Here is a 119,819-nt window from a genome sequence, read left to right on the forward strand (position 1 = left end):
ATTTACTTTGTTAATCAAATAAAAATGAAGTTTCTAAATTCCCTGAATGGACAAGTCATAAAGGCATCTTTGGAAATCTTTGGATATTGCAAAAGTTGGTCTTTGGGTTGTATCACCCGCATTTCGATATGCATAGCCGAACCGTCACCCCACGGCATCCCGAACACATGCAATTTTTTTTATCTATGTTTCTATATAACTTGTATTCAAGTGGTTTTAGTCTGTTTACGAGCATGGGCTACTATAGAGAATGTCACTGCCATAACAAACCGAAGCGATACCAACCAAGTTCCAATCACATCTCTGTTGCAACACGCGAGTTAATTGAAATTAAATATTTTTAGGGGCAATTACATATATCCCCTGCTAACTTAATCAATCTATAATATATATAAACGAAAACCCTAAAATCCTATGTGTCGCGATGTGGTTGCTCCCCTCTTTTATGGAAGCCACCAGATTGCTTAATTTTTAAATGGAGGTCTCTTATTGATTTAATCCAAATTCATAGGTAGGGGTCTTACCAAAACCAGATGACTCTTAAACAGGTTATAACATCTCCTTAAATTAAAAATTAATCTTACCAATTATTTGATATGAAAATCCTATAAAATAGGGATATACTAAAATTTAATATCCAATTTAAAAAGAAAAAGATATTATTTATAATTAATAAACAATTTTATAGTAAAAACATAAGCGGATCATGGTCACCTAATCCAGATAGCTTTTAAACAGGTCATAACATGTAATTTATTTATGAAACATTTTCATCATCAAACCTTAAGTATATTATTAACTTTCTTACAATAAAGAAAATTAAAATCCAAAAAATTAAAATTAAAAAACAAAAAATGTATAACAACCATTATCTCAAGCTATCAGATTGCTTTATTTGTAAATAAAGGCTTCTCACGCATTTGACCCGAATTCACGGGTAAATGTCTCACAAAACCCAGATAGCTCTTAAACTGTTATAACATCTCTTTATATTAAAAAATAATCTGATCAAATATTTGATATGAAAATCTTATAAAATAGGAATATACTAAAAATTAGTATCTTATTTTATTTAGAAAAAAAAGATATTATTTATAATTAAAAAACAATTTTATAATAAAGAAAATAAACGGGTAATGGTATCACCAAACCCAGATAACTTTTAAACCGGATTATTACATATTATTTATTTGTGAAACCATTTCATCATCAAGCTCAAGTATATTAATTATTAGCTTTCTTACAATAAATAAAATTAAAATCCAAATATACATATATAAATATTAAAAACGAATAATGTAAAACAACCCCCGTAATACAGGGGATAAAATCTAGTTACAAATATACCCAATCCAAATTTTTAATTATATATATCCCCTTGCTTATGCATAAGTATTACCTATTTACCCATTTGATTAAAATTAACTTGCAAAATAACTATTTTACCATTAGTTTTAATAAAACTATAAAATTACATATTCATCAATTTATTAAAATAGACTTGTATGTATTTAGATCATAAATTGCCTTCAGTTTCAAACTTGAACATACTACCTTATTATTCTTTTTATTCTTTCAAAAATGATTTGAAATTACAGTTTGTTACAATTTTTTTTTTCATTCTAGTGTTTGAATCAATGAAACGGTCCTTGAATTTGCTTATATTTCCTGAACATTAATATGTTGAACATCTATAGTACAAACATGAAAATCTCGTGTTCTTGATACGAATAAAAGATTAAAAGATGATAAAAACAGAATTACAAGGATTCGGATAGGTGATTGCTTGTGAATCAAAAACCGAATCGGAGCCAGAAACAAATCGCCAAATAGGATATCGGATCTGTGAATAAAAAACATAATTGGATCGTGATAGGGGCGTTGGATATGTGAACCAAAACACACAAAATAACATAAACCATAAGCAATTTCAGTATTCTTTTTAGCCGACTTTTGAGTCGAGAGAAAGCCTAAAAGCTTCTTTAACAAAACTCTTTGCCTCAAGAACTTATCATCCTGTGAAAAACGAGCTAGATGAGCGGACTATATGGCCAATCCAACTGGTGATTTGTTCTTGGTGGTGAAAATTACATATACATGATGATTAAGTTCAATCGGGTTTTGCACCATTTTTACGATTCGGAATCTATATCTCGAGGATGCAGTTCATCTTTTATCTCTTTGTTTCCCAAAGTTAATGATCCTTCCAGTTTTAAAGACTTCCGCCCGATAAATCTAATCGGTTCGATTAGTAAAGTGATTTCCTTGGTTCTTGCGGATAGGCTTAAAAAGGTGATGGGTTCAATTATTTCAGATTCTCAGTCGGGATTCTTAAAAGGTCGAAATATTATTGATGGTTCTCTGATTGTTATGTAAAATAAACTTCGTTATTTTATTATATGTAGAATTTGAACATAAATGTGGAAATCAGTTTAATCAATTTTTGGATGTGCTTCATCACGTTGTCATAAGATGATGTTTATAGTTTGTGTTTATCCTTTCTTTACAAGTAATGTCTTTGAAATGGAAATTATGAATGGATTTAGTGAATACCATAAAGATGAAGGAAGTTGGCGAGTACCGTATATGTAACATCTCGGATATTTCAAGCCCGTATTCGTTTGCGTATAACCCGACCCGGAAACATTTTAGATCTTTATTGTTATTGGAAATCAAATATTTATAAGAATTTAAGTTTCTAATATTCACTTTAGGCCCTTCATACTTTAAAAGATGTTCAATTCTTAATTTATGCATAAAAGATTCATTAATTATCAAATTCTCAAACTACAAGGATTAAAAGTGTCAAAAATCAAATTCCTCCCATTTTGGCCGGAGCACCATGTGGTGGGATGGCCCTCCCTCACCGTGCGGCGCTATGGGCAAGCTGTTCAGATCGTTTTGTTTAAAATCGTTTCCTAGTTCGTTTTTGGCCCGAAATTGCTTATTTTTGGACGAAATCAAGTGTTTTAAGCCCCAAGAAGTCCCTCAAAGCCTAGATACATGTCCATATACATTAACACTTGTCCAAGAATGAAATCCTCTGGTAATTCTATTGATTTGATCATTAAAGGCTCATTCGGTTCTTAAACGAGTAAGTTACCATATTTTAGTTCAATTTAGTGAATCCTATATAAACATATCATTATTTCTCTGCCACAAATCATCCCTAAACCCTAATACACAAATCCCAGCCGTCACCTACCTCTTCCATACTCCATCTTCTTCGGTTTTTACGTTATTGTTGAAGATACAAGTTAAGACGGTTGACTTTGCTTGCTTTAGGATCTTTGACTCTTCGTTCCTCTTGATCCTTTCACTTTTCGGGTAAGTCGTAAACATAGGAATCATTCATATATATTCCCTAGTCAATAACCTTCAATCAATTTCGGTGGTTGAAGGGTGTTGACTGGTCAAATCGTTTAAAACTCGTTAAAGGGCAAAATAGTCAACTAGTTTGACTTACCGTTTTCTCATACTTCTGGTAGGATTCAACGTTCGGTCCATAAGACTTTTATTCTCGTAACGTAATTTTAAAGCTACTGACCAAAACCCGACTTCCGACTCGCTGTTCGGATCCTGGTAAGTACCAGCTCGCTTAAATCTTAAAACAAACATAAGTTGAATTCTAAACATCCCCTTGGGTTGATTCCAGCGGAAACGAGTTTGTTTTTATTTATATTATCATATCCTAAAATCTCAGATTCTGAATTGGCTATATCGTTTGACATGTAGTGGATGACTCGCTTATTCGTTAGCTCGCTTATTCGTATTTATATTTGTTTGTCGTTCATCTAAGCTGAGTTTATCATTCCCCTATTTTACCAACTTTTCTAAACGTTTTGGGGACATATGCGTATATATTCGTATTTCATACTATATATATCAAACAAATGCATATGTGTAATTGTGAGTAACTTAATCAAACATACGTGTTATATGCTTACTTGTGCTAATATTCATTCATTTGTATATGGTGTTGATATTCATTCACTCGTATGGGTGCTCATGTTATTGACCAACGCCCGATTCGTTTAGCAACGGTCTACATACTTGTTATGGTTTGATTATATTTACCGCGCTTATCACGTTATGCTTATTTATATTGTTGTGTCAAAACTGGTGATATTCTCACTCAACTTTATGTTGACAAACTCCATTTTCTACGCATATGCAGGTTGTTTGTATTGAATATTGAAGTTTGGACACATAAACAAGACCTTAGGATATAATCAAGATAATCATTATTTGAGCTTATATTCATTGTATTTAAATTGTTTGTTGTAATTGAATAATGTGTGTATACTTTGAATAAAATAACTAATTAGATATTGTCACTTATATTCATGATAGTATCTTCGAGCTGTGAGCAATCGGATCACGCCCCGGCATTTCCGCCTTAGGTTGGGGTGTGACAGTATATAGGGGTGTTCTTCGGGTTCGTTATTCGGGTTTTCCGGGTCGGGTTCTTTGGGTTTCAAAGTTTTAAATCTTAACCCGAAACCCAACCCAAATCTCTCACGGATTTTTCGGGTTCGGGTTTTTTCGGGTTGGGTTAATCGGGTTTCGAGTATCCTAGAAAATGAAACAAAAAACAAAAAAAATTAAAAAAATTCAATGCTAAAATTAAAACAACATGTTCTTTTTTGCTCGTAACGCAAATAATCAACTCATAAATCAACATAACTTGATAAAGTCATAAAACAACTCAAAAGAAAAGTAAAACTAAATAATTAACTCGAACTATAATCGACTTCAATCAAATGTGATTTGGTTGTTAGATTATGGTTGCTGTTAGTAATAAACGAGAAACAAATATTAACAATAAACAATCGATCCATAATAGTTGGAATGACAACAGTCGATTAGGTTCAGATTCTGATAACTTTAGTGACTAAGACTAAGCCTATTATACCTAAAAATATATTTAATTTCAAAACTAAAAGTTTATTCGGGTTTTTCGGGTTGACCAAAAACTTATAAATCAACCCGAGAACTAACCCGAATTACTTCGGTTCGGGTTCGGGTAAGTCTTTTCTCGGGTTCGGATTTTTAGAGTCGGGTTAGTTCGTGTTCAGGTATGGATTTTCTCGGGTTGGGTTTCGGGTAAAAGTGACAGCCCTAACCGTATATACGTAAGTCAAACTTTAATTTGCATCCAAGCTTGTCATACTTGGTGGTTAATGTCTCTATACATTGTGACATGACACCAAATAATAACTAAGTGTATTGTATAATTTTATTCTATACCTTGTATAAATAGCTAAAAGTTTAAAGTTGTGGTTAATTATCACTCTCATAGATGATTATAAATATGTTTTGATTAATTATAGCAAAACATCTACTAATTTATTGGAATAAATTAGTGTCACACTCCCTAAAGCTCGTTATAAACTTACATAAAGTTGAACGATTTTGAATAAGCATTACTCCATAACAATTACTTCATACTTGATGTTATGTGAAGAGAAGATTATTTATAAGAAAATGGTTGAATAAGACATTTTTCATTTACCATACCTCATAGATGCTCATGAAGTAGCATTTACTAAATGAGTAAAGTATGAATTAACCACAACATGAAAGTTGTGTGGTTCTAATCCATTTCTTAAAATGAATGCGATGATGTAATGAGCATTGTAGAGGTCGTAATCATGAACAAATTGAGGAAATTGTAATGATTCTAATCCGTTGAAGGATCGTGATTATAATGAGATTAAACATATTAGTGGTGATCATGATAACTATAAGATCAACAGAGAATGTAACGATGCTCCTAATAGTTATGAGATAAACCGGATTAATAATAAAAGTGGCCACAAGTTATGGTACACTAACGGAGTTATCATGAGAATATAATGTGGAAAAGTGCTTGCATGAATTTTCGAATTAATAATAAACTATACCCTTGCATATTATGTCATGTATTCAACAAGCACGGGTGAAACTAAGCATATGTATGATCATAAATCATAAGTTTATGAATCACGTGTATTTAGCAAATTGGCATGACCGGTAAGACCATCCCGAGTCATTAATGATGTGAAATGAATGGAAGAACCGAAAGATTCTTTCTGATGATTAAGCATACAATTGTTTCTCCGAATGGAAGTTATTAATATACCAACTAAAACAGGGTAGGAATCCCTAAATATTCTAGAAACGATTATGGGATATGAATATCCGAGATTGATATCATTTAGTATTTTAAATCGATGCATCGTCTAAATGGTTGTCTTGCAACTTATGTTTGCTTGATTTTTTTGCATAAACAATAAGATAGCAAGTACGTTATTCCAGATTGACATATTTAGTTTGGTAATTACGGTGAATTTAATTCACATTTAACTAATGATTATTGGAATAAGTTATGAATATTACAACTTTTATTCATACACAAATTTCTTTTGTTTGTTGAGAAGATTACGAAACGTCTTGAATTGAATTGCAATACCAATAATTATGAGGGAAAACTTCATGTTTGTATGCGGGTACATGTGATTTTACATGTGATATTAATTACACATCTTGCCAATGAATTATAACACTTCCTCCCCGTTACAATTAGTTTTCCGGTCTTGGTTGTGTGATATATCTTGTAGTTCCTCTACCACAATGCACAAATATGGGTCCTCAAATGAGGTTGGAAATATATGTTAGGTATTTAGATATACTTTTAACGAATTTATTTACAACTTGTTTTGGTGATTTTGCATTAATGAATCAATATTCCCAATATGATGGGGAGATAAAAAGCAATTGGAAAATGAAATGAGTTAGAATGAATTATCATTGATCCTCAAATAGACAAAAATTTTAATTAAAGGATAATTCGTTTATCAAGATTATGGTATGAATTACCAGACATATACATTGACTGAAATAGAGTGGCTGACCATGTCACAAATACCAACTATCCAACTGTTAAAGCTCCGGTTGAGATTAATGTCCGAAAAGGACAACCGCATATTGGTAATGAGTTTATGGCAACCTAAAGCATGGTAGACCAATAGGTTCCACGAATAAAATCCTCAAAAGGAGCAAGTGGTGACTATGGTCAAGTCAAAGTATAATAAGAGGTTCTCTTTAAGAGATGATAAACATGATGGTTTTATAAAAACCTCATGTACCTGAAAATAAAGAGATCTCAATAAACTATACCATCTCTATAAATATATGGAATCGAAACAAAATCGACGTCGATGATATATTATTACATAATTTAGCGCTTGAAATAATAAGAATGACGAGGATCAAGAACTAAGTTCTGCTAATGAATGAAATACAAAATATTGGCCAAAATGGAAAGATACATATCGCACAGAACATGGAAAGATGCATATAGCACAAAATTAAATTCTCTCGTGAATCAATTAGTTTTTGGACAAGTGGTCTATACAATTGAAAATTGTAAAATTTGTTAGATACAAATGAGCCTTCATGAAAACATAACAATAAAAGTGAAATTATTCAAGTTAAAGCGCAATTGGTGGGGCACAAGGATTTTTTTTTGTAAAATAAGGAGATATGTTCTCCGAAGGTGGATGCAACAACCTTTAAGTCTCGTAACACAATAAATAGTTGATGTGCATCTTATGGATATTATGATAATGAAATCACTAAAAGATTGTGACAATCGTGACAAAACCGGATACACCTCAGTTTTCACAAATCGAATAAGCGTTTAACCGCTTATTGCATAATAAACGAACGGGTCTGGTTATGACCCAGATATCCCGGGGGGGCATCTATAAGTGATATACGTTTAATATAAGCTAATATATTAGTATTATGGCCTTAGTTCGATAGTAAACAAGTTAAACGAAAACATGCTCGTTTAACTACCCGCTATCGATTTAAAAGCGAAAGACAGTTACAAACCAAGCATTGTATCATCCGTTAAGCCGGAAAAGATTTACAAAACACTTAGTGGGAATGTTTTAAGCAATCTGTGAAAATATTTTTGATTTTTACAAACGAATACTATGTTTTTATAAATTTACACAAAAATGGCAGAAAAACACTCGTTTTTGCGTTGTTTCTCGTGCCCGATATATTTTTCGCGCCAAAAACCGAACCTGAAATAAACATGGAATCGGAATTTCACGTTTGGGCACGCAAAACGAGACTAATGGGCCCAACAAGCCCAAGCCCACCAAAGTGGACTAAAAACACCTTATATTATTATTATTATTTAGAAAACTTAATATATAATAAACACTAGATATTTATGATCAGAATTTTCCAGAAAAACAACAAGTATCTGCTGTTCTTCAGCCTAGCCCCAAAAACCCTAAGTAAGTTTACTAAACTCATCATTTTTAACCAATTTTAATGATGTTTAATACCATATAAACATGGTTTAATTGCCAAAAATCATTCCTAACCATATAAAAATCCTAAAAATGGTCTATAAACATGTTTTGATCATAAACATGGTAAGGAACCTGATTTGATAATTTTTTTGGCCATAAACACGGATTAGAGGGTTTAAACGACGTTTTTACGGTTCAAAAGTTCGGTTTTATACCCTAACTGAAACCCTAAGTTAAGGGGTTGTTTTGTTGATGAAACTTGCTTGTTTGTGATATAGGACTTGTATCTAGCTTGTATAGAAGTACAAGTGCTTGAAACCTTGATTAGAAAGGCGAAAACGAGCCAAACCCGCTAAGGTAATACCGAAACACTTGATTACGGGCTGTTTAGGTTAAGGTTGTGATGTGCATATTTTTAGGTCTTAAAATTTTTCAGGGACATCAGTGACCATATCATTGAGTCCCTATTTAAATTTGGTAATTTTTCAATCATCCAAGAATATTTGGCGAATTTATTACCGTATTGGGACTTTTATTTGGGAAAAATAGTTAAAATGCTTGAAAAATTATGAAAATTATTGGGGAACTCAGATTTGATATTTTGATCACACATGAAATTTTGGAGCATTTGGAAAAGCTTGAGTAGGCTTTATGCATTTGCATTCATATGAGTTTTTATAGTCGTTTTTGACCCGAAAAGAATATTGAACAAGCTTGCTACATTCTGGAATTGATACAGATTGTTTTGGGATATAATTTGAACATCCAAGAATTTTTGTGGAATTTTTGGAAATCTTTTGGGATAAACGGATGATTTTCAAGCTAAATATAACAAATAAAATGAATTTTTATAAATTAATAAATCAGTAAATAATTCCAGAAATATTTTTATAAAAATCTAAATATTTTATTTGATAAGTGGCTAAATTTTCATAATTTAATGATTAACGGTTAATTAATTATGCTAATTTGAAAATTAAACAAATTCAATTATGATAAAAACCGGCAACTTCGTGATTAACGAACCTACGGGAATATCAGAACACCAAGAGTGATCAAAAATCATATTTTTGGATTAATTAAGTAAAAACGAACCTTTTTATGAGAAACCTGGACAATCTGGATAGATTGTGCGCGTTTCTCCTCAAATCAAACTGAATAAACGGAAACGGGCCCCGTAGCGAATCCGGAACCCCAATATATGATCTTTCTTTATAACTTAATCATCTTATCGACCAACACATTTACCCAAGCTTACTTCCCCATAACTGTTTTCTAAACGTATAAACGAACAACTTGGCCCAGTTGGAAAAACGGGGAAACTGAGCCAAGTTCGGTTTTGAGTATTAGACATTGAACAACATCACAATCTAAGCCTATTGACACTTTCTGGGCGTTCCAGCTATACCCAGATTAGATATACAGCCCAGTTTAGTATTGAGATTATAATAATATTAAATATTATATTATTATAATATTGATTATAGGAACCCGTGATTACAAGTCAAACAGACCTCGAACCGACGTGCTACTGAATACGGAATAAACCGTGAGTTTCATGACCCCGCTTTAAACTGCTTTTACGAACTTTGGGGTGAAAACATGTTGATACATATCTATATATACTCTGAATTGTTTGATGATGGGAATTATCTAAGTACTAACACACGAAAGTCCCCACTAACACAGTGATTAACTTCGAGCCGATGGCTTGTGAATAGTACTATTGGTTTGACAAACCCAAACGGTGCCGGCATGTGTTGCTGAGACTTTACCCCGTTTGCACATGACCATAACTATACAAACACGTTATGTAGTGTTAGACATAGCTACTTGGGGCATATTGTGGGCGGAAAGGGGGCCACAATGGTTGATTGGGCGTGGGAAATGGATGCACGCAGCACAGACAGTCAAGGCTTCACTGTAGCTTAGCATAATTACATCATAAACATACAAACAAACGTACTTGTGAACGTACATACATACATACTTGCGTATTTACAAACTGTGATTGTTGTACGCACAACTGATTTCTTGAAACTCGTTAAACCCACCAACTATTTGTAGTTGACCCGTTTTAACATGTTTTTCAGGTATACCAGACTTGGACTAGAAAGTCAATGTGCTACGTGTTTGACTTGCGATCAATGCTGGGTGAATTGATGCAAGTGTGCTAGTAAGAAGTAAAGTCGCTTAATGCGTTGGATTTAGTTTGTATCACCTAGTTGTAAACAAAGTTAGATCCATGTAAAATATTGTAAACTAGTTTATATTGTTCTTTATAAACAATGTGGTTGATACCAGATGTGTCTGTTACATTTCCGTTTTTACGCTTCCGCAAATCGCTCAATGGGGTGTGACAACGATTATCAAAATCATTTAAAAAATAAGTTCTCGAGAACGATCTGATTGCAACATATAAATTTGGGGTTCAGTACTTAAAAGTAAACATCTTAAAGATGTAGTTTCTATGCATCAATAAGCATATGCGGATATTCAATAAACTATATATACAAGAATGGTACAATGTGAAATGATAATGATATAACTGTATTTGAATATGATACAAAAAATGACGTTTTAAATATATGAAGTTTACATGCCAAACTCTTTAAGTGTAAAATTTTATAAATGATACTCAACATCAAATGAAGTCCATGACGGATTGTAAAAAACTTTCGAAAAGTATTTTGGATACGTGATTGGGTTAACATGGAAGGAAGTCCATGATAGCTTATACATGCATGAAGCATTTCAACTAAAAGCTTAAGAAATTTTTTATATGTAATTAACAAGTTCTATTTATGGACTAAAACAACCTAGTCAGGCATAGTATAATCAACTCGGTAATTATCTCGAGGAAAAAAGATATGAATATGATATATTATATCCATGTGTTGAATATTTTAATAATAAATCAACAATAACAAGTTGATGATTGCATTGTATCTTATAAAGAGATGGTATGCGGGTCGGGGATTTGTATAATGATATTTTTATATCAATCAAACTTCATGTAGAATATGTTGGAATATTTTAACATGGATAAAGTTTGTGTGATATAGAACAAATTACCCTTATTTTAAATTAAAATTCTTGGTCAAGAAGTATAATAGTTTACCTGCGGCTGATGTAATATTTCTTGATAGATATACATGATTAAATATATTATTTATTTAAAGTCTCTGAAAAGTATAGCTTGTGTCCAATTGTATGCTTTGATGGGGTAAAACAAGTATTTGGATATCGTTAAGGAACAAACGATACTAATTTGAATTTTATTAAACCATCAAACAAGTTTTGTTAGTCTTATGAGCTGTTAATACGCGTTAAGATAGTTGATTACTAGTAGCTGTCGGTGGAGAAAAAGTTACGATCGATTAATTGATTTAAATTATACGTTATGGTGAGTTTAATGAGATGCCGGAAAACCGGCGTCACCAGCGGCCATGGTGGCCAGAAAAACGCGAGGTACTGGGGGATGTGGTTGGGATGTTGTTAGATTATTATAACATTATTATTATTTAAACATATTTACACATTTGGCCTTCTGAGTTTTAGATTTCTTGTAAAACAGATTTTAAATATACTTACAAATTGCACCCTAAACTTTAGAAATTGTTTTAAGACCAATAATTATAATATAACTTACATATTGGATCCGATCCTTGAAATGTGTTAAAACAGAAATAATAAATTATGAACTTGGGTATTTGTTATATTATACTCGGGTAGTTTGTATATCGATTGAATTTAATAAAACTCTACATCACGAAGGTTTATTAATCGAAAAAAATGAATAGAAAACGAGTAAGCAATAACTTAAATCTTCGCGAAAATTATATTAACGATAAACGATGAACAAGAATAAATTGGAACGAAACTTGAAAATACAATAATATATGTTTATATATATATTTATATATATTATTTATAAAAAAACTGAAAATTCAAAATGGGTTGGGTTTTCCGGGTCTGAAAAATAACGAATGCTACAACTTTGGATATCTTGGGTTGGTGATGGGTCCGAGTTGGTTAGGGCGTAGTTTCAGTGTTTGCGTTTATTATTGTTTTTGTAGTAGTTGGTGTTGGTGTGGGTGTTGGTGTTGGCGAGTTTTGATGAGGTTTCGATCTTGTCCTCGTTGGAAGGTTCGGTTGTGGCTTTTTCGGTAGGCTTTTTTGTACTTTTACGCGTTAAAGTCCTAGCCTTAACATGGTTTTCAGTGAGGGTACCGGCAAGAGTTATAGCATCGTGGAGGATCTTTAGGTCACGACTCAAGACGGAGTCTTGAATTTGCATTAGAAAAACCGAGATGTACTTATTGATGGCATGCTCGAGGGGGGTGACCATATGCGGGATGAGGAGGCTAAGTTCGTGAAAATGGTCATTATAAGTCATGTTGTCACCAACTTCTTGTTTCAAATTCCAAAACTCTTCGTCTAACTTTTGGAGCTCATATTTCGGGCAATACTTCTTAAGCATGAGTTTCTTAGGTCATCCCATGGCAAGGCCATGGCGACTTCCGCCCCTAGAGAGTGTTTTTCACTATACCACTAAGTGAGGGCTCCTAGTTTGAGAACACTTGAAGCATAAGTGGTTTTCTTATCTTCTGGGCATCCACAATGAATAAAGACACTCTCCGTACGTTCGAACCATTGGAGGATAGTGGTAGCACCCTCGGCTCTAACGTATTCGGGCGGGTTTGCGTTGGTGAATTGCTTGAAGGAACAAACAACTGGGTTGGTAGTTGCGGGAGCGATGGTGGCATTCATGGTTTGAAGTTGGGTGATAAGGGTTGGCAGAGCTTTCACAATTCCTCTAGTAATGCGGGATGACATACTGCGGCCTGAGTTACCGGTGCGACGACGACGGTTGATAAGGCGACAAAACATGCTACGGGACAAAATGCGTAAAAATTTCATGAGCTTCGAGTAATTGATGTACATATACAGGTTTTGAATATGAAATTTTCATAAGATTCGGGTAAGTTTTCTAAATAGATGGGGTTATGTAAAGTAAATTGACACATGTGTAATAATTTTGGGGGTGTTTGGGATTCCTAATTTTACCTCCTTATAACTTTTTTATAGGTTAACAAGTTATAACTTTGTAATTAACTTATTCCCTCACAATAACACACAATACCAAACATCTTTTAACTTTTTTAAAAGTTAATAAGTCATAAGTTGCTTAAAATAAGCAATCTCAAACACCCTTTATAAACAAACATACATGTTTATGTAAGGGTCTGGGTTTAAATAAATAGCCTAAAAATTATTCAAAAGTCCAAATATAAACAAAATAATATATTTGAGTCTTCTAATTTCTAATAGTATAGTGATAAATTGGGCTGATAATTTGTTTAATTAATACCGGGCCTAAGTACTTGATAAATGAGCCACCCAAATTTCGACATCCATGATCGTAATCGGGAAATCAAGAGTCACAAGGGTCGATGGGCACTCGTCTTTACAAAAAAATATTTTACAAGGCTCATTTTTCATACTCGTCTTGGGTACTTGAAATCTTGTAGTCGGACCAGTTAAACAAGCAAGTAATACTAATATGACCAATCGATCATACAGGTTAAATTGATTGATTTTAGTGTTGTGATACTATCAAAATTCCTATACAATGGTCAATGCATAGTGTTACATATAATTGATTTACTGTATAATGTCCCTGCAGTCATGCACCATATAGAGGATGTAATTATCTAATTTTATATATAGATAAATATCAATTATTGGTGCCACAGAGAAGCATTTTGTTTGTCTTTTGTCTTTTGTTTGGAAAGATTGCAAATATATTGTGGTAGTCAAGTGGTGGTTGTTAAATTTGCTAACTTGGTATTATTGTGGTATGTGCGCAAGTTTAAGTCCCAGTTGCGTCTTGCATCAGCTAACTTTTTTCATCTTTTTTGGTTATTTCAATTATATTTGGTAATAATTATTCTTATATGCATTGATAAAAGGGATTTTACATTTTTATCATCAATGTATCATTGTTATAATTTTAAATTTGCTTATTAAGGTATTTTTAATACATTTCTTATGCTTACTAATTTATGTTTATGATTTAGTTTCAGTACTGTCGATACGGACCGAATTTGCGTTGTTTCAAAGCGTCAACGAACAGATTTTGTTAATGCAATTATTTTTTGGTTTTGTTTCGGTACTGTAACCCAGTACCAAATCAATTTGTGTTGGTTTGTCACCACAACGCGTGTTTTTGTTTTTTTTTAATTTGTAAATTTGTTGTATTTAAGCATTGACGAATTTTTTTTTGTTGATTACACCATCAACTCGGCGTAACGCGCCGGGAGTATTGCCTAGTTAGTATAAATAAGAACTTTTGTGCCACAAAAGTAGGTTTTTTATGTTTTTGTATATGTATTAATGGTTTTGAATGATAGCACACCATCAACTCGGCGCAACGCGCCGGGAGTATTGCCTAGTTAGTATAAATAAGAACTTTTGTGCCACAAAAGTAGGTTTTTTATGTTTTTGTATATGTATTAATGGTTTTGAATGATAGCACACCATCAACTCGGCGCAACGCGCCGGGAGTATTGCCTAGTTAGTTTAAATAAGAACTTTTGTGCCACAAAAGTAGGTTTTTTATGTTTTTGTATATGTATTAATGGTTTTGAATGATAGCACATGTGTTGGTGTTGGGTGGGTGGTTGTGTTGGTAGGTGAAATTCTTTGTTCCGGTTTGTAGCCCAGGTTTGAATCTTGGTTGCAACAAGTCATTCTTTTATTTTTTTTTTAATTGTGTTATTTATGTTTTTGTGTATGATAGAATGGTTTGTCTTTCAACATTAACTTTAACATGATCACCACATTTTGTTTTAGCATCGATATAGTAACGAAAACTGACAGGATACCGATTTTGTTTTTATTTTTGTTTTTTTAGTTCTTGTATCGTAACGAAGGTAATAGAGACCGACCAAATTTGTGTAGACTCATCGCCCGAGATCAACAACACTCGGGTTTTACCAAAGCCCGAGCTTTACTGACCGATGTCACCCCATTTGTCCACCTCAGTTTTTAAATTGTTTTCGTTTTAGTTCTGATGTCATAACGCACATAACCAAAACTGACCGAATTCGTGTCGACTTACCGCCTCAAAGCAGAGACATACAATACTTGGGTTTTACCAACCTGCTCGGCGCAACGCACCGGGTAAAATACTAGTTATGTATATTATCTCAGTTGCAAAATTTTCTATTTTCCATCTTTACAGGAATTAGGTGAGGTTTGAATTAGTTAAAAAAAAAGAAAAAGAAAGTTTTGCTTTTGTTAGAAAATATATATTTTTAAGCCATAAATTATGAATCTTTTTTTGAAACGACCAACTAAGTAACGCTGGGTATTCCGTACGCGGCCCCCATTGGCTAAAGGTAACCCGAGCCAGCCATGAGTCCGGACGGACGGAGCCCCTAGCAGTCCACCAATTGAGGGATTCCCCGGATAGAACCCGACCCTCACGCCCGCCAAACGGCACGACAGCGAGGAGTCGGTAAAACCGGGTGGGATCAGGACTCAAACCCTGGCAAGCTATGGTCATCTCTCATATCTCCCATATAAATTGGTAATAATGAGGTTTGAACCCCCTACCTCTCAATAGTAAAGTGATTGCTCTACCATTGAGCCACGTAAATATCATAGAAGAAACGTATCCCACTGTTCTTTCCGTAACTATAAACTCATGCAAATGTTCACCTATAATTTGAATAATATCTGGTTGTTTATAACTTTCTATAATTAGCTGAGATATAAAGTTAAATTAGGGGGTGTTCATCAAATCAAATAACGGATTATTCGATCTATTTTGCTTGGGTTTTTCGAATTAGAAAATTTTGGGACCCCATTCAAAATCCGGTTTTGAGCCAATCTGAATTAGAGATATTACAATCCGATCTAAATCGATATCAATCTTAATTGAATTCGGATCACGGGTAAATCCAAATGAAAATGATCTGAATTAAACTAAATAACAGTTGTTTTTGTTTTTCTAATTATTGGTTCCAGTTTATTTTTTCTTAACTTTCGGTTCCTAACATTAATTTTACTAGTTAAAATCACAACAAACATTATACAAAACCAGAAAATACTAATTGGTATTGAAAACAAATCCAAAGTTCAAACTTCAAAAGGTCTTAAATAAGTCCATCATAATTCATAAAAATTAAAACAACCATCATGTTCCAACTAGCACACCAACATGCTCCTTATACCCTCGACCGATAGATTTCTCATCTCTACAAAAAGAAGAAAAAAAACAAGAACAAATAAATATACAATCAGGTGTGAAATTTTCAGTGGGCCATATCATATTCTACTAAACACATTGTAATACATTTATTCGGTTTAAACAGGAATAATTCGCATTATTAAATTTTCATATCCGAATCCAATTTGAACATCGGAATAACTAATATGGATTTGAATCGATCATAATATCCAAATAAGAATTCCAATCAGGTTATTTCGGTTTCGGTTGTTGTTCAGATTTCAGTTTTGTTGAACGTCCGTAGGTAAAATGTTAATAATTTTGGCTAAAGTAACATGTAAAATTGTTCAGTAGATAAAACATGCTCAAAACACCCAAAGAATGCAAGTATAAAACCTCCATCACCATAGTATAAAATTCTTGAAAAACTATATGAAATAATCAATACATTAATTATTGTTAATTCCATAAATTATGACACTAGTTATCTAAAATTTGGAATAGATTTTATATTTATAGGTTTGGAGACTAGATCAAAGCAAAGGCCTGGCCAAATGAAGGCATTGTTAATGTTAATGTCTTAACAGAGACTACAACTCATTGGCTAACTACAATTTCAATGACCTCATAAACATAAATTAGCCAAATTCCTTTTAACCTATCAAACCTCTTTCCTTAGCTCTTCAGCTTGTTATTTGAAAGATAATAAAACAACAATGTTAACAAGTAGACGTCTTACCCTGTTTAGAGAGCATAAACTTTCACAAATCCAAAGTCGTAGAGTTTAATAAAGCTAGGACGATAAGTCATTATCGACTCGATGCTGGCCGCATGCAAATTTGAGTGTAGAATGGTATTCGTGTTAAGACAATACGCCGCTAGTTCTTTTGTTGATTGAACGTGGACCATCAAAATACTAGTACCCGTTACACCATCGGTGAGACACAAGGGTGCCCTCAACTCACGTGATGGAAGAATAGGATTTTCTATAGTTCCCTCTTTACACCAAGATGCGTCTCTCATCACCCAAACCTCCAATCCTAACGAACCCCAAGAAACTCGACCTAACCTACCTTTTATAACTCCCAACATTTGCATAGATTCTCCCGGTAGCCCCGGAGGGGATGGACATAACTCAAATGTCTCCTTATTCAAATCAAAATCATAAACTCACCCACCGTCAAGCCAATAGACATGACTATTGACAAATACGCCAGGTTCTGGAAACCCCGCTGTGTAAAGGCGGTAAGGGTTTTGTCCCAAAACTCTCCATTCGGCCGTACCAAGAGTGTAAACCTTGATTTCAACCGTGTAAACCTCTGGTATATCATATGGTTCTGAGCATAATATGCTACCACAGAGCAGTATCACTTTATATTCCCCTGCCATTGACACTCCGAAACCATAACACACCACACACTTCGATCGTGGTTTAGGGAGATTGATATATTCTTCCAAGACAGGATTTAAAATGTAGAAGTCTTCGAATCCGTGAGTACAGCAGACCAAGCCATTCACTGAGCCCACTTGAGGTGTCCACACAAGAATTTTAGGAGCACAGAATTTAAGATTAATACCCTTGACTGGATCCCAGTGGTCCATATCTACCCACACTAAACCTCCTGGCCGAGTGGTGTGATCATGAACCATCAGTGCCTCACGCGATCTGGAGAGATGAAGTTGAACAAAGTAAGGATCGGAAAGAAGATCCCACCACTTTCTGCACACGCACTTGCAACACATGATTGCTTTCACCAGAAGTCTTAATAAAACCTCTAGGATGAGATTTTCTGGTAATGTGTCTTCCATTGATGGATACCGCTGCCGGCGCCCATAAACCATAACTAGGGTTTGGTGTTTGCCAATAAAATGTATTGTTCAGTTTTTAAACCGCTACATATGGTTTTATATAGCACCCACTCATTCCGTTTTTAATAAATATAAATAAAGGTATGTCTTGAATCATATATAAAAGTTCATAAGAAGATTATTAAATTAAATATAATTTAAGCATGAGTCTAGTCAAACATTGTAGCACCACATTAACCTAAAAAAGATCATTGCATTTTTCACAAACATTTCACAAATCGGGTTTTCTGAGTTTGTAACTCCGGCCAGAGTGGTGAAAACTTAAACGAGAAACATAGACGTGTTAGTACATGGCCCGGTCTTTTTTACATCCTCACTTGTGGCTAGTGGTAGGAGGCTTGGGTTATCCAGTGTAGACTTAAGTTCGAACCCTCACTTGTGTCACTTTTGGGTGGATATTGGTGTAGGTCCCGTGATGGATCTAACAAAATAAGTTCTCAAGTCAATTTGGACCAATAGCTAGCTGAAATCACTAGTGGTTAATCTAGATCTCGGATCTTGGAGTGTTTGGTTTATTTGCAAGAGGTAGAAGAAGAAGAGAGTTAGAGAGAAAAATTATTTCATGAGTTGTGTGAATATGAGTTGTTTGGAGAAATGGGTATAATGACCCTTTTATAAGGTCTCCATTTCTTCAAAGTTTACATAATAAACATATAAAATAATCCAACTGAGTACGTACTGCACCGACTAAAAGCAAACTAGAAAGACATACACAATCCTAATAACAATATAGAATATTGGCCCTACAATCTCCTTTTCTAGGATTGAGTATGTCGAGGAACCTTCAAGTTCTTTGCTTCGTCTTATTTCTTCAAACTTAGTACTAGTCTTGATCCAAGATCTTGAACCAGATTAGATTATGGACAATTCTTTATATTCCGATCTTATAGAATTGAATTTCAATTTTATTTTCTGGGAAGGATCGGTAACAGCAAATATTAGAAATATCATACGCAGGAAGCTCGACATCTAATTTTCTTTTGTTGACTTTCTTAAGCCGACCAGTTTCTTTCCTTGTCTTCAGATACAGTCATTTCATTTTCTAGGTTTAACCACCAACTTTCACGTTCTCATTTTCTTTAAGCGGTTCAGCATCTGCAACTCCAAGCAGACTTGATCTTGATCTACTTGTCCGTGTACAACTGCATAAAACTTAGAACGAATAAGATTCATGCATAGACCCTCTCAAGGGTCAAAGAAGAATTCATTCACAAACCTTCCCGATTTCAGTCCCTCAACTTGTAAGTGATTTGTTTAAGTCCTGGGTTTCCAACAAACTTTGCATGAACGACCATGAAAACAAAACACATGATTTTGAATAAAATAAGGTTTAATAAAATATGTGCGAACACAATAATAACTGAAAATCTTTTTGGCATTTTCATATATTTTAAATTAGCGAAAATATATAGATGGTATTTTGAGGTTGAAACGTAAAATAAAACAAAAGAAAAAAAATAAAAGATAGAAGTAAAGATTAAATTAATATTATATCAAAAATATTTACTTATAAGTTTACAGAATTATTTTTGTGAGAAAGATCACAACATGGAATCACATTGTCTGGTAACGTTCTAGACCACACTTTCATTTGGACATTATTATGTCAAGAACCCAAAGTGGATTGTAGATATAATTTTTCCACTTTAAACTTAACAAGTATTTTGATGTCAATGTGATACATTAAGGTATGTATTAGGCACAATGCTTGTGTGGTCCCCATTTAATATGATATATTACAGACTCTGTCATACCTTGGGCTTAGTTTGCTTTCACATGTCACATCTACTTGACTTAAACCTTTCTTATTTGATCATAGTATGCTTATTAACACTTTACTTTGGACAATTAAATCTATCTAGAAAGATTAAAATAAAGCATAAGTTTAGGGCCTTAACAATCAGGTCTTGTATGACTACAAGCAGAGAAACTCCAAGGCTTGAACAAAAGAAAGAAAATAAAATAAAATAAAGCAGAAGATTCAGAGCCTTAACAATCAGATCTTGTATGATTACAAACATAGAAAGTCCAAGACTTGAATCAAAATAAAGGAAGAAATAAATTAGAAGTTAAAATTCCTAATACAAACCTCTTTTAAACTTTCTTTTTCTTTTCTTTTCATTTCTTTTCTGACTCTTTTTCTTTTTCTTTTCTCAACACTTCTCTTGACTCAAAGAATTAAAATTGACACTTGATTACATAAGACAATTGTGATAAGATAAAGAGAGGCTTGGGTATTGTAAGGCTAAAAATGTGACTTGCGATATCAAAGTACCAAACCTGTTATATACTTACGGTCAAGTTAATAATTAAAGTGGGTGAGAAATTCGGACACGAGACGAGACGACACGCGTTTGAGTTTAACGAGAAAGCTTCTAGAATGTTGTGTTAGACTATAAATAGAGACTTCTTATCTTTGTTTATGTGTGTGTTTTGTAGTGTTTTAACAACTACCAAGGGGAGTTCACCTTGGGTGGGATCGGTTCGTTTAATGTTATGAATTCTTTTCTTACCGGTTACGGAGTCGTTCAATATTATCTTTATATATTTGTTCGATCGTTTGTTTATACCGCACCCGTCTCGAGCGCTTATAAAAAACAAACCCGTTCGTTGTCAGATCCGGTTTCGGGACCTACAATTGGTATCAGAGCGGGTTTGAATCAACTGATTCAACTTTGTTCTTGATATTCGGGTTCTAATTCCGCGATTACCCGAACCGAGACGTTAATTTCTTGGAGATCTTGAAGACCCGTTGAAGATTTTGGAAATAAAGTTGAAAATAAAAGTGCTCGTGGTTCGTCTCGGGTTTGTGATCCAGATTCATAGTTGTTTATGTGCTGCAAAACAGCAGGCTTTGTTTAATGTTGTATGTTACAAAAAAAAACAATTAAAAGCTTTTATGGTGGCATGAAATATTGTCAGAATGAAGATCCCTGTGAAGTTTTTTTTAGATCTGGGTTTGGGTGATGAACAAAGGTAATGTCCAGGAGGTGTTGAGGAGGTGTTGAGAGATGATGTTTGTTGAAGAGAGTGGATGGTTTGGTGGTGAGGCTGCTGATGGTGACGATTCGGAAGAGGATGAAGACGGGTCGGAGAAGGAAGAAAGGAAGATCTGTGGTGAGTAGGGTGGCGGCGTTTGATGGCGGCCGGCCCGTCAGAGTTCGTTTTTCGGCGAAGAGAGCCAGTCACGGTGGTGGTTATAATGGTGGCAGTCGCGATGGAAAGGGGCGGCGTTAGGAGGATGTTTGGTCGGAGCAACGGGTTTCCGGCGAGGGTGGACAGATATGTCACCAGTCATCGGATTTCTGACGATGGAGTTTTCCGGCTGGGTGGTCAGGTTGGTGTTGGCGTCTGACATGTTTCACTAGGGTTTGTGTTCCTTTATTTCTCCCGGTATATTTTTTTTGGGCTGGGCATGATCTACATGGGCCAACACTTATTATGGACTACAAGCTCTTATATTTTGGGCTGAAAGGTTGATTTATGATTTGGGCCAAAAACGAAAAAGGAAAATTTATGTCATTGGCTGCTAAACTAATTAACCGGTTATGCAAATAATTTTGGGTGGTGAAATTGATAATGATTGACCAAACTGAAGAAAGTCAAAAGTGAGCGGGTTTTTTTTGTCATTATTGGACCATATTCAAAGCATATTATTTATATGTTATTTTCAAGGCATTCGAGAATTGGATCCTGAAAACGTGGGCTACGAGCATCCGAGATGCTTATTTATTAAGGTGATAATTTTTAAACAAATTGGATTTAATAGGGAATTAAATTGTTTAAGCTCTCAACCTGAAAATGTGGGATACGAGTATCCGGGATACTTATTTATTAGGGGTGAGTTACTTAAATAATTTCATTTAAGGAAATAATAAACTTTGTCATTTGATCGTTGTCCCCGGTATTTCGTCAAGCTCTTCTAAACCTATATTGCTTAAGATCCGAGATGGATAAAGAAGCGAGAACGTCTTCATGAATGGATTAGGTGGATCATACCTTGAGGGGGTGATTGAAGAAGCTTCGGTTATCTGGATGATTTACGAAAATGCGAGACACGGTTCGACGATGTTTTGAGATCACAAGTCAAGGGGTGATTGTAAGGCCAAAAATGTGACTTGCAATATCAAAGTACGAAACCCGTTATATATTTACGGTCAAGTTAATAAATAAAGTGGGTGAGAAATTCGGACACGAGACGAGAACTTCGACACGCGTTTGAGTTTAACGGGAAAGCTTCTAGAATGTTGTGTTAGACTATAAATAGAGACTTGTTGTCTTTGTTTATGTGTGTGTTTTGTAGTGTTTAAACAACCACCCAAGGGGAGCTCACCTTGGGTGGGATCGGTTCGTTTAATGTTATGAATTCTTTTATTACTGGTTACGGATTCGTTTAATATTATATTTATATATTTGTTCGATCGTTTGTTTATACCGCACCCGTCTCGAGCACTTATCAAGAACAAAACCGTTCGTTGGCGGCGCCGATTTCGGGACCTACAGGTATGACATGTTATTTACATTTATGCCTTCATTGATATGACTTTAGTTAGAGTCAGCAACCGCTTCATAACGTGTAACCACTAGCATATGCAGATATTTAAGTTTATATCACTATGACACTTACTCATTTGTCAAGCCTACCTACACATCAAGCAATTATCTTGTTGGCTTTTCATGTGTGCTAGAATCGTTAGAGATAATTTCTTATCATTTTCCAAGGGTCATATTAATTTCTCAAAATTTTTAAAAGTTTTAATTATCCGACTCCCTTTAAGCAGGAGCTCCCTTTTAATAGGATAGTACTTTTAGAAACGTTTTTCTGATTTTCTTAAAAGAATGTAAAATATTTTTGGTAAGTCAAATTGACTCATTTTAGTTTTTCTTAAACTTATAAAGTGAAAATCTTTTTGATGAGTTATAGATAACTCATTTTCTCCCTCTAAAATTGTGGCAAATTTGAAAAATATTTACAATTTTAAAATAGAATGATAGATAGGTTGTTTTATTCAAAATTGATTAAGCCGAGCGATTCTACCAGAAATTCGAACTATACATGATAGATGGCTTTAGTGAAAAGGTCAGCAAAGTTGTTGTCAGATGGACTATCTTAAGCATGCATTATCACATTGTATAGCAAAGTTAAAGAGATTTAGACCGAGACCCAGAAGATGATGCTGGATCCATCACTTGGGAGAAGTAGTTGGACGAGGTAAGTTTAAGAAACGCTCGATAAGTTCTGGTTGAGCCATTTGAACAAGGTTGGCGTTGTTGAAGCACAAAGTACCATATGAAACACTTCCCTTTCTTGAAGCTTGTCCTCCCATGTCGCTTATGAAAGCCTCGAATCCGTCATCGAATGGTTTAGCATCAAATAGCAAAGGTTCGTCTCCCATCATATGTCGGGTTTAAATAGACATGGGTTCTCAAGATACTTTAGTCCCAGGAAGGTCAACCGTAAACCGACGAAACTTAATTTTATTTACTGAAAACTATTTATTTCTTGGTACAGCCTCACTTGATGAAGAATACTCCTTAGGATTCCTAGTAAAAAACGTGTTCCTTGGTTTTAGCAATTTTGGACTTTTCTTTTCTTGTTTTTAGAACCGTTTTTTGGTGAATCCTTAAACTTTACAGTTTTAGGATCCTTTTTTATTTTATCTTTTTTAGATTTCCAAACAGGTTTCTTTTTGAGTTTTACATCCATTTCAGTGGGTTCACTATCATCTTGATCAGTCCTTGAATCTGGGCTAGTAAAAGCTCTTTTTGATGAAGAATACTCAAGATACTTTTTAGATTTCCAAAGGTTCGTCTCCCATACTTTTTAGTAAATAGCAAAGGTTCGTCTCCCATCATATGTCGGGTTTAAATAGACATGGGTTCTCAAGATACTTTAGTCCCAGGAAGGTCAACCGTAAACCGACGAAACTTAATTTTATTTACTGAAAACTATTTATTTCTTGGTACAGCCTCACTTGATGAAGAATACTCCTTAGGATTCCTAGTAAAAAACGTGTTCCTTGGTTTTAGCAATTTTGGACTTTTCTTTTCTTGTTTTTAGAACCGTTTTTTGGTGAATCCTTAAACTTTACAGTTTTAGGATCCTTTTTTATTTTATCTTTTTTAGATTTCCAAACAGGTTTCTTTTTGAGTTTTACATCCATTTCAGTGGGTTCACTATCATCTTGATCAGTCCTTGAATCTGGGCTAGTAAAAGCTCTTTTTGATGACTGATTAAGCCGCTTTGAATATCAATTTGTTGCTTGAACCAATGCTTTTAATGCCTTGCAAGGTGAGACAAGTGACCACACACAAAATAGCACTTTCTCCTAGGAGTGCCATAAAACTCATCAGAACTATAACGTGGTTGGTGTGGTGGGAAAGGTGATCCTTGGATAGGAACATGATCATAAAACACATTTGTAGCCTACGGTCTTCATCTTCTGCCTTACGGTGGCAGTCCCACCGTAGGCTATGGTGGGCCTGTCACCCACCATGGTGTTTCGCCTATAACTTCTTCGTTTGAACTCCGATTTATGCCCTGTTTTCGGCCACGTCTTCGATTTCAAATTCTCTATCATTTCATACAATAAAAACTTCATTTCCATTCCATCTCCTATGCTCCAATTTAGCTCCTTTAAGCTCCGCTCACCTATAATCATAAACTCAAACAAAGTAATCGTGTTTCCGGCGTATAAACACACAAAACATGTGATATGACTCATTTAACACACGATATGACTCATTTATCCTTTTTCGTCCCGAAAAAGATGTACAATGAAATCAGAACCGGAAATTATTTTTACTAAATAATCAACTTATTTTACGTATCAACAAATAACACAAAAACCGCAATTGCCGATATTGCTATCCACTTAAACCCATGCCCTAATACTTACCAGGACAAATAAGGCGTGATAATTTCATTAGTTTATCTGATAAAATGGAACCCACATATCAAAGTCCTGAAGTCGCCTTACCATGCTTCATTATGGTTTTACCGAGCCAGACCATCCCAACTTGACTTAAACCTTAGAGTTATGATCAAAACTATGCACAACCATGTGTACCATTTTAAGCCCATATGTAATAGCTAAAACAATCATGGATATTTTATCTAACCAAAACCTAAACTTAAGCATCAAAGTCTACCAGAATGGCCATTAGATACGATTAAGGTACAATTATTTAACTAACTAGCAAATAGCCCCCACTACATGGTATACCCCCGTTATCAAGCAACACCCCAAAATCCTTCTCCATGGGTGACATGTCCCGTGTGGTACGTTTCATAATGGTAATGAGACGCGAGCACGGAGACCCCACATGACTAACATCATGGATGATCAAGTCAGTAGTGTAACTGTACTTTAAAAGCATGTAATGATCATGTTTAATGACTTATAGTTGGCAGATAAACTGCGGGTTTGCTCTTTGAGCTCTTTTAATATTCATAAATCCACTTAGGAGATATGAATACCCAAATGATATACCGCATAAAGACCTATGGTCTCCGAACCCTAGAGCATCCCATCAATACAGGATTTAAGGTTATAAAACCATACACCTATGAAGCGTTAACCACTTAAACTAGAAGTGTTTTCGTTATGTTTATATCACAAGCCATCTAGCATACTCTAACGTTAAGCCTATCCAAGCATTGTTCAATAGTCTATTCATATTTTAAAAAAATTTCTTTTGGTGATCAAATCTAACAAAAAGGCTTGAGTATGGCCCGACCTTTCATCCTAGTCCTTACACAGGCTTAGCTAAACAAACAAAACCCGAAGGTGTTTCCCACTAAGATCAAGCGATTAAAGGTTCAATTAGGTCAACAACCAGACTGTCCTTTCATTCTTAAAGGCTGAGCCTACCGACACATCCCAAATTAAGTGTGTTACTGTTCTTTTATTATTATTTATTATTATTTATATATTTATTTATTATTATTATTTTTTTTTAACAGCTCCAGTTTTTCTATCATTTTTCATTGTGTATAAGTATAAAATTTTTGGGACATTCGTAGCATTACCCGCATCCCCACAATTAAACATTACATTGTCCCCAATGTAATTATTCATTTAAAATTCGAGTGTGCCACATGGGAACTTAAATATTTTAACAACCAAAGTAAAGGAAAGAGACACATGCACCTGATTCGAATCTCTCTTGTCAAACGGGTCCTGCTGATAAGCACTGTTGCAAACTTGACCCGAACTCCTTGAACTTTGATGTGACAATATATAATTTGTCGAATCTTTACTAGACCACCATGACCTTCCCCACACTTAAGGCTTACTATAACTACAAAACACAAACAAAAAGTAGCACGCAAAAGAAAACTAAAAATAAAGAAAACAAAAAAAAAACAAAATAAAAGGTCGGGTTGCCTCTTGATCAGCGCTAAGTTTTTGTTAAGGTATTCAGCCAGACAGTTACCTCATTTGGTGATTATGGTGGTCTAATGGAGTCCTTACCTTCCTCTGCTTCATTCTTCTTACTTCTCCAACAGAGTGATAAATTATCCATAGTATTCCACCTTGGCCCAAAACACGTCACCCTTCTTTGTTCACTCTCAAACCCCGGTGGCTTCTTTACCTTCTCCTTCTTTGGCGGTTTCTTCTTCCTCCTTCCACATGTCTCATCATTACCCACCTTTTTACTCACAGCCTTGATATCATCACCTGAAGTAGCCAACTCCTCAATTCGAATTTCTACTGCATTCAACTCCTCTTTCTCTCTCTCCCGCTTCAACCTATCAAACACAAAACCCTTTTCTTTGGTGTCATCCTTGCTTACATGAGGAAGACACCTGTTAGTAACACCTGACCTAGAATATTTATTTTCAAAAGAATAATCAAATGGATTTAAAAATATATTTAGAACAAACTTACGGTTACCAAAGGTCATGCACACTGTTCCGTCTCGGCAATTGATTGGAGCATTTGATGTTGCCAAAAACGGTCTCCCCAATATCACTCGAGGTTCTTCTTCATTCCTTGCTGGTGCATAATCAAGAACAAAAAAGTCTTCAAGATAGTAAAAATCACCAACCTTTACCGCGACACCAACCAACTTCCCCCGGGACTGTCTTTGAGTGAAATCAGTTAACACCAAGGTGGTGTCAACTTCTTGTAAAGGTCCAAACTCAAACCAGTCATACACACTCCCCGGTAGAACACTTACACTCGCACCATAATCAACATGTGCCTTGGTAGTCTTGAACTCGCCAATCCGAATAGGGATGAGCGTTGCCCCTATTTCAAATTCTTCAACCGCATTGTTCACCCCATTATCTCCAATTGTGATGGCACTAACGTGCACGTTTTTACCATTTGATGAACTGCTACCCTGATGGTTGGGGTTCTTCAAAGTATCACTTGGTAGCTTGGAAGGATTTCTCTTCAATGTGGCCAACTCTTCAGCCAATTGGCTCATCTGCTTGTCTCTTGCAGTGTTTGCCTTCTCTTAAATCTCCATCCTTCGACTCAAATCTTTCAAGAGTGTCACAATTTCTGAATCTTGTGAAGAATTTTAACCTTGAGCCGCCCCTTGACTTTGCTGACCCTGTTGATAATTCTGCTGATAACTCTTGTTGTAACCCCCCGACTCTCTCTGATTGTACCTGCTTTGACTGTTACTTGAACCATTCTCATACTGCCTCTAATTTAACTGATAACTGTTTCTCTGAGTATTGCCTTGGAAATTTGGGTTTTGTTGGGTATTCGGGTTTCCATAGCTGAAATTAGGGTAGTTTCTAAGGTCTGAGTGATAGGTGTTGGGATTCATGTTACCATTATTGTTGTATCTTCTCTCCCCTTGAACAAAATTCACCCCTTCTTCCTCTTCATCTTCCAACTCTTCCACAACTCCACAACTCGCTACATCGTGCCACACTCACCACATTGTTCACAAACTGGATATGCCTTTCCAGAATTCCCTTTTTCTTTCGCACCAGCAACCATTAACTGATCCAGCTTCTTTTCTAACCTTGCCATCCAATCATCTGAACTTCCACTGTCTACTGCTTTCACCACTGACCTCTTTATCATTCTGTTCGACTGGGCCTGTCTCTTAGAATTCAAAGCACGTCTCTCCAGATGCCCCCAATCCACATGTTCATCATTCGTTAGAAAAGATCCAGTGGTGGTAGATTGGAGGTCTCGGACATCGTCAGTCGATAAACCATCATGGAATGCCTTTATCAACTCCCACAAAGCTATGCCATGGTGAGGGCAAGTCCTCAACAACAACTTGAACAGCTGAAAAGCTTCATAGAAAGTTTCTCATGTAAGCTGCTGATAATTTCTGATGGATGTTCTAGCTTCTGAGGTTCTTTGTGGTGTATAATACTCATCTAAGAATTGTTGTGCCAAATCTTGCCACATATAAATACTGGATGACGGCAACGAGAGGAACCACTGCTTTGCTGCATCTTTCAAACTGAATTGGAAGACTACCATCTTCACCTCATCTGCAGTAAACCCTTGACTGGAGATTGTCACACAGATCGAGTTAAAATCACTCAAATGTAAATACGGCTCCTCTGTGGCTTTTCCATGAAACGTGGGTAAGTCGGTTAGGCTACTTTGTCTGACTGAAAAAGTTCTTCCTTTCTCACCGGAATAATGATTGGCAAGGGATTTGTAGCCACCTGTGGAACAAAATGGCACTGAACCCCTCGAACTGGTGGTGGAACGAAAGCTCTCGGGACCCCGTCATCGAACTTATAGACAGGAGCTTGTGGCTCTCTAACAACTGGACGTCTTTATGCTTGTCGATACCTCAGTTGCTGATTCGATTAACGATTTCGATTAGGCACCCGATTATCTTGAGGGTATTGTTGTTGATTCCTCTTGTAGTACCGACCCCCGTCGTAATCCTCATACTCTTTTTCATCTTTATACTCAGGATCCCACTCTTCCATCTCCTCCTCGTCTCTAACTCTTTCGTTACCCAAATCGAATCCGGTATCGTCTTCCGCAAATTGAAACGGCCCTTGACGGTTCCTTTTTTTCGAATGAATTGATTGATTATCGTCAAGGTTTTGAGGTCTTCGATTTCGGTTGCCACCCCCACGGTTCACTTGATGTCTGTTACGGTTCACATTCGGATTTTGGTTGAATACGGGCTCGTTTTGTGGGATTGTTTGATCTTGGTTCAATGGTTGGTTTTGGGGTTCGGGTGGGTGTACCAATGGTTCTTGGTTGTTTTGTGTACTCATGTTATCCTCTTTCGATTTTCTGTTGAGAATTATTTTCTGAGATGCTCGATTCCTTTTTGCTGTCTTTTCAATCTCAGGATCAAACTAAAGAGGTTCTTTCTCACGAGAATATCTTGTTTGCATTAACCTGGAGAATTCCCTACACACACTAAAACACCAAATCCCGCGTAAAATCAAACGAAGAAAAATAGAATAAAAAGTAATAACTGAACTAAGCTAAACTAAACTAGCACTTTGCGTTGATTCCCCGGAAACGGCGTCATTTTGATTGATGTCGAAAGGTCAATCAAAAACATTTGTAAAATACCTTCACTAGCAAGGGCAAGTAAGGTGTCGAATCCACAGGGAATCAGTGGAAAGTGCTAATCGAGTTTAATTCTTAACAACTAATTATACTAAACGGACAGACGATGTCAAGCAGTTTCAAAGATTTGTTAAACGAAAACACTAATGAATTGATTTGTAAACAATTATAAAAAGGGTAACCAATCTCCAGGTTTCAGGTTTTGAAGTAAATTGGATAAATGATTAAACCAATTGAATTATAACCTTTGTTTGAATCAATAAACCAAGAAACTGCCAATGACACTATGTAACACCCTGGCTAAAGCGGAAACGCCTGAGTGTGACGTACAGATTGCTCAAACACACGTGACACTATTAGGTGACCATAATAACATTATTTCATTTAAATCATCATGTAACACAAGTTTATCAAATAATACAAGTTGAAACAATAAATAAATAAATGATAACTTGTTCTTTGAATATCCTATAGGCATGCTATGTGTCTTCTAACTTTAATCCTCGTATCTTTACACCTGTAACATATGTATAAAATAAAGTCAGCTATGAACATAGCTGGTGAGATTCCTACAGTTTGATATAATACGTCAAAATCATACAATTCATGGACAAGTGATAAACGAGCAAGTAAAGTCCTTTCCAGTTGGTATCAACCAACGTACTAGGGTAGTCGCGCAAGTAGGTCCTTTCCAATTGGTAACAACCAACGTACTTGGATAATGAGGCCCTTTTCCACCGATACAAATGGACCGGAGTGCAAAGGGGGGCGTATGATCATACTTATGAGGCTTCCCAATCGTGCAAGTAATATTCGTGCAAGTAATACAAGTAACACACAAGTCCATATACGAATTGTAATTTTGTAATAGAAGAAACAATGCTTGAATTTTTATAAGAATACATATGCTACCCCAAAACATTAAAACACTAAAAAGGGGTGATGAAAAATTCACCTTATGAATTGAAGAAAGAGTAAAACTTGAAGGCGTGGAGAATGGCAAAGAATCGAATGCGTCACGAAATCCAAAACGGGCGATCCGCAATAACTAAATTAGGTAAAACGAAACTTAATCGATAGTCGTACGGGGTTGTCTTATCGTATAACTTGTAAGGAATTATTTTGTATTATTTTATATTTTTGATTATAATATTATTATTTATGTTTTAACGGAAATTCAGTTATTAATACGGTATAAATATTCTAACGGCGAGGATATGAAGTCTAACGTTGAAAATACTTGAACTTATGTTTAAAGGTCGAAAACATAATTATTGCGTTAACGAAACGGTTTTTAGAAAATTAAAGTTTACGTTTAAGATTATTAAACGATTTTTAGTTACGGTTTACGAAAACGAAAAAAAATCTCGGTTTTTAAGTGTGAATGGTGAGATATATTTTATAGTTAATTTACAAAATTTTTATTTAATTTTAAATTTTTTTTTTGTAAATTTATTTTGATTTTTAATTGATTAAAAAGGTGAATTAATACTAATAAATTGAAATTAAATAATATAAAAAAATGTATGTTTAACCCGGGTTTTGAACCCGGGTCTTGATATTATAATATCAGTGTTTAACCAATTGCTCTAGGGGAGACATTCGTTAAGATTATGGTTTTAATTATATATATATATATATATATATATATATATATATATTACTAATTTCTAATGATTTTTAATAATAATAATAATAATACAGAAAACCGGTTTAAAAGAAAAGGAAATGTGTTTGACCCGGGTTCGAAACCCGGGTCTGTTGGATACGAGACACAAGGTTAACCAGTTGCACTAGGAGAACAATTCAGTTTAAACATGAACTAAATTATATATAAACACATCCAACCAGTCATCTCCTTCATTGAAACCCTAAGGTTTCAATTGGAAGAACTGGTTCATGTATGAAGCAATAATCATAGGGGTTTTGTTCAGTGGTCACCCGCTGTTAATATGCATATATGAGTTACTTTAAAACGTGGTGTTTTGGTGGGGAACGACACTTCGCCAGAGCCGAGGTTTGAGCGCGATATTACGGCCAAAACAGGGAGAATTAGAGAGAAAGAGAGGTGTGAGCGAGTTGGGACGAGGGAGGACGTCCTATTTATACTACCTAGGGGAGCGTCTACGCGTCAATTATGGTTAATGGTGATTCCGTGATTTCCGGCGACGATTAGGAGTTTATTTACGGCGAATAAATGCAATTAACTTGGTGTTGTTTAATATTGACGGCAAAACATTATTATATAAATAAATTGGGTTAAAAACGCGTTTAAGTCGGTGTTTAGGCTACGCCGGCGCCGGATTCCGGCTGCCGGAAAATCGTGAACGGGAAAGGGGGTGGGGCTGGGTTAAGGTTAATCTATTATAATAATAATATAATTTAAATGATATTTTCACTTTAAACCCTCAAGTTTAGGATTCCTTTAAGTTGTAAATTAATATTTAGATTTTCACTTCTAACCTTGAACTTTATAATTTATACTTTTCGTTTTTTTTTCTTTTAATAATTACGACTTTTGGATATTTACGCATTCAACCCGAAAGTTGATTAACGTGAAGCTCGAGATTTATTTTCGTAAACGAATAAACGTACTAACCATCGAACGAACACTGAATATTAAACGTTGGGAATATTTTATTAATAGTAAACGATAAACATAAATACATGGAATGATAAACCGAGTCGGAAAAACATTGACGAATGTCAAACGAATCTTGAGAATATATCTTTATATATACATATATATATATATATATAAATAGTTGAAGTCAAAAATCCAAAAATTTAAAACAGGTCGGGTTTTCGGGTTTGAAAAGTAACGAATGTTACACACTAAGAACTCAGTCCTAATTGTTGATGACCAAAATCATTAACTGATAAACTTCAAATATCATTGATTACCCAAGAACATTTTCAAGCATACAAACAAAATCCAAAAGTTAAGGTTAAAGTACCACAAATCCAATGAATAACTCAACCCTACACCCTGAGATGGTCACGAGCGGATTAACCTAGCATATGCATCTTGAATGGCCTCTTTGATTCTTGAATGGATGATGGCATGGATGATTATGGTGATTGGGAGGTGTTAAGATGGTGGAGAATGGCCCCAAAATCGTCTAAGGGGGCTAGGGTATGAAGGATAGCCGTCCTAGGGTTGAACCGGGCTAAAATATGGAAGAAAAAACCTAAAAATCATGTTTTTCCGCCCAGGCGACCGTAAGCTACAGTCACACCACCGTAGGCTACGGTGGAGACTGTAGCCTACGGTCTTCATCTTCTGCCTTACGGTGGCAGTCCCACCGTAGGCTATGGTGGGCCTGTCACCCACCATGGTGCTTCGTCTGTAACTTCTTCATTTGAACTCCGATTTATGCCCCGTTTTCGGCCACGTCTTCGTCTTCAAATTCTCTATCATTTCATGCAATAAAACCTTCATTTCCATTCCATCTCCTATGCTCCAATTTAGCTCCTTTAAGCTCCGACACACCTGTAATCATAAACTCAAACAAAGTAATCGTGTTTCCGGCATATAAACACACAAAACATGTGATATGACTCATTTAACATAGGATATTTCACCCACACATCAGTTGTATGACTGAGGATTTCCTAATTGATTGGTTGTTTAAGAAAATGATCGTTTATTTGGTGGAACATGTTTATACGAAGTACTTGCCTTTTCATTTTCAAAAACTTTGCTTTTACTTGAATTATCCTCAGCCTCAAAACTTGATGATGAACAACTTGATATGTTCATCTCAACAGGCCTACTTTCATTGACACATTTTTCAACAAAAGTTTCGTCATAACGGTTTCATAATCACAACTCGTGTCCATTTCCACCGACCCACTTTCTTTTACACAACCTGCTGAACAGGATGAATCACCACTAGAATCAATAGTTACAGGTATTGGAGCAGTTGCTTTAGAAGCTAGAGGAACAAATGTTGCTGATTTTGGTACATAACCAATTCCATATACCATCCCTTCCTTTGGATGGGCATTATAACTAAAGTGGGATAGGCTAGTGTAATTGTCATTTAAAGGTGAAGGGAGGCACAGCTGAATAATCATAGCCTAAACCCGCCTTTTGTTTAGCACCCCTTTATGCTACAAGAATATCATTCAACTTACCTGATGCTAATTTAAAATTTTCAGCAGTTAATTCAAGTTTCTTATCGGAAAGCTCAGATTCTAAGATTTTAACTTTAGCCTTAAGCTCTGTAATAATGTTTATATAATATTTAACTGCTTTATCTGATTGAAAAATTTTTAGTTTCAAATTAGCAGCATGTTGGACGTGATTGGCTGAGAAAAGCTGAGCCTACACCAGAATCAGTAGAAACACCTGCATGATTCAGAGAACCGACATGATTGTCCATTTGGAGTTTATCATCCATCTCAAAGGATTTGATGGTAGAAGTCAATTATATGAGTGCTGTGGTGTTCAAGTTTGTGATTCTTTTCATGGTGGTTGTAACATCTTGGATTTTTCGTTTACGTTTAAACTGACCGGGAATAATTTAGACTTTCATTATTAAACAAAAATAATATATTTAAGTTTCTAATGTTCAATTTATACCCCTCATACTTTATATAATGTCTAAATCCTTATTTAAAACATAAAAAGTTCAATAATATACCAAATATCAAACTACAGGGACTAAAAATGCAAAAAATGAAACTTTCCCCATTGTGGCCCGGGGCGCTGCGCAACGGGGTACCTGCACAGATCGTTTAAGCCTTAGTTCGTTTTCTAGTTCGTTTAAGGTATAAAATCGTTTATTTTAGGCATGTTAGAGTGAATTAAGGTCAAAGTAAACATCATACAACTAAAATACCATTCCTAATTCATTTTCCTTTGTCCAAGATCAGATCTTTGTGAATAAATTGAAGATTCTTTCCTTAAATCGCATATACTTGCTTAAACGGGCCAAAAAGTCCGTATTTGGTTCGTTTTAGCTATTCTTATATAAACACATCATAATTCCCTGCTATAAACCTTAACCTAACCCTACTACATCTCCTCCATCCGTCACCTACCTCTGCTCATTCTCAAACCCTTCGGTTTTTTCATATTCGTTAAAGACACAAGCCTTGACGTTTGACTTTGCTTATACGTTGATCTTTGACTCGTTATATCTCTTGATCCTTTCACTTTCCGGGTAAGTTGTAAACTATAAAATTGTTCATAAATATTCCCTAGTTAATAACCTTCAATCAATTTCTGAGATTGAAGGGTATTGACTGGTCAATTGCTTTAAAATCCGATAAAGGGTAAAATAGTTAACAACTTTGACTTCTCGCTTTCTCATACTTCTGGTCGGATTCAATGTTCGGTCCAGAAGACTTTTCTTCTCGTAATTAAATTTTAAGGTTTTCGACCAAAACCCGACTCCCGACTCAAAGTTTGGATTTTGGTCAGACTCGACTCGTTTAAACATTAAAATCAACATAACTAGAGTTCTACTCATCCATTTGGATTGATTCCAGCGGCATTAAGTTCGTTTTTATTTATAGTTTCATATCACAAAGTTTCAGATTCTGATCATTAATCTCGTTGGACGTGTATTGGACGACTCGCTTAAATCATTAGTTCGTTTGTCGATTTTATTAATCACTTGCCTTCCGTCTAAGGTGAGTTTGATCATTCCCCTTTTTATCTACTGTTTTCAAATGTTTTGGGGACATATGCGTGCTTATTCATATTTTCTATCTATATATATACACAAAATCGCAAATATAATCATTGTGTGAATATCAGTTGAATGTTATTTGCTAGTTGCTACATGTTTAATTGTTTACTTGATAACGTTTCGGAGAGGTCCAACATATCCCCTTGTAAAGGGTTCTCATTAGTATGATCATACGACCGTCTTAGTAACCGGAGTGATTCGCTTGGCAAAGGTAAAATGACAACCTTAGTCATTGTAATCAATGCCCGATTCGCTTGGCAACGATTTCATTGGCGCACACAATTTGTTATATGCATGTTTGTTATGATTCGATTGATTATTATCACATGGTTGGTTTGCGCATTTATCATTTATCAACTATATATATATATATATGCTATTATTTAATGTTTCAAAATTGGTGATCATCTCACTCAACATGTGTTGTTGACAAACTCCATTTTCTACGCATATGAAGGTTGCTTAGATTGAAGTATGGATATGTAGTCAAGACCATAAGTTATATTGAAGACAAACTTAAATTTAATTGATTGTATTTATTTAATTGAATTGTTTTGTTGTATTTGATTATTGTGTGTACATTTGAATTAAAATAATTAATTAGATAATGTCACATTTTATTTATGATAGTATCTTCGAGCTGTGAGCAATCGGATCACGCCCCGGCATTTCCGCCTTAGGTTGGGGTGTGACAGTGGTGACACTGCTGTTCCACATGTATGGTAATGAATTTAACAGCTTTTTGTTGATCTCAGACATGTCTTTAACAATACCAACACTTCTCATCTTGGTAATCAATGCTTCAAATCTGTTGAGAAGAGTAGTAACTGATTTTCCTTGAATATAGTTAAACATGTTGAAATCTTCGTTCAACATCTCTTTTCTACTTTCCCTCATATCGAGATTTCCTCCAAACTTTTCTGCAAGGGCATCCCAAAAGTCTTTTACCGTTGAGCATTCACTCAGAGTTAAAGCTATATCAGCCGACAGACACACACTAATCACTCCATAAGCTTTCTCATTATCAAGCATTAATTTCTTGTCATTATAGTTAAACGTTCCGGAGGAACATCAACGGGACCATTTGGTGTCATGGTAGTGGTTTCTGTGGTCCATTCTTAATTGAACTCAACAGTGCAAAGTTATTAATTCTTAAAGAATTCTTGAACCTCCACTTCCATTCATTAATATTGTTATCAAAATTTAATAGCTTAGGTGGTTTGTTCGTGGTTTCAGCCCTGTTCTCAAACATCAAGTAATTCTTTAGTGCTTCCGGATCGTAAGACATTTTCAAAGCAGATATCAAGCCAAACAGTCTTGAAAAGGTGGCAAATTCTGTTAGAAACACTAAGTTTAAACGAATCGCACAGAAAAATGCGATCCAATTGGTTTGTAACGCGATTGGTTTCTTTTCAGGATGCGATGCGATTTGTTGATGCGATTCTTTTCGGGGCGCAATGCAACTGAGTTCAAATGTGATTGGTTTCCACAGATGCGATTGGTTTGAGACTTGCGATTCGATTGGTTTGGAATGCGATTAAAATCTAAAAAGAGATGCGAATAAGATTTCAAATGCGATGCGATTTGAACTCTTAAATGTGATGCGATATGAATTTCAAAACACGATGCGATTCAAAATCAATATGCGATGCGATTTAAAATGTGGAGAAAACCAAGTCGCTTAGATCGCTGTTTGGTACGGATTCAAGTACAAACACACTTTTGAAGCTTCAAACACCTTAAGGAACCCGAAGAACACTTAAACACACTTATACACCCCTTTCAAACACTAAAACAAGACCAAAATCCAAGGTTGTGACCTAAAAACCTCAACTAGAAGAACCGAAAGCTCTGATACCAATTGTAGGTTCCTAAAGAGCGGATCTAACAATGTTCTTAATCAATCTCAAACTACAAGCTAGCAGAAATTACTTGTAGCAGTCAAGATCTCGGATCTTGTTGTGCGTTTGTTTATTTCCAAAGAGGAAGGAAAGAGGGAGTAAGGTAGAAAGAAAGTGGGTGAGAGTTAGTAGATATTGCAAAAGGTTAGTTTGCATGGATAAGTCTCCATTATTTATAATGTGAGACTTGCCATGCTTATTTCCATACATTGGCTCATATGGGTTTTTTGTTTGTATCGGTCAAGCCCAAACATACAAAGAAATAAAATGAAAGGTAACAAATACATTGTGAACAAAACGAAATAATACAAAAATCTACATTATGTAAATGGGCCCTACAGTTATTTATACATTTTTAGTTTTCAAGAAACCCTGGTCAACTTCAATCTGCTTTGAAAAACTTTTTTATTTTTGAATTTTGAATGTCTATTCAACTTTATTAATTTTATTTAATACAGATAATTTTCAAAATTTGCTTTAATTTATTTTTCAAATTGGTAATTTTTAAAAAAATCAATCAACAAATTACACCCCTGAGTCAATTTAACTAACACATTTTTTCATCGTCGTACTAGCACTTTATCTTTTGGGGTTTTTCCCCCGAGTGTTATAACATGTGCTGGTTAGGTTTTCTCTTTCAATTGTTATCCTGAATGTTAGTACCGTATCAATATCACAATGAACTGAACCGATACTAAATTTCCCACGCATTACTAACCCGTTGGAACACGCGGCGCCACTGTCTAGTTTAACAACAACCACCTTCATCATCATCATTATCGCTTTAACTTGTTTTTCAAATAAGTAGTTTTTCTAAAACCAATTCACAAAATTTCTACTATTAGGTAATTTTAAACAATCCCAAACACACTGAATCAAACTTATTTTGTTAGAGGAGTGATCGTGATTTGGAAGGAAACGGTGTTATTATGTTAGGATATTTTGGTTGGTCCTCTTTCTCATTCAGACTTATTTTGTGTCTGATTGAATAAGAGGTCAGAAAAACCATTTAGATGTAGCTTTTTAACGAACCAAACATATCTGAACGAATAGCGAAGATGATGTGAATGTTACTCAAAATAACCCTTTTCCACATTTTAGCAATCAAAAATCCCAAACACCCTGTAAATCACCTCCCGTACAAACTACAATACGTCACACCGCCGTACGACTGATTTGACTCTCACTATACACACGCACACCTACCTACAGAATCAACACTCTCCGTGCTCTCATTTCATTTCTCCCTAAAACCCTAATTTCATCATCCTCTTCAAACGGTAATTATAATTAATTTCACAAATCACAATGCTCTCTTCCAACAATGATCTTCACTTAATCTCTCATTTCGCTTTATAATCCACCTGAATTTTATGAAATCATTGTTGTTTCTACTGCTGCCGCTTTTATGTTGTAGTTGATTACTTCTAATTAGCATGCATGATTGAGCGTTTTAGGGCTCAACATTTGCTTTACTGGTTGCATTGTATGACTTGTGACTGTTTTTGAGTTTTTCTCAAGTTGCATTGAATAATGCATTTGAATTTTGACTGTTATATACATTAGGTGAAACAACTGAGTTTTATTGATAATATATGAAATTGTTGCTGCTGCTGTTGTTTGTTGTAGTTGATTACTTTAACCTTTTGCTTTCTTGCACTCCTAATTAGCATGCAACATTGGAAGAGGATTGCTGTAATTTGCTTGTAATATGTGTGATTGTTGATTTCCTAGGGTTTTTGAGTGTTTATACTCTGTTTTAGGGCTCAGATTTGGTTTCAATGGTTGCATTGTTTAATATCTGAAGACTTTTGAGTGCTTTCTCAAGTTGCATTGTATAATGCGTTTGAATTTTAACAAATAAAGCTTCTGATGCATATATTAGGCTAAGTAAATGCAGTGTTCAAATCTAAATTTCTGTGTAGTACTAAGTTAGTATTTGACTGTTGGTGTTATGCGTTATCAAATAACTTCAAGATTAATATAGTGTTAGCACCTAAATTGTATTTAGTACTTGATTATGTGTCTAGACTTTAAGTTTGGTTATGAAGAGTAATTATGATTGCTGTCGAAAATGATAATACTTTCTAGTAGAAGCTGTTGTGTTATGTAGCTAATGTTGATGTCTTTATATTATTATATATTCAAATCAGCAAGGATTCCTGTGGATGTAAAAGATGGAGACTGTAAATGGTGAAAGTGCTAATGGTTCCTCACACTTATCACCGCCAACAAGTGCACCTTTGTGTGAAGTTATAGAACTTGATGTGGAGACAGATCATGAAAATGGTCTAAACCATTCGGTTATTAGTAGGCCTGGATTTGGAAGCAGTGGAAGATCTATTTCGTTGCTTGTTAATCACTTCAAAGTTTCTGTCAAGAATCCAGATGAGATATTCTACCAGTACAGTGTATGGTATTGAAGTTTTAGTTTTTGTTTTTGTTTCATAATCTTTATAGTCAAGCATGTATTTCTATAATGTCATGTTAATGCAGGTATCCATCACTTCTGAAGATAACAGAGCAATTGAGAACAAAGTTTTAGGAAGAAAGATTCTTGACAAATTATACCAAGCATGCTCGTCTGAACTTTCTGGTAAGAAATTTGCATATGATGGAGAGAAGAGTTTGTATACTGTTGGGCCTTTCTCAAAAAACAAGTATGGGTTCAAGGTTGTTCTAGAAGATTCTTATGCAAACCGGTGTGTCAATATTTTCATACTTATTAGCTTTGCAGCAGTTGAACATTTTAACTCTTTGAAGATTTTAGCTAAAGTAACTTTACTTTTTGCAGTGGAAGCCCTGCTCATGATGGGATTCCCAGTGAATATGGTAAAAGGGCAAAACAGTCTTTTCAGGAGAAGAGTTTCAAAGTAGATATCAGTTATGTTGCTGAAATACCCTTAAAGTCGGTTGCTATTGCCCTTCAAGGATCAGAGGCTGAAAAACTTCAAGATGCATTGAGGGTTCTTGATACGATATTGAGACAACAAGCAGCTCAAAGGCACTTTTTTGTTTTCTTTCCATGAGTGCTTGTCGGTTTTTAGTTTTTATTATATTTTTAGCTTATTATGTCTATTATTAATGCAGAGGATGCCTTTTGGTTAGACAATCATTCTTTCATGATGACTCAAGGAACTTTAGTGATGTTGGAGGGGGTGTCACAGTATGCAGTGGATTTTTTTCTAGTTTTCGTCCAACAATTGGTGGTTTGTCATTGAATATGGGTATTTCCTTTGTTGACTTACAGTTTACTTATGGTAGATGTTCTTCATTTGATTATTTACTTATTGCATTTGTTTGGGTAGATGTGTCATCTACAATGATTATTACTCCTGGTCCGGTGATTGATTTTTTAAAATCTCACCAAAATGCACGTGATGCTCGGTCTATTGACTGGCTAAAGGTAATAACACGGTTATAGACATCATTTTCTTTCTATTTACTCACTTGCAGTATATGTGCATTTTCTTAACAGGCCAAGGAAGTGCTTAAAAACTTGAGAATTAAAACAACACATAGCAACAGGGAGTTCAGGATCACTGGGATGAGTGAAAAAACGTGCAATCAACAATTGTTAGTTTTTATCTTTTTTGATTGTATGTCTGTAACTCCCAATTGTGTGACAATTGATTTTTTGTTAATTTTAAGGTTTCCTATGAGAGTGAAAAAAGAAAACGGTACATATGATGACCAGACTGTAAATATTACAGTTCTTGATTATTTTACCAAGCACCGTAAGATTGAAGTTAGTTACTCTGCTTACTTACCATGCATTGATGTTGGTAAACCAAATAATCCAACTTATTTGCCTATGGAGGTTGTATCTTAATTTATCCTTTCCTTTCTCTGTATGTTTTTTTGAGAGAACCTTCTAATGATATTATTTTCTCATGGTTTCTAGCTATGTTCTCTTGTTTCACTTCAACGGTATACGAAGGCATTATCTACATTGCAGAGAACATCTTTAATTGAAAAATCTAGGCAGAAACCTCGAGAGAAAATGCAAGCTATAACAAATGTAAGTCTTTATTACTCTCTTCATCCTACATATCATGGAGGTGGCTACATGGGCTGGTTTAGGTCTGCAAATGAACCGAATGTTTTGTGAACCCTTCTCCCTTTGTTTGGGTTGACCATAAACATATATATATTTTTTATAATTTTGTTAATAGTCAAAGTTGTTAGGTAAAATGATCTAGGAAATTTGTGCATACTAAAACACTTAAGGCGACTTTCGTCCCATTTGACCCGTTAGGGTTAAAACATAAGCTGGATCGACCTGTTTATAAGAAAATTGGTTATATTTGCCACATTGCTGTCTTTTTTTATTTTGTAATTTGATCAGTTATTTAACCTATCAGGCTATGAAAAACTATCATTATGATGATGACCCTTTACTAGCTTCATGTGGAATTTCTATTGAGAAACAATTTGCTGAAGTTGAAGGCCGTGTTCTTGAAGCACCAAAGGTTGTTATTTACTTTTATTTTATAATGCATCTCTTTATATTTCTGGAACTGTGATCACAATATCCTTTACATTTGATATCTTTGCGATTGTAGTTAAAAGTTGGCAATGAAGAAGACTTATCTCCTAGTAATGGAAGATGGAGCTTTAAAAACAAGGTATTTATATATATATTCTTATACATGTTAAATTATAAAGAATTGCAGCTAATGTATCTATTATTTTTCAAATTATTTTTCTTGCAGAAGCTTTTTAGTCCCATCAAAATAAAATTTTGGGCAGTTGTTAATTTCTCTGCAAAGTTTGATGCAAGTTTTATTTCACGGGAACTCATAAACTGTGGAATGAATAAAGGAATTGTAGGTGAACAATTCGCTAATTCTTTGTCCGTTTTTATTTCAAATGTTTTGATTTTGGTTTTTAATTTTCTCAGATTATTGATCGTCCATTTTCACTAATGGAGGAAGACCCGCATAATCGAAAATATGGGCCCGTAGTACGTGTGGAAAAAATGTTTGACTATCTTTTGGCAAAGTTCATACGTCCTCCTCAGTTTCTTCTTTGCATATTACCAGAGAAGAAAAACTGTGACTTATATGGTAATTACTAATTCGTTTATTTGTTGTATAAAATGCATTACATCTAAATAATGTCAATGGTCACACCTATAAAATTTATATATTTAATTTATGAAGGTCCTTGGAAGAAAATGTGTTTAAGTGATCATGGAATTCCTACACAATGCATATGTCCACTTAAGGTCACTGATCAATATCTCACGAACGTGCTTTTGAAAATTAACTCAAAGGTATTGTACTTAAATCTTTATATTATTTTGTTTATCTATAAACTTATATCAACTTATATATTTTTGTTTTCCTGTCTTAAGCTTGGTGGGATCAATTCTTTGTTGTCAGTAGAGCAGTTATCTTGTATACCCTTCATACATGATACTCCAACAATGATAATGGGGATGGATGTATCTCATGGGTCAACGGGTCGACCCGATATCCCGTCAATTGCTGCGGTACTGCTTTATACTGTATTCCTTCACGGGCCACTTCTTGGCTTGTAAATGAACCTAATGAACGTGAAGGCAGCATGTGCGTGTTTGTTCGGTTAACTTTAACCAAACAAATGACAAACTTAACACTTTAACCAAACAGATTTTCTTGTTCCTGTTCGTTCATTAAGAAAATGAATGTGTTCGTATTTGTGTTTGTTTATGTTCATTTGCTAATATACTAAACAACGTTCACGAACATAAACGTACACCAATTTAAATTAAATGTGAATATTCAAATTAAGGTCTAAAATATCATTATCTTTACATCCAACATTTTACAAGTTAACAAAGAGTTCTAAAATTTGAAAACTAAATTGATTTCAAAGTAATATAAGTAAGAAATTTGGCAAACATACAAACGTAAATGAACAAACATAACGAACGTTCATGAGCATAAATGAACGATTGAAACATGTGTTCATGTTCCTATGTTTATTTAAATGAACAAAAGATTGTGTTCATGCTTATTCCTTAATTAAATGAACGAACATCCCACCGATCAGTTCACGATGGTTCACTGAACATTTGGTTTGTTGACTTTGTTCACAGGCCTAGTTATTTTTGTTTCTTTACTAGGTGGTTATTTATTATTTTGTTTATTTGTGAAAAACGAGCATGTTTATAGATTGTTGGATCTCAATCTTGGCCATTGATTTCAAGATATAAAGCATGTGTTAGGACTCAATCATCAAAGGTGGAAATGATTCAAGGTTTGTTTGAACCACAAGAAGATGGAACCGACAATGGCATGATGAGGTAGTTTTGTAAATATTTGTGTTTTTAAGATAATTTCATGGTATGTTAGACCTAATTTTTTTATTTACTCGTTCGACCTGTTTGGTCATATTTCAAACAGTGAACTACTCCTGGAGTTTTATCGAACAAGCAACAAACACAAACCGACTCAAATTATAGTCTTCAGGTAAGTATCAGTGCTGTCAGTATCTTTTTTGATGAAAATTGCATCATCTTGACATAATTTATGCAATTGTCTTTTTTTTTTCTCAGGGATGGTGTGAGTGAATCCCAGTTTAATCAAGTTCTGAATTATGAGTTGGATCAATTGATCAAGGTATGAATATTATGTTCTCTTTATGAGTGGGTCAAACGGGTCAAACTAATAGTTTTAGGTAAATACAGGCTTACCAGTTGCTAGGTGAGGGTGATCCACCTAAGTTCACAGTGATCGTGGCTCAAAAGAGGCACCACACAAAGCTCTTTAAAGCTAACGGCCTGAAAATGTCCCTTCTGGTCTGTTTTTTTTTTAATAATTATTATTACTTTTACTTGTTTTCCTCTGTTAAACAATTAAATAATTAACCTCTTTTATGGTTATGTGTGTTCAGGTACCGTAGTAGACAATAACGTGGTGCATCCAAGAAACTATGATTTTTACATGTGTACTCAACCGGGAATGATTGTAAGTTTCTAAAACCCTTTTATTATTATTTATTTATTTTCTATTATGTAATAAGTCTAGATCTATTTGCTTTTTTACTCCGCTTGCTGGCAATCTGGCATTACATGCCAGTAGTGGCACATAATAATGTTTACTTGTTAAAGGATATTATAGACACATTTACTTGAGAATGGGTCAATTTGTGTTATGTTTAATCTTTAATGGGTGAAATAGATAAACAAATACTGTTAGCTTCAAAGGCTGAAATTTTCTCCCAAAGGATACTATTAATGTTTGAAATCTTCTAAATAGTTTCATTGAAAAATAGATTACCGTAATCATATAATTTTTGTACACTGACAGGGGCACTAAGTAATAGACCTGTAAACGAACTGATCATCCAGTGTACCGTTCGGCAGGAAGCTCATTTATGTTCGTCTATTTAATAAACGAACAAACATGAAGACATGTCTTGTTGGTTCATTTATGTTCGTGAACTTTAATTTAAATTCATTTATGTTAGTTCGTTACGTTAATTTATGTTCGTTATTGTACGTTTGTTTAAGTTCTTTCTGTCGTTAATACATTCATTTAACTTTTTTCTTTTGGCCTTTTACAATTTAGTCTAGTTTTAATAACTAAATAGGCCCAACACATAGTTATCCACATTTATTTTTAATTGGTTTTAGCCTGATTATGTTCATGAACCGTTCCTTTATACTGTTAACAAACTGACATAAATGAACACAAAACACTTTCATTTTCTTAGCCAACGAACAAGAAAATCCCGTTCATTTAATTGTTCATGTTGGATCGTTTGCTCGGTTAAAGTTAAACAAACGAGCACGAGCATGCTTCGTTCTTGTTCGTTCTGTTCGTTTACGAGACTACTGAGTATTTATATAGAATTTAGAAATATTTATATATTTTTCATTTGCAGGGTACTTCTCGTCCCGCACACTACCATGTCTTGCTTGATGAGATTGGTTTCTCTCCTGATGCCTTGCAGAATCTAATCCTTAACCTATCATATGTGTGAGTATTGAAGCTAGGGATTTATGCTATTCCATGCCATGTGATTTTTAGAAAATAGCTAGGGCATTTTTGTCAAGTCAATCATTTTTATTTTTTGGGTTTGAAAATTATTTTTTCTGACAAAGCAATGAGAACTTGTTAGTCGATTTTTTTCTGTAAATTGCATGACGTGTTTTCAAACCATTGAAGTTTATATTTATCTATTTATTATTTTTTTTTTGTATTTCATTATTGACCTTTGAAATGGCATCACAGATCCCAGCGGGGCAGCGCCGCAACTTCAATAGGTATTTCCTTCATCTGTAGCACACTTAAAGTCATATAACCTGAACACGACCAGTTAAACCCGTTTATCTAAACTTGTCAAATGGGTTGAAACGAGTTGACTCGCCAACTTTAACCAAGTGAGTTGGTGGGTTGACACTTGACCATTCAATTGAACAGGTTAAACAGTCAATCTAAAAACAATCATTTTAATGCATAAAACTACCTACATCATTTTAATTCAAAACGTTTGATTATTGTGAAATAAAAACAAGTTATAGCCATATGACTTTGGACAACTAGAAAATTACAAAAATGAAACTATCATTTTTTATAATTTTTTTTGCAGTGGCACCCATTTCTTATGCGCATCTAGCCGCCCGACAAATGGGCCAGTTTATAAAGTTTGAAGATTTACATGAAACCACGGCTGGAACAGGCATCACTTCCATAGGAAGCATACCGGTCCCCAAGCTACCTAAGTTAGATGAAGATATTGAAGATTCCATGTTTTTTTGTTAACGTGTGGCATTTAACATCATTATTCACCATGATACACACCTACTAATTTCTAGAGTCCTTAATCTTAGTTGTAAATTTACTAGACGCTGCGAAGTCTTAGGTTTTGGGGGTCAGTTTTTGATAGTTTGTGCAGCAGCTGATTGGTCTTAAACTAGTTTCTTGTTTTGGGATGTAGCAGATTTTAAGATGTGGGTATTTTTTAATTGAAGGCAGCAGTCATGTGGGTTCATGAAACGAGTCATAACTTAAGGCTTAATATGGTATGGTCCTTTTGGACTCTCGATTTAAGTGCACTTGTAGCTTTACTTGGTTTTGGTTCTACCCTTTTAATTAAGAATTTACTAACCAACTGTATATATAAATATAATAAATTAATATGTGAAAGAAGTTATATATCGACTGTAAGATCAATACAAATGTTTCTTTTGAGTTTTGGCATGTTCATGCTGAGTTCAACCAACAGATAAACTAATTGAATAAAGGTGAATGGATGATTTTAAATTTACATTTGGACCGGTTTTGTATTAGGGGGAAGGGGCACTCATGGGTACTATCCATGCACCATTCAATTCTTTACTGCCATCTCATTTCTACCCTTAAGTACCTGTAAACCACAAAATCACTGGCAATGCATACTCATAAGTACCATAGAATTTTTTGTTTGTTTTTTAGTTCTTCAAGTACAATAAATGTAAAAAATGAATCAATTTTATGTGGTAAGCATTTGCCAAGGAATGAAGCCATACACCCTATCTACATGGGGTGGTGACGGTTTTGTCATGTGGTTTGAAGCCACACACCCTATCCATTTAATATAAAGAGTTAAGGAAATTCAAAAATAAGAGCATTTCACTTAATTATAAACCTTTTTCTTGTGTTGACTGGCATATCATTGAAAGTGGCTTATTACAAGATCTAACAAATGATCATATACGAAAGCAACTAATGATAAACACTTAAGATATAATGAGAGTGATAAAAAGGTTTTATTTAGTTACACAGTCATCTTCATCTTATGGATCATAGTTAAGAATATATACATGTACATATTTGTTGAATGCTAAACTAAGTTTTAAAGAGTATTGTAATAATGCCAATAATCTCATGAATATATGCATAGTGTTCAAATATAATACACTATTGTGATACATAAGATCAGTAAACAATGTACGCATGTGGTTTACACGGTTCTCTACATCCTAAATTGTATTCATTCAGGTTTTGTATCGAACCTATGTATATATACACATATGCCGATCATTGTAAAAAGTTCTTAACTTCTTTTTAGGAAGATAACCAAAGACGAACTTCTAGTGATGAGAGGGGTGAAAACATTGTTGAAAGGGTTGATTATTTTATTGAAGATTAGCACATGATTATTTATGGAGAGAACGCATGTTCCATTTTATTTAATTTTTATATTAATTGTATGTGATAACAACTAATTAACTAATAACTTTGGTTGCTTATTTAGAAATTAGTGTGTGTTTTCAAATCCACTTTCTTTTATTCATTGGTATTTGCTGTTATTACAATAATTAATGTGAAGTGAATTTTTTTTCTGAATTGATTATTAGACTTGGTATTAGAGCATTATGTTATGAGATCCAAACATATCTATTTATAGGTGCTTAAGCTTAGCATTAATAAGTAGTTCTAAGTAAGTTGTAGACCTAGGATAAGTATGGATAACATATGTTGTAAAATGTTTGTAGGATTAGCAATTTATTGACAGGAACTTCAAACTAATTCGCAAAACTATGCATCAATAGTTTCTAACGTCTACTTTTTATTTACCTTAGAAGGATCTTTAAAAAATCAAATTTAAATAAGAATATATTAGAATGTCGTCTAAGATTAGCTAATTAAATAAAAATTTCATGTAATTCTAACTTTGTGACATTGACATTAACTGTTTTACAAGACAAAACACAGTTGTAGGCAGCACACATGTCAAAATCCTGAATTAAGTATGCCTGAGATTACATTATAGTAAACTCAAACAAGATTAGACTTTTGTCATGTTAAACGCCAAGTCGTCAAGTATTTGCTTTCAGATATTACTACTAGAATGAAGTATATCATGAACAATTAGTGGGAATGTAGTGAACACGGGGGGTTAAAACAAAAAATATAGATTTAAAACATCATTTGAAAAGCATCGGCTTTTTTTTTCTAAATTTGCAAGAAACCAAATCACATAGTTGTGTGATTCAACACATTGTTATTCAATCTAATATGTGATGTATGATTGTTGAATATGTTTGTGGTCTAGTTTGATTGATTCTTCTTGTTATTTTCTATGCATTTACATTACTTCATTCATTCAATCAATTATCTTAGAGTATTTCTATCCCAACACAAACAAATTACAATATACAAATGAAAGATAACTAACTATAAAGAATGAATCAAACTAAAATATAAGATGAAATGGGTTGTATATCTCTTGAATCTTCCTTTGGAGTTGATAGTATTCATTACTATGAAGTTGGAATAAGAACCGACCTTGATAGTCTTCATTCCTTTTGGGTTTTTGCTCCCAAAGGGGTCTTCCCCGAAATGAGCCAAAAGTTAGGTTTCATATCTATCTTGGGTCGTGCATGATTATTCAGGTGTACAAGGTTATGTAACTATGTAAGCTTACGAAAATCAGCTTGATAAGGTTTTGGTTAAGACATGCACATCTGTGTACATTATATAACTAATAGGTTTTATACATAATATATTAACATGTACATTATATAACTAATAGGTTTTATACATAATATATTAACATGAATATATATAAACCAATATTTCTAAAATTCCAGCACATGGCCGTTTAACAATGTTGACTTTGGCTTTTGCATCAAAAGTTTCCATGATCATCTTCCTTTATTTTCATATATTTATCCCTTGGCCACCCAAACCTACAAAATCCGAATATAAATCAATTAAGCGCCAATTTAAAGAAATTTGTCACACATATGGACGAAGCTCTTTGGGGACCAGGGTGGCCCCGGTCACTGTCGTTTTTTTGTTTAGTTAGGTAAATTTCGCGATTTTTCTTGAAAAATTTTATAGGTATTAAGCGCGGTCACCTCCGAGGTATTTTTCCAAAAAGCTACAGTCACCACTGATTTTATATATATATATATATATATATATATATATATATATATAATACCTCATCGTTGATTTTTTATAAAGCCTCATAGTTTTTATAAACAAAAGTTACAAAATAGTAGTCAAATAGTAAAAAGCTTTGTTTTTATAAAACTCAAAATTGAAAGGGCTATTTGTAAAAATAAAAATTTGTTTAAACAACATAAAAAACGGGGATTGATTAGGGTTTGGATTTGAAAACTAATAAACCTGTTACCTCACCTCATGTGCGACCCTGTTCCAACCGGAGACCACCAGCCATTTCTATCCGCCGTCTACTGCCATCCACCCGTTGCTCAGTGCTGTCAGCAAAGTAATAATTCGTCTTTGTGCTGTTGTTAAACATTGTATTGCATTTATATTGATTAATGTTCAAGGTTATAAAATTAGGGTTTGTAATTGTGGAATTGGGGATTTAGGGAAATTGATCAACTAAGCTTGTAATTGGTATTGTATGGTGAAATTTTAGTTTAACTCATCTTATTGAATCTTCTTAATTAGATAAGATGTCAGAAGAGTATTTCGCGAATAGTTTGGTGATTTACATAGAAAAAGAAATTGCTGAAAGATTTGATTTGGAATCCATAATTGAGCAATTCAAAGGTCTTAAAGGTCGTCGAGCTGCTTTGTAATTTTTTTTCTAGGTACTCACCCTTCCCCTCGTATTATTATGAATATTTTTTTGCCTTTGTTGGTTAAAAAATTATCTAGTTTTTTTTTCTTTTTTATTGTAAGAACAATCATTTGAATGAATAAAAAAAATAGATATATAGATGTCATATTGTTTAATCCAACCCGAACCGAATCACTGATACGAACCGAATCGTCGACCCAAAAATTTTTGGGTCCATGACTTTGATCACCCCCATGATGAAGCCCAAGCTTCGCCACTGAGTCACACAAAAAGATCCTTAAATGGTGGACAATATGTATTACTACTATTAGTATGAATATTTATTCGCATGTAACTGGGAAGGGCATACATAATTGTAGGATTTATGGACCGGTTCGGTTAAGTGAACGTGGATGATCGAGTATTGACCCGTTAGAGTTACATTTTGGGTAACGAGTGTGAAACGTTTAAGTTAGTTAACTGGATATGACATATATTAACGAGATTTTATGAACCGGGCTTTTGAAAACGAGAGATGGGCTTGGTGGCCCGCATTAGCTTAACTAGTTTATTTATAAACTAGTTAACCTATTATTATAATTTAACCCTTGCCACCAAAAGATAATCAATCTCTTCCATTACTCTATACCACCACCGCCGGCCTCCCTTGCCGCTGCCGTGTGCTGCTGCCACTGCTACAATCCACCGCCGTTGTCGCTGCCTAGTGCACCGCCATCGTCGGGTCTCGTTTGTCACCTAGCGTTGCTCGTTAACTCTCGGTGTCTCGATCGGCTAATTAACCGTGGTAAAATTATATATATATATATATATATATATATATATATATATATATGTCGGTCTACATTTATATATATTTAATTGGTTGTGGCATTTACTGTGCTCGTATGACTTGTAATCGGATCCTGTCGGGTTTTGTTTTGGTGCTGATTACTCGTTTATATTCCGCTGCGCATTTATTAATTAACTGAATTAATTATTATTTGTCATAATTATTAAACCGGGTTTTAATCACCACTAAAACCCAACAACAATGTCATGGTGAAATACTGATACGAAGATTTGATATTTGCTTGTCAAGGCATCACTGGTGAAGCTTACTTAGGTCCGGGGGAACCCCCCCCCCCCCCCCGGTTTTTTCACGTAGTAGTGTAAATTTACCCGTTTTCGCCCCAAATTTTTTATACATAGTGTAAAATTAGACGTTTTCGGCCGAAAATTTGAGTCTGGCCCCCCATCGTTTGTGGACTTTGTATACATTTTGAGCCCCCCCCCCCCCCCCCCCCCCGAAAATTTCGCCCGAAAGTAAATTTTTTTATTGGGTTTAAATAATTAAATTTTAAATAGTTTATTGAGTTATAATTTGGGTTGTGTAAGCTTAATAAATTGTGTAATTGGGCTTAAGATTAAGAATACAAATCTTTTTTCAAAATAAAAAATTTCGGGCCTACTAGAATGATCGAGCCGGGGGTGGGTTGTTTACAACATGTAATATTAAAGTATTTAATTATTTGAAGTTATAAAACGATTCTGGTTGAATAAATATAAATGAGCAATCTAAGCTCTTAAGTACACAACTATATGCTTACATTGACATAGTTCTTTTTTATTTTTTATTTTTTTTTTTGGTGTGTGGCTGGCCATTCACATAGTTATGTCATTGGCTAAGCAAAAATAAAGCTAAAGGAACAACATCCCACCAAACTATGTTTATTTATGCACGCGGCACATGGTTATGTTATATTTATTTTCATTATCATTTTCTGTTAATATATTTATTATTTATTTTGTTCTTTTTGAATGACAATATACTATTTTTTTTATTGGGGGGGGGGCGGGGATGTGCATTTAAGCAGGATTTTGATCGGCATAGCTTTCGTACCATATTAAAAACCCAGCTTATCGTATTACAAATTAGTAGAGTTATTTGTGTAACTTAATGAAATTGATGGTTACCGTATTAAAAGATTATGTGATAGATTATGCGAATTAATTTAAGTGGTGGGGCAGCAAATGCAAAAGGTGGTGACATAGATTTAAAAAAAATATTTTTATATATATTCCCTTCCTAAGATCATTAATTACATATATATTTTTTTTGGAAAATAAGCTTCATTCAACACAAACGACTTGCAAGTCCTCAAAACGAGGGCCGCAAGAAAAACCAAGTTACATCAACCCAAAAGGATCTTTACACCAATCGCTCCATTCTATAGATTTAAATCTAAACCTATTTCGAATCCAAAAATACAAACAAGATGTAATCAATTACATATTTTTCCTCTTTAAAAATCCATTAATTATATATTTCCTCAAGTCAACAAATTAATTACATATTTTCCCCTTTTAAAACATATATATTACATATATATCCATTTTATTAAATGACTATTTTAACCTTATTCTTAATAAAAGATTTTAAATATTTACTCTTCTGAAAACATATGCACATAGTTATTTATTTCTTTAAAATTAACTTATTGAATAACTTTTTTTACTAAATATTTTTACCGATGTCAAACATGTTAACCAGCGTTAGACGCGTTACGCGTCTGAAGTTGGTTAATGCGTTCGAAGCCGGTTAACGCGTCTGACACGGGATAACACGTCTGACACTGGTAAAAATATTTTAGTAAATTTAAGTGTAAAATATTAATTCAATAAGTTAATTTAAAAAAATGGATAAATATGTATATATGTTTTAGAAGCAAAATATGTAAAAAAAAATGTTAAGAATAAGAGTAAAATAGTCATTTAATAAGACATGTAAAAAAATGTTAAGAATAAGGGTAAAATAGTCATTTAAAAAGTTATATTTAATGAAATAGATAAATATGTAATATATGTGTAATAGGAATGGGAGATATGTAAGTGATTTGTTAATTTGGGAAAATATGTAATTAATGGTTTTTAATGAGGGAAAATATGTAATTGACTTTTTTAGGTTGGGGATACATGTAATTAACGGTCTTAGGAGGGGGGTATATGTAAATGCCCCATTTCAAAATTGTCAATTAACATTTACTCTTTTTTTAATTGCGTTTGGAACCATCCTCAATATTAGGATGAGCCTTTCTAAGACGGGATGTCAATCTTCCATACTGATTTGACGCTACAAGTCTGACTCACCAAGAACACCATCAATGAGGAACCCCATCATCGTGGGAAACCAGTTTCGAACTTGAGAGTTAGTCCCTAGGCTTTGGCTGGTGAATCAATTTAGGATAGAACATGGTTAAGGGTAGATTTTGCACATTATTGATAGTTATAACATTTTATAAAATAAACGAAACTAATCCGGGCGACGAGAAATGGTTAAAAGACTAAATAAAACAATAAATTTATTGATTTGACTAAACATCAATAGTCTGAATAATAAAATAAAATCTAACAGGGCCGGGTTTTTAGGATCCCAAATCGACGATGTTACACAGTGGGTGTTGGTAAGGATGGTGTTCAACCCACAGTAGACCTTAGAAGGTCTTATAAGTGCATGGGCCAAGTTTGCACCAAGAAGAGTTTGTACAGACGTTTTTTTTTAATGAAACATCTTCAAAAAAACAAACAGCCTGCAAATGGCAATGTATGCACGTAGTGTGCAGATTGCACGACACATGCAAAAGAGTCAACGCATACCTTAATTTGAAAAATAAGCGGCACCTTTATGCTGATGGCCAAAACTAGATGACAAAATGGTCGATTATTATATTATTACAATCTTCAACTTAGTTATGCAATAAGGCTTGTACCTCATGCCTTAAAAGGACATACATTACTTTGCTTTTTATTTTATTTACTTTTAATCCTACTAGTTTTCATCTTAGAGCATTCTCATCCCACCCTTTATCTTTAAATCAAAAATTACACTAAAACTCACTACATTTTCTCTCTCTGTTTCAATTAAATAATACTTTTTATACATTTTATCATTACCTTTACTCTTTCCTTCACTCACAACCACTCTCAAAATATATTAAAAAATTATAGGGGATGAACAGTAACTTTTCAAATATATAAAAAAATCACTACTTTCTCTAAAATATAAAAACTCTTCACTCACAACACCCTGAATACTTTTTTCGCTTTCAACTTTGAGGGGTGGGATGAGAATGCTCTTATACATTTAACCCCAATACTTTTTTCGCTTTCAACTTTGACTCGTATACTTTTCAACTTTTATAAATTTTTCGTTTTATGTTTCGTTGTAAATTTTTCGAGTTAACACATGTTGCAATGTGCATATGTGGTTCAACGTTTTTACCTTTATTTTTTCTCGTCAATGGTGTGTTGTGTTTTAAATTTCGGTCTAGTTTTCCAGCATTAATAGGGGTAACAAGCATGCATGGTTCAACGTTTTTACGTTCAGTTTTAGTGTTTCATTTTGTGAGCTTTTTCAGTGTTGGTGGTCGCTAGCGGCGGAGTGACATTGATGCTGCTTGACAGGGTTTCACACCCACGCCGCAAAGCGTGCGTGGTTAGCGGGGGGGGGGGGGGGCTTAATACTAGTTCATAATTAAAAGGATGAGTCACTTGCATATGTTTTGCATTTTTCACACTTTGTGCTATCATGAATGAAAATAATATTTATATACGTATATATAAAATATACATACGTATATATAAATCAATATCAATACTCTTTAATAAAAATTTACAATGTTTTGTGTCACACCCCGACCTAAGTCGGAAATGCCGGAGCGTGATCCGATTGCTCACAGCTCAAAGATACTATTATAAATATAAGTGACAAAATCTAATTAATTATTTTATTCAAAGTATACACACATTATTCAAGTACAACAAATAATTTAAATACATGAATATAAGCTCAAATAATGATTATCTTGATTATAACCTAAGGTCTTGTCTACGTGTCCAAACTTCAATCTTCAATACAACCAACCTGCATATGCGTATAAAATAGAGTTTGTCAACATAAAGTTGAGTGAGAATATCACCAGTTTTGACACAACAATATACATAAGCATAACATGATAAGTGCGGTAAATGTAATCAAACCATAACAAGATGTAGACCGTTGCCAAGCGAATCGGGCGTTGGTCACCAGAAGGAACACCTGCTATATGATTGATTGAATAGTAATCCCAATATACGATTGATTGAATGGTAACACAAGTAAGCAAGTAGCACGCATGTTTGATTAAATCACTCACAATAACACGTATGCATTTGTTTGAATATATATATAGTATGAAATACGGATACGTACGCATATGTCCCCAAAACATTTAGAAAAGTTGTAAAATAGGGGAATGATAAACTCACCTTAAGCGATTACTAAATGCGATTAAACATGCTAACGAATAAGCGAGTCGTTCACTACATGTCAAACGATATATATAATTCAGAATCTGAGATTTTAGGATATGATAATATAAATAAAAACAAACTCGTGGCCGCTGGAATCAATCCAAGCGGATGCTTAGAACTCAAGTTATGTTTGTTTTAAGATTTAAGCGAGTTGGTACTGACCAGAATCCAAACAGCGAGTCGGAAGTCGGGTTTTGGGTAGTAGCCTTAAAATTACGTTACGAGAATAAAAGTCTCCTGGATCTAACGTTGAATCCGACCAGAAGTATGAGAAAACGTTCAGTCAAACTTGTTGACTATTATGCCCTTAAACGAGTTTAAATGATTTGACCAGTCAACACCCTTCAACCACCAAAATTAATTGAAGGTTATTGATTAGGGAATGTATATGAATGATTCCTATGTTTACAACTTACCCGGAAAGTGAAAGAATCAAGAGATATGATGAGTCAAAGGTCCATATGCATGCAAAGTCAAACGAACAGGCATTGTATCTTCAACGAATAAGCAAAAACCGAAGGATTTGGTGATGTTCAGAGGTAGGTGATGGCTAGGAGGTCTCTTTAGGGTTAGGATACAGGTTTTCGGTAGAGAATTATGATGTGTTTATATAGAGATTACAAAAACGAACTATATTTAGAAGATTTACTCGTTTAAGTAACAAAATACGAATTTAATGAGAAAATCGATGTAATATATCAAAGATTTCGTGATTTATCAGTAATTTAAGAATATGGACTCGTATTTCAGTTATAATCCTTTTCTTAGACCTTAATTTACCCGATTTATGCCAAAAATAAACGATTTGGATGCTAAAAACAAATTAGGAAACAAAATAAGCTATTTAATGAGAAACTCTAGTACAATAACTAACAAAATTTGGCTTGGACACCAAGAAAATGAAATTGGACCAGCTATAACATTTCTAGGAGTTTAAGTTTTGTTAATTTAATCAAAAATAAGAAAGAATTGGCAAAACTAGTCCCTATAATTCCCGAAAATGCGATTTTTAGCCGTTTTAAGCGATTTTAAAGGTTTCTAAGGGCTATTTGGCTTAATTGAAAGTTATGAAATTATAAAAAAAGTTAAACCAAGTTAAATATCAATAAAAACAAGTTTTAAATAATTTGGAAGATCCAAATTACGTTCCCGAATCGATTTAAACTTAAACGAATACAAATACGAAAAATCTGAGATGTTACATTTTGTCACTTGTCATTCCCACATTAATAATTTAAAATCAACTAAATCCATAAAAGCTTGTTACTATTTATTATAAATTGGTAATTAATAAATACTATTTTCAGATTTATGATAGCCAATGCTAACCAACAAAACATCAAATATTGTTACAAATAAGCTATTACTAATTTGTGATATATTAAAGTAGTGTTTACTTTTTTTTTACTTTTACAATTGTAATGTAAAATATATAACTTACTAATAATATATGATATTATTGCTATTTTATAGTCTTCATTTATCAATTTTTAATTTTAAATGTTATATCTTATCTTACAATACTAATAAAAAAAATATTAAAGCTTAGGTGTCAAGCCTATATTTCACTTAATTTCTAATCTCTTATCTCATTCATTCTAGCTACTCATGTGTCATGATTCAAAACCATTTTGTCAAATGGGTTATAACATAGTGTGGATTATATTCATTATTAAATCAAGTGTCATTTTCATACCTAAGGTTTGACAAACTACACAACTTTAATATCTTTTTTTAAATTTCTTGCAAATCAACACCTGGTGTTTCCAAAATCATGCTATTTTAGTGCTTTTCATTAACCCTGTTTTTTTTTTTCATTAAGTCTACATTAATTTAATTCACAAGTATTTTGAGAATCACAACTGAAATAACATACCTTATTTATCTTTATCGTTTTATAAAACCCGTGTAATACACGGATTCAAAAGCTAGTGTTATAATATCTTGAAACCCCTTGTAGTACACTAACCAAAACAACAACAAATATAATAGGGAAAATACCAAAAATAGCCCGTTTTAGAAAGAGAGTCCCCAAAATAGTCCTTTTTCCTCAAAATATTTTAGAATTTAGACTGTCAAAAGTCAAGACGCATTGGGAAAAGATAAAAATAAAGAGGGAGCAGGCCAAATTTCGAATGAAAGTTAGGGAGGAGACGGGATTTGGGGAAATAATGAATGTAAAGTCCAAATTTTTTTGAAATCTTGGAACAAAAGTTCAAATTTTTCCAAAACTTTTTTTCTCAAATACCGTCTTGAGAGACTGTTTTTTATGTTTCCTACCTTTACCATCCATAGTTTCAAATTCTTGGAAAAAGAGATTTTGAAATCTCGTCTTGAGAGACGAGATTCCACCACCACCACCACCACCCACTGTTCGCCTTCTACCACCACCACTACCGTCACCACCCACCACCACCACCCACCCATCGTCCGCCAACACCATCTATCATCACCACCGTCTACCACCCGACGGTAAGATGAAGATGAAGAAGGTGATGATCATCATCATCATCGAAGAAGAAAATGAAGATGATGGAGAAGACAGTGGTGGTGGAGGACGGTGGTGGTGGGTGGTGACGGATGATGGTGGCGGACGGTGGGTGGGTGGTGGGGTGGATGGTGGTGGTGGGTGGTGGCAGTAGTGGTGGTGGTAGAAAACGAATGGTGGGTGGTGGTGGTAGTGGTAGAATCTCGTCTCTCAAGACGAGATTTTAAAACCTCTTTTTTCAAGAATTTGAAAATATAGACAGGAAATGTATGAAATATAAAAAAACAGTCTCTCAAGACAGTTAAGTTTTGAAAAAATCTGAACTTTTGCTCCAAGATTACAAAAAAATTTGGACTTTACCTTTATTATTTCCCCAAATCTCGTCTCCTACTTAACTTTTCTTTGAAATTTGGCCTGCTCCCTCTTTATTTTATCTTTTTCCAATGCGTCTTGACAGTCCAAATTCTAAATAATTTTGAGGAAAAATACTATTTTGTGGACTCTCTCTATAAAAGGGGCTATTTTGAGAATTTTCCCAATATAATAACGTGCATTGTTTCTTTTTAGATTGTTTTAATTAATAATACACAACGTCATTCTCTTAATAATATCTGATAAGTTTATTATTCACTTTTTTTTTTATTTTGCTTTTATATCAAATAGTATTTATTTCATCGATTACCCGTATTATGCACTGGACTCAAACCAGTATCTATATAAATATATGCGAGATAATTCTTTTCTTTAAATAAAATAAAGTAAATGAAATTAAAAATGCCTTTCAAAAAATAAATGCAATTTGAAAATAGTAAAACTAAAACAAGAACCTGCAATCTGCGAACTGCAAAGTTATTGGATGCGAGTTATTAGTCCACCATTCAACGCTAAAGTTGGCCTTTATTTATTCTTTTATTAATTGCTACGTATATTTGTGGAATGAGTATCCACGTTGCCTCATCTAATTGGCTGGACGTTTGACTAAATCTAGCGGTGGGGCCCACTCCCACTTGCCAATCTTTTGTTGTGCATTCAAAGTTGGTCTGAACCCAAACTTGGGACTTTGGTGCAGGCCTATTTTGGGTATCCTCCTTTATTGTATCTTCACCCACTTTTGTATTCTTTAGATTCCAATTGGTGGGTGTTTAATTTTCTACAAAAATATATTCCAAAACTTGGAATTTGAACTTTTGAATCACCAATTCAAAACTAACTTCCTTAAAACTAACATTCATATACCGTGAGGTCGTAATATTACTATTTATGGTCTGTTAGATACGTTTAACTAGCTCCATAATCTCGGTCGTTAAAAAACCAAAAGTATACATACGAAGTTATAAACACAAGTTGGTTGTCAAGACTTGTTTTCTCGTGTTTGGTCACTTTGTGTAAAGCAACTTTTATCGTGAAAACATTACTACCCAAGCCCACAAGGAGAGAAATCCCTGCCAGATCTACACATGTGTGTGTTCCGTCTTATCCATTAATATACCAAAATATCAACCGGTCTAAGAGTTGACTCTCTATCTAACGAGTCGGTTAAAAATTCGCAGGTGGTTCTTTACTGATAATATATAACTTTTGAACCGAAAGTTGCATATCTAAATTTGAATTATATATATGTTTGTTTTTTTATATATAAATCTGTATATTTTCTTGTTTGTTTATGTTGTTTATTATTTTTCAGTTAATTTTAAATTTAAATCTGCTCCTTCTTGCCTCAAAATAAATAAATAAATAAAATAAATCACCATCAAGGGAGCCACTTCGGGGCACTTATGATTTAATTTGAGACGCACTAATTAAGTTTTTTTAGGAATGATTTTGTTTTATAAACCATAAAATGAGTTATTTAAAAAAGTTCCCATTATAATCTTTGCAAAGTCATGAAGCTTTAATACGAAGTCATATTCCTCTTATGGAGTCATATCTAGACTTGTTCTTAATATTAGTATATTGTATGGTTAAAGTGTCATATTTTATACGTTACTTTTCTTACATTATTAAAGGCAATATCTGAAATGCTATGTTTATTAATATTTAATGTGTTGTTTGTTAGATAAAGTCTTCAAACTTGTTTCAAACCAAGCAAAATGTGAATCAATTTGTTAGATTTAATAAAAAAGATAATTTCAACCTATATACAGACACTTCAAACCATGAATATAAAGTTTAGAAGAAAATGACACGAAGGCTTAATCCATCAAACCTAAAACTATAATTTAATTAATTAAAATCCGACATATGATTTAGACTTTTTTTTCTAAGTATATCTACCATTGAGTTGGATCTTCTTATTAGATTGATTTTAAATTAAAATTTTTCTTAAATTTGATGGAAATTATGTCCCTCAACTTTCATTTATAAGCACAGACATTTAAACAGAAAATCCCATGAACATATGCCACAACAAAAAAACAAAGTACCTTAATTCGTTTGTCTGTGTTCGTAATCACATACGCCTGCTTCGTAGCCAAATTTGACAAAGCAATATCATGAGAGTATTCATGATCCCAAGAACAACCCATGTATTGCTTGTTGTGGATACTCTTACAAATCTTAAATATGCCTTACATGAATAGATTTTTTCAATTGTTAAAAAAATAATAATAAAGGATCGCTTCCGTAAAAAGTTTGATCCCCGATAAACGCTCGCCTTCTATTTTTCTATCATCGTGTTGCTCTATATCATCCCTTATTACCTTCTTCTCCTATGAAAATGATACCCTAGACACAAGTACACAAGCTATCACTAAAACCACATAAATATAAAACTTTGAAAGTAATAAAATCAAATGCGCTTTATGAAAATAAAAAGCACACAATAATTATTTAACTAATTAGTGGTTACATTTAACTTTGCATAAAAGCCTACAAGTCTATTTATGCTTCACCCTATATTTGAATCACAACTCGACAATCTTGATATTGATTTCATTCAACATCACACAACTTTTTATTTACAATCACATCAATTACCATATAAGGAGGTTTTTAAAATCCAGACTTATCTATCCTACAAAACCTTTTGTTGAGTAAACACTAGACTTCATCCTAACAAAATTGTCCATTTGACATATTCTCATAAGTATGTATACAAATAGTAAAATGTGATCCAGCTTATTAGGTTAAACGATTTTGAATCAAAGTCATATACGACCGACGTCCTTGAGGACAATCATGGCCCGCATGACGCTAAAATAGAGTAGACAGACTTTGAATCATCTATCAATAGTAGAGCACAAAAAAAGAACGAGGAGATTGTTCATTTACACCTTCACTTGCGAATGACCAGACTAGCTCAGAATCCATAGTTAATCAAAGCATCCTTTTCTATAACCAAAATAAATAATAATCAAGTTGTTTGTTACCTACCTGATCCGTTATAGAAATATAAAAACTAAAACATCAATGCCTATAAGAAAACCAGGTGGTAAACAACAGAAAATCAAGATATATAGTTTCCACTTTCCAAGCCTTTCTTTAACTTACCTTTTTTTCCCTAACTCCTTTCTAAAAGTCAAAGTAATAATTCCTTACTCCCATTATAAAAAATAACAATTCTCTTGATACACCCATAAATTTTGGTATTTTGTCAACTGACATTAAATGGGAAGTGTTGGGGATATAGAGGCAGCAACTCTCAGGTTTGAATCCGATTCTAATCGGGTTTTATCATAGTAGGTTTTCGGATGGTGGGCTTTTTCAGGCTAGAAGATGGTCGATCTTTGATCGCGGACGTATGTAGCCTCCTTCCGTAGGATTATCTCGGGTAGTCAAACCTTTTTCGTTAATCGTTTAAAAAAATATTAATAAAATTTGGTATTTTGAAAACATCTCACTTCATGTAGCATTTATTAAACTTGTACAAGAAAACAATTACTATTTTATTCCAACCACTTTCCCATCAACAAACCAGACTGCCAACACGTATCCTAACCCTTTAAAATCACTAATCTCCTGACACCTGTCCCCATTACACCTCAACGGCCAGGATCACTAGCCTTCTCCTCCACGCCACCCACTTTCCCGCCCTTTCAACGGCGACGATTTTCTACAAGACAAAATATTCTCAGTATTTCCGAAACCACCCACCGTATAGTATTCATATTCACCCACCTGAATTTACCAAACTACCCTCGAGTACCACCCCCAATCTTCTAGATTCACAGGACTGTTTAGTCAACTGACACTCGACAATATATTTCCCATTCGTACACGAGTCCAAAAACATTAATTTGTTTATTTTATATTAAAAATAATAATAATAATAATATTATTAATGAAAATCAAAATTCTTGTTCGAGGAGACCCGAAACTAAAAATCATCAGGAAAGAAAAATTTTAGAGAGAGAAAGTGTGGAAAATTACCCAAATAGAAAGAAAAAGTGAAGAAACAAAGAATATTATTATTCACCACATTCATGGATCATATTCATTCATTCATTCATCAAATTTCTAGGGTTTCTTTCATTTCTCAACACTTGATCATCATCAGCAAACATCAATTTTAGCTCTTCTTCTTCAAAGGGTCGGTGAATTTGATCATAATATTCGTGGGTTTTCAATCTTTTTGAATAAATATTGAGTCTTGAGCATCTGGGGTTGATTAATTTAATAAAGGAAAAACAGGGGAAAACAGGGGATTTTTATTAAATTGTACAATTTGAATCTGGGTTGTAATAATTATAAAAATAAATTGGTATGCCGGATAATCGGCGTGTTCAGAGGAATGGTGGTGTACCCAATTCGTCTTCAAATCCGTCTGTTAATAACATTGAAGGTACAATTTTTGCTTAATTGTGAAGCAAGTTTTAAGTTTTGTGTGTAATTAATGTTACTCTGTTTCAATTTGATTCATTTGTTGAATTTTGCTCTGTTTATCTGCGTTGTGTGTGGATTTTAATTGTCCGACCGATGATTTTGACTATTGATTGAAATTTGATTAAAAGTTGTTGAATTTTAGAAGCTGTAAGGAGATTGAGGATTCAAACAGATGGGAAAGAAGAGGTGGCGGGCTATCCGGACCGTCCCGGTGAACCCGATTGTATATTTTATATAAGGACCGGCATGTGCGGTTATGGAAATAGTTGTAGGTTTAATCATCCAACCCACATTGTGCAGGTAAAGATAGTAGTTTTCATAGTTTTATGCATAAAGTTTGTAACTTTTATCATTTTATAGGCTAATCAAAACGGAGGTGAGCTTCCGGAACGAGTTGGAGAGCCGGATTGTGTTGTAAGTTCTTCATATCTTTTGTGGATTTTGTTGTGATCTTTATGAAATAGGTTAAATCTTGTTTACAAAATCTCAACTTTAGTTGAAATAGATAATAAAGTTTACATTTTTCCTTAAAAGATAGAGTATACGCATCAAGATCATTAAAAAAGTTAACTTTTTTTTTTAAATCATTGTCAGTATTATCTGAAGACGGGTACTTGCAAATATGGATCAACATGCAAATACAATCATCCCCGTGATAGGCACGGTGCTGGACCGGTTGTGCTAAACATGGTCGGGCTACCTATGCGACAGGTATTATTTGTGTTTTAGTAACCACTCGTTTCAAACAATGTTTTATTAATGTTAAATTAATAGGAAGAGAAGGCGTGTCCTCATTACTTACGAACTGGATCGTGTAAATTTGGAGTTTCATGCAAGTTCCATCACCCGCAACCGTCAATGGATGGCGGAGGTGTACCGTATTCATCAACCCATGCACCTTCGTCCGGTGCTTCCGGTTGGTCGTTACCTAGACCAGCATATGTTTCTGATCCTCAAACTTACTTACCAGTTATGCTTCCTAACTCTCAAACTATTGGGCCCACACCAGGTTGGAGCACTTATGTGGTAAGCATATCATTAAACCCTAATCAATAAATTAAATGATGTGGTGGTTATTATGATGGCGTTATTTTTGTAGGGAAGTTTGAGCCCGGTGACCTCACCAAGTGTGTTTGGTGGTTCGGTTTCAATTGACCAGGGCGATACTTTAGCAACTGGTTCTAATCTGCCTGAGCGGCCCGGTGAGCCGGAATGTCGTTATTTTATGAACACTGGAAGCTGCAAATACGGGTCGGACTGTAAGTATCATCATCCGAAAGAAAAGATAGCTCAAATGGCTGCTAGTCCCCTGGGCCCACTGGGCCTCCCTCTGAGACCCGTAAGCTACTCAATTCGTGTTAGTTGTTAAACACATGGTGTTTTATTAGAGGTTCCACTTTCGACTTGCAAATGTGCTATTTGGGCTGTTTTGTATTTGTCTAACTGGTCACTCACAAGTTTTTTTTTTGGTTCCTTCAAAGTCACTTAACTTTCAGTAGATGTTCCAATATTGGTATAGTTTTATATATATTAAATTTCTTAAAATTAAGTAAGGAAAGCGAAACTTACAAGAATCTTGATTACTATTTAGTGATTACTTTTTCCAATTTGACTTAAATAATCAATTACGAAACTTGGTTATTATTTTGTAAAATCTTTTTCTTCGCTATCACCTTCTACTTCAAGTTAATTGTTAGTTTGTTGCTAGATAATCACTAATTAGTAATCAAGATACATATATGTTTCATTTGCCTCAGTCGATTTTAAAAAACTTCACATCTATAAAAAAGTTATACAAGATTATCACAACTAATGAAAGTTGAGTGACTAGACTCTAGAGAAACAATTTTTTAAGTGATTTAATATTACACATGGTGAAGTTGGTTACTATTATGTGAAATTTTCCCAAACTTTTAAAGTGGACAAACAGATGGCTGCGGGTCAACCCTACATGACCTGGCATGTCTCTACCCCGTTACCGAACCATACTGACACAAGGTCTCAAAATGCAGGGGCAAGCGGTGTGTTCATATTACAGTCTTTATGGACTCTGCAAGTATGGGCCAACTTGTAAATATGATCACCCTTTGATGGGATATTCGTACAACTATGGCATGACTCTGCCTACCATGTCCATCATTGATCCATCCATGTTCCACGCGCACCATTCTTCCGTGTCATCCCCTTCAAAATCATCAAAAAATGCAGGTGGTTCTAAAACACCAGGAGGAGAGTCACGCTCGCGGTCCCCTTCGCTTCAACACGATCATGAGCATGAGCATGAAAATGGTGCCACCCTTCCACATTCTGAATGAACCTGATCATATGTGATTTAGTGGTGTTTTTAAGAGGAGAGAGATTTTGTTTTTGGTTCTGAATAAAAGGCAGGTGATGGATGTTGTTTTGAATTTTGCTGCGATTGTTATACCATTATATTCGGTATAAACTGTTTTGGTTTTGTTTCTGTGGATGATTTTTGGTAATGTTGTGAGTGGTGTCGTGATGCCTGTTTTTGAATATCTTTTTACTTCTAGATGATGGATGCACTTATACAATTGCGCTGTACTTGCTTAATAATACTATTGAAACTTTTGTTTCTTTTGATTTTTGAGTACTAGTAATTTTTAAGTCCAAGGTTAACTGATGGCTCCTGTTCGGTTGGACAAGTGTTTTCGAGCCTTGATCTGAGTTGCAACTTGCAAGCAAAGTCGTATGATTGAGTCAGTCCATCAATGATTGACATCGAATCCAATCTTGGATCGACCCAAGGCAAAAAAAAAATAATAAATAAATAAAGCACAATTACTTTTAAAAAATTGTCGGACGGCGAACACAATATATTGCAAAAACTGAAGGACTGTATACTCACACTTGAATCAGTTCAAACCAAGTGGTTATAAACAACAATATTTTTATCAAACCTACGTTCCTATAAAAATGGTGTTCTTTTTACAAATAAACTTTTCTCCTATGAAAAGTTTTTAAAATTGAAAATAAGTTAAATGAGTGTTAATTAAACTCGAAATAAAACAAAGCCTTTTTCTCGTAATGAAATATATTTGATCAATTGGGTTTTAGTCAATTATTTTTTCCTGTTCGCCCAAATAGAAAATGTTTCTAAATAGAAAATGTTTTGTCTTGTGTTTAAAAGTTAAAACATGAGGTAAAGGCAATAAATTAAAAGGCGGACGTAAAGTGAAAATATGAACATTTACTTGAATCACTATACATTATTGTGTTATTGTGGTGGTGACATATTTCTATCGCCTATCTATTTTTTTCTTTTTTTGTTATATAAACCTCAAAAGTTTTATAAAAATAAAAGGAACGCTTATATTGGGGAGGGTATTGGCCTTTTAAGGTTTGGTCATCACATCTCCTGTGTCTTATATGATGCGGATCTAATTACATTATCTTAGACATACACTTTAAATTTTTATTTAAAATTTCTTTAAAGCTTAATCCATGTTATGTTGGCCCATGATTATTCATTCAATGTGGTGTAGTGGTAGGGAGTTTGGTTTCTCGGTGGAGACTCAAGTTCAATTCTCACTTACAACCTTTTGGGAGGTATGGGTGGTTCTATGAAGGAAGACTGAGATCTTTGTGATTTTTAGTTTGATCATGAGAGTAACCGGGTTTTACTACCAGTAGGCCTTCGGGTGGTGGGTTTTCCCCGAAATTGAAGATAACTTGGAGGCGCTTAAGGGCTCCGTACGGCAAGGTTGGGCCAGCTGGCGGTGGCATTTTGCCATTGAGTCACTCCGTACAAAATGGCTAGACATTCTATGTTTGTTGGCCGTTCAAATAAAAATATAGGCCATGAATACCCTACGTTAAACATTAATGTCTCAAGTGTTAGTATAGTATCTAAAAGTATAAGGTTGTTGGTTGTTTCCACACTATAACTCGTTTTGAGATTTGCCTCATCTAAGACTTTATGGTGTGAACGCTAATATTCTCCATGATCATCATTTTTAGCAGTGACGGATCCAGAAAATTTAGCTAGTGGGTGTCAAAAAAAAGTTCAACCTAGAACCTGTCAATTTGGGTCGGGTAAACTAAAATGGGTCGGGTAAAAATTTACATTAAAAAAAAAACTACATATAGATATGTAAACAATAAATTTTATTAAAGATAAACAAAATACATATTACAATTGTCCTCTACGTGATTACATCTTTTGAAAACGGTCAATTACAGTTTCATTCGTAACACTTAAATGGTCAATTACGACTACATTCGTAACACTTAAAGGTCCATTAAGCCAATACTTTCTCCATATCCCGTATCACGTCTCTTTGGTTAGGATGATAATCTAAATTTTTTTTCTAACGACAAGACCCCACAGAAGATTATCTAGATCAACTAAACTTGGTCCGACAGATAGTGTTTTTCGTTTCAGAGACAGAAATCTTTCCATAGTTGTCATAGCTAAAAGCTCTTATTGTACAAATAAAATGGATTACAAAGTTAAATAGTGTGGAACTCTAAAAAAGCAATAATAATAAACGGTACAATCATAGAATGAATAAATTTGAAAGCTAGAAACCAAATAATCATTCACCGCATGACAACAAAGATCACATGTCTGTTGAATTTGAAGAACAGGGCGTTATTTTTTTAAACAGAAGATCGAAACGAATTACTGGACATGCGTTCAAATACAAAAGAAATAAATTAACAAGTGATGAACCATGAACCATGAATGTTTGTTTTATGTTAGAATAAAATCAAGAATTCAAAATCACAATTTACAAATAAACCAGATCCGAGACGTCACTCACATGTGAACCCGCCGGCACCCTAATCTGTTCGTCTCTCACTCATTCCAAATTTCCAATTAAAGTGGTTAGAACAATTAAGTAATATGGGCTTAATTATTATTATTTATAACAAAATTAAATTTGGGCTTAAAAAGTTTGGGGCACTAAAAAAATTATGAGTGGGTCACTAAAATTTTTTTGGATGGGGCACTTGGGTCTTTAGACCTAACATATTACAAGTTTATAAAGAAAACTATAGATTTGAGTGGATGCCAGCGCTCCCCCTGGTTAAACACTGGATCCGCCCCTGATTTTTAGAGTATTTTGGAATGTATATATGTTAAAATTATCCTCTAATTTTCATTTTAATCGTCCAACCTATATTTATTTATAATGTTATTTTTGTTTTATTTCTCATGTTTGGGCTATTCATTCGACGACCCCCTTCTCTTCATAGGCTTATCAAACCGGATTTATAGGCTAGTCTTCCTGGTTCGTTGGCTAGTTTAGGTCTGTTCGTTGCTTTCAATCAACGCTTCCAATGGTCGGGAATTGATCATATGGTTGGGGCTACAAAAGGAGTCTTGATTGGTTATTAAAACACAACAATCAACAATATAGTCGTTAATCTTTTTTAGGGTGTCATCCCTATTCGTCTTCTTCATCTTATAATCTTTATGAACTTGCTTTTAGTTTGACTAATAGAAATAAAGAAGCCTTTGATTACATGATTGTGACAATATATGATATTGAAATCAAGATAATAAAACATATAATATACTTACAACTAATCAATAGACAACCATTAGTGTTAGTGTTAGACCGTGTGTAATGGGTGAGAAAAATAGGTGTTTTTGTGCAATATCCAAAAGAAACCCCCCCCCCCCTAATGCGTGCGCGATACAAGGGGCGATAAGGGGGGATGTGTTTTTGTCGCCGGCATTGTCTGAATATTATTATTATTATTATTATTATTATATTGTTGAGAATGGTCACAGATTAAAAAAAACAAAACCAAAAAGAAACAATATATATACATATATCCTCTTTTTCTCCAACTTCATCTCCAACAACATCAATATTTCATACAAAAATACATCTCTTCAAAAAAAACCTACACAAATGAATCATAGAAACAACCCGAACCATCCATTCCCCGCCTTTGGGCAATTCCATGCTCCGCCAAACCAACCAAGCCAACCGAGCGTAAACTTTCCATGGTTCACGAACACCAAAAACTAACCAAACCTAAACTATCAATTTCCTTATCCCGACCCGAACTTAAGCATGTACGCCAACTTTCTCGGCCCCCAAAACCCCATGTCGGTGTTCGGGTCTACCCAACCGAAGCCGGTGACGGTGCCGGATAGAGCTGTAAATGAACCGAACGAACACGAACAAGGCTTTGTTCATGTTCGTTTGTTAAGCAAATAATGTATTCACGAACGGTTTACGAACACTTACCGAACGAGATTTTATGTTCGTGTTCATTCATTAAGGAAATTAATGTGTTCACGAACGGTTCACGAACATAAATAAAATCGGCAGAGCCTAGAGATTGAGATCTATGTATTCATCAATGTGAATAATGAAAACCGGTTAATGAATCGAATGAACGCAAACAAGAGCGTGCTCGTGTTCGTTAATTTAACTTTAAAAGAACACAGACACTTAATTGAACAAATATTTATGTTCATGCTCGTTTATTTAAAAATGGACATTTGCGTTCGTTTGTTTAAAATCCAAACGAACATATCTGAACAAAGATAAATGAACATGTATGAACAAATGTAAATGAACACAAATATAAACGAACTTATACGGAAACACTTAAATGAACACAAATAAGCAAATATAAATGATCTATCCAGATAATATTTAATTATGTTCAATTAATACATAAACAAACATAAATAAACAGACATAAACGAACGTTCATGAACATAAATGAACGAACGAAACATGTGTTCATGTTCGTTCGTTTAATTAAACGAACACAAATTTTTTGTTCATGTTCGTTCCTTTATTAAATAAACGAACATAAACGAACTTCCCGCCGAACGGTTCACGATAGTTCACCGAACGTCCGGTTCGTTTACAGGCCTAGTGCCGGAGACTCAAACGACACGGACCTCCGGCTCAACCCAAAAGGTGGCCCGTAAACACAAAAAAGAAGCAACCGGTGCAGCCGGCGGCCCCGTGTGAGCAATACAAGCCATGGACGGAGGAGGATGAACTAGCTCTAACAAAAGCTTGGATCGCCATTTCGGAGGATCCCGATGTTGGTAAGTTATTAATATTAAGTATTTATTTAACTTTATTTAATATTCATTTAAAAATAATATTAATTGTGAAAATAATTTTAATCATAACAAATTTTCAAACTGCAGGTATATTTTAGATGACAATATTTGAAGCTTGGCTCAAGCTAACGGGCAAACCGGAAGAATTCTGGGATAAAGAAGCAGTTCAAGCCAATTGGAAGGCGAATCAAGAATTGCAAAAATATGTTGGGATATACAACTGATTGAGTGAACACGGTTGGTGTAGCGGGCAAATTGACGCCAACATCCAATCTTAAGCGTTAAGCGACTTTCGAACTCAAGGGCAACCGGAAGGGCCGCAAGAGAAGCCATTTAAGCATTTAAGTTCTTAGGAGAAACTTCGGGTTTGCTCGAAATGGAAAGGGGCACCCACTGTTCCGGTCGTTCGACGATCCGGCACACCACCCCGGGCTACAAAAAGGTCGAAGACCTCGTCTTCGACAAATCTGAGCACACCCGCAACACCCCTCCGATGGTCGTAACTACAACCTCGTTGACAAAGACGAGGATGATGCGGTTAATTTAGACGACGACGACGACGTACAAGAGTTGCATCGACCCCTCGGGAGAGGAAGAAAAAAATACGAAAAATGTGGAGGGTTCGTCGTCGTCACGAGCCGATGTGGGGGCCCACGAAGAAATCGATCGACTAAACGAGGTGTTCGTTCGTTTCGAAACCCGAAACGTGGAACGTACCCCTTCCTTCCAACATAACAACGAAACCAACGACTGGATTGCTGATCTCTTTGAACTGCGACGAATGAGAAAAGATTACAAGTTTCTCGTCTCAAACAAATTAAAGATGCTGCGTTATTGGAAGAACGACGGGTAGAGAAATGCACAAATTTTATGGGTTTTTTTTGGTTATGTATTTTTTTTAGGTATTTCTTTTTTTAATTTTAATGTATTTTATTTATTTAATTTAATGAGTCTTTATTTGTTTAATTTGATTATAAAAAAAAAGATGACTGGACGTCACATGACAAAATGGGGCCACAAATCATTACACCCATAAAACAAAAAAATTTATCATTTGCTAACTGGATGTCACATGTAAAAAATTACTCATAATTTGTAGTCATCATTAAACATAGCCTTAGTTACTGAGTTTATTGTCAAAAAGTTGTTTCCAGCTAAGATATGAAGTTCTTTTTTCTCCAAATTTAACTCCGAACATAATTTCTTTGTAAAATTTGCATAAAATGTTTAATATTTGATTAGAATTGAAGGTGACTTTGCAAATCATCAAATACAAAAGGGCATACAACCACTATTCTTTTCATGATTTTCCATACAAATGAAATTCAAATATTTAAAGTATAATTCAACCTATAAACCCAATTAGATTTCTTCCACCAACATATGTGAACAAGTAAACAACTAAAAAACCCAACAGTGTTGATAAAGGCTACCGGTTACTCTAAAGGTTGTTAGTATAACTAAATGTGTATAGTTAATAGCATGGCTTGAGAAGCAAGATTATCTAGGTAAGTCAAGATCGTTTGTATAATTGTATGTGCACGTTAAAATTATTTTGTTCAAACATATTTTTAGCTTAGATGCATTTTTGCCCATTTGATTCGCAAAATTTGTATGAAATCAAAAGTAGAATTAATTTTGTTAAAAAGCGTTTGCTGGTCATAAAGAAACTTAAACTGAAATTCGTTCCTATAACTTCCCTAAGCCTATGAAATTCAACCATCATTTCATAAGTCAATCAAATGGTTAAATTCTAAAGAAATCTTAAAAGTTTTGATATATCTGATTTCAATTATGAAGGTATATCAAACCAAAACTGTAAGAAGGGGGGGGGGGGGGGGGGGATGGAGGTCGTCACTGCCGTATGCTACCAACGTCTCCTAGCTTGTTTGAGTAGGAACCTTAGATCCAGCAACTTCCCTAGCCTGCCTGTTGTTCAATTTGAACAAATACGATTATTGTTTGAATATAAACCTAAAATCTTTCGATAAATCTTTTATGTTGAAACAACTTATGGAATAGGGAAGTGCTTAGTACCGAATGGTACTGATCCCGATTTATTCAAAACCTTGGTACTGGTACCGAAAATTCTCGATTTGATACTTATACCACAAGCAAAATTTTGGAAAGAACTGATATTGGTACCTGCCGGTACCGATCTCCAAAATTTCTATACCGTTTTTCTAAAAACTTGATACACAATACCATTTGCTAATCCATGTTATGGAAAACATCTCTATAACATCTCTCTCAAACTACGCAATATGTCATTCAGGGTTAAGATTTGCATAAAACACAACAACAAGGGCTTCTTTTGTCAACACCAAAAACAAGAATGTGAAACAAAAGACCCTTCGGATTGCAAAAGGATAAGAACAAAATTACAATCTTAACCCCAAACCAGAAAAAATCAATAAAAAGAGAAAAGAAAACAAATTCAACAATATAAACACACCCAAAGGCAATTTGGTCCATTCACCCGTCACACCACAATAATAATAATAATAATAATAATAATAATAACAATAACAATAAATAAAATAACCTCACCACCCAAAAATAATGCCGGTTTTCTTTTCTCCATTCCGGAGACTATCCAAACCAAAATGAAAAAATTCTAGAGAGAGAAACAACAAACAAAAACCCATCAAGAGAGCCAAACAAAACAAACCCAGATCGGAAAATGATAGATTTTATTATTGATTTCTAATATGAATCAATAATATTCATATTCACGATCTAATCATATAAAACAGATCTACCGAAACCAGTCATGCGACGAGCCGGAAGACCGAAGACCGGAGACCCGATCGGACCGGCGCCGGAGGAGGGTAACGAGCCAAGGTACCGCGGCGTCCGTAAGCGTCCGTGGGGACGGTTCGCGGCGGAGATCCGTGACCCGTGGAAGAAAGCCCGTGTGTGGTTAGGTACGTTTGATTCCGCCGAGAACGCCGCACGTGCCTACGACTCCGCGGCACGTGCGCTCCGTGGATCCAAGGCCAAGACTAATTTCCCCCCTTTGACCTCCTCCTCACACGATGATATGATGATGACGTCAGATCGACGTCACGCCAAACCCGTGCCGACGATGAGCGGCATGAGCAGCACCGTGGAGTCCGCCACCCGGCCGCCAGCGAATCCGGTTCACAGATTGATGAAACCGGTTCCGGTGGTGGATGACGATTGCCATAGTAACTGCGACTCGTCGGCGTCGGTGGTGGATGACTATTACTGTGACGTGGATCTGACGTCATCTTCGTCACGGAAGCCGTTGCCGTTTGATCTGAACCTGCCTCCGCCGCCGGTGTCTGATGAGTATGGATTTTGTGCTAACCCTAATGATGAGTTATACGTCACGGCGTTGTGCCTTTAAGTTGTTATGATGATTGATGATGGTGTCTGTGTCTGTTGTAATGAATATGATTGATGATGATGATGATGATATTTGTAGATTAGTGTAATTTAAGGTGTCACGATGCGATCTAGAATCTGCTTCAAGTGATGTTGAAGTTGCGGTATAGATCGTTGGTAATTTTACAGAGAATCATGAAGTTGTAATGTGTAATTCATGAAGAAAAAAAAATCCCCAATTTGGATGATGATGATGATGATGATGATGATCTTGATCTTTTTATTTCCTGATCTCATGGTCTTCTACTCTCTTTTGTGCCAATCTTTTTTTAATTTTGTGCATAATTTTATTGGTCTAGAAATGTTTCTCTTGTATTGGTTTGATCTTTGTTTTGAATTCGATTGAACACCAAGGGAAAATCCCAAAAATGTTCGCCTAAACACGAGTGGAGTCGACGGTATTAGATAGGTGGACAATGATGTTCATAGCTAATCACATGTCGCCATGTTTCCATATACAAGCGGATATGATAATGTATCTACGAACCCGCAATGGCGTTACACGGTCTGACAAAGGCTTGATCTTTGTTTTGAATTCGGTTGAACACAAAGGGAAAATCCTGAAAATGTCCCTATAGATTCTTAAATTTCTCGGTCAGTCTTTTTTCTTCCCAAATGTTCGCTTAAACACAAGTAGAGCTGACTAGATCGTCGGACGCTAGTAGAGTTAATCACATGTTGCCATGTTTGGATATACGTGCGGATTCGCTCATGTATTTACGAACCTGCCTGTGTTTGCGTCGTTCTGATAGTGTAACACCATCATCCGAGGGTGTTACACCGTCTTTTGAAGGTATTTGTCAAATTTGAACACGTGGCGAGTTTTAGATGGATTTAAACATGTTGATGTACCACCATTCGTGGAACACCATCGTCTCCACTTGTATTTGGGTGAAAAAAGAAATTGAAAAGAAAAGGTCAACTAGAAAAAGTAAATCGTAAAGTGGACATTTTGAAGATTTCCCTAGTAAAATGGTTGCAAACTAGTCAAAAAGCAAAATAAAAGCTAAAGGTCTTGAATGTTTGGATTTTATTTACTTGTGGGATGCTGGGATGTTTAGAGAATGCAATAATCGCCTAAACGTTGTTTATATAACCTTTGTATATAAGGGGTTTGCTTATTATTAACAAGCGTAAGTATATGATTAGACGGGAACGTTTACAAAATTGCAAAACTGCATAAACATTTGTATGTTCTGCTTAAGGCATGATGTATAAAACGATTATCTAATCAAACACAAATATTCTTATTTAAGATTGGTGCCATTGAACGTGGTATATGAAAATTGACCAGAATGTAACCTAACCAGCCCAGGAAGTGAAGGTTTGGTTTGGGACCTAAATGTGATGGGGAAACAAAGGCAGATTGGTGGGTGGGTTTGTGCAACAACATTTAGTGTGGTTTAGCTATAATTCACACTTTGTCTCTTTTAATAATGTTGTTTTCTTCTAATTATCAAATACCTTTTTTTTGGTCTATTCCGCGTGCATTTACTTTGATTAAATTAGATATATTGTTGGTTTGAACTGACAGAACTTTTTTTTTTTTTTTTTCTGATTACTTGTTAGTTTGTATTATTAATTTGTTTAAAGTGAAAGATAGGTACAAACTTAAAACAGCTTCCAAGGTAGTATAACTGTCTTCGTTTGTAGTTAAATATGTCATTACAATCCATTTATAGTTGATTTTTGCAAATAGATTCATTGGTTTTATTTTTGTTATTTTAAATTCATAACTAAGAGCACCGGCAATATTGGATGTCCGCTGAAGAAACACTAACCGGACCCCGGACAGATTACTGGTAACCTGGGGGTTGGAGAGATGTTTCCCACGAGGGGTTAGACCCTTGGAAGATGGTTCTTCTGATAACCTGCAAAACAGACACCGTGAGCTCGTCACTGAGAAGGGGGGGGGGGGGGTTCCTCCTTGTGACCACCCTCCGGCGTGAGAATCAGACTAGATTGCTCTTTAAATATAAAAGTATATTAAGAGATTGCTAGAGCAGATATCAGGTATAATATGATGATAATGTAGTAAGATGATCATACAAGGTAAGATGAGATGGTCATACCATTTGTGGTATTTATAGCCGAAGGTAGGTTTCCAAAGAGGTATGGCCGGCTGCAACAGTGTTCCTGTTCCACCAACAGTAGCCTACGCACGTGCCCTGCTGGTAGTTGGTGGGTAGGTAGCGGCTGATAGTGACCAGGCCTGCTGTATACTATTCCTGTTCCACCAACTGACGGCTACGCACGTGGTATGGCAGTAGTTGGTGAGTAGGCAGCGGCTAATAGTGATACAGTACAGGAGCATGCTGCTCGCCATACTGTATCAGTGAGCTGTCGTATCTCTGATCAGATCTTTCGCCCATACCTCGTCAGGTACAGTAAAAGATCCTTCAGTATACGGACTGGCTTATTTGGGCGGGAGTATTCCCCCTCCCGCCTCTGTGCGGGATTGCTCCCGGCTTGGCTCATTCCTTCAGGTGACACTGAATGATCGAGAGCTAAGTGCCTTGTGCGTGTAGCCATGCTGCGCGGGTGGCCTTCCCTAATGGCTTGTATCCGAGGCTGCGGGGACAGGCGGAGTCCTTCACCATTGGGAAGCATTTCCTGCGGGACCAGCTTGCGTACTGCGTGTAAGGACGTCACGTCTCTGAGCATGGTTGGTCCTGCGGATCCAGTTGGTCTCTGCGCAGACGTCCCTGTTTAAGGTGAGTCTTGCGGGTCCAACTGGGCTCTGCTGGGACCTACCTCTTCATCCGCAAACTACCACATCAGTATTACATATTCCGAACTTTTTTCAAAACTCCTCACAAATATCCACAAACTTGATTTAAAAAATATTAAATGAATTTATATGTGTATGTGAGGGGGAATGGCTATGGGCCCCACCACTATGTTCGGTCCCATGGACTTTTCACCCTCACAATGGATCCAGACTTTGAGTTTCGGATACGTTGCGAGTAGAGATGGCCAAAAAAACCGGTTGGGGAACCGGTTTACCGGTTTAAACCGGAAACCGGTTTTTATGAAAACCGGTTTTTTAAAAACCGGTTTTTAAAAAACCGGTTTGACCGGTTTAGAAACCGCCGGTTCGTCTTTCGGTTACAAGTTCTAGATCCAAAACCGGTTAACGAACCGGTTAATGGAAAAACCCGGTTTTTTTTATTAACCGGTTATGGAAAAACCGGTTAATGGAAAAACCGGTTTTTTTTATTAACCGGTTATGGAAAAACCGGTTAACCGGTTTATAAAAAAACCGGTTTATAACGGCTATATGCCCGTTTTTTTTGTTTTTGGACCGTTTTTTTTTTTTTACCATTTTACCCCCACAAACATCTATATATAGTTTAGGTTGGGTGTTGGTTAGATCACACTCGATTATACAACTCCAAACGCTCTAAACGTTTATTTCATACGCGATTATTTTATTATCTCACGCTAAATTATACCACATTACCACTCCATACGCTCTTATTTCGTAGTCGTTTATTTCATACTCGAGTATACCACTCTTATTTCGTAGTCGATTATCATGGCCTCCCAAAGTGCTGCTTCATCCGTCAACATGGGTGCCTCGAACACGGGAGAAACGGTCGTTCGGGTCATCCCCACGAAACGAAACCATGATGTTTGGCAACATTTCGACCTATGCGAAATGTCTAACGGTAGCCAAAAAGCTCGATGCAAACATTGTTTGAAGTTTTATGGCAAAGATGCAAACTCCACTTTAAAAGCGCATGTACAAAGGCCCTTTTGCAAGGCTTTGAAGGACGAATCGGGAAGTAGTTCGCAGCCGGAGATGACGAATCAAGGAGCGGTGTTTACGTACGACGTTGAAGCGGTACGTCAACAGTTTTCAAACTTTGTGATTCAACAAACACTTCCTTTCAACCACTTCGACAACCCTCAATTCACGGAGATGATGCAAAACTATGTTCAACCACGCTACCAACACGTAAGTCGTTCGACCATTAGAAGAGATTGTCTTAAAGCATGGAAAAACGCTAAATCCGAACTAATTTCATACTTTTCAAACTTACAAACTGGTGTAAACTTAACAACGGATGTGTGGTCGGTACCTCATGGTTCGCCCGACTCATACATTTGTGTGACGGCTCATTGGGTTGACCCCGAGTCGTGGCAAATGATGAAACGAACCGTTGCGTTTCAATTGTTTGATTACCCGCACACGGGTAGAAATATTTTTCAAATCTTGGATAAAGTCATTCGACAATACAAGATTGAACATAAAATCTTTTCAATTTCGTTTGATAACGCGTCCAACAATACGGCCGCGGTTGGCCATTTAAAATTAAAGTATAAACCTATTTATGATGGAGTGTTTTTTCATAGCCGATGCATTGCACATATTATCAACTTGGCCGTGCAAGATGGGTTAAACGTGATCGAAACGCAAAGAAACAATTTTAAAAGAATGTTACGAGATGTTTTTAGCAACAATAAAACATTTTCAAGATACAAAAAATTTTGTATAGAAGCTAATTGTCAATGGTTGGGGCCAAATTGGGATTGTCCAACAAGATGGAACTCGACTTGTAATATGTTTGAGAAAGCCATCCAACAAAAAGAATCATTAATTGCGTTTCATCAAATTTTGTCAAGTAGGGGTAAATGTGCACCGTACGATCCTAGAAACTGGTTATTGATTGAGATCGTTACGGAGGTCCTTCAAATTTTTAAATCTTGCACAACTAGTTTATCCGGAGTTTACTATCCAACAAGCCCCATTGCTTTACCAAAAATTGCTGTCATGTGCACAAAGTTGAGTGAACTTCATTGTAGGGGTGCACCTTATTTTGATATGGGTGTAAAAATGAAAGAAAAATTTAGAAAATATTTTCAAGAACTACCCGCTGTTTTGACATGTGCTGCTGCGTTAAACCCTTGCATCAATGTTGGTGGTGTTGAAGCTTTAATAGAAAAAATTTGTGATGAGCTAGGGTTAAACGACGATCAAAACCCCTATTATAGCCAAACTTTAAAGAATGCTTTCAACACCACCTTGTCAAACATGTATGATGTCTACCTTACAAAATACGGGTCGTCTTCCCAAATTCATGACTCGTTAAGAGCTGTTGCCCATTCCCAATCCCAAACCGACCTTGAAATGGGGATGTACTACATGATTTGAGAAGACGCCGGTAAACGTCAAAAGGTAAACACCCCAAGCAGTGAACTTGGAAGGTATGGTGGTACCAACTTTGTGAAACACATGACTCCGGATGAATTTAGAAGTCTTGATTTGCTGGCTTGGTGGAGAGGTAAGGAGGATGAGTTTCCGATCCTCGCCGCCATGGCCAAAGATTTACTAACGGTCCAAGCTTCCACGGTAGCTTCGGAGTCTGCTTTTTCTGTTTCTGGCAGGGTTATATCGATTAGGAGGACTCGACTCACTGCACCAGCTATAGAGATGTCGATTTGCTACAAGGATTACTTGGACTCTTTAGATAGGGCACAACATCAACGCTCACTCGAGGGGGAAATGGAGTATGAAGCGGGCTTGTATGAAGACGAGGTCAATGAAGGACACACTCAACCAATGACCGATGAAGAAGCCGCGTACGACGATTACCTAAGAAATAGCTCGGGATCGGGTAGCGAAGAAAATTAGTTAAAGAAACAGCAAACATGGAGGCAAATCAAGAGTAAGAAACAGCAAGTTGTTCATGTAATCGTGTCTAAGCATTCTTTTTCCTAATATGTGCTCTTATTTACTTGTTGATTTGGATTTTTCTAATTTAGTTAAAGAAACAGCAAACATGGAGGCAAATCATGAACAAACTGCGATTGGGAACAACATGAGCATCTGCTAGTTCACGATTTAATGTTTGTATTTTTGAGTTAAATCATGAACAACAGTTCTTGGCAGAGATTTCTTCAGTGTTAATGATTTAATGTTTGTATTTTTGAGTTACGAATATGCGATAACGATTTAATGTTTGTATTTTTAATGTAAAAACTATAAATGAAAGTTATGTGTTTTTAATCTTTGGTTTGTTGAAAACACATTCACCAACACACACTCATACTCATCTTCTAAGCAAAGAACCCTAACAACGAAAGCAAAGAATGGCTTCGGTCAGTCCGTTTTGCTTTGTAGTTACCGTTTTGCCTTGTAGTTACCGGTTTGTTTATACTGTGAAAAAATAATGGTCTTCATTAAGTACAAAATATAAAAAACAAATATTCGTATTTGAAACCGCGAAATTTAAAAAAAAAAAAAAAAAAAAAAAAAACCGGTTAATAAAAAAAACCGGTTTATTAACCGGTTCTAACCGGTTTCTAAACCGGTCCTAACCGGTTAGGGTTTTGACAGCAAAAAACCGGTTATTAACCGGTCCGGTTTTTTTCCGGGTAATAAAAAACCGGTCCGGTTAATAACCGAACGGGTTTTTTTTAAAAAACCGGTTTGTGCACCTCTAGTTGCGAGTGCTCTAAGCTTTTAAAAAAACTGAAATAAAAACTACATTTTTTAACAGGCTTTTCCTTTTTGTTTACAATTTGTAGTACTTCCATAACCACCCATCATGTTCGAACCTGTCACTTTGTTCCCGAGTTTATTTAACAAAAGAAATGAAAGAAAGTTTTTCTTTCCTTTCTATTCTTTTCCATTTCTTCTCCTTTCTCTCTTTCCTTTTTGTTCTTTTCAATTCTTTTCATTCTGAAAAGAAAGATTATCCATTACTTTTCTTCTTTATTTCCCCAGGGGCGCAGGTTAATGGGGACCCGGGGTGTCCCTAGTCACCCCCGTTTTTTAGCTTAGTAGGGTAAATTTTCACGATTTCGTCCAAAAATCTTTATAGATATTACACCCCTTATAAATTGATTTGCAAAGTAGAAAAGTGGTGGAGTGCCTAAGGCATTGGTTGTTGACATAGATGATGGATGTCCTTGGTTCAATTCTTTTTACATAAAAGTTTTTTATATATTTTTAACATGGTATAAAAATTCTACATATATATTTATACACCCTACTAATTGCTATATAAAATCCCCGAGAACAAAGACTTAACAAAACAAGATAAGAGACCCTTGAAAGAGTCGTATGATGCATTGACTATACATACAAATATTATCATGAAACTTTAGCTGTCTCAAAATTTGTCTGAGTATAAATTATTATTCTGTCAGAAACTTTTAATATAAAAGTTATATATATGCGTAAATATGTATATTGCCAATATAAATTACAACTTTGATTGTTGAAATATATATACTAGATTTTATCTCCTGTATTATATGGGTTGTTTTACATTATTCGTTTTTAATATTTATATATGTGTATTTGGATTTTAATTTTATTTATTATAAGAAAGTTAATAATTAATATACTTGAGGTTTGATGATGAAATGGTTTCAGAAATAAATGATATGTTATAATCCAGTTTAAAAGCTATCTGGGTTTGGTGATACCCGTTACCCATTTATTTTCTTTATTATAAAATTGTTTCTTAATTATAAATAATATCTTTTTTTAAATAAAATAGAATATTAATTTTTAGTATATCTCTATTTTATAGGATTTTCATATCAAATATTTGATGAGATTAATCTATAATATAATAAGATGTTATAGCCTGTTTAAGAGCTATATGGGTTTGGTGAGACCTTTTCTTAATTATAAATAATATTTTTTGTAAATAAAATAGAATATTAATTTTTAGTATATCCCTATTTTATAGGATTTTCATATCAAATATTTGATGAGATTAATTTTTAATATAATAAGATGTTATAAGCTGTTTAAGAGCTATATGGGTTTTGTGAGACCTTTACCCGTGAATTCGAGTCAAATGCGTAAGAAGCCTTCATTTACAAATAAAGCAATCTGATGGCTTGAGAGAATGGTTTTTTTATATTTTTTGTTTTTTAATATTTACTTTTTGGATTTTAATTTTTATTATTATAAGAAAGTTAATAGTATACTTAAGGTTTGATGATGAAAGGGTTTCATAAAAAAATGATATGTTATAACCCGTTTAAAAGCTATCTGGATTTGGTGACCCATGACCCGCTTATGTTTTTTTTACTATAAAATTGTTTATTAATTATAAATAATATATTTTTCTTTTTAAATTGGATATTAAATTTTAGTATATCCCTATTTTATAGGATTTTCATATCAAATATTTGATGAGATTAATCTATAATATAATAAGATGTTATAGCCTGTTTAAGAGCTATATGGGTTTGGTGAGACCTTTTCTTAATTATAAATAATATTTTTTGTAAATAAAATAGAATATTAATTTTTAGTATATCCCTATTTTATAGGATTTTCATATCAAATATTTGATGAGATTAATTTTTAATATAATAAGATGTTATAAGCTGTTTAAGAGCTATATGGGTTTTGTGAGACCTTTACCCGTGAATTCGAGTCAAATGCGTAAGAAGCCTTCATTTACAAATAAAGCAATCTGATGGCTTGAGAGAATGGTTTTTTTATATTTTTTGTTTTTTAATATTTACTTTTTGGATTTTAATTTTTATTATTATAAGAAAGTTAATAGTATACTTAAGGTTTGATGATGAAAGGGTTTCATAAAAAAATGATATGTTATAACCCGTTTAAAAGCTATCTGGATTTGGTGACCCATGACCCGCTTATGTTTTTTTTACTATAAAATTGTTTATTAATTATAAATAATATATTTTTCTTTTTAAATTGGATATTAAATTTTAGTATATCCCTATTTTATAGGATTTTCCTATCAAATAATTGGTAAGATTAATTTTTAATTTAATGAGATGTTATAACCCGTTTAAGAGCTAGCAAGTTTTGGTAAGACCCATACCCATGAATTTGTGTTAAATCAATGAGAGACCTCCATTTAAAAATCAAACAATCTGGTGGCTTCCATAAAAAAAGGGGAGCAACCACATCACGACACGTAGGATTTTAGGGTTTTCAATTATATATATTATAAAATAGATATATATATATATATATATATATATAGGGTTAGGTTAAAATAAAAACCTACTTGAGTTGTGACAATTCTAAAAACTCATTCTCAACCACATGTTTTTAATTAAAGTTTAAATCTTGTGGTCCACAATTAAAGTTAATAAAAAATGTAAACATATATATAACTCTAGATTTTATCCCCCGTATTACGGGGGTTGTTTTACATTATTTGTTTTTAATATTTATATATGTATATTTGGATTTTAATTTTATTTATTGTAATAAAGTTAATAATTAATATACTTGAGGTTTGATTATGAAATGGTTTCACAAATAAATGATATGTTATAATCCGGTTTAAAAATTATCTGGGTTTGGTGATACCCATTACTCGTTTATTTTCTTTATTATTAAATTATTTATTAATTATAAATAATGTATATTTTTTAAATAAAATAGGATATTAATTTTCAGTATATCCCTATTTTATAGGATTTTCATATCAAACATTTGATTAGATTAATTTTTAATATCATGAGATATTATAACCCGTTTAAGAGCTATCTGCGTTTGGTGAGACCTTTACCTGTGAATTCGGGTTAAATGCGTGAGAAGGCTTAATTTACAAATAAAGCAATATGATGGCTTAAGAGAATGGTTGTTTTACATTTTTTCGTTTTTTAATATTTATTTTTTGGATTTTAATTTCCTTTATTGTAAGAAAGTTTATAATATAATATGTTTAAGGTTTGATGATGAAAGGGTTTCATAAATAAATTATATGTTATAACCCGTTTAAAAGCTATCTGGATTTAGTGACCCATGATCAGCTTATGTTTTTTACTATAAAATTATTTATTAATTATAAATAATATATTTTTCTTTTTAAATTGGATATTAAATTTTAGTATATTCCTATTTTGTAGGATTTTCTTATCAAATAATTGGTAAGATTAATTTTTAATTTAATGAGATGTTATAACCCGTTTAAGAGCTATCTGGTTATGGTAAGACCCATACTCATGAATTTGGGTTAAATTAATGAGAGGTCTCCATTTATGTAATATCACGAAAATTTTGAACAAATTTTGACAAATAATAAAGTTGATGGACTAAAAATATTCATGGTATAATTAATGGGCAAAATAAGATAAAGAATAAAGATGAGCTTATGTTAAGGAATGGAGCAAGGAGACTCCATCTCACATCGGAAGAAGAAAGAAATATAAAGCACTTTATAAGGAGAGAACATTTCATGGAAATGTTCTTACATGGTCAACCACTCTCCCTAGTCCTAGCGGAGGGTGCGAAGCACCCGACGCGCACGAGCTCGGGTGAAGGGCGATGGGCGCAATGTGGCGCTTTGATGGCGCACTTCGCACGCTCGCATCGCCGCTAGCCACTTAAGAGCCGCCTTTGTATTTTTGGATGATGATGAGACAAAATCAAGATATAGCAAGTTACCAAAAGATCAGGGACTAAAAATGAACAGATTCAAAGTTTTGCGTCTTCGCGATATGCGAAGATGCAGGACATGTGGCGATACCGTGGCGACACGTGGCTAGCCTAAGCGGCGACTCAGGGAAGCTGGTGCATCTTCGCGATACGCGAAGAAGCTTCGCGATACGCGAAGATGCAGAAAAAGTTTCTATAAATAGGCCGGCCATGGGGGTGGTCCTCACTCATCCAACACACTCCAAAAACACCTACATTACCTTGATAAGCATGCCACGACCCCGATATAGCGATATCCCGACAAGTCTTACCTCGAAATGCGTGCCATAACTCTACCTAGTTACTCTATCTCGACCTCTCTTCGAGTAGAAGTGCGGTCCAAGTAGAAGTGCGGTCCAAGTAAAGCATCGACGTTTCGAGTAATAAGCCATTCAATGTAGGGGTTCTGCCCGATTATTATATTATAAATGGCTTAGAACCTAGTCATGGATATAGCCTGTACCTTGATTTTATAAAGTGGAAATAAGATTCCATAAAGTCGAGATTATAGATAAAATAATACTTCTTTATTATATATAAAGATTTTATTAAGTATTTCATATAATAAAAGAAAGTTGAAATATATGTTTCTTCACGAAAAAGAAACAAAGGTTTATAAGTGATTAACAGGAAAGGACTAGAGGTCCTTATATTTATAAAGAGATAAAATGTCAAGGTAAAGGTTATGCAATTGGACTAAAGGTCTGAAGCTAGATCGTTGATCTAGTACTTATAAAATGTCAGTCTCGTACTATAGGTCCGAGGTAACAAGACAAATTGGTGAGAAACACCAACCAAGAAGAAAGATGAATACGTCCAACTTTTTATAAAACAAAGTCTTGAATGTTTGCATGGGATTATATCCCTAAAACTTTATAAACAAAAGTAATGCTGGCCCTCAGGCTATTGTATACGTTTGTCTGGATTCTTACATATGTGGGTAGACGGTGGGCACACCGTACCACACTTGCTAATACCTCCGCCACGTTGGGCCGGACCTAAGTAATTTTCGAGAGGGGATTATCTTGTATATATTGAATAGTTGCTAAGACCTCGATGCTGCGGTATCGCTGAGAGGTTTCAAGTATAACTGGAGGTTTATAATAGTATATTTAACTTAGTTGTTTCCTAAGACACGATGGGCCGGGTCATAAGATACTCGAGGGGATAACTAAGTAACTTAAATGTTTTGTGTCAGCGTGTTCACCAGCATGTGTTGCTGACGTATTTTATAATTGTTTTACAGGTAATGGAGAATAGGTGTTTGGAGAAGAAGGGTAGCGTTAGACGATCTGATGGCTCAATAGATGTTTTATAAATAAAATAATGTGAAACATGGTTTTGTAATCCAAACACTTATGTACAAATTAACGGGTGTTTTAAAATCCCGTCTTTTAACTATAATAATATTTTATTAAAGTCTTCAACTTTACAACCCTAAATTCTGATATATTTACAAAACAGGTACCAACGTTGGGTGTCACGCCCAGGCCCTAAGTCAGGGTGTGACAATTTAAAAATCAAGAAATCTGGTGGCTTCATAAAAGGAGGGAGCGACCACATCGCGACACATAGGATTTTTGTGTTTTCGTTTATATATATTATAGATTTTCTCTCTCCTGAAAACATATATAAAAACTAGTAAAAAATGTTAAAAAATAGCAAAAAAATCTTTTTTTGATTTTTCGATGTTTTGTATTAAATGTAACACATATTACGTGTGTAACAAAAAAAAAACGATGTTACATAGGGTTTTCACAACTCAAGTGGGTTTTCATTTTATACTTCCCCTATATATATATATATTTGTTGAAGGCTTTAATATACATTTTGTTAGAGTAATTGTTGAAACTTAAATTTGATTTGTAGGTATCATGATTATCAAGAGATATTTTCAATGAGAACCATCTGAACCGAACCAAATCACTGACCCAAAAATTAATATTGTTTGAGCCGACCCGAACCGAATCATCGACCCAAAAATGTTTGGATCTGTGACTTCGGTCACCCTTATTATTTAGCCCAAGCTTCGTCACCGTATTTTCCCTACTTTCATTTTCTTTCTTTCCTTTGATGAATCTTGAGAATACAACACGATGTTTCTTTCTTTCTATAAAAAACTTGTAAAACAATAATGTAGCTTGAAAAAAATTAAAAAGTAGGATTTAATTATAACACAAAAAAAAAAAAGAAAAAAAATACCAAAGCGAACATCGATGCAACCAAAAGCACTCATGGGGATACAGGTTCTGCAAGAAACAAAACAAAATATGCCAAGCCTATGGCTAGACTTATTTCTACCATAAAAAAATATTTCTTGTAAAACAATAATGTAGCAATATTACTTTTTGAATCATCAGCAGAATGTAGCTGCACAGTAATTACAAGCTAATATAAATTTTGTTTTAAATTCCTAAGGAGATTTACAGGATCATAACCCATTCACTAATAAATGAGTTTATCTTAATGGTGTTTTTTTTTTTTTAACACTTAATTTGGTTACTTTTATGCTACATGAAATGTTTAGATTAGTCAAACCGGTCGATGTATCAAACTTATGTTGAAAGGGTCAAAATAGAGCAACACCATCCATTGCTACAGTCCCCCGTTGACTCGTCGTTATTATCGTCACCATCACTTGAATCCAAACCGGGCGTGAATACCCAAAACCACAAATATCTAGAACGAGAATTTGGATATGGAGTGATAGCTTTTGGGTACGGCCGTACGGGTATATGTTAGGAATTGTTAGATCAGGATTTGACACTTTTACACACCTCTGAAAATAGCATTGTGTACTGAAATTTAGAGAAAATGAGCTAAGTGTGAGCGGAAGCAATCTGTTTTGTAATCGTTTGATTATAATGAAAAAGTTGTTTTGCCTCTTACGAACTCTTGCTTATTTAGTTTAAATTTTCGACGCTTTACTACTGGATAATAATGATTGATTCTTGTGTTCGGGTGGGCAGGGGGGAAACACGCCTGTGTGGATCTTACAGGAGTGTCTCCTCTTGTTGGGCTCAGGGACCGTGGGTTTGTTGTGGGTCAGGCTGCGTTGAAGGCTGAATCGGGCAAAGTTGTTAAACACGAGAAAGCTTGTTTAGATAATCAACATGTCTTTCTACCATTTGCCTTTGATACATTTGGTTTTCTGGCTCCAGAGGCTGTGAAATTTTTGAGTAGGGTTCAGCGCGTCGTACACGGAACCTCTTCAGCTTCTAGGTCCCAAAGCTTCGTTTTTAGCAGGATTGGCTTTGCTGTTCAAAAGGGGGTTGCGGCGCAGCTTGTTGCCCGTTTGCCTGCCACTTTATTGTAATCGTTTTATAGTAAATTATATATAACAAATATGAATTCAGTTAATGTGTATCTAATCCTCATGGATTAGAACAGTCAGTTACATGTTTAAGTGTCTAGGCGTTCAATTCTAATCCGATAGAATTGTGATATGTAAAATTTAAAAAGAACACAGCTCTTCAAGACTAACTCAGAAGCTTTGGGTAAGCTTCTTAACTTTCACAACTTAGTCTTCTCTTGTTGAATTACGAAAGGATGTATGAACTTAAATAGCTCATACTTCTTCATCAGTCGATGTGGCTTAAACAAGACGTCCATGTTTCTAGAAGATTCTGACACAACGTCTATGCAACTTGACTAATTGCAACAAAGAATGCTAAGAAGATATAGTGTCAGAATGTTAGATGGACCGTCAAAGTATCACAAGAAAAGCGACCAATAACATTTACCGTCAATCCTCAACTTAACTAGCAAGTTTACCTACTTAAGCCAAGGTCTTTCAACTTAAGCAAAATAAGTGTGCCGACTATCCATTCAAATACTTTGATTTGTTTCGCCGAGAGCCCGTAGACATATGTAATATGTTATAGTTATATTAATAAGTTTTGTATTTTAAAATAGCCTATTGGGCTATCTTACTAAGCTTTCAGTTTACACAAACTTCATTCATCATCTGATATTTAATATAAGTTCTACATTATATATATACTAACCTTAGAAATCTGTGTATTACATGGTATAAGTTAATGTATAAATTACAATGAATAATTTAATACAAATAAAATAAAAGATAATCAAGTCTCTTTATATTATGTAAAAAATGTATTACAAATATAGTCGCTTTATATTATCAAATGCATTTTAATTTAAATCGAGAATGGGTTGTTCTACCATCGGTTTATAATAATAAAGCCACGCCACTGTAAGCAACATTTAAAACAATGAGGCCTTTATAAGATCTGTAAGATGCAGTTAAAGTCTTTCAGATAAATAATTTTCACTCCATACCCTAAACCATAAATATAAAAAGACACAAGATTTTTCTTTTTAAACACTTTTCATGATGTCCTTATAAACACAATATTATTCAACTGTCACAATAATCTTATACTAAATATAAAAAATGAAAATTTTGCGTGCGATTTTTAAGACTTATTAAACATACTCATGCGATCATTGACTAAGTTTTTATCATTAATTTATTTACTTCTCATGTATGTATATTAGTTATTTTCATAGCAATTTTAAGTCTTATATGTTTGTGAATTCACTAATAGTTTTACGCTCGGATTAATGAAACAACATTCATATCATGTCAAGTTGTAAACTCAGATAAACAATATATAGTTTATAAAATGGAATATGTACTACTAATATATAAATTGATATATTAACTTTTATTTATTTATTTAAACTTATTAGTTTTAAGAATGTTTCATGCTCATGTATCTAGACCATATTTAAGCATTTTAATATCTTCATATTTTATCTATTGAGCCAAAACCATTTAATTCTCCATTATTATTATTCTCCATTATTATTGCTTAAGACTAGCCTTTTGACTAGTTCTTGAAGTTAATTCTTTTGCCTTGTTATTAACGATTTTATGGCTATATAAACATACCTCCATCTATTATTTCCCTTGCCCAACTCATTTCTCACTCAAAGTCTATATCGCTCTCTAGCTTGTTGCATTAGTGTTAAAGTCCAAGTTTGACCAAGAAAGTCAAACCGTTTAAGTTCTTCTTTTTCTTTGTTATTTCATCCTCGGGTAATTTATTATTTTATGTACAACACATCATGTTTTCATCACCATGTTGTCACCTTATGTCGATAGTCATGGTTGTGTTTCACTACCGCTTGTTGGCTCGTTTAATGTTCGGTTATAAAAGTTTTATGTTAAAAAAACAAAAAACTAATTTGCAAAATTAATAAAACCAAACTAAACTTTTCCAACATGCCATTTCATCTTTTCATTTCAAATACGTTAGACGTAAAGCCGACTCAGAACCGAGTTCATGTCCGACCAAAATGAACCACTTAATTAACTTGCTTGCTTAAATAATAATCATTTCAGCAACAAACCGAACTCATTAAAATTAACTAATAAATATTATAACCTATATTTTCCCAAAAACTAAAATAAATTGACTAAAAGTTAAGCAACTAACTTGTTTTTCTCTTAACTTATAAAAATAGAATAAAATTATATTTTTAACAAACTTTTTATTCATGAATTTATAAACCGAACATGTGGCTATCTTTTTTTCTTATCTTTCCTCAAACTCATTTTGACCTTAGTTATCTTCTTATCTAAAGTCGCTCATTGAACCAAACTTTTCCGGTTCACTCGCTTAAGACATCTTCGCTTATTTTCTCTTTTCCCGTTATTTAACATGTGAGTTTTTCATAACCCCTTTTTACTTTTATACGTTTTGGGGTGTAACACGCTACAAACTTTTATTTGTTATTTCATGTTTCATGTTATAAACTAAGATTTACATGCGTGTCTTGTATATATTTGTTTCGTATCATATTGCTTGTAAATTATGTGATTACGAGGCTAGTTGTTGTTTTTGTTGGTGAAAGAGACTCATACACATACTCACACGCAAAGTGGGAGGGTTCGACGAGACGTACCTGCGCGGCCCATTTTTCAACTTTTGTTAATAAATGACGGTATCATTATCATTATCTATACTCCAAGTAGCTCGGCCAACGGGGGTTCCTTAGTAGATTTGACTTATGTCAAGCAAACAGGAATATCATGTATTTACTTTTCTTTTACTTTATGATTAAGACATTACATCTTAACTTGTGAATTTTACACTTTTCGTAAGCAAAACTTTATGAATTCTCACTAACATTATAGTTGACAAAATATATTATTTTAAACGTGCTGCAGGGTGAAGTTTAATTTGAGGATTGAAGATTAGATGATTTGACCATTAGTTTATTAGAAACATATCATAATGAAGTTCAAAGTTATTATATTGTTATTTGATTAGTGTCAAATTGTGTACTTGTGATTTAATGAAATGAAGTAATCATATTTATCACATTAATAGTGTCAAGAGCTTGTGAGCAATCTATACGTACCGCCCCGACATATTCCGCTCTGGCATATTACGCTGAAGATCGGGGTGTTACATATTCACCTGTGATTGTCTTTTCTGAATGATGTGGTGATTTCATTTGAAAACCTTAGTGAGTGAATGATGATTGACCTATAATAGAATAGGTTTATATAAATACCTGGATCGTCTCTTGATCCAACTACAGACCTTTAGCCTGGTTTTGATAGCTTTTGTCACACCCCGACCAAAGGCGGAACATGCCGGGGCGTAACATATTGATTGGATAGTAGCTCAAAAGACACTAATTAAAGCGACAATAGTTATTTAACTTCATTAAAATTAAACAAGTACACAAATTCAATAAGTAAATACATCATAACTTGTAATTTGAGTAAATATCCTAAGGTCAACCAACTATCTTCGATCTTGAATATATCAAATACTTGAACCTGTAACATGTATAAAAATAGAGTTTGTCAACACAAATGTTGGTGAGAATACATAGCTGTATGTGTGTGTATATATATATATATAGGTAAATCACAATTCGTTGTAAATGGTGAGCATTACAACACTTATGTAAATGTAAACAACTAAATAGATGTGGACATGTTCCTATTGATACAAAATCAATGTACTTAGGTAAGTGTATGATCAAACTAGATGAGAATAGATGAGGATGAGATACTAACCACCAAACATAAAATAAACACTTAAGCACATAGAGCATAATCATAAAGCATGCAATAATCACACATAGACATAAATTGAATTGTGTTTTGAATAGACGAGGAAATAAAACATGAGTAAAGTTAATAAGGTATACATGCTACCCCCAAAATTTAAAAGATGGAAAAAGAGGTATGTAAACTCACCTTTAATGAGTGGATTAACGAAGACGAGATGACGTTAATTTAAGACAAAAGTGGTTGATCTCCTCGGGATATGTCAACAAATGTTCCTAGTTATTAACGATAACATTAATTGATTAAAGAAATAATTATAATAACAAGACTTATGACGGATTAGGGATTCGATAGGGTTGTAAGTACAAATTTGTTATTAGAGAATTTGTTAGTTTAGTTTACATATTGCGGTTTATTATCGGGTTGAAAGATTTGGACCTTTTAGGGTTTAGATTATTTTATTTATTAATTATTTACTTAATAATATTATTACATTTACTATTTGTGTGTGTGTGTATCACTAGAGAGTATAAACAAATATATAAACATAATGCAACGTGATGAAACGGTTACCAATCGGTTTGAAAGGAGTTTTAAGACTTTTTAGTTATTGTTATTGTTGTTGTTGTTGTTATTATTATCATAATTGTTATTAGTATTAATATTTTATATTTATTATTAATAAATAAAATGAGGAATCCCTTATTACATATATCTATATTTATATTTATGAGTATATGAATATTAAAAATAAATAACCAATATTAATTATTCATAAAAACGTTTATATATAATATCTATCTATCTATATATGTTTTGATGGGAAAACATAATGTAAAATAAAGTTATCATAAGTATTGATATTAACGGGAAAATTATATGAAGCTATAAGGTGTAACATTTCGGAGTTTTCTAAACCTGTATTTGTTTACACATAACCCGACCCGGGAATATTTCGGATCGTTATTATTAATCAAATAAAACTATTCTAAGTATTCTTTAATATATTTTCAATTTGTATCCTTTAAAGTTCCTTAAATTGACATTTCTTGATTTAAACTTTAAGATAATAAAAAATTAGGCATTTATGAAAGTATAGGGGCCATTATTGCCAAAACATAAAAATCCACCTTGTTTTCACCGGAGTGCCGCAGGGTGGGCTTCCCCCTCATCACCGCGCGCCGCCGTGGAGTACCTGGGCAGAATCCATAGTTCGATTTCGTTTCCTTATTTCGTTTTGGTATAAAATCGTTTATTTTAAGCATAATCGAGATAATTAAGGAACAAGGAATCATACTATAACTATAATACAACCCCTATATTCGTTTCCTACAGACCAAGATCAAATCTTTCGGTTTATTTCGTAGATATTCTCATTAAAACCGTTCTTGTTACTTAAACGAGTTATATGTCCAAATATAGTTCGTTCTTGCTATTTCTATATAAACAACTCATAATATCTGCCACAAACCTTCATCCCAAACCCTAGAGGAGTTTCTCCAGCCATCACCCTCTTTGCTCTTCATCAACTTTGTCGGTTTTTGCCTAATTGGTTGAATACACAAGTTTGTTCGTTTGACTTTGCATGCGTGTGGACCGTTGACTCGTCATATCTCCTTGTTCTTTCACTTTCCGGGTTAGTTGTAAACATAGGAATCGTTCATACATATTCCCTAGTTAATAACCTTCAATCAATTTCAGTGGTTGAAGGGCGTTGACTGGTCAATTCGCTTAAAACCCGTTAAAGGGCAAAACAGTCAACAAGTTTGACTTTACGTTTTCTTATGCTTATGGTCGGATTCAATGTTCGGTCCAGAAGACTTTTATTCTCGTAAAGTGATTTTAAGGCTACCGACCAAAACCCGAATTCCGACTCGCGGTTCGGATTCTGGTCAATATCAGCTCGCTTAAACGTTTAATTTAACATAACTAGAGTTCTACTCATCCGTTTGGATTGATTCCAGCGGCATTAAGTTTTTTTTATTTATAGTTTCATATCACAAAGTTTTAGGTTCTGATTATCTCGTATGACACGTTAGTGGACGACTCGCTTAAACCCTACTCGTTTATTCATAGTTATATTAACTTGTCTTTAATCTAAGGTGAGTTTTATTATTCCCCTATTTTGCTCAGTTTTCTAAAATGTTTTGGGGACATATGCGTATATCATATTATATATATATATATATACCAATAATAGCAAATGTGTAATTGTGTGTGATTAATCAAATATACCTGTTATGTGCTTACTTGTTTAATTGTTTATTTAACAACATTCAGAGAGGTCCAACATATCCCCATGTATTGGGTTCTCATATTATTGACCACTACCCGATTCGCTTGGCAACGGTCTTATTATTATTTGCTCATGGTTGATTTACCGGCGTCCGATTCGCTAGGCAATGGTTTAATCGACAACTTATTTGCTCATGGTTTGATTTCATTACCGCATTTATTAGGTTTTGCTTATTTTTCTTATTTATTATATTAACCTTATTTTTGGCGTAAAAAACTGGTGATAAACTCACTCAACATGTTTGTTGACAAAACTCCATTTTCTACGCATATGCAGGTTGCTTGTATTGAATACTAAAGTTGGACACGTAGACAAGACCTTAGGATATAAACAAGAAAATATTATTTGAGTTTACATTCATGTACTTATATTGTTTGCTATACTTTTATATGGTGTGTATTCTTTCAATAAAATAATTAATTAGATATTGTCACATTTTATATATTATAGTATCTTCGAGTTATGAGCAATCGGATCATGCCCCGGCATTTCCGCCTTAGGTTGGGGTGTGACAGATTAATATCAGAGCCGAAGGATATAAGATAGGTCGTTAGGATTTGTCCTAGACATATGCATAGGACCCTATACGTGCTTATCTGAACTGCCTTATGTGCTATTAAAAATTGTTTACAGCTTGCTTAGATTAATTATTTTATTGTATTTATGTATTGCACACACACACGAATTCCGAGGTTACGCCTCACTTTCAAAATATTTTTAAATCAACTTGTTTTTGGTAGATTGCCTTTTATTGTGGGAAATTCCTTAAGAATTCCCGTGTTTTATTTTGTTTCTTCACCTTAAAGCATGGGGGTATGACCAATGTCGTGCAACCATAACTTTAAGTGGTACCCGTAATCGGCTAAACGGTTGCGTGGTAAACATAACCAGCTAAACGGTTATACTTCCAAATTGCGTTTTTAAATTATTTTAAATGCTTAGTTGGGTGAAAAATCCATGGAAATCCATGGGCACTCCAACTATCCATTTCTTAAACCATTTTCGATTTGATTATTGGGTTGGAATGTATCGTCCGGGGTGGTTGCCGAGATACACCAACTACTTATATTTGATTCGTTGATTCGATATTTAGTTGGGTCGGTTAAATGCCATGTAATGCTCATGGTCCGAACAATTCCATTGATTAGATAATTCGTTAATTAGTTGGGTCAGTTAAATGCCATGTACATGCTCATGGGCTGACCAACTCAATTGTTTATCACACGTTATTTGAATTAGGCTATCAAAATGCCATGGAATGCTCATGGTAGGCCAATTCACAAACTTTATGTTGCTTTATTTAGTTGGGTCATTCAAATTGCTATGGAAAACTCATGGGAGGCCAACTCATTGAACATGTTTCGTTATTTTATTTGGGATCTTGAGCTACCATGGGAAGCCCATGGAAAGCCCAACCCAATAGCATTTTACATTTGAAATTTTTACAAAACATTAGTTATTAAATTAAATATATCAAGAAAATTACTCACATTATTTTAAATCCTGACTCGTCCTCGAGTCATCACTTGCACAATTTTATTTAGGTACACTTCTCTAATTTCTCACATCAACTTATCCACACAACTTACCGATCATCTCATAAGATTTCATTTTTGGTCCTTGTAGAATGTCTTCCTTAGGAAATCATAGTCGTAATCAACGTCGTCCGTCGACTGCCCGTGATCACCGTTTGACTGTTAGGATCACTACGGAAATTGCTGCTGCTATGCTTGGGATTGCCACGAGTATGCCACGGGAGGAATTCAAGGAAGCTATTGCTCTTGCTGCCTCACGTCCCGATGACCTTGTTGAAGATGGAACCCTACCTCGCACGGACTCTAACTCTACCTCTGAAAACTCCAAGACCAAATCCTCAACCGATGATAAGGCCGAACCCGAACCTACTTCGCACAATAACAACTCTTCTCACTACAAACGTAAATCCAACTACCAAAACTACGCTGCTAACCAAACCAACCCTCCACCCTCCAACCAAAATGCTCCTAACAAGAAACCTTATACCGGACCTTTCCGTTATGCTCTACTTGTAACTATCATCATCTGACCCGATCCTCGTGCCGACTTTGCACCCAATGCAACCGTTATGGTCACCTTGCTAACAATTGCCGCATACTGCCCGGTACTCAAGATGCTCCACAAAGATCTGTTCCGCCTACCCCTAGAGCCACTACTACCCCGTATGCTCAAACTAGTGTTCCTAATACCCGTGCTTGCTACCACCATGGAGATCCTAGTCATCTTCGTAATATGTGCCGTCAACTAATCCGTGGTCGCCAAGCTCAAACTAGAACTACACCCTACTACACTACCAATGCTTATCAAGTCCAAACCCATCACTAGTACACTCTCCAAGCTCTTCCTGTCAACCAAGATCCCTCTTACTTAGCTCAATTTTATCAACACCCGTACCCGCAAGCACAAGTCTACCAAGCCTACACCACCCAAACCTCATTAGTTTCGTCTTTTCGAACTCAACGTACCCAAAATATTCCACATCCACCTGCATTGACTGCTCAAGTTATATGGATCCAACTACCACAATTGCTCCAAGTCAAGTGAAACACATCAACCGTAACTGAAGATGCTTGAAGACTGAAGATTTTTGTTGCTTTCGTTATTCCTATCTTAAGTTATCTTATCTTTTTGTTTATGCATTATATCGACTCTTTAGTTATTCGCGACATTGGATGACTTCAATTTGAACTATTTAAGCATTTCATTTCATGAATAAAGTTTCCTTTATCAAAGTTAATCTATTAGGATCTTGTACCTCTATCTCATTTCCATAATCTCAATTATCACAAAAACATCTGTTTCACAAAATTTATTTTCTTTCAATTTTCAAAATTTTACTTTTAAAAGCAAAGGAGGTTTTCGAAATCTCATGGTTTTATTAATTTAACTAGAAAATTTGTTGAAATTATATTTAGAATTATCAAAACAATTGTTTTCTCTTAAAAATTTTATTTAAAACGTTTTTTAACCCATATGATGGAGCGGATTATGCTGACCATCCGACGATAAGAGTAATTATGGATGCATACATAATTATCTAAGTCCTCGCATGAAAATCATAAGACGTACAATTGTGTGTCATGATTTAGAACCTAAGATAGCTTGGGTAACGGTACGAATGATGAGATGATAAGGACATGGTGGATACGCCGCTGGTACATCATATATATATATGCCCTTATCGGATTGTCATTTGGAGCGTTGCTTCGGTTATTGGAAGTTCTATGTTATGATGTTTTCCTTAAAAAGCTTAATTTGTTTTCAAAACGATGATGTTTTGGTTTTTCTTAATTTCGGGACGAAATTCCCTAAAGTAGGGGAGACTGTAACATTTCGGATTTTTCTAAACCTGTATTTGTTTACACATAACCTGACCCGAGAATATTTCGGAACGTTATTATTAATCAAATAAAACTATTGTAAGTATTCTTCAATATATTTTTAATTTGTATCCTTTTAAGTTCCTTAAATTGACATTTCTCGATTTAAATTTTAAGATAATAAAAAATTAGGCATTTATGAAAATATAGGGACCATTATTGCCAAAACAAAAAAATCCACCTTGTTTTCACTGGAGTACCGCACGGTGGGCTTCCCCCTCACCGCCGCCCGCCGCCATGGAGTACCTGGGCAGAATCCATAGTTTGATTTCGTTTCCTTAGTTTTGTTCGGTTTGTCGTAAGTTTCGTATACTACTAACATGTTTCTATATTTTAGGTTTCGGGTTTGAATTGTGGTGAAAAGAGGACGAAAAAGGAGCAAAAACAAGCCGAATCGGAGAATCCAGCCATCAGGAAACGAACCAGACCAGACCAGGAGGAGAACCGGATCGGCTAGGCCGGCCAGCCCCCCCCCCCCACATGCTGGAGCACCACGCGAAGGAGAGAGCCATGCCAACCGCTTGGCACGGCGGCCCAGATTTCCAGAATGTTCGTTTTGTTAGCCGACTTTCGTATTTTTGGACACCTGTTGCCTATATAAAGACCCCTAAACTCACCATTAAGGATACCCTGAAGTTCCAGACGATTTTGGTGAGTTCCTGGTCTTGCAAGACGAGTTTTTGGCAGCTTTGGAGTTGAAGAATCAGCTGGTGTTGCGCGTATTGGTTGAAGGCGAAAAACACGGGTTTTATCTTTTGTTTCTTTTGTTTTCGTTTATTTTACGCCATGAATTCGTACTTGTTTGTTTTGTTTAAACCTAAGATGCTAGGCTAAATTGCATGAACTGCTTAGGCTTAAGATGAACCTACTTTGATGTTTTGATTTGACTTTGGGATTGTTTATCGTTATGGTTTAGTAAAAGATTTATTTATATTTGATTGATGCGTATGAATGCTTAGGATTGTTTAATGAGTTTTATTCCATAGTTTTCCTTTATTATTGTTTGTCATATGATAGGATTGCTATTAGGTTAATTACTTTGTGTTCTTGATTATTTTATGATTGATGTCATGATAAGGTCATAGGAATACTATTGTCAAACAAACCTAAGTGTGCTGCTAACCTAAAATCTGTAAAGTGCTAGGTTATTGATAAGTCTTTACTATTTAATCTTTCGAGAGTTAGTTCTTCGTAAGGAGTCCGTCTAGGTTTTGTTATTTATTATTGGTTATCAAATCAATTAAATACAGTAAATTGCCTTTGATTTTCGCGCTGTAAGGTAGGATTTTGTATAAAGGAACAAAATTATAAATAATTGAGTTAAGGGAACTTGATTTTTAATACTGGTGTGCGTTAAAACTTGTTAGAAATCCATAGGTGTCTCTTGAAAAGGGCCAGGGTCCTGTTCGGGTTTTCTTATAAGTGTCTATTTTACGATCCCAGTTCCATAATTAAACATTTTCCCGGGTTAATTCATTACTGAAATTTAGGGGATTCTAGCCTAGGTAGTTTTCTCATCATCATATATTTTCACAACAGACTTTGTTTTCGTTTAAATTACTTGTTTTCTTAATTAGTTTTTAATAATAGTATTAAATTAGTATTTTAAATAAAAACTCCCCGAACAAATATAGTTAATAAGTTGTGTTTTGTAGTCGAGTCTAATTAGCTAATAAACGTAATTTAAAGAGTTTCGTGGGTTCGATATCCGGACTACTTAGTTTACTAGAGTCGATCGGTTCACTTGCCGGTTAGTAGTTTAGTCAAGTTTTAGAGAGTCTAGAGTATTACTTAGTGTTTATTTTTAGTTAATTTAGTTAATAAATATTAAACTACTTCAAGCACATCAACCACAGCCCGATTCGCTTGGCAACGGTCTTATTATTATTATTATTATTATTATTATTATTATTATTATTATTATTATCTTCTCATTGTTGATTTACCGGCGCCCGATTCGCTTGGCAGTGGTTTAATCGACTACTTATTTGCTCTTGGTTTGATTTCATTACCGCATGTATTACGTTTTGCTTATTTTTCTTATTTATTATATTAACATTATTTTTGGTGTCAAAAACTGGTGATAATCTCACCCAACATGTTTGTTGACAAAACTCCATTTTCTACGCATATGCAGGTTGCTTGTAATGAAGACTGAAGTTGGACACGTAGACAAGACCTTAGGATATAAACAAGAAAATATTATTTGAGTTTACATTCATGTACTTATATTGTTTGCTATACTTGGATATGGTGTGTATTCTTTCAATAAAACAATTGATTAGATATTGTCACATTTTATATATGATAGTATCTTAGAGCTGTGAGCAATCGGATCACGCCCCGGCATTTCCGCCTTAGGTTGGGGTGTGACATAAGGTAGTTCGGTTTAATATGGGAGTGATCAAAAACACTCATTATATTTATTATATGTGTTTTGAACACACACACACACACACACACACACATATAATTATAGATACATTGTGAAGCGAGGGTTCAAAACAAGAGAAATGATACCTCAAGGTTCGGTTTTATAAGAAAAAAAATGGTCATCTAGTGTTATAATTGTAAATAATTAACTAAAAGTGATTAAAAAATGCATTTGAAAATAAAAACAAGGAAAATGGGCCTGGGGGACTCGAACCCGCGCCCCCAGGCGGTTCAATGAACAACATAACATGCACCTGCCACTGGGGCAGGTGTCTAACACAGTTACGGCATGAAACCAATATATTATAAACACAAACAAGATCAAAGTCCTTCCTTAATTACAACCCTAGATTTTTATCCTGTTTAATCTATCACTGTTTGCTGAAATTGGTTTAGGGTTAATGTTTATTAGACAAAAACGAACCAAAATCATGTACTAATTACCAAAAATGGTGCTGAATCGAGGTAGAATGGTCCTTGGTCCACGGCTTCCGTTTGATATGTGAACTGACTTAGACGACTTTGCAGACAGAAATTGGTTTAGGGCTTATGTTCGGAATGTTGTAACGATGGTGTGGTGCGAGTTAATTGTAATTTAGACTCGTATTTATAGTGTTTCTAGGCAATTGAAATTGCGGTTCGTATGTTAATCAGTGAGCTATCAATTTCTTATCATATTCTATAATTGGAGTGTCGGTAGACGCATTTTAGGGTCAATAACGATTTGGTGATGTTAATTACCTTAGTTAATCCGTGAATTAAGGGACAAGAAAAGGGGGGTGTTGGTTGCGACGGGAAGAAAGGAAGAATAAAAGAAAGTTTGTTCCATTGGCAAAACTAATGCTTGAAGTTTAGTTGTGATCAAAAGGAGTAAAACCTAAAGCCAAGGGGGTTAAAATGCATCATGTCAGTACTTTAAGCGTTTTGAATAATATCGTGTGACAAGTTGAAATGTCAGAAAGAAAATATAATGCAAATAATAAATATTCGCCGTTTTATTAAATAAATGTGGACTGAATAATAAAATTAAAAAAAGGGTCGGGTTTCGGGTTTTAAAAATAACGAATGTTACAGCTTTAAACCTTGACTGATCATTTATTTGAATAAAGTATTTAAGCCTTGTAGTCTTTCCATTTATTTAAAAATCATGTGTTGAGCTTCTTTTTCATGAAGAAACATCTTTTGATAGGTTTCTTCTTCAAGAAGAAATATTAAATGACTATAATCTTTATATGTAAAATCTTACGTTTCTTTATCACGAAGAAAACTATATGTCACACCCTAACCTACGGCGGAGCATGCCGAGGCGCGACATAATTTGTATCATAGCTCAAAGACACTAATAATAATAGTAGTAGTAGTAGTAGTAGTAGTAGTAGTATCAATATCTAAATTTATTTATTCACAACAATCGTACACAAATAATTTAAATGTAAAAGAAATTGATACAACATTTAAACTTTATGAATTTTAGCATAAAGTCCAAGTTTGTATCTTCACTTCAGATAACTTCTTATAACAATCTGCATTATGCGTTAAAATAATTTGTCAACAACACATGCTGAGCGAGTAATTCACAGTTTGGTATAAATATCATGATATTAATATGAGATAAAAACAATTACTTACGTATGTGAATAGCATCAACTAATACAAACAAGTATAAGTGTCTTTTCAATCATACCACTAAAATACGGACATGTTTACTATGATGAATTTGCAACCAATAACAACATAAAATAAAATTAACAAAAGTGTCTTTTCGAACATGCCACTAGATTCGGACATGCCTACTCGGACGACGTATGATCATACTATGAGGATGAGGATGAGGATGAGGATGAGGATGAGGATGAGGATGAGGATGAGAATGAGATACCAACCAAACATAAAGCAATAAACACATAATTCATATAGCATTCAATAATCAATTGAGCAATATAACAACCACGCAAATAATGGAATTGGTTTGAGTATAATAGTATAATAATTAATTATTAATACGCATAATGTCCCCAAACAAAATATAGAAAAAAGGGATGTGATTACTCACTTGAATAAAAGAAGACGGTAACGGTTAGAAATAAATTGTTAGTTCCATGAGATGCTTCAATGATAAGTCCTAATTATAACGAAACAACTAAATAAATAAACTACACATAAAAGCGAACAAACATGACTTGATGGGTTTATAATGGATGTTGGATCGATAGGGCGTTAAATATATTTTATATTAACTTGATAAATTGAATTAAAAGCGTAAGCGGTTAAAATATTCTTACAAGTTTCTTATCGATTCTTAAACAATAAAAAGCAAAATTAATATTATACATATGTTTATATATTAAACGAAAACTTGTCTCGTGGATCGGTTTATTTAGATAAAGGAAAATTATTTATTCATATTTATTTGGTTGGGTCGGAAAATATATATTTACAAATATAGACTAAAACATAAATACGTGTAATATATATATATATGTGTGTGTGTGTGTGTATATAGGGAGAGGATCAAGAGAAAACTCATCTTTAGGGAGAAAACTTAAAAACTCCTAAAGAATTATTTTTAATTAAATATAAAAAAATATTTTCAAATTTCCGTTTTTGCCATTATTCTTATATTTTGGTCCCCTTCACTGGAAAAAAATAAAAAAAAAACAAAAAAAAGCCCCGCTGTAATGCACATACGTATTACTGTGCAAAACGTTGTATTCAACATGTGCATTACAATGTATTTTTAAGTTCAGTAGTGTTTAGTTGTATATATTCAATATTTGTGTATTGCATATGTGTAGTAGTGTTGTATTATATGAAAAAAAAATAATAATAAAATAAAAGTCGATGTAGTGCACATGTGCGTTAATGTTGTATTACACATACGTACTAATGCGTAATCGATGTGCATATTAGTCTTATATTGCATATATACAATAGTGTGTATCAAATATGTGCAACAGTGTTGTATACTATGCAATACAAACACTTTTGCATACATGTAATGCACACCATTACACATATGCACTACACCGACGAGGTTACCGACAAGGTTTTTTTTTTTATTTTATTTTTTTTGGAACCAATAACAAAATATAAGAATAATGGAAAACAGAAACTTCAAAAAAAAATTTTAAAAAAAGTTAAAAATAGTTTTAAGGAGTTTTTAAGTTTTCGTTTTGAGAGGAGTTTTCACTGGATCCCACCCCTATATATATATACTAGATTTCATCCCCCGTATTACGGGGGTTGTTTTACATTATTTGTTTTTAATATTTATATATGTATATTTGGATTTTAATTTTATTTATTGTAAGAAAGTTAATAATTAATATACTTGAGGTTTGATGATAAAATAGTTTCACAAATAAATGATATGTTATAATCCGGTTTAAAAGCTATCTGGGTTTGATGATACCCATTACCTGTTTATTTTCTTAATTTTCTTTATTATAAAGTTGTTTCTTAATTATAAATAATATCTTTTTTTAAAAAAAATAGGATATTAATTTTTAGTATATCCCTATTTTATAGGATTTTCATATCAAATATTTTATGAGATTAATTTTTAATATAATGAGATGTTATTACCCGTTTAAGAGCTATCTGGGTTTGGTGAGACCTCTACCCGTGAATTCGGGTCAAATGCGTGAGAAACCTCATTTACAAATAAAGCAATCCGATAGCTTGAGGGAATGGTTGTTTTACATTTTTCGTTTTTTAATATTTATTTTTTGGATTTTAATTTTCTTTATTGTAAGAAAGTTAATAATATATTTAGGGTTTGATGATGAAATGGTTTCATAAATAAATAATATGTTATAACCCGTTTAAAAGCTATATGGATTTATTGACCCATGACTCGCTTATGTTTTTTACTATAAAATTGTTTATTAATTATAAACAATATATTTTCCTTTTTAAATTGGATATTAAATTTTGGTGTATCCCTATTTTATAGGATTTTCGTATCAAATAATTGGTAAGATTAATTTTTGATTTAATGAGATGTTATAACCCGTTTAAGAGCTATCTGGTTTTGGTAAGACCCATACCTATGAATTTGGTTTAAATCAATGAGAGGCCTCTATTTAAAAATTAAGCAATCTGGTGGCTTCCATAAAAGGGGGGAGCGACCACACCGTGACACGTAGGATTTTATGGGTTTCATTTATATATTATATATATATATATATATATATAATATATATAGGGGTGGATTATAGTAAAAAAAAGATAGTTTTCTAGGAAGAGTAAGAATAAATCTAAGCCCTTGGATCTAGGATTTGGTCTACATAGTTTTCCAAATAGGCTCACATAGTTTTTTAACTCTAAATTTTATGTCATTCCTACTCTTCCTAGAAAACTATGTATTTTTATTTTAACCCTTTACTATATATATATATATATATATATATATATATATATAGGGGGGGGTTATACTAAAAAGAATTAGTTTTCGAGGAAAACTAGGAATAAATCATAGCCATTGATTCATGTTAATCAATGGTTGAGATTTAAAATTACCAAAAACCAACATAGTTTCCTAGAATTACTCTTTCACCATTATAACCGACATAGTTTCCTAGAATTATTCTTTCGCCATAGGTTATAATGTCACATGTCAAAAATCTATTGGTTTTTACCGTTTCTAGGATACTCCTTATTCTTATTTGAACCCTTTTCTATATATATTAAATATATATATATATTAAACAACCAATTACTTCGAGATAAAAAATGGTGTTTGGTCCGTTAAACAAGTCTATTCTTTATAGATTTTATATAAGTGTTGTTTAAATATATTAATAATTAATTAAACCAAATGAAAGCTAATAACAAAAGAACAATTAAACAAAACCGGGCCTGGGGGACTCGAACCTGAGCCCCAGACCGGTTGAGGTCCTTACAAATGTGCACCAGCCAACTAGGCTGGTGGCTAACTTGGTTAAAGTATGAAAATGAATAAATATATACACATGCCCAATTTATCCCCAAATCAAACATAAACCCTAGATTTCAATTAATTATCATCCTCCCTCTGTTAATTAAAATTGATAGGGGGATTTCGTTCTCACATTAAATCCGACCACAATACATAAAACAATTACCGTGTAAGATGATGAATCGAAGGAGAATCAAGAACTAGGGTTTCGGCCACAAATACGATGTAAGGCTCCGTTACCGGTAACCCTACTTTCGTGTTGGATTTACTCATAAACACAGTTCTAACTATCAGAGTTGATTAAAACATTTACGCGGAAAATAAAACTTTCATAAAACATTACAATATTTCACAACTTGTCCCAAAACATCCCTTGTCTTCCACATTAAAACATTAAAATTAAAACATCGTAAGTCTTCAGATGCCAGGCTCTTATTCTTCTGCCATGTGTCCCCGCTCAAGCCAGCTGTCTCATCCTACTCACCTGCGTGCATACTAAAAGTCAGCTACGCTGAGTGAGTTCTAGATAATCACATAATCATACCATTCACATAACATTATATTCTTTCATTCGTACTTTCATACTTTCATACTTTCTTACGTTCTTACTTTCATACTTTTCTTACTTTCATACTTTCTTACTTTCTTACTTTCTTACTTTCTTTTGTATTAACTTACTTTCATATCTTACGTTATAAAGAGCATTACGCCCTACATTCCTCGAGTATTATTAGGGCTCGGTACCCTCCTTCCTCGAGTATTATTAGGGCTCGGTACCCTCCTTCCTCGAGTATTATTAGGGCTCGGTACCCTCTTTCCACGAGTATTATTAGGGCTCGGTTTCCCTCTTTCCACGAGTATTATTAGGGCTCGGTTTCCCTCTTTCCTCGAATATTAGTAGGGTTCGGTTCCCTAGTTCTCGAATATTAGTAGGGTTCGATTCCCTCTTCGTTACCATACAACCATACCTCGAGTATTATTAGGGCTCGGTACCCTTTTCGTAACCATACAACCATCCTTTCCTTCTTTTATTAACTTTATCACATTCATACACATAAGCATACATATCATACTTACCTTAACTTAGCGTTACAACCTGACAGTACGTGCAATATCCGAAGATCGCTCACGTACCGTCAAGCCATCATTCATACATTTCACATTATTCACATAAGGCATACACTTATCTCTTAGGATAAGCGTATTAACAAACATATTGAGTATGCACACAGCCCCGAAAACATAACACATAAATGGGGCTAGAAACTCACCTGAACACGGTTACGTTCACCGTTAATCGTAATCCCTTTCTTCAGTTGTGCACGGCTGACTGTATAACAAGTATACGTATTAATTAACTATCACTTCTCATAATGTATTTCTATCTTTATATGACCCACAACGAACGGGGGTCCGGGGGCAGCGCCCCTGGCAGCGGGGTCTAGGGGCGGCAGCCCCTAGCAGGGTCCAAGGGGCAGAGCCCCTGGCTGGGGTAGAGCTGCCAGGTCAGCTTGGAAAAATTTTATTTCCATTAACTGTCTTAACACATTTTTCATTAGATTTTTAATTTATTTTCTAATCGAACTTGGCTTTAGGCGAAGTTAAACCTCAGGCGAACTTAGCTTTAGGCGAAGTTAAACCTCAGGCGAACTTAGCTTTAGGCGAAGTTAAACCTCAGGCGAACTTAGCTTTAGGCAAAGTTAAACCTCAGGCGAACTTGGCTTTAGGCGAAGTTAAACCTCAGGTGAACTTAGCTTTAGGCGAAGTTAAACCTCAGGCGAACTTATCATCAGGCGAACTTAGCTTGCAGGCGAAGTTCATCGCTTGAAGGCGAAGTTGCCCAGATGAAGGCGAAGTTGCCCAGATGTCCGCTGTTTTGGTTTCTGATCAACATTTCGGGCGATTTTAACACCCTTGTTAAGGTTTAATACCACCCACTACACTTCCCGACCATTTTCGGTCGTTTATACACTAAAAGCTCGGATCTTTAAACTTCCAAGATCAAGAATCATACCTTTTGAGCTTGTTTGGATCTCGTTTATCTTGGTATCACCACTAATCTTTCTCTCTTACCCGGACCTCGCTCGATCCTTCCTTCTTTCTCGGCCCGGCCGGCGGCGGTTTTGGGTGTGCTTGGTGTGTGTGTATGTGTGTGTTTAGGAGAGTGGGGGAAAATGAAGATATTTTGGGATTTTGGGGGTATTTATATCCCTGAAATCCCATTCTCATTTAACCCATCTCAATAAATCCAAGTCCAAGACCCGCTCCTTCCCCGACATTAATCAATTACGCGAAATCACTAAACATAACTTCCTTTATTCATCATTAAAATTTTAGGATGTTACAAGTCTTCCCCCCTTAAAGAGGTTTCGTCCCCGAAACCTAACTATTACATAAACAAACTAGGGTAAAACTTGCGCATCTCATCCTCGGCTTCCCAAGTAGCATCTGATCCCTTGCGGTGTTTCCATATTACTTTTACTAAAGGTATAATCTTGTGACGAAGCTGCTTCTCCTTGCGATCAACGATCTCTATCGGTTGCTCGATGTAGTTCAATTGCTCATCAACCTCAATATCCATCAATGGCACGTGAGACGTGTCATCAGCTAGACACTTCCTCAGATGAGAAACATGGAAGGTTGAATGAATTCCTTCTAACTCATCGGGTAAATCCAGTTTATAAGCTACTTCACCCACACGATTTACAATCCTGAACGGTCCAATGTACCTTGGACTCAACTTTCCTCTTTTCCTAAAACGGATAATCCCCTTCCAAGGCGAGACCTTGAGCATCACATTGTCACCAACGTTAAACTCAATTGGTCGTCGTCGCTTATCTGCATAAGACTTTTGTCTGTCTTGCGCGGCTTTCATTCTTGCTTTGATCTGATCGAACTTTGAAGACGTTTCTTGAACCACTTCTAGACTTCCCATTTCTTTCTGACCAATCTCACCCCAACACACCGGGGTTCTACACCGTCTACCTTAAAGCATCTCAAACGGTGGCATACCAATACTTGAATGGTAACTGTTGTTATAGGAGAACTCTGCCAGATGCAGATGATCATCCCAACTTCCACCAAAATCTAAGACACAAGCACGTAGCATATCCTCAAGGGTTTGGATCGTCCTTTCAGACTGTCCATCCGGTTGAGGATGATACGCCGTACCGATGTTCAACCTCGTCCCCATAGCTTCATGGAATTTCTTCCAGAACCTCGAAGTAAACCGTGTATCTCTATCAGACACGATTGATAACGGTACTCCATGCTTGGTTACAACTTCCTTGATGAACAAGCTTGCTAACGTTTCTGACGAGATGGCCTCTCGTATGGGCAGAAAGTGAGCACTCTTGGTCAAACGGTCCACAATCACCCAGATGGTATCATGTTGCTTAGCTGTACGAGGTAGCTTAGTTATGAAATCCATGGTGATGTGTTCCCATTTCCACTCAGGTATCTCTAGCGGTTGCATCTTCCCATAAGGCTTTTGGTGCTCGGCCTTGACTTGTAAGCAAGTTAAGCACTTACTAACATAATCCACTACATCATTCTTCATTCCTGGCCACCAGTAATCTCTTTTCAAGTCTTGGTACATCTTTGTAGCTCCAGGATGGATTGAGTACCTTGACTTATGAGCTTCATCTAAGATTCGACTTCTAAGATCACCATGGCGTGGAATCCACATACGGTCAAATCTAGTTTTAACTCCATGAGTGTTTTCCATCAACTCATCTTGCTGGCCATAAATCCTTTCTTTCTTTACTAACCCTTCGTCTACTAACACTTCTGACTGCACTTTGATGATTTCTTCAAAAAGACTTGAGTTCATGATCAACTTATATGACTTCACTGTTGCAAGGACTTCCTCATTCTTACGACTTAACGCATCAGCGACCACGTTAGCTTTACCGGGGTAATACCTAATCTCACAGTCGTAATCCTTTATCAATTCTAACCATCTTCTCTGCCTCATGTTCAGTTCTTTCTGTTCGAAGAAGTACTTTAAACTCTTATGATCGGTATAGATAGCACACTTAGTACCGTACAGATAATGCCTCCATATCTTAAGAGCATGCACTACAGCTGCTAACTCCAGATCATGCGTCGGATAAGTACTTTCATGGACCTTCAACTGTCTAGACGCGTAAGCTATCACCTTCCCCCGTTGCATCAACACGCAATCTAACCCTTGATGCGAGGCATCAGCACAAACAACGAAATCCTCGTCGCCATCGGGCAAAGTAAGGATTGGAGCTTGCGTGAGCCTCTTCTTCAATTCTTCAAAGGCTTCTTCCTGAAACTTTCCCCAACTGAATACTATCGACTTTCGGGTCATACCGGTCAGCGGTGCGGCTATCTTGGAGAAACCTTCGATGAATCTCCTATAGTAGCCAGCTAACCCTAGGAAACTTCGTATATCAGTCGGATTCTGCGGAGTCTTCCAATTCGTTATCGCTTCAATCTTAGCTTGGTCCACGGTAATCCCTTCAGGATTAATCACGTGACCTAAAAATTGCACTTCTCTTAACCAGAACGCGCACTTCGAAAACTTGGCATACAACTTCTCTTTCTTCAGAGTCTCCAGTACCTCTCTCAGATGCTCAGCATGTTCAGACTCGCTCTTTGAATAAACCAATATATCATCGATGAAGACGATAACCGACTTATCCAACATCGGTCGACACACCCTATTCATCATGTCCATAAATGCTGCAGGAGCATTGGTTAGACCGAATGACATTACGAGGAACTCGTAGTGTCCATACCGCGTTCGGAACGCTGTTTTAGGGATGTCTACCTCTTTCACCTTCAGCTGATGGTAGCCTGATCTGAGATCTATTCGTGAGAACCAACTTGAACCTTGCTGTTGGTCAAACAGATCATCAATCTGTGGCAAAGGATATCTATTCTTTACCGTAAGCTTATTCAACTCACGATAATCTATGCACATTCTCATACTTCCATCCTTCTTCTTCACGAACAAAACTGGTGCGCCCCACGGGGAAACACTCGGTCTTATGAAACCTTTGTCGAGGAGTTCTTGCAGTTGTGACATCAATTCTTTCATCTCGGACGGTGCTAGACGGTAAGGCGCTTTCGCGACAGGTTGGGCTCCTGGTATTAAATCTATCTGAAATTCTATCTCTCGCTCTGGTGGCAACCCCGGAAGATCCTCAGGGAATACTTCTGGGTAGTCGCGCACAATAGGAACATCTTTCATTTCTTTCGTCTCGGCCGTAGCGTTGACGACATACGCCAGGTAGGCACAACACCCTCTCCTTAGCAAACCCTCGGCTTTCATCATCGAAATGACATTAAGCCCAGAACTTTCCTTATCACCATAGACCGTTACCGCGCTACCATCCAATGACTTTAACCTTATAATCCTACTCTTACATACTATCTGAGCCTCAAACTCAGACAACCAATCCATACCCAAAACCACATCGAACCCTCCCAAGGTCATAACGTACAAGGTAACCGGGAACTCATGTCCTTCCAATTCTATCTTACAGTTCTTAACCATCTTTGTTATTTTAACCGAAGTGTCACTGGCGGTTTCTACTACAAAAGTTTCAGACACTCGGCAGCCTTTCATTTTAGCGAGTTTACTAAATGTCGTAGCTACAAAACTTCTATTCGCACCAGAATCAAATAATACTGAAGCAGAAATACCGTTTACTAGAAACGTACCTGTGACAACATCCGGAATCTGCTTGGCTTGTTCTTGGGTCAGCATGTAGGCTCTAGTTCTTGGCCTAGCTTGATCGGCATTTTTCCTTCCACTACCTCCAGCTTCACTCTCGGTACACTCCCTAGCAAAGTGACCTGTCTTACCACACTTGTAGCATGCAGGCTTAGAGCTGCACTCATGAGCATAATGACCTGCCTTCCCACACTTGTAGCAAACATTCGACCCAAATCTACATTCTCCGGCATGAATCTTTCCACACTTATGACATGTATCCGAACCCTTTCCCCACCTACACTCACCAATGTGTGCCTTGCCACAGGTCTTGCACGACCTATTCTCCCAAACTCTCGGCTGCTTGTTCTTAGGGTTCCACATCTGGGTACCGGGTCGTTTAGCAGGAGCGACCCATTTCTTTTCTTTCTTCTCGTCTCCCACCACCACATCATCCGCAGTCAAGTCTGCATAGACCATTTCTGCGAGTTCGACAGCAGAATCGAAAGTAGCAGGTTTACTTGTCCTGACTAACATGCGGACTCTCTGTGGTAATCCCCTCACGTAACACTTGATCCTTTTAGCCTCAGTGTTGACCATATCGGGCACCAACCTAGACATTCGATTGAACTCGGTGGTGTACTCACGATGTGTCATTGTCCCAGCTTTCAAGTTTAGGAACTTCATCTCCGCCCTTTCAACCTCGGCGTCAGCACAGAACTTCATCATCACTAACTCCTTCAGATCGTCCCATTTCATCTCCTTAATCTCTTCACGGGTCTTCCTCTGCTCCACACTCTCCCACCAATACATAGCCTCATCCTCGAATGATTGAGTAGCATAACCTACCGCTGATCGGGACGGCACTCGCTAATGCGGATAACCTTATCCATGGCGGTTATCCACTGAAGAGTAGCGATTGCGTCTCCTAAACCAGTCAGCTTAGGCCGGTCACAACCTTTGAAGGACTTATAGTTGCAACCGCCTCGGCCCCTCTTCCTATCATCATCTTTCACAGACCTTACCTCACTTGAGTCACCCCTTTCCCTCTCGTCATCCTTTCTACCATTACCACCGGCCCCTTCAACAGTTCTTTCACGGCTTCCAGCAGACCTTCCCGGGGTAATATTCTTCACAGCAGTGGCCACAGCTTGTACAATAGCTGCTTGAATGGCGGGATCCAGTTGAACTCCTTCATTGTTTTCCGGGTTTCTTCCAGCTGCGCTTCCTTCAGCTTCGGTGTTGGAAGCTGTCTCAACCGAAGGTTGCTGGACACGACGAGGCCTGCCGCGTCGTCCAGCTCCAACAATGTCTCCAGCTCCAGCCATTGTATTCTAAGGGGAAAACACAAACTTCATCACTCAAGGAACTATTCAGTACAAGGATAGCAAGGCTAACAGGTAATAACAGTGGCCAGCTGTGACTAGCTGATCACGTTGCTTTCCGTGTCCTATACACTTCCCTTTATGAGTCTATTTGTGCTGGTTCTACTTAAGCAGTTAGTCAAATCAAACAATCAATTATTCCTATCCCTGTCGTTCACATATCTTTTCTTTCTCATTAACATATATCATTTAATCATACAATTTACCTTTACTGATCTTGCTTGAGCGACACATGGCATTCTTGGACTGGCATCTTCTTTCCTTTCTTACTTAAATCCCATTCTCTGTTCGAGTCTAAGCATGTAGGATGCTTAAATCTCTCGAACTTTGCTCTGATACCAACTTGTAAGGCCCCGTTACCGGTAACCCTACTTTCGTGTTGGATTTACTCATAAACACAGTTCTAACTATCAGAGTTGATTAAAACATTTACGCGGAAAATAAAACTTTCATAAAACATTACAATATTTCACAACTTGTCCCAAAATATCCCTTGTCTTCCACATTAAAACATTAAAATTAAAACATCGTAAGTCTTCAGATGCCAGGCTCTTATTCTTCTGCCATGTGTCCCCGCTCAAGCCAGCTGTCTCATCCTACTCACCTGCGTGCATACTAAAAGTCAGCTACGCTGAGTGAGTTCTAGATAATCACATAATCATACCATTCACATAACATTATATTCTTTCATTCGTACTTTCATACTTTCATACTTTCTTACGTTCTTACTTTCATACTTTTCTTACTTTCATACTTTCTTACTTTCTTACTTTCTTTTGTATTAACTTACTTTCATATCTTACGTTATAAAGAGCATTACGCCCTACAGTCCTCGAGTATTATTAGGGCTCGGTACCCTCCTTCCTCGAGTATTATTAGGGCTCGGTACCCTCCTTCCTCGAGTATTATTAGGGCTCGGTACCCTCTTTCCGCGAGTATTATTAGGGCTCGGTTTCCCTTTTTCCACGAGTATTATTAGGGCTCGGTTTCCCTCTTTCCTCGAATATTAGTAGGGTTCGGTTCCCTAGTTCTCGAATATTAGTAGGGTTCGATTCCCTCTTCGTTACCATACAACCATACCTCGAGTATTATTAGGGCTCGGTACCCTTTTCGTAACCATACAACCATCCTTTCCTTCTTTTATTAACTTTATCACATTCATACACATAAGCATACATATCATACTTACCTTAACTTAGCGTTACAACCTGACAGTACGTGCAATATCCGAAGATCGCTCACGTACCGTCAAGCCATCATTCATACATTTCACATTATTCACATAAGGCATACACTTATCTCTTAGGATAAGCGTATTAACAAACATATTGAGTATGCACACAGCCCCGAAAACATAACACATAAATGGGGCTAGAAACTCACCTGAACACGGTTACGTTCACCGTTAATCGTAATCCCTTTCTTCAGTTGTGCACGGCTGACTGTATAACAAGTATACGTATTAATTAACTATCACTTCTCATAATGTATTTCTATCTTTATATGACCCACAACGAACGGGGGTCCGGGGGCAGCGCCCCTGGCAGCGGGGTCTAGGGGCGGCAGCCCCTAGCAGGGTCCAAGGGGCAGAGCCCCTGGCTGGGGTAGAGCTGCCAGGTCAGCTTGGAAAAATTTTATTTCCATTAACTGTCTTAACACATTTTTCATTAGATTTTTAATTTATTTTCTAATCGAACTTGGCTTTAGGCGAAGTTAAACCTCAGGCGAACTTAGCTTTAGGCGAAGTTAAACCTCAGGCGAACTTAGCTTTAGGCGAAGTTAAACCTCAGGCGAACTTAGCTTTAGGCAAAGTTAAACCTCAGGCGAACTTGGCTTTAGGCGAAGTTAAACCTCAGGTGAACTTAGCTTTAGGCGAAGTTAAACCTCAGGCGAACTTATCATCAGGCGAACTTAGCTTGCAGGCGAAGTTCATCGCTTGAAGGCGAAGTTGCCCAGATGAAGGCGAAGTTGCCCAGATGTCCGCTGTTTTGGTTTCTGATCAACATTTCGGGCGATTTTAACACCCTTGTTAAGGTTTAATACCACCCACTACACTTCCCGACCATTTTCGGTCGTTTATACACTAAAAGCTCGGATCTTTAAACTTCCAAGATCAAGGCTCCGTTACCGGTAACCCTACTTTCGTGTTGGATTTACTCATAAACACAGTTCTAACTATCAGAGTTGATTAAAACATTTACGCGGAAAATAAAACTTTCATAAAACATTACAATATTTCACAACTTGTCCCAAAACATCCCTTGTCTTCCACATTAAAACATTAAAATTAAAACATCGTAAGTCTTCAGATGCCAGGCTCTTATTCTTCTGCCATGTGTCCCCGCTCAAGCCAGCTGTCTCATCCTACTCACCTGCGTGCATACTAAAAGTCAGCTACGCTGAGTGAGTTCTAGATAATCACATAATCATACCATTCACATAACATTATATTCTTTCATTCGTACTTTCATACTTTCATACTTTCTTACGTTCTTACTTTCATACTTTTCTTACTTTCATACTTTCTTACTTTCTTACTTTCTTACTTTCTTTTGTATTAACTTACTTTCATATCTTACGTTATAAAGAGCATTACGCCCTACATTCCTCGAGTATTATTAGGGCTCGGTACCCTCCTTCCTCGAGTATTATTAGGGCTCGGTACCCTCCTTCCTCGAGTATTATTAGGGCTCGGTACCCTCTTTCCACGAGTATTATTAGGGCTCGGTTTCCCTCTTTCCACGAGTATTATTAGGGCTCGGTTTCCCTCTTTCCTCGAATATTAGTAGGGTTCGGTTCCCTAGTTCTCGAATATTAGTAGGGTTCGATTCCCTCTTCGTTACCATACAACCATACCTCGAGTATTATTAGGGCTCGGTACCCTTTTCGTAACCATACAACCATCCTTTCCTTCTTTTATTAACTTTATCACATTCATACACATAAGCATACATATCATACTTACCTTAACTTAGCGTTACAACCTGACAGTACGTGCAATATCCGAAGATCGCTCACGTACCGTCAAGCCATCATTCATACATTTCACATTATTCACATAAGGCATACACTTATCTCTTAGGATAAGCGTATTAACAAACATATTGAGTATGCACACAGCCCCGAAAACATAACACATAAATGGGGCTAGAAACTCACCTGAACACGGTTACGTTCACCGTTAATCGTAATCCCTTTCTTCAGTTGTGCACGGCTGACTGTATAACAAGTATACGTATTAATTAACTATCACTTCTCATAATGTATTTCTATCTTTATATGACCCACAACGAACGGGGGTCCGGGGGCAGCGCCCCTGGCAGCGGGGTCTAGGGGCGGCAGCCCCTAGCAGGGTCCAAGGGGCAGAGCCCCTGGCTGGGGTAGAGCTGCCAGGTCAGCTTGGAAAAATTTTATTTCCATTAACTGTCTTAACACATTTTTCATTAGATTTTTAATTTATTTTCTAATCGAACTTGGCTTTAGGCGAAGTTAAACCTCAGGCGAACTTAGCTTTAGGCGAAGTTAAACCTCAGGCGAACTTAGCTTTAGGCGAAGTTAAACCTCAGGCGAACTTAGCTTTAGGCGAAGTTAAACCTCAGGCGAACTTATCATCAGGCGAACTTAGCTTGCAGGCGAAGTTCATCGCTTGAAGGCGAAGTTGCCCAGATGAAGGCGAAGTTGCCCAGATGAAGGAGAAGTTGCCTAGATGTCCGCTGTTTCGGTTTCTGATCAACATTTCGGGCGATTTTAACACCCTTGTTAAGGTTCAATACCACCCACTACACTTCCCGACCATTTTCGGTCGTTTATACACTAAAAGCTCGGATCTTTAAACTTCCAAGATCAAGAATCATACCTTTTGAGCTTGTTTGGATCTCGTTTATCTTGGTATCACCACTAATCTTTCTCTCTTACCCGGACCTCGCTCGATCCTTCCTTCTTTCTCGGCCCGGCCGGCGGCGGTTTTGGGTGTGCTTGGTGTGTGTGTATGTGTGTGTTTAGGAGAGTGGGGGAAAATGAAGATATTTTGGGATTTTGGGGGTATTTATATCCCTGAAATCCCATTATCATTTAACCCATCTCAATTAATCCAAGTCCAAGACCCGCTCCTTCCCCGACATTAATCAATTACGCGAAATCACTAAACATAACTTCCTTTATTCATCATTAAAATTTTAGGATGTTACATACGAACTCAAAAATCAAAATGATCTAGAATGCTTTCGACGGCTGCAATTAGTTTAGGGGTTTCGTTCTGGATGATATGAGGATGGTGTGCGTCAAGCGAATTGGAATAAGGATTCATATATATATAGTGATACAAGAACAAAAGGTCCGCGGTTAGTTCTATGGAATATTCGGATCAATTAGTTACCAATTACCCTTATTAAACAATGATGCATACGCGTTTTCAGTCAATAAATGAGTAAATTAGTCAAATTACATGATATTCGGCTTAATTGATGGATCAAGAACAAAGGGGGGGGGGGTATGCTCGACGGTGGGGAAGAGAGGAGGGAAAAGAAATTAAAATAACATTTTTAAAATTTTACAGAATGGTCCTTAGGGTTTAGTTGGTTAATCACGTTAGGATAATACATGGTTAAGGGTCAATTTGCACATGATTGATAGTTTAAAATATTTTATTGAATAAACGAAACAAAGACCGAGTGACTCGAAGTGAAAATAATCAATGATTAAATGAAATAACTTATTGATTTTATTAATTAACAATAGTTCAAATAACAAATAAAAATTTTAAGCGATCGGATTTTTGGGTTTGAAAATTTACGAATGTTACAGTATTCACAAATATTTGGAAATTTCATCCCGAAAAATTAGAATACAAGAACATTTGCATAAGAATAAACCAAAATACAAAATCATTTCTGTAATAAAACGAAACAATGCAGATGTTCGAGTGACCCAAAAAACGCTACAATGGGTAATATGACAAGTCCATTTATATATAGGATGTACCAACGCCGTATCCACCATGGCCTTGTCATATTATATATCATTTGTACCGTTGTCCTATAGTCCCTCGGTTCTAAATTGTTCGCATACCAACGTACCCACCATGACTTCCATGCGAGGGTTTCGGTAATTGTGCGTGCACTCATAATTAATTATTTCGTCGCATGGTCCGCATGGTTTGTTCCATTGGGTGGGTTAAAAATCACACTTACACGTTTAAGAAAATCTTTTTGAAGATCAAAATAAAATTTGAAATAAATGCGAAACAAAATTTAATGACCATTGAAAAACAAAGAAAACCCTTGAAGTCAAATATCAAGATCACTAGTGCAATACCAAAACGATTGAACAAGCTTAAATATCAAAATTTTTAGAGTTAATGTATATCGAGATAGAACGTTTGAAAGACGTAACAAGTTATCGTTGTCGGGTATTAAACCAAAACTAAAACTCTTTTTATGGTATCCGAAAATAATCATCACAATAGTTAAGTCGAATATACGAAACACTGGGGGTCATGAGAGGCTAAAAATTGTGTAAACATATGATAACCACAAGAAACTAACTAAATTAGAGAAATAACGACGTAGAGTTGTTAGTTGTGTTATTCCCGAAGAAGTTTAACCGTTACGGGGAGGGTGTAAGTTTGTGACGCTCGTATTGAGATAATGATAAATCTTAAATGAGAATATAAAATCAATAAAATAAAATTCATGCATAGGGCTCCTATTAAATAACTATGCCTTAACCAAGTACACAGTCTCGGTTCAGAGTGACCGGTCATAGGCAGCCCAGATTACGGTTCCTATTAGATAACCATGTACATAGCCATGCATATGGTCCCGATTTCCACTAACGATTAGGTCATCGGTCAAAAGCCGTTAAATTGAGTTGATCATTAGCAAACAATATAATTCTAAAGATTAATATAAGCAATGCGTGTCGTGCTTTGAGAGGAGAGTAAATGAAGATGGATATATCAAATGTAATCATGATTTCATTAATAATAGCGCTAAGACTTAAGTTCTGATTCGTTCGCGTAGCGCGAATGATCAAAATTCAGATTTTCGCTTTTAATCCTTGTACTTTCCAAAAATACTAAAGCGGCCCTTATGCAGCTCGCGGCGATGCGAACGTGCGAAGTGCAAAGTGCGCCATCAAAACGCTATATTACTACGCCCATCACCCGAGCCCATGTGCGTGCGCGTCGGGTGCTTCACCCTCCGCTAGGACTATGGAGAGTGGTAAGCCACATAAGAATATTACTATGGAAACTCTTTTTCATATAGCTTTCATTTTCTTCATTCTTTCCATGTGGGAGGAACCCATTTCTCTTATTTCTTCAATATTGATGCTTTTACCTCCATATTTTTATATTTTCTATTTATTTTGAAGAAATTTTTAAATCCCTCATCTTTCAAAGTTGTCATCTTTGGCTCAAAATTAATATGGAATTTTCCATGATGTTACACAGGCGGTGCCACGTGTGCCACGTGTCTCCACATGGTTGGACACGTGTCTCTGGTTACTTAACCAGGCCATCACTTATCGCGGTGGCCCGAATGGTTTGGTTGTCGCATAGCGTGACACCGTCCAATTATTGGGTTTGTGAGGCTACGTCACGTATCACGATGGGCTTATCCTTTGCCCATCGCGTAGTTTTTCTCTCTCGAATATCCATCGGCTCTATTAATTCTTTATAGCGCGCTCTATTTTGTTTTGACAAATAAGCCAGCAACCATTGACGTTTTCCCAAAAATTTCCGCAAATCTCTATGAGATAATCAAGATTCAAAATCCAAATTTTCATTTTTAGTCCTTCAATTTTCCAAAAATACTAAGGCGGCTCTCAAGCGACGATGCGAAGTGTAAAGCCATCAAAGCGCTACTTGAGCCCGAGCGCGTGCGAAAGCACCCTCGCTAAGACTACTGAGTGTGTCTAGCCACATAAGAATATTATCATATGAATTCATCTCCTTATAAGGAGCTCATATGTTTTGTGATTTATCAACGTGGGAGGAATTTCTCTTTCATATTTATACCCATATGGAATGACTCAACTTTATTTCTTTTTCCAATGTGAGATGATCTTATTTTTCTTATTGCTAAACTTCTCCATCATATCTTGAAAATATTTTTGGTTCTTTATCTTTCAAAGTTGACATCTTTGACCAAAAACTAAAATGGGATTTTCCGAAATGTTACAATGTTGTATATATATATATACTAGCAAAAGTGCCCGCGCGATGCTGCGGGTTTCGCGCAAGTTATCTTCTCGTATTGGTTTGTAGTGTTTGGTGTGGTGTGTAATGTTTTATCAGTGTGAGCGCGCTTCCGCATGTGCATTGGTTTGTTTGGTGTTGTTTTTTGTTTTTTTAGGGAAGGGGGGTTGTGCGCTAAATTAGATGCATATATATTGAATACATTGTGTTTTGTGAAATATTTGTTAATATTCTTGCTTGTAAGTTTGTAAGGCACCAAACAAAAACTTTTTGTTTCTACAAGTTAAGTACCAGTTATTTTCTAACATCATCGATCCAATAATATATGCATACGCCGGTATGCAAGTGTGTAAACTAACTCACGTATGTCCACCCCTTTACCCTTTTTACCATTTATTAACCGACACCCTACTCTCTTTAATTTGAGTATATCTTTCATCTTCTAGATAAATTTCAACTCTAACTACTCACCAATTAATACTCATTCAATCCTTTATGTTGATTAGAATTCACAAAGTGCACCATCAGCAATGATTTACCTGCTTAAATTAAGAAATTTGATTTAAAATAAAAAGAATAATGGTATAAGACATTACAAGTACTCAAAGTGGTAATGTATAGCGGTCCTAGAAGATTTGGTAATTCTTGACATGTTTTCAACTTTACAACTTTCATAGGATTGATGAGCAAAGTAGCAAAAGCATCATAAACACTATCATATGCAATCTTCATGAAGATGTTAGTGGACTCAAAAGGTGGTTCACATAATTTTTACAAGGTCTGAGGTCCTTTTTAACAACTTGAACAAAAGTTTGTCTCTGTCAATACCAAAACTTGAATATTATTAGTCAATTATTCTTGTTGGAAATTAGCAACTATGAGGACCTCTTTAACAACAAGTTAGCAGTTATGGTGTAACTTTAAGTACACATGCATACCATACCAAAAATACAAAACATTTCCTCACAAGCAGATCAAGACTTACTTTCCCGGGCTAAAAAAGCTATTTTTTTAAAAAATGATTGTAAAGGTTAAAAGTATAATACTCGATATCCAAATTTTCTTTTGTTTTTTAAATATCCAAATGGACCTGCTATAAGTTGTAAAATCACCATAGAAACCTTTATGTTTCACAAAAGCCCACATATTGCGGTAGGGACGCAACGGGGTTCGGTAGGTAGGGAGTTTGGTTCGTTATGGTTGTACTTAGCATAGTTTACGATAAAAAGAATAAGAAATCTATCGGATGTAATGTGCACGCTCATTGAATTGAAATTATACGCCATAGCGATCACAATAGCTTTATGTTACCATACTGATCAATCTTCACTTTAATCAATAAATAGAATATATTAGAAAATCCTCATTTATGTTAATGTTTTTATTAAAAATTCAGAGTTGATTTTCCTTTTTATGTGAGTGTTTTAGAATAACACTTATGTTCATTCGTTTAACTCATTAATTATGTAATTTTTTTTAAATTTTGAAATAATTAAATATTTAATATGTTAACCACTAAGACCTCAACCCTATACATTGTGTTTTGTTGTGTATTGCTAATAAACCCAATACTGGTTTTAAAACATTTTATTCCACCCATCAAAAAAGAGTCATGGTAGTGTGTATGGCGTGTATGTCTAGTACGTTAATTCCATCCATTATTTTGCTCTTCGCCAAGTTAACGGTTCATTGTATATGTACATGAATCGTGTGTATGGAAAGAAATCCAAAATTTTTGAATGTCCAAAAATGTAATTTTAGTAAGA

General features: G+C 35.1%; 2 protein-coding genes and 2 pseudogenes across 4 annotated transcripts; 3 read left to right on the forward strand and 1 right to left on the reverse strand.

Moving 5' to 3' along the window:
• Nucleotides 1-17,298: 17,298 nt before the first annotated feature.
• On the reverse strand, nt 17,299-18,396 carry LOC143557104 (F-box/kelch-repeat protein At3g23880-like; annotated as a pseudogene).
• Nucleotides 18,397-39,691: 21,295 nt separating this feature from the next.
• On the forward strand, nt 39,692-46,351 carry LOC143557092 (protein argonaute 16-like; annotated as a pseudogene). Its single transcript, XR_013139511.1, has 22 exons — nt 39,692-39,965; nt 40,051-40,256; nt 40,349-40,558; nt 40,645-40,781; nt 40,863-40,960; nt 41,033-41,130; nt 41,206-41,374; nt 41,459-41,575; nt 41,919-42,026; nt 42,120-42,182; nt 42,270-42,383; nt 42,458-42,623; nt 42,720-42,832; nt 42,914-43,051; nt 43,716-43,846; nt 43,947-44,012; nt 44,099-44,162; nt 44,231-44,341; nt 44,437-44,510; nt 45,430-45,524; nt 45,780-45,811; nt 46,138-46,351. The product of XR_013139511.1 is annotated as a protein argonaute 16-like (transcript).
• Nucleotides 46,352-62,526: 16,175 nt separating this feature from the next.
• Nucleotides 62,527-65,073, forward strand: LOC143557093 (zinc finger CCCH domain-containing protein 3-like). 2 transcript variants are annotated; one of them, XM_077046247.1, is made up of 7 exons: nt 62,527-62,687; nt 62,871-63,028; nt 63,089-63,142; nt 63,323-63,439; nt 63,503-63,754; nt 63,828-64,067; nt 64,741-65,073. In XM_077046247.1, exons 1-7 carry the CDS (start codon nt 62,609-62,611, stop codon nt 65,041-65,043), a joined length of 1,203 nt encoding a protein of 400 aa, XP_076902362.1. In that variant the 5' UTR covers nt 62,527-62,608; the 3' UTR covers nt 65,044-65,073. The 2 variants fall into 2 exon arrangements, with proteins under 2 accessions (XP_076902362.1, XP_076902363.1); XM_077046248.1 differs by having other exon boundaries at nt 62,594-62,687; nt 62,874-63,028.
• Nucleotides 65,074-72,570: 7,497 nt separating this feature from the next.
• On the forward strand, nt 72,571-73,178 carry LOC143557094 (ethylene-responsive transcription factor 3-like). The gene has a single exon (XM_077046249.1). The coding sequence runs from the start codon at nt 72,571-72,573 to the stop codon at nt 73,168-73,170; it is 600 nt and encodes a 199-aa protein (XP_076902364.1). The 3' UTR covers nt 73,171-73,178.
• Nucleotides 73,179-119,819: the final 46,641 nt, after the last annotated feature.

Source organism: Bidens hawaiensis, unplaced genomic scaffold (assembly GCF_021521415.1).
Source record: "Bidens hawaiensis isolate Kalapana, Puna unplaced genomic scaffold, B.hawaiensis_p1.1 tig00018812_1, whole genome shotgun sequence".
NCBI lineage: Eukaryota > Viridiplantae > Streptophyta > Magnoliopsida > Asterales > Asteraceae > Bidens > Bidens hawaiensis.

Excerpts from the sequence above, each read along its gene's own strand:
- LOC143557094 (XM_077046249.1), top strand. The coding sequence starts at position 72,571 with ATGCGACGAGCCGGAAGACCGAAGACCGGAGACCCGATCGGACCGGCG.
- LOC143557093 (XM_077046247.1), top strand. The coding sequence starts at position 62,609 with ATGCCGGATAATCGGCGTGTTCAGAGGAATGGTGGTGTACCCAATTCG. Across the intron at positions 63,029-63,088 it reads ATCCAACCCACATTGTGCAG|GCTAATCAAAACGGAGGTGA; the intron begins GTAAAGATAGTA and ends ATCATTTTATAG. Across the intron at positions 63,755-63,827 it reads CAGGTTGGAGCACTTATGTG|GGAAGTTTGAGCCCGGTGAC; the intron begins GTAAGCATATCA and ends TTATTTTTGTAG.